Source organism: Cervus canadensis, chromosome X, assembly GCF_019320065.1.
Source record: "Cervus canadensis isolate Bull #8, Minnesota chromosome X, ASM1932006v1, whole genome shotgun sequence".
Lineage (NCBI taxonomy): Eukaryota > Metazoa > Chordata > Mammalia > Artiodactyla > Cervidae > Cervus > Cervus canadensis.
The window spans coordinates 118,991,257-119,132,908 of NC_057419.1; the positions used below are offsets into that span (position 1 = coordinate 118,991,257).

General features: G+C 50.8%; 2 protein-coding genes and 1 long non-coding RNA gene across 10 annotated transcripts; 2 read left to right on the plus strand and 1 right to left on the minus strand.

The window, feature by feature from the left end:
• The first annotated feature begins 567 nt into the window (after positions 1–567).
• ELF4 (E74 like ETS transcription factor 4) lies at positions 568–37,700 on the plus strand. Of its 2 annotated transcripts, none has more exons than XM_043460141.1 (9): positions 568–872; positions 25,443–25,722; positions 29,592–29,763; positions 30,165–30,257; positions 31,898–32,089; positions 32,922–33,005; positions 33,094–33,286; positions 33,954–34,328; positions 35,156–37,700. In XM_043460141.1, the coding sequence occupies exons 2-9, from the start codon at positions 25,651–25,653 to the stop codon at positions 35,961–35,963; spliced, it is 1,989 nt and encodes a 662-aa protein (XP_043316076.1). In that variant the 5' UTR covers positions 568–872; positions 25,443–25,650; the 3' UTR covers positions 35,964–37,700. The 2 variants fall into 2 exon arrangements, with proteins under 2 accessions (XP_043316076.1, XP_043316077.1); XM_043460142.1 differs by lacking the exon at positions 568–872 and adding an exon at positions 958–1,162.
• A 5,581-nt stretch (positions 37,701–43,281) lies between these two features.
• On the minus strand, positions 43,282–104,373 carry BCORL1 (BCL6 corepressor like 1). Of its 7 annotated transcripts, XM_043458445.1 has the most exons (16): positions 103,288–103,478; positions 102,850–102,976; positions 102,639–102,718; positions 84,856–84,985; positions 80,028–80,115; positions 76,484–79,759; positions 72,549–72,714; positions 71,205–71,285; positions 68,732–69,121; positions 64,505–64,728; positions 59,809–60,030; positions 57,564–57,730; positions 56,668–56,813; positions 50,112–50,189; positions 48,954–49,107; positions 43,282–45,552 (listed from the first exon to the last, which is right to left on the minus strand). In XM_043458445.1, exons 4-16 carry the CDS (start codon positions 84,939–84,941, stop codon positions 45,270–45,272), a joined length of 5,361 nt encoding a protein of 1,786 aa, XP_043314380.1. In that variant the 5' UTR covers positions 84,942–84,985; positions 102,639–102,718; positions 102,850–102,976; positions 103,288–103,478; the 3' UTR covers positions 43,282–45,269. The 7 variants fall into 7 exon arrangements, with proteins under 7 accessions (XP_043314380.1, XP_043314377.1, XP_043314379.1 ...); XM_043458442.1 differs by lacking the exons at positions 102,850–102,976; positions 103,288–103,478 and adding an exon at positions 104,011–104,371; XM_043458444.1 differs by lacking the exon at positions 102,850–102,976.
• Positions 104,374–106,367: 1,994 nt separating this feature from the next.
• LOC122434762 lies at positions 106,368–111,012 on the plus strand. Its single transcript, XR_006267448.1, has 3 exons — positions 106,368–106,482; positions 109,175–109,262; positions 110,915–111,012. It is a non-coding gene; the product is annotated as an uncharacterized LOC122434762 (long non-coding RNA).
• Positions 111,013–141,652: the final 30,640 nt, after the last annotated feature.

Sequence of the window (141,652 nt, forward strand, 5' to 3'; positions counted from 1 at the left end):
CCCGGGATTCCGCGGTGTCTGGCATATCATCCCCGAACTGGATCCTCCGGGCATCTCCCGGCCTCACCCACCCGCTCGGCCCGCCCTCGCGCAGGTCCGCCGCACGGCAGGCGCTCAATAACAGTCGGGAGCGCCGGGCTGAGGCCAAAGCCGGTAAGCGCGAGGAACCGAGGGGGCCGGATATAGCCATCCGGAGTCCCCCGGGAATGGAGTGATTTTGTTTTTGTTTTTCTATGAGACACGGTGTGGGGCATCCCGGCCGGAGCTGCGGGCCCCGGGACGCGCCACGTGGGGGGCGCTGGGCGCGCGACGCGAGCTCCTCGGGAGCCGGGTTCTCGCCGTCCCCCGGGGGCCAGCGAGCCGGGAGGGGAAGGAGAGGCCGCGCGGGCCCCTGGCACGGCTCCCCCTGCCGTGCTGGCGACCGCGGCGGGCCGGGGGTGGAGGGGCGCTGTTTCCACCAAGACGCCTCGTCCCTCCCTCTCGCCCTCCCCCACCCCGCCCGCCCGCCGTCCCTCCCGTCGGTCCCTCCCTCCGGCTCTTCCCTCCCTCCCGCCCTGCCTCCTTCGCGCCCGCCCCAGCCGCCGCCTGCGGGGACGTGTGTGTCTCTAGCGCAATTTCCCCTTTCGCTCGGTTGTCTCGGCGCAGGTCTCCGTTGGCTCGCGCCCCCTCCGCGGGCGCCTCAGCCGCCCCCTCCCTCGGCCTGGCGTCCGGGCTCCCCGGGCACTCCACCCCGCCCCCCGGAGTCGTCTTATAAGGGGGCGCCGCCGTCTCACCTGGTATTTGCATCTCGCCCTCCAACTTGCCATTGGCGGCGCGACGTGTGGGAGAGCCCTGCGCCTCGCCCGCCCGGACCAGCCTGCCCCGGCGCCGAGGTGAGTCACGGGCGCGGGGCCGCGGGGGCCGGCGGGCAGGGAGGAGAGGAGGGAGGGGAGGAAGGAGGGGAACGGTGGCCCCGGCGGCCGCGGGGACCGACCCGGCGCCGAGCTCAACTTCCACTTCTCCTTTCGCCGGCGCCGAAGTCCCGGCGCCACTCGCCCGGCCCGGCTTCTGAGGGGGAGAAGGCGGGCCGGCCGGGCTGGGGACCCCGCGTCTCGGCTCTCCGAGTGGGGAGGGAACCGCGGCGGTCGACCCCGGCCCCGCGACGGAGCCCCCGCAGTCTCAGGTACGTCGATGGCGCCGGTTCTCCGAGCCTTCGGGGCCCTCAGAAAGTTTGCCGGAGAGCGGGAACGGGGACGCCGGGGCCCCGGGGCATTAGGGGCTGGGGGGCCCAGGGAAGGGTGGGAGAGCTGTGGCGTGTTGCGTCCCGCCCTTGCCTCGCCCCACCGCGTGTGCTCTGGGGAACCCGGGCTGCCGGTCCCGGGTTGGAAGCCCAGTCGATTTCCCCTGTCGGGGTGGGGGCGGGTTTGCCCACTCCCGGGGCAGCCCGGGGTCCGTGATAGGGCCGGTTGTGACAGCCCGCCCCAGCAGCTCGGCAGCTCGGTGCCCGAGGGCAGGCGGTCGGCCTCCTTGTGGCGGAGCTGCTAGATTGATCTGGCGGCCCCTAGGGCTTCTGGGACCAGGCGCCTTAGGGTAACGCACTCTCTCTTTTTCTCTCTCTCTACACACACACGCGCGCGCGCGCGCGCACACACACACACACACACACACACACACACCTATGACTTGGATAATTGGATCGCCAAAATAGAGACCTCTTGGCAGGGGCCGGAGTTTCCGTGTGAGCCGGCCGCCAGCCTTCCCGCTCCCGCGTTCCCGCTCTCCCGGGCTCTCCCGCCTCTGTGTTCCCTCCTCTACCTCCAGCTCGTGGACTCGGCAGCCGCGCAGCGCCGGGTCCCCTGCCGACCGCGCCTTGCTTTGGGAGACTGCTGAGGCGGCTGCTTTTCGGATTGCCTGTCCCTCCATCGCACCCTACCTAACTCTGTCGCCCTGCCCTCCCTGCCCGGCCTTCCTGACCAGGGTCACCTCCTAACCCCCTAATCCCCTCCGCGCCTCGGCCAGGTTCTCCCTCGCCCCCCGCGCCCCCCATCCCGACCTCCCCACTTCCCCCCCACATCCCAGCCGTGGGATTTGATGGTCCTGACCCTCATCTCTGCCCGAGATAGAGGCCTGTCTGGTCCTGCAGCTTCTTCTGGTTAATGTTTGACACTTCATTGTGGCTAATCATTTTAATTAGCTCTTAAAGTGGGGAGGAACAGTTAACCTTGGACTTCTCGATTTTGGCCTGGTGGGGCCTCATAGGGGAGGAGTGCTGGGGAGGTCGGAGCGGAAGTGAAGTCACCGCCCCAGGGCCTGAGCCACCACTGCTCGGCCCCAACAGCTGGTGGGCACGCCCATGAGGGACTCACCCCCAGCGGGCTGACCCCTGGTCCTAGTGCCAGGTTGGGGGAGTCGGTGAAGGGATTAGCTCTGGCTCTCTGCTTTGGGGAGACGGGACACATTGGGACTGAAAATACTCAGGGTCCCGTTTGCACGACTAGAATGCAAATTCCTCCTCACAGTTAACAGTAGGGTTTTACCGGTTCGAAGGTGTTTTCTCAACCATTAATTCCGCGGACCCTTGGCAGTACCAGCCTGAAGGGGAGCTCTCCTGAGTTAAGCGAAGGACTTAACTATCCTGGAGGACTTCCTCTCCTGGTCAGTGTAGGGAAGAGGCTGCCTTACAAGTGGTTGTCTCTGGGTTCAAACCTGGGGAGGTGTGTGTGGGGTGGGGGTGGGCGTTGAGCAGGCTCCACGTTGCCACCCTCACCCAGCCTCTAGCTGTGAGCCGAAGGAGTGGCTTGTTTGCAACTATGTCTGGCATCCGTCCCAATGCTGCACTGTTTGCGCCGCCGTTGCTCAGGAACTGGCGCCCACCCCTGGACAAGCTGGAGGCCTGAAAGCAGTCCTCTCGGTGCCTGGAGCTAAGTGGTGGGCTTCTGTCTCCTCTGTCCTGTATTGGAATCTCAAAATGAGGGTGCTGTGACCTCTCATTCATGGGCCTGATTAATGGGATGTCCGAAATGTTCCTAGCCTGCAAAATTCAGGGCCTCCCTCAGAGGCCCAGCCAGACGCAGGCTGAGGGGATTGCTTTCCCAGGGAAATCCCTGCGCAGAAGTTTGGCCTTGGTCCTTGCCAACCCCCTTCTCTCCCCTCAACATTTTCATTTTGCCTCCAATCCCTAGAGCCAGACTGTCTGCGTCTAAATCCCAGCTCTGTTATTTACTGTGTGACCCCAGTCAATTGTATGCCTCAGTTTCCTCATCTGTCAAATCAGACCTACCTCATAAGATTTTGCCAATGATCAAATATGTCAATACATATAAGCTGTTTATTTAGAACCATAAGCGCAAGCTAGCCTTACGGTATTGTCTAATATGGGGCCTAAAACTCAGATTTAACTCAGCAAGCATTTGCTGAGAACCAGTCCCAGCACTGAAAGTAAAAAGTGAAAGTGAAAGTCGCTCAGTCACCTCCGACTCTTTGTGACCCCATGGACTGTATAGTCCATGGAATTCTCCAGGCCAGAATACTGGGGTGGTAGCCTTTCCCTTCTCCAGGGGATCTTCCCAACCCAGGGATTGAACCCAGGTCTCCCGCATTGCAGGTGGATTCTTTACCAGCTGAGCCACAAGGGAAGCCCAAGAATACTGGAGTGGGTAGCCTATCCCTTCTCCAGGGGATCTTCCCAACCCAGGAATCAAAATGGGGTCTCCTGCATTGCAGGTGGATTCTTTACCAACTGAGCTATGAGCGAGGGGATTGCCGAGGTGAAGAAGACACCAGTGTGAACTGTGTGTACCTTCCGGTGTGGGCCAGAGTCGGGGCAGGGGATGTGGGAGAGGACCAGAGAGGATTGCTAGGTCATCTATATAAATAACCATAGTTCAAAGCCAGTGTGGGGAGCCAGATACCCCAGACTTGGAGCCTCCTCCGTGTCTGGGGACCCAGGCTGGGCTCTGGTCAGGATTCTACCCCTGGACAGAGGCCTGCCCTGAGATTTGGGTGAACAAGAGGGATGGGGAGACCCAGTTCTTGTGTGAACCACAGGTGGCAAGCATCTAGTGCTGTGATTTGTTGGGTTCCAGGACAGGATGGCATTACTTAAGGCCACCCCCAGATGCCCCTCTAACCCCCCTACTTGCCATGCCCCCAGCCCCCACCCTGAGGTCCCCCACCGAGCTCAGAAGGGTCTTGGGCAGCCTTCTCCCCTCAGGCTTGGGCCTGACCCCAACCCAGGCTTGGTTCTCTCTCCAGGATTTCTAAGCTGCAAAGAGGTTTCTGGCTTCACTGCCAATTTATTCCCTTTGTGGTTTTCAGGCTGAAAACTAGTTCTGCAGGGGAGAAAAGAAACTCATGCAAGGTACCCAGAATCCCATGAGCGCTTTCCTAGGGGTCAGGGGCTTTTCTCATCAACACCAACCTGCCTGCAAATCTCCAGCCGCTGAGTCTTGCATGGCCTGTAATAGCGGCCTCTCCGCTTATGCCCTGTAGCTCGGACCCCAGAGCTGGTTGCCAAGGAACTGCTGGTCGGGGTGCTTATGACGGTTCTGACCTCATAGGAGCCGCTGAGTTTCAATTCAACAGACATTTATTAACACCTACTGTGTGCCCAACCCTTGCTAGGCGCTGTGGGGGAGACAAGGGAAGGGGGTGGCGGGAGATGACTAAGACATTGAAAACAATCAGAGGCGAGGACAAGCTGCCAGGACTGTGGCTGGTCAGGTGCTAAATTGTGCTCCTTGGAGCAGGGGCCAGAGGCGGCCGGGCTCGGAGATCAGCAGCTGGAGGAAGAGGGAAGACAGGCTTTGTGCGGCCTCGGCTCTGAGCTAGACCTTGAAGGGGTGGGGCGGTGTAGGGGAGATCCAGCTAGGCAGAAAAGGGAGAAAAGCCGCCTTTCTCTTCCCTGGCTGCATACTGACCTTCGAAGCCTCGGTAATCATTTGGCGAATGCGTGTCCCATAAAAGATCAGGACAGCCAGTGTGGGTGGCTTGGTGCAAAGCCCGAGCTCCACTCCGGGGGATACACAAAGTGGAGAGCCCAGCGCGGGTGGATGCGACACGAAGGGTGGCCAGGCTCTCCCAGGCGGAGGGGATTTCATTTTGAACTTCCCCCATCCCGTCCCCCGACCACGCGCAGGCCCTGGAGGGGAGAGAGGAGGAAAAGAGAGACGGAGGGCACCAAAGGGACAGGATGACTGCCCTACCACAGGTGTGCACAACCAGCACTGACTGGTTGAGTCTCACTTTCCCCAGCGTCCTGGGATTTCTCTGGCAGCCCAGAGGTTCAGGTAGAGGATGGAGATTTTCATTTTCTCAGCCAGCCAAGAGCTAAAAGGTCTAGAGAGTCCCATATGTTTCTGTCCGGACCCCCTGGGCAAGGGCAAGGACTAGCTGTGTAGTTGTTCTGTGACTTTTGTATCTCTTCTGGCTGGATGCAATGGGGAGACTTGATCCTTGTTGGATTTAACTGGATGAAAACACCTGGACACACGTATACCACCCCCCTCCCCGCCAGGGATCAGTCTTCCTCTCTCTGCCCTGTGGGCATCGCCCTCCCCAGCCAGCGCGTTGCAAAACCAGAGACACACCAGAGTGCCCTGACTTCTCATCTGGGGAAACTGTGTCCTAAGGTGAGTTTCTTGGCAGAGACCCCACCCAGCCTCCTCACCCAGGGTGATGAGGAGGGTCAAGCAGCAGGGAGCAGCACTTTCCCTGGCAGATGCAAGAGGGTCGGCCAGGGAAAGTGCCAGAACATTTCTCAGCCAGACCAACAAGAAGAAAGAGGTTAAACAACTTGCCCAGACTGAGGAAGCTTTGCCCTAGGTTCCCATCTTCTCGAGTCCCAGTGCTGCCATTTCTCACTTCTCACTCTACCTGCCCTTCCCAAAGCTCCCTTCCTCTTCCAGTCGAGCCCTATATTCTTCTCTAGAACGCTATTCTGTGGTATTGTCCCGAGGAGGAAGAGCACAGGCTCTCTGCATTCATATCCCAGGCCTGTCACTTAATAGCTGTGTGACTGTGGACTGATCACGTAATCACTCGAAGTCTCAGTGCCCGCCTCCCAGGGTTGGAGTGAGGGTTAAATGAAATAATGCCCGTAAAGCGCTGTGCATGATGCCTGGCACACGGAAACCACCCAGTAAGTGTGAGCTGCTATTATTCTGTGGCTATTATTGTTGTTGTTGTTGTTCTTATCGTTTCCTCCTCCCACACCCTTGACTTTACCAGGCTCCAGGGATCAACTACTTCTCTGGCAGCGCTGGCAGGGAACGCAGTGCTCATTCATAAAAGCAAGAGGGAGATTTTCTACATCTTTCTGCTAACTTTTTGTTAACTCTGCCATCACACAAGATAAAGAGGGATGTGGAAGAAGGGGTGTGTGTGTGTGTGTGTGTGTGTGTGTGTGTGTAGTAAAATCTTAACTTTGCCATCTTTATCTCGTCACCATGTTCATCTCGATATTCATTCGCTGCAGGAATAAGAGTGAATTTGTTCCTTTGAGAGGAGGCCTCATGTTCCACCCCTGGCAAGTATTTAGCAATCATCAGTTTGTTGTTCTTACCCTACTGAGTGTAGAATTCTGGGAGCGGACTGGCCAACCACTGCTCACTTTCTCCCTTCTTTCACTAGAACTGAGGCCTTGGCTTGGGGCTGGGACCCTGCCTTTGCCTAGAGGAGTTCCTGGGGGGCTGGGAGGCCATTCCCATTCCAAAGGCCTCCCAGAAAGTAACTTGGAGCTTCCATCTGCTCACAAATGGGTTGTGTTTGCTTGAGGTGCCTGTGGCCACCCACAGGGGCAGAGGCCCTAGACCACCCTTGAACCACCCCTGAACCACTTCACTCTGTCCCTTGGTCCCCGCCCCTAGGCCTTGAGGGATGGGAGAGTGGGCAATTAGTCTTAACCTCCCCAGATTCCTGATGACCTGATAACAAGGAGGTACTTAAGACATAGATTTAGCAGATAATGCCTTTTTTCCATAACGCCCCCAGAGAGGCTAGTTTAGCTCTACTGATTCTGTGAGAATCCATGCACAGAAAACACCTGTCTCATTAAGTGACCACTGTCTTGGCGCCACCCTGATCCTAAAAAAACACAGTAGGTCCAGGCCCCTGTGGGCCTAAACCCGACTCTGGAGCTCTGGTCATACACATGCACTTAGCTTCACAGCAGGCAAGAGCTGAAGTGCCAACAAGCCTGTGGCACTTAAGGTGTGGAGAATAGGTGATAATGGGTTCAAGGAGGGCATACCTAGAGGAAGATCTTTCTTCTCCCTCCTTAGCTTAATTGGGGGAGGCTTCCTGGAGGTGAGAGGGCACATGGCCTTTCAAAAGAGGAAAGAGAGCACATTGGCTGAGTTCTAGGGGCCTTCCAGGCTCGGTGGGACAATGAAGTAGGCATGAGAGTGAGCCAAAGATAAAAAGAACAAAACACATTCGAGTCAGCACACTCAGTAACTTCCCAGGTTCAGAATTCATCTCCACGGGTGGCACCAAGGAATGTGTTTTCCAGGAAAGCATGCGTATTCTTGCTTCTTTTGTCTTCACTGCTGTCATATGGTGATATTACTGCATAGTTAAATTATGCAATAATATTATTTGCTAAAATTACATAGTAAATGCCGTTGTTATTTTACCCAATCTGAGGACCTTTTTCTTTCTCTTTTACAGTTTTATTGAGGCAATGTTGACACACAATAAACTGCACATATTTAAAGTGTACGATTTGATAATATTTGACATATGTATATACTCATGAAACTAATCACCCCCAAGAGTTTCCTTGCACCCCTTTGCAATCCTTTCTCGTCCTGAGCAACTACTTATCTACTTACTGTGACTGTCGATTAGTATGCATTTTTTAATTGAAATGTACAGATCTTCTTTGACTTCTGATACAGTTACATCCTGATAAACCAATCAGAAGTTGAAAATACATCTAATACACCTAACCTGCTGAGTGCCATAGCTTAGCCTAGCTTACATTAAATGTGCTCAGAACACTTATATTAAATTAGAGTTGGGCAAAATCATCTAACACAAAGTTTATTTTATGATAAAGTGTTGAATATCTCATGTAATTTATTGAATACTGTTGTTGTCGTTGAGTCACTAGGTTGTGTCTGACTCTTCATGACCCCATGGACTGCAGCGTGCCAGGCTCCTCTGTCCATCACTATCTCCCAGAGTTTGCTCAAATCCATGTCCACTGAGTTGGTGATGCTGTCCAACCATCTCATCTTCTGTCACCCCCTTTTCCTCCTGCTCACAATCTTTCCCAGCATCAGGGTCTCTTCCAATGAGTTGGCTCTTCACATCAGGTGGCCAGAGTATTAGTGTTGAGTGTCTCATCTAATATATAGAATACTGTACTGAAAGTGAAAAACAGAATGGTTGTCTGGGTACAGAATGGTTGTAAGTGTATTGGTTGTTTACCCTTGTGATCACAGAAGATCAAAATTCAAAATTTGAAGTAGGGTTTCTAGTGAATGTGTAACGTTTTTACGCCATTGTAAAGTTGAAAAGTCTTGAGTGAACCATCACTGAGTTGTGGACCATCTGTATTTGACATATAACATTGTGTAAAGTTAAGGTGTACGACATGGTAATTTGATATGATTATATATCATAGTGATAATTAGCAGTTCTGTTATTGCATAATTATTCTCTCTATTTAGTGATTGGAATGATTAAGTTCTAGTCTCTTACCAAGCTTAATGATTGTTAATACAATATTGTTGTTTACATTTACTACACTGTGCATTTGAGTTCTAGGGCTTATTCAGTACTCACTGTAATAGTTTGCATTTTCTAGAGTTTTATATAAGTGGAATCATATAGAATGTGTTCTCTCCTTGTTTGGCTTCTTTCATCCAGCACATTTATTTTAAGATCCATCCATGTTGTTTTCTACATCAATATTTCATTCCTTTTTATTGCTAAGTAGAATTCCATTGTCTGGATAATACCATATACTGTTGATCTGTTCATCAGTTGATGGACATTTGGTGGTGGTTGTGATTTTTTTCTAGTTTTTGGCTATTACAAGCAAAGCTTCAGTGAACATCTTTGTACAAATCTTTCTATGGCTATATGTGTCTTTTTCTCTTGGTCAAATACCTAGGAGTGGAATGGCTGGATCATATAGTAGTTGTAGGTTCAACTTTTTAAGAAACTATCAATCTGTTTTCCAAAGTCATTGTACCATTTTACATTCCCATCAGCAATTTATTAAAGTGCCACTTGCTCCACATCCTTGCTAACACTTGGTGTGGGCAGTCTTAGAATTTTAGTCATTCTAATAGGTGTACAGTGGTATCTCATTGTGGTTTCAATTTGTGTTTCCCTAATGACTGATGATGTAGAACATCTTTTCATGTTGTTATTTGTCATCTATATATCTACTTTGGTGATGTATCTATTCAATTTTCTGCCTGTTTTTAATGGACTTTTTTGTTTTCTTGTAGTTGAGTTTTGAGAATTCTTTATATCATCTAGGTAGGAGACCTTTATCAGATACATGCTTTGCAAAGAGTTTGTCTGAGTATGTGCCTTATCTTTTCATTCATTTCACAGTGAAGAGCAGAAGTTTTTAATTTTGATAACGTCCAATCAATCAATTTTGACTTTTATGGATCGTGCTTTTGGTGTTGTATCTTGGAATGCTTTGCTTAGCCCTAGGTCTCAAATATTTTGTCTTACAGTTTCTTTTAGAAGTTTTATAGATTTAGGTTTTACATTTTGGTCTTCGATCAATTTCAAGTTAAATTTTCTCTATGGTGAGCCATACAAATTCATTTGATTTCTTTTAAAATATGGGTATCCGGTTATTCCAACACCACTTGTTGAAAAAGCTATCACTAGTCTATTACAGTTGTCCTTTCATCCAGCTTATGTGAGCTTATTTCTGGACTCTATATTCTGTTCTGTAGATTGATCTATTTGTTTATCTTTATGCCAATACCAATTGTTTTGATTACTGTAGCTTTATAATCATTCTTGAAATCAGATAGTATTAGTCCCCCAACTTTGTTCTTTATCCAAGTTGTTTTTGGGACTTCCCTGGCAGTCCAGTGGTTAAGACTCCAAGCTTTCAGTGGAGGGGACCTGAGTTCAATCCCTGGTTGAGGAACTAGGATTCCATATTCTGCATGGCACAGCCAAAAAAAAAGAACAAAGAAACCAAAGTTGTTTTGCCTATTTTAAGTCACTTGCAATTCCATATGAATTTTAGAATCAGATTGTCAATATAATTTTTTATTGATATATTGTTGTTTAGTCACTAAGTTGTGTCTGACTCTTTTGCACCCCATGGACTGCAGCCTGCCAGGCCCCTGTGTCCATGGAATTTTCCAGGCAAGAATACTGGAGTGGGTTGCATATAAGTTTCAGGTGTACAACATAGTGAGTCACAATTTTTAAAGGTTATACGCTATTTAGAGTTATTATAAAATAGTGGCTATATTCCCTGTGCTGTGCAATATATCCTTGTGGATTATTTATAATATCATGTTCCTTTAATACTTGAGAATTTATTCTATTTACAATAATAGTTATAACAGATATGTTTAGCTGTGCTATTGTGATCTTATTTTATAATCATGGATGAGCCTAATGCTACTGTCATTTTTAGAAGATGCTTAATCTTTTCATTGATACCCTTCAGTAAAGAGTTCCTTAACCTTACCATGCATTTGCAAAATAGGACCATTTATTATTTGCCCTTTGTTTATACCTATTTTTGGTGTGGTGTTCCACGATTATCATTTTCTAGATGCCAGTCATATCCCTTTTCAACCTTGTCTGTCTAGCAAACAAAAGGCCTCTTTAAAAAAAAAGTTATCTTTGAATCCCATTCTCTTGAATCATTTTAGCTCTTAGAACTGATCCAGTGTTTTGAAGTCTTTCCCGAGGGTTCAGTGATCAGACCAGCACCCCATATTCACTGGGTAGAAACACTGTGGTTTGTACAAAGAGAGAGTGCTTTGATGATGACCTGATTGATCAACTGCCTTCTTGATGATGTTTGGAATAAATGACTCTAGCTGGTATGTGTTTTCCTTAGTAGAGGCCTGGAGCAAGGGAAGACAAGTAATATTTGAGTCTGGGGCCCTTTGCTCCCTAATTCTATTCCTATCCCCACCCCTAGACTATAGCCCTCAGATCTAGCAGAACTCGGGGTCTCTATTCCAGAGATTTCGCTTGGGCTGAGAATTTACATGGGCTTAGTTCATGAATGCCCAGACCTGTGTTAGAGTCAGGAGAAGATAAAATAGACCTTGATCCCATGAATTTTACAGCCTGTTGGGGAAATAAGACATACACATGAAATAATTAAAGAGCAATTCGAGATTGCCTGGGATTAAGAGATTTTGTGCTGGAATTTAAGGGCTCTGGGAGTTTAGAAGGGGGCCCCATGGGTGTGGACACTAGTTATCAGGGCAAAACCAGCTCCATGGATTTGGGGAACTTGGTTGGGACCTTGCTGGATGGGCACTGTTTGATTAAGTAAAACAGAGCAGCGAGGGCCTGGCAGGCCTGAGAAACTCCGTGAATGAGCCTGGAATGTTCCCTCAGGGGACCATGAGGAGACCACTGGGCTTGAAGCCCAGGCTTGAGTTGGGAAATCATGGGAAACGAGGCTGAGTAGGTAGGGTGGGGTCAGACTGTGAAAGACCTTTGGAAACCAAGCAGATGAGCTTGGACTGTAAAGCCCTGCTGAGCATGGCTGGTGTGGCCACAGCCATAGATCTAAATGTGTGCCCTGGAGTAGGAGCTGGCGCCAGCTCAGAGGCTAGGGGAGGAGCTCGGCAGAGGCAGGGCCCTGACTGGAACTTACTCTTCCTCATGCCCAGTCAAATGGGCTTTCTGCTGCCCCAGGCCTGGTTAGCTTTTCAAAGACTTTCACATCCCCTCTATACAGCTTCCCAACAGAAACTACAGGCATGGGGAGGAGATGGGGAAGGCCTGCTCCAGGGTTAATGGTATGACGGGAGGCAGAGTCAGCAAGAAACACTCCCTCGCTCACCTGCCCCCCTATTAACCCGCAGAGCCACTCCTTAGGTTAAAGCAGGGTAGCTCCAGATGGCCTTTTAAAATGAAAATGTGTTGAGGAGAGAGGTGACACATTAACCCAGTATCACCCATTAACACATTAACACTAAATGGTTTATTATTTTTGAGTGGTGGGAAGCTGTTCCTGGGGAGGTGGGATGACCTGTGGAGCCCCGACTGCTACTAGGGTCAGTAAGCTTGTGAGAAGCTCTGAGTAGCATGAAATCTATGGTGGAGGGGGGCGGGGGAAGCCCGGGGCTGTGAGAGCCATGTGACATGGCATGCCTGTGGTTACATAGCCCATTAATGGCAAAATTGCCTGAGCAGAGTTTTTCCAAACTTTCCCACCCAAGTGCCCCAAACTATTAAATTCTATCTCAGAGACCTAGAAAAACACAGTTTCACAAAAGTTCTTTGAAGTATGGCATTTTTTTTTCTATACCGTGAATGCCTGCAATCTACCGCCTGAACATATTTTAATTGACTTCTCAGTGAAGCGCCCGAAAGATGAGGGAGGATCCGGGTTTGGATTGTGGCTTTGATTCTGGCTATGGGGATTGGTCAGCTTTAGCAAGCGGGCTCTGTCCCTGTGGGAGCTGGCTAGGGACAGGTCAGAACTTGAAGTTTCAAGGTTTTAGCCCAAAGTGCTGGAAAAGAAATCCATCACCTCCTGATGTTCATTCACCCATTGTCCCCCACTGTCTCCTTCCTTGATTCAACCTCATTTAATGGAAAAATCTAAGCCATTGTACTCTGAGGGGAAGTCATCGGACTTGCTCAGTGGTTAGCTCAGGCCTCGTCCTAGCCTTTGGGTGGGCGACCAGATCCCAGGGTGAGCTGTAGACAACGGTGGAACCCAGGAGGCCCCCAAGTCTGTGCCCACAGTTTCCCTAGCCTTCCCTCCTCCACCAGACTCAGTCTGCAAGCCTCCTCCCCCGCCTCACCTGGAGCATGGAGTACTGTTCAGTTAAAAACAAAAACAAAACAGCCTCGGAGCCTCCCACCCTTGTGCTGCCCCCTGCCCCCGCACTGCTTATTTCTGGGTGGCTGAGAACAGAACTGTCGGTGGAGGCTCTCCAGGCCAAACTTGGCCGCCTCTGCAGCCCGAGGGCCTCATTTCTATCCCCATAGCCTGCAGATAGAGACCATGACAATAGAGAAAGCCTGGACCAGGTGGATGACTTGCTATGAATATTCAGGTCTCACTCTGGCAGGCTGCAAGCCTTCATCCACACCCCCTGCCTGCCTGCGGTGGGGAGGGGATGTAGGGGTGCCTGCCTGGAGTGACGAAACCACAGCAGGTAGGGCCCTGGGCGGGGCGGGCCGCGCCGGGCGGGGCGGGGCAGCCGACTGGGTGAGGCCCAGATTCCCCAGGCTGATAAGGCAGCCTGTAAACACCCAGCAAGAGGAAGGGGCAGAGGGCAGGCGACCAGATGGCAGGAGAAGGGGGAAACCGGAGCCCAGGCCTAGCTGCAGGAAGTGGGGCTTGATGTGGAAACATCCTGTCCAGCGGGGACTAGATTGGTGGCCGGCAGTGATCGCTCCCTCCACCGCGGAGGCAAGCTCCGCGCCAACTGGGGGTGGCCTGGGAGCTCGGCCAAGAACCTGGTTCACGACATCGCCAAAGGATGTGATCATTGGGTCTCATGAAGGGTTATTCTACCACCTAGCACTGCGGGTGGGCAGGGGCAGCGGGTGGGGAGGAGTGATATCAGGTCCGAGCCACCCCCATCCCCCCATAGAGAAACCGAGCCGCGGAGTCCTCAGAGAGCTTGTGACTTTCGCGGGAAGGTCCTGGTTGTCACCATGCCTGTGAGGAGCATCAGCTGGAACCCCTAATCGCAGCCAGCTCCCTGCAGCACTCCAAGAAAAATCTGGTATTCGACATGCCGGTCTCTTCCATTCTGCAGTGCTTTATAATGAGAACTGCAAAGAGTCAGAGCTGGTGGAACCTTTTGTAAAGGATCACCAAACTCAACTCACTTCACTTAACAAATGGGGATGCTGGGGTTCAGAGAGGGGCAGGGACCTGGCCATGCTCATGGAGACCTAGGTTAAAGGCCCAGCTCTAGAGCATTTTCTACTCCTACCCTGTTGCTTAAGACCCCGCCACCACAGGGGACGCCATGCATAGGGCTGCCTTGCACACTCACAGAACTTCAGCAGTTATGGTTGCTCAGGGTTATGCTGAGGCTGGTGGGAGGAAGAGAGCCTTGGCATCAGAAGAAGACCTGGAGTGTGGCCTGAGCAGTTCTAGCTTCATCACCCCATAAAGAAACTCTATACCCATTAGCAGTCACTTGCCCTTTTCCCCCAACCTCTAAGCCTCAATTTTGAAGAGACACTTGCTATAGAAGTGTTTTGAGGGGGGAAAAAAAACCCAAAAAAATTAAAAAAAAGAGAAAACCCTAGTAATATTGTTTAGGCAGATGCGCTAACCCAGCTTACCGGGGACTTATCTGCGAATAGACCTTACCACAGAGAATAGGGTGGGCCCAACGATAGGCCCCAGGCCACAGACCTGGCACCTATGAGGTGTTCAGCTCTGACTTTCCATAAATGTTTGAGTAAACAGGTGAACCAACACCCTGAGATAAGAACCCAGACTTAAATTATGTGTAAGTCGAGAGCAAGTGTGTGTTTATGGGGTAGGGACCATGTCTAGGCCACTCCGGGTCTGGAGCCAAGAACTCTCTGGAAACAGGCTCCTAAGGTACAGGACTCCTTCATCACCAGAAACTTCATCACTCCTACTCCACAGTACTTATCCTCCACAAGGGCTCAACTCGTCTCCATTTTGGTGCATCTTTGCCCAGGATAGGTTTCACTTATCACATGGAGCCTGAAGGGAAGGATCTCATAGGGGCTCTGAGCCTTCAATACTGGGTATAGAGTTAGGGCTCTGAGCAGATGGTCGCCAGCATGGGGCTGCGTGGGAAGAGCACAGACATTGAGGTCACACGGACCTGGGTTTGAGTTCTGCCTCCATTCTTGACAGGCAGTGTGACATTGGTCATGTTACCTCATCTTTTCTAGGCCTCACTTGTGCTGTTTGTAAAATGGAACTATTAAAACAGGATTACTACCAAAATACATGTAACTGAAAACAGTTCAAAGAGCACAGTAGTTGGAAATAAGCCTGACTTCAAACCTGGGCTCTGCCACTGACTAGCTACTTTGGGATGTTGTAAGAATGAAAAGAGATAGCCTATGGAAAGTGCCTGGCATGACATCAAGCCCACGCTCTTACCTGGTAGATATAAATCCGTGCTGTCCTGTCTCCCTGTAATGGTTACTCTTTGGTCCCCTGCCCCAGAAGCAGAGGAAGCAGCCTGGAGTGATATCCGAGGGCACAAGAGGAAAACCTTGCCCGCTTTAAACAAGTACCCATGCCCCCCTGCCCCTCCCGCCACAGGCCCGTGGCTGAGGCCACGGCGGCCACACCCGCCACCCTGGGCCCAGCCCTAGCTCAGATTGGTGCCAACCCCGCAAGCGCTGGCCCTGAGCTGGCAGCAATCTCAAGTGCTTCCACCTCCTCCGCCCAGTCAGATGTGCTTTCCAAACACGTGCCACCAGCTCTGAGTCGGGCTCGTAACCAAGCCCTGGCCCTGGGTTTGCACTGCAGATGTAGGGAAGGGCTGGCAGGGGCCCAGGTGCACGTCCAGATGTTGTCTCTGACACTTCCTTCGCATCTTCCATGCCAGCTGTGAAGCAGTATTCACTCCAACTCACGGGGCGGAGCAGGCAGTCCCCTCATGGGCGATGGGTCCTATGGCAGGGGTGCTGGCTCTTTTTGGCCCTGGAGGCATAGAGGGAAAGGGCAGAGGGCAAAACCAGATTGCTCTCTTGACAGAAGGCCTGCTTGGGCGGGACTCTTGGTCAAAAGCCCAAGAAGATGATCTCTCAGAGCCGAGAGAGGTAGCAAGACCATCTTTTTTTGTTGGTCTTCTCAGAGCCATCATTTCTATGCATCTCCTTAGCTTTTTTCACTGCTACTTGAACCTCATGGAACAATATTACCACAGGGGGCTGAAGTGGTTGCATTTACCCACTATGAGGACCTCATTCCAAGCATTGAGGCTTCTAGAACCATTGTCATGTACTTCCAACCTGTCTTCAGGAGAACTAACAACTGGGCAGACGTGCAGAACCTCAGGCGGCTACTGCTTCTCTGACCCATGGCCTTGGGTCACCTGCCCCAGTCCCTTGTGGGCACCCAGCCCCACTGCTAGGAGCCCCACCTTGTAAAGGCAACTGCGAGGCATTTACAAGTAGAAGTCACCACACCAAATCAGCAGCGGCTATGGAATGTGATAGCTTCCTGTTCCATCACCCAGAAAATGCCACCACCCTTGACTCGCATGTAATAGAATACTTTACTCTCCATTGTTGCCTCTGACCCTCAGTGCTAGGGACAAAATCATGCAGTTATGATGTGCCATTCATTTCAGTGTCACCTGCTCCTCCGAAATAACCCCTGTGGTTGGCCTGGTTTCCCCAGGCATTCTTGCTTCAACACGTCTCCCCATGTGAAGCCGCCCAAGGCTGGCCCTCAGCCCAGGTGGACATTGACCTCAGCATTTACAGCCCAGTCTTTTACCCAGCAGGCGCACTCTGCTCCCCGAGGTGATCACCTGGTGAAGTGATGAGCTCACGTCTACGTATCTGCTAACAGGAGAGGGTTTATGGAGACAACTCCACCTCCCACCCAGGTCCTGGCTCCCCTGGCCCAAGCAGGCTGGCAGAAGAGCTGCTGGGACGTCCCCTTGTGTAGACAACTGTCTCCTCAGCCTTCCTGTGAGGGATCTTCCCCACTCACTCGCAGGGCCCCTCCCCTCTCTGCACTCTCTGACCTGTGTGGGGCAGGGGCGGGGCTGGGAGGGCCAGCAGGCCCTGAAGGGGAAACTGCTGAAACCCCTGGGACAGGAAGTGGCAGAGAGGGGCTGTTTCCTCTGGCAGAGCAGGGGTGCGGGGAGGGCTGGCCCTGTCTCCTGCCTGTCTGCCGTGGCCTCTGGGAGCCAAGGAGAGCTGAGAGTCCTTCTCTCGCTCTGCCCACCCCTACCGCCACAGTGGAAGCTCCTGGACCACTGAGGTGGGGGTTCCTTCTCAGAGGAGGCCATCTTCATTTTGCAGGGAGAAGAATTCAGAGAGAAGGGTAGCAGAAGGGAAGGGTCAGGGGGGGCAGGTGGGTATAAATGAGGGGGCCCACTTGGTAGGGAAAACCACAGCTGAGGAGGGGCACCTTCTGTGAGGTCTTGTTCTGAGAGAATATGATCAGAATGGTGCCTGCTCAAAAGTATGTGAGTTGGAAATGCAGGACACTGCTGAGTCTCTAAATCACAGGGCCAGAAAGGGCCTGAGGCCATGCTGGCCAACCCCCACCCCACCCCCCTCCACCCCCGCCTCGTTGTGCGGCTGAGGAAACTGAGATCCACAAAGCATAAGTGACTTACTCAAGGTCACATCGTGGGCCAGAACATTCTGATGAAAATCTAGCGTTTGTATTTGATGTTCCACGGCTCCCTCCAGGCACCTCTGAGTCTGTGACATTCTTCTCTGAAAGGAACTTGATGAATGTATTCCCTCTGAAGGGGAGTGAAGCCTTTAGTCCAGGAGTCAGCAAACTTTTCTTTCAAAGGACCACACAGTAAATCATGTAGGCTTTATGGCCCATGGGAACTCTGTCACAACAACTCATGATGCAAAACCCACCCAGACAATACGTAAACGAATGCGTATAGCTGCGTGTCAATAAAACTTTCTTTGTGGACGCTGAAATTTGAACTTCATATAATACTCCTGTGGCATGAAATATCATTCTTCTTTTGACTTCTTCCCCCCGATCGTTAAAAAAAATGTAAAAACCATCCTTAGCTCACCAACCACATAAAAACAGATGGTGGGGTGAATTTGGCACATAAAGCATTAAGAAGAGGAGGTGAGGGAGGTGAGCCTTCATCAGGTGAGGGGAAAGCAGGTAAGGCTTTGAAAAGGACATGACATTTGTTTCAGATCTTGAGTGCCGGATGGGAATCGGAGCTGCAGAAATTGGGGAAGGGCATATCAGGCCTGGCGGACGGTGTGAACAAAGGCACGGAGGTGGGGAAATAATTGCAAAAGTTAAATGTGTTCTGCACATGTGTGGCCTCATTGTTGTTTGCCAGCCCTGAGTCTCGGGCTGCTGTCTGTCCTCACCAGAGGAAAGGGTTGGCTTTTTTGAGGCTGCCTAGAGACAATGAGGAGGGGAGGAAGAAAGGTCACCTAGGAGTCACCGCCACTAGCTGTGTGACCTTGAGCAAGTCACTTCTTCCTCGAGAACTCAAGCCAGATGACAGGAAGGATGGATGCGCTGATCTTTCAGGGCCGTTTTAACTTTCACATCCTGAGACTGAATCAAGGAGAGGCTTTCGGTCGTGTGGGGAGGAGCCCCAAGAGCTCACGGTGACACTGGGGCTCGAGCTGCCCTCCCTGCCTGCCCACCCCTACCCGCGGGCTCTTTTCCACCTTATCCTTTGTGCGTGGGATGCTGGACTGCCCCTTGCTTCTGCTCACCTGGAAAGTGGCCCGTAGGGGAAGGAGGCATTTGGAAGAAACAGCAGGTCTCAACCTGGAGCCACCCCGTCCAGCTGGGGGAGCCCTCGATATGAGTGGGGAGCCTCTGCATTTGTTTCTAGGACATGTGCTGGCAGGGACCTCGACCAAGAACACTGTCCCTCCAATAAAAGTTATCTGAATTAATATCCTGTTGGTGCCTACTCACAGATGGCCCTAGCTTCTAAAAAAAACCGCTAGTAAATTTAATTAGTCTCTGGTCAGTGTGTCTGTCGACGCCCCCCCCCACACATACACCATGGAAACAGATAGACTTCCTATGGGCAGGGGTGGGGTGGCAGAGCATCTTTCATTCAGCACATGTGCCTTCCTGCCACAGTGTTGGGAATGCAAGCCTCACCAGGCCAGGCCTGTTTCTCTGGCTGCTGAAGGCTCATGGAAACTCCTCCTGCCAGGGGATGTGTGTGTTTAGCAAAAGTGACTCTCTGGGCTGTCTTTTGTTCCATCATTAATGCTGTTTTTTTTTTTTTTTTTTAAGATCATCCCAACTTCAAAATGTCTGAACTGAACTCATGTTCTTGTCATACTTCCTGCCTTAATCTCTGTCTTTTTACCATTTTCATGGGAAGAACTGGCTGCAACCTTGGGGTCTCTACAAGTCTATATGACCCCACCCTCTGTCATTTTATTTCTTCAGGGTGGCCCTGGGAGTCACCTCCTTGGTTCCAGCCACCCAGCTGGTCCCCTTCCATCGCCTCCACTCAGTCAGATCAAACTGATCTTCCTAGAAAATGGCTTGCTCTGTGCCCCTCCCTTGCTCAAGAATCAACAGTGACTCCCAGTTGGATCGAGGCTTATGCACTTATCCTCCTGATTTCCCTGTGGCCCCCCCACCAGCCAAACTCATGCACCCCCTCCCCATAGTCAAACTTGTTTCTGCACTCTACCATGTTTGATAATTGTTGATTATGTCCCCCTCAGTGTCCATTTCATCCCACTACCTCCATTTCCCTTTCTTCCTGTCCATCTAGGTAAAGATATCATGAATGCTTAATGCATGACCTCAGCCTGAAAGACACAAATCTGACCAGGAAATCTAAAAACACACTTAGAAGGTAACAGAGCTTTCACCTATGTTAACTCGCTGGCTTTCCACGATGACCCTTTGTGCTAGGGAGGGTGTCCCCGTTTCCCAGAGGAAGAAGGTGACCTGCCTAAGCCCCAAGGCAAAGCTTCTCGCCTGTGCCCTTACAGTTCGCAGAAACTTCTGAGGTCTTCACCTAGGCTGTGGCTGACAGTGTACCCCCTGGGGTTCAGGAGCTGCCCCTGACTTGGCTTTGGCCTTGTTCCTGCAGCCTGTCTTCCCCATCACTGACTTGTTCTTCTCTTCCCCTCCCCGGGAGTACTCTGCCTCCTCCTGGTTCCTGGAGCTCTGGAGATGAGGGTGTGGTGGCTGCAGGCACCTCCAGGGGGTGCTCTTTCAGCTTTCTCAGGCCAGGCCCCTGGGAGTCAGGGCAGCTGGGAAAATAGGTTCCCTTTGACATAACCCTTCCCCCACCTCTCCTCCCCTACTGGGGCTTCTGTAGTGCTCTTCTTGCCACATAACCACAACCCAGAGGGCTGGGGCCGGGTGGAGGCGGTGAGGACAGGGGACTGGGAGCACCCCTCCAACCACAGCCGCCTGTCCCTCCTGCAAGGCCCCCAACCTTAGCAAAGGAGCCAGCCCCCCTCTAAGGCGACCGCTGGAAGCCTGCAGCCCACCCTGACTATGTTCTAGAGCCATGAGGGCACTTCCGGGAGCTTAATGGGGTCCCCAGTCCCCTTTGGTCTCTGGGAGGTCACCTGGAACTTGTCATCTGAATGAGTGTGTTTTAATTTTCAAAGCACTTTCCCACCACCATCTTCATTCACCCGAGACACCCTGGTGAGCCCCTACTAGGCCTGGATTCCCCTCAGCCCTCACCCACTTTAAGGATGACAGAAAGCACAGCCCAGAAAGATGGCTGACTTCTCTGCGGTCCCACCTTTTGTTAGGATGCAGCCGGGAGAGGGCTGATGGGTCTCCTGGAGAAAGAGGAGCACGCATCTCTGTGCTTGTGGCCTGCAGCCTTAACTGCCCCTCCATGGGGCCAGCTGTGGGGCTGGGAAGGCAGGGGCAAGCTTGCAGCTGAGAAAGGGTAGGGACAGTGGAAGAAGAGCTCCGGGCCTGCCTCACCGTGAGAGCTCTGACAAACCCTACAAGGAATCAGGCAGTGACCGAGGGCCAAGGAAGGAAACTGGGTTTCTTGTAAATGAGCACAGAGAAACCCCAATCAACAGAGCTTGCAAAACATTTATTTTTTCCCTCCCTCTTCCTGATTTCATCTCAGATGGAGGGGGTGGTAGAAGGCAGGAATAGAGGAGAAGGAGTTGACAAAATCGCTGTGGCAAGGGGGCCCCTTCACTGGGCATTTTGCTCAAGGAGGGGGGTTTTGGCTGGCTGATTGGAGTCCAGCCCTAGTTGGACCAAGATTGTAGGGGAGTCCCACACTTGGGCTACTTCTGCTTGGTCCATGGCTACAGACTGGACCCTTGGGTCTGACCTTCTGTCTCTTAAACACACGCCGCTGATCACGTGGTGCCGCGTGCAAATATGCTGCTTGATGACTATTAGCCAGAGGAGGGGCTGTTTTTAAGTGGAGGGTACAGCTATTCCTGGGGTAGTTTCCACTTTGTTTGTGGTTGTGGGGGAGGGGTGTTGAGGGAGTGGGAAATGGCATGAAGGAAATTGTCACTTCCTTTCCAGAGAATTCCAGAAAGGTTTCAGGGAGGACGGGGTATTTCAGGAGTGAGGGCTGGCTGTGAGAGGACGAGGAACATGAGAATGCTGCTCTGCAGGCCTGGCTGACCATCTGGCCCCCATGTTTGCTGGCGTGTGTGAAAATGCCACGGGTGTTATTAGTGATTCTGTGAGAGCCATTGGCTCGGCTGAGCGGCTGTAGATTTAAACTTGCTCCACAGAGACTGCGGACGTGGCTTTCACATTGGGGCTGTTTCCTGTGGAGGAGGCCCCAATGGGTGAGTGCTGGACACCGCTTGACGTGTTCCAGTGACAGCCCGAGAGAGGGTCTGAAGGGGGCCCAGCTGTGATGACGCAGAAACAGCCCAAACCGCTTCTATTTTGCTATTTTGGTTTTGAAATGCAGTCACAACCACAGAGAGCCAGAGGTGTGCATTTGCAAGCCCGGGATGTGGGCGCCCTCGCTTGCTTGCTCCCTCCTGTGGTGTGCCTGCGCGCGCACACACACACACACACACACACACACACACACACACACACACACTCTCTCTCTCTCACACACACACACACACACACACACACACACACACACACACTCTCACTCACATACACGTTCAGTAGCTGGGGCCATATGCTCTCACAGAGGCTTTGCTTTCAGCCCAAGCAGGACAGGCCCTGGGAGCCAGGGATACTGCAGTGGCCTCAAAGGGAGGGGAGCTCTTGCCACTCTGGGAGTGGACTTTGACTGGAGCCAGCTGTGAGCTTTGCAATGAAGAGGTGGGGTGGAAGGATCTCAGCACTGGTAACTAAGGGTTACCAGGTGAGCCCAGGGTCCTTGTGGACCTCCCTAGCCCCCCACTCATCGATAAGGCAGTGTCCAGGGCTCTAGGCAGTTGAATCTGTGTTCCAGAGTATCTCTGAGGATGCCAGAGAGGGGAGCCCCTGTGCGGGCCTCTCCGGCCTCCAGCAGGGCGGGCCTTCTGTGCTGGTGGCTTCTTTGGTTTCAGGTTCCTGGGAGAGGGAGGTTATTTTGAGGGACTTGGGGGAGAGTGAGTGAACATGCAAATGACTGCTCCCCACCTCTCACTTTCAAATCCTCAAACATCCGAAGGGGGAAGGGTGAAACCTTCTGGACTGGAAGGTTCCATAGGGGTGAAGGGAGAGTTTTCTTAGCCTTGACCAAGAGAGTAGGACAGCCAATCCCACCATACACACACACACACACGCGCGCGCGCACACACGCACGCGCACACACACACACACGAGTTCACCTTAGCTTCAGACTTGAAGAACCCTGAATTTGGATACTGAGATATGCTGATACTTAAAGAAGGCAATTGGATTTGCCTTTCTTTTATTTCAAATCTCTCTTTGCATTGATGGCTAAGGGCTCCATCCAATCTAGTGCAGAGCTGCCTTCCCTCTCCTACCACACCCCGCCCCCCAGCAGAGTGGACCCTGGGGGCTCACCCCTAGGACGCATGGGCCATATACACATTCTACTCTGGCATGCTCTCCCTGGGAAGCAAGAGGATTTTGAATTTTCCATGTTGGGGGAGGGGTGGCGGTGGGTGGTGGTGGCCGCTAGGCCCCGCCCCAGCCCACTTCACCACAGCCAGCTTCTGCCAGCCGGCAGCAGCTAGTATTAGCTTGGGCTTGTCATTCTCACGAAGGCAGGCCTGGAGGAGGAGGAACCGACGACTGTGCTTGTGGCTCTGCTGGCCCGACCAGGACCAAAGCCCTTTGACACACAGAGGCTCTCACGCACTTGTCCCCACACCCGGCACATACATATAACTGCAGTGTGCTCGCACACCCACAGGGAACTCCCTCCCCAGCTCCCGCTCCTAGTTATAAATTACCATGCAAAAATACACAGACATAGCACACACACAGGGCACACGTTTCTCTTTCCTGTAAGCTAGACCACTGGACACCTACCCCACACCCAGTAAACACATTCGTATACTTACAGCCCAGAGAACACACCCCACCTCACTGGTACCGATTGACCAGTGTCATTCATTCATTCATTCATTCATGTGTTCGTTCCACCAACACACATTGGGCATCTGCTACATGCTAAGCTTCATCAGTGAGCAGCACCGGCGTCCCTGCCCTCAGTGAAGCCGCTTTCTAATGGGGGAGGTAAGGAAGGCACCCAGAAGTTCCCCAGGCAGAGAGCTCCCAAGCATCAAACACTGATCTGCGAAGAGAAGCCAGAGCAATGAGCAAACCTGCAGGGAAAGGCCATGGCGGAATGACCTTGGAGGGAGAGGGGCAGACACAGGAGTTTCATGTTTAGACAAAGTGGGATTAGGTGAAAGTGATCACCTTTCATTTGATTAGTATGAGAACGCTTCCTGGGGGCAGACAGCCGGCCTGGGGGAGGGCGGGAGCTGCGGAATGCAGGCCTTGGGGCGCTTTGGCTGGGGGAGACAGACCTTCCAAGCATAAATGGCCCTGGAAGGCTTCTCTGGGAGGCCACAGACACCCGGTCACGTGGGTCATGTGCAGGTGGGGGTGGGGGTAGGGTAGGGTGGGGTGGGCGCCAGTGGTTTAAGGCGTCTTAGCTTCTCACAGTGCTGGGCCTCTCATTCACCCAAAGGGAAACTCAGACCTGCCAGGTTGAGTCGAGTGACTTCTCAAAGGTTTTTGGTTGGGGGTGGGTGGCAAGGTGTGGGGGTGAGTGTGGGGGTGGGGAGAGGGTGGAGCCAGCCCTGTGGGCTAACGGAAAGGAAGTGGGAGAGGCCTGGGTGTCTCCTGTGGGGGAGAGTGGTCATCTGGGAGGGTCATCCGTGGTCCCCCTCCCTTTCCTCCCCTTTGCCCCTCTCTGAAGTTCCTCATTTCTTTCTGGGCCAGGAGGAGGTTTTGCCACCCTGGCACTGGCAAAGGAGTGCCGAGGAGGTAGGGGTCAAGTGTATGGCTCCTCCTCTGGTGCATGGAGCCGGTTCTTCAGGTGCTCGTGGTTGAACCAAGCTGATCATAGGCCCGCCACACCAACACACATGTGGATGCCACACAAAGCCGAACCCTCGGGGCCAGAGCCATGGTACCTGGACATGGAGTAGCCTGAGTGTTAGGGTGGAGATGCTGAGAATGTTTTGGTGGGAGGGGCGTGGGAGGGGAGCTGGGGCTTTGGGAGGCAGGCCGGGGTGCGCCGCAGATGACTTGAGAAGGGCAGGGAGCACAGGAAACAATCAGAAGCCTGGTGCCTTGTGAGCGCCGGAGGTGTAGACTGTGAGTGCCAGAGGCATTCTGGGAGAGGAGAGACATGTGGGCTGCAGCAGACAGATTTCCTGGAAAAGGGGGCCCTGAGCTGGCCCTGGAGGATGGGGAAGGTTCCTGTGGGCCCCTCCCCCAGCTGGGGCTCTCCCAGGGTGACAGTTCACTCTTGAAACTGAAAGCAAAGCTAAACCAAAGAGCCCAAGCCACATACAGCACAGAGGCCATTGTGCCCGGCATCCCCAGCGGGTGGTGGTGGCTGGGTGGTGACTAGAACAGGGCATGTGGCCCCCCGGCCCTCTGACATCAGGCTCTCTGGAGGCGTGGCCGAGTCTGAGAGTGCCATCCCCTGTCGCTGGCCCTGACAACACAACCCTTATAGTGAGAGATCACTTCCTCTGTGGACTCTGCCCTTCAGAACTAAGCGGCCCTTACTCCCACGGTGGACCAAGTCAGGCAGAGTCTAGAAGACCATCCTGTGCACCCAGATCCCTCACAGGGGTCCTTTCCCCAGCCAAGGGAATTGTAGGGGTCTTCACGCTCCATCCACAAGGCCACTCGGGCTGCCCTGGCTTCCCCTATGGCCACACCCTGGGGATTAATCTTCAGGGTGGAGAGTGCACAAAGTCCTGCTCTGTCTCATCTTGTCCACATGGGATGGGAAGTGAGGGAGACTGTGTATCTTGGGGGTCCACTCAGGTGTAGGTCCCCGTGACCCAGACTGGCACCAAGGCTCAGCCCTTCTGTTCCCACTGTCTTCCCCCTTTCCTGCTGTCCCTCTTCTGGCAGTCTGTCCTGGGAACAGGACCGAAGGAAGGTGACTGGCTCACTGTCCCCATCTCTCCCTTCTCTGTAGGTCACTCCTGCGCTTGGCCCAGCCCAGCATGCAGCCTTGAACCTGGGTTAGGCCCCTGCCTACTCCAGTTCTCTACAGCCCCTATTGTACTGTGACTCAAGGAGTAGGTGCTAGGCTCAAGGTATCTGAACAGCATCTTTTCATCAAGGAAACGCCGCGGCTCCAGTGGGCCCTGCAGGCCCCGCAGTCAGCTCTCTGACAAGACAGCATGGCTGTTGCCCTGCAGCCCAGTGACCTGATCTTTGAGTTTGCAAGCAACGGAATGGATGACATCCACCAGGTATGGCCCCAGAGAACAGAGCCTGGTCAGTCGGCACAGATGATCAGATAGATCCAGACAGGCAGGCAGAGAGCCAGTAAGCTGGCCGACTGGCCAGCTAGCCAGTCAGCAAACACTGATCAAGCACCTACTAGGTTCAAGGCATGGCGGCTGTGGGCCAGGCAGACTGTGCCATCAGCTAGTCCCATGTGGCCAGGCAGTAGTCATCGGGCGGTCACTTAGTGAGCTGGTTTGGCCAACATGCAATTACAGGGCACGCGTAGTTCCCAAGTCAGCCAAGTAGCTGCTATGCGCACTAGCTGATCTGTCAGTCAGCAACGGGGGGCTGAGTGCACATGTGTACACTGACCTCCGTGTGCGTTCTTTGGCCATTTGACCCCATGTCACAGTGAGAAAGGTGCTGAGACAACCACACAGTAGGACAGAACTGCCAGCTGGCACCGCAGGGTACAGTCCATCCCCTGGCACCTTCAGACTGCTATCCTAGCATGGTTGACCGGCCCTTCCATAACTGTCTTTTCAACCACCATCTAAGGATTCAGAATAAACTGGAAATTGGGTCCTCTGGTCGGAGGAAATTGGAAACTAGGACAGAATTCTGGCGCTCAGGCCCCTGCTGCTCCATACCTTGCCCAGCACCCTCCTTTCACACACTGGAGAAGAGGAGGCAGCCAGGTACTGCAGAAGGAAGGGAAGATTAGTGGTCCGAAGCCCTGAGTTCTGATCCCAGTGTGGCCATGGTGTCTCCTGGGCAAGACCTGTCCCCTGCCCTACCTGGCTGCCATCTCCCCATCTTCATCAAGAGGAGGTCCAGCTGGATCATCTCCAAGGGCACCCAAGCCTAGTTCTGATGCTGTCTCTCTCAGATCCCTGTGAGGACAGGAAACTTCGTCCAATCTCCAGTGACCAACCAAAGGCTGCCCCCTAGTGGTCATGGAGCACACGGTGCTTTCTGTCCTGCTAGATGTTAAGCTAAAGTGGCTCAGTTTTATCCAACACCTCTGGCATGCCTAGCCTCCTGAAACAAGGGAAGAAAAATCTAACCTTACCTGGGTTCTCAGTGTGGCTAGTCATCTTTTACTTGTTTCTAGACCACTCAACAATTCTTTCTATTCTTCCTAGAAGCTGCTCTTCATAGAAGCTGTTCTTACCTCCTGAACCCACAGCTGCCCTCTGAGACAGCCTCTTCTCCAATCCACAAAGGAGCTCAAAGCCAAGGATTCCCTCACTTTCCCTCCTTCCTCCCTCTTAGCAATAACATCACCTGTTCTTATTTCCTTTCTGCTGGCCTGGGAGAAAGAAGTGTCCCTCTTCCTTCCAAGGGCAACACCCACCCCGGGGCTTAATCTCTTCTCTCCTGCCGCCTTCCAGACCTCACACCGTCCTTCACCTCCTGTCTCTCTTGTGTCTTTTACACCTCCCAGACCTCTCTCCTCAACCTAGAACATCTTCGTGTCCCCCTAACCCTAAGAGAACCCTCCCTCCCTTTTGCCCACCTCTTTAACATACCACCTTCTTAGCTCTGTTCTCCCCAGTGTAACCTCCATCATCTGGGTTTACTTTCTCACTTCCCTTCTCTCACTGTTTTTAGGAAACACTTTTTGTTGCAAAATACAGTATGAATATAAAACAGATAAACTGTAATTGAAAAGAATCTGAAAAAAATATATTTTAAGAATAACTATAAAATTAACACTCATTAACTCACCACCCAGGTTAAGAAATTTAATGTTACCAGTCTCCTAGGGGGCTTCCCTGGTGGTTCAGATGGTAAAGAATCCACCTGTAAAGCAGGACCTGGGTTTGATCCTTGGGTTGGGAAGATCCCTTGGAGAATCGAATGGCAACCTACTCCAGTATTCTTGCCTGGAGAATTCCATGGACAGAGGAATCTGGTGGGCTACAGTCCATGGAGTCACAGAGTCGGACATGACTAGGTGACTAACACTACAACAATAGTCTCCTCAGAGTCCCTGATGCCTAAAGCATATAATCAGAACCTACTGTACATCAGACTCTAAGTGCTTTATGTACATTGATCCATTTAAACAACCCTATGTGGTCAATAACATGATCACCCCAGTTTTATAAAGGAGGAAACGGATGCACAGAAATGTATCTTTCCCAAGATCACACTGCTCATAAATGGCAGAGTTTGGGCTCAAACCCAGGCAGTCTGGCATCAGTATGGTCCAGTAGAGTTTTCTGATATTCTAGAAGTGCTGTTAGCTCCCCTGGTGGCTCAGACGGTAAAGCGTCTGCCTGCAATGTGAGAGACCTGGGTTCGATCCCTTGGTCGGGAAGATCCCCTGGAGAAGGAAATGGCAACCCACTTCAGTACTCTTGCCTGGAAAATTCCATGGATGGAGGAGTCTGGTAGGCTACCAGTCCATGGGATCGTAAAGAGTCGGACACGACTGAGTGACTTCACTAGATTTGTGCTGTCCAGTATGGGGCCACATGTCTATGGAGCACTTGAACTATGGCTGGTGCAACTGAAGGACTGAATTTTAATCTTGAAAAACTTTATATTTACATTTAAATAGTCACCAGTGGCTAGCGGCTACCATGTTGGTCAGCTCTAAACTCTGGCCTTAATCACTATACCCCCCTGCCTGTCTCCCTCCATCCGTCCTCTCTGAGACCCCAGCACTCCCCTGAAACTGCTCTAGCCAGGTGACTGCCCAGCAGCCAAACCCAAAGGCAGTTTCATCAATTTTTATTCTTCCGGATCTTTCAGGAACATTAGGTAAAACTGAGCATTCTCATTCCTTTTTCATGAAGAAAGAATTAATAGCCCCATGAAAGAAGATTCAGAAAATACAGAAAAGTAGAAAGGGAAAAAAATCACCCACAGTCCCACAACCAAAATATAATTATTATGAACATTCCAGTACATTTCCTTCTATCAGTAATTTTAAACAACAGTTGCAATCACACTTATTTTTTAAATTTACCTTTGTTTGATTTCAGAATAACTGTGTCCTCTAGGGGTCAAATTCTCATCCTGATGATTTTACCCACTCTCAGTGATGAGCTCGTGGATACATATTTTTGACTCCTTGATAGGTATCTCCATTTTAAATATCTCAGTGGTACCTCCAACTGACCACATTCAGACACTTGCTCCCTTATCTTTCTCCAAAAGCCTGCTCCTCTTCCTTCTGGTTTCCCCCTTAACAAGGACAGTACCCCCATGCACCCACTAAATCAAGCCAGAAATTGGAACCCTCTCCCCCATCCAGGCCATTACCTTTTTTAAAAAATTATTTTTATTTTATATATTTGGCTGCATTAGATCTTAGTTGCAGTGCATGGGCTCTAAAGGTCGAGGGCTTAGTTGCCCGACTAGGGTGGATCCTTAATCACTGGAGCACCAGAGAATTCCCAGCCCTTAACTTTCTATGTCTCTAATTCCTCTGTTCCTCCATCTTCATTCCTGCTCTTATCTTCACAAACTGAGCCCTAAGATGTTCACGATCTGAGCCCTTCACCCTGGTACCCAACCCTGAGCATAGGTTGAGTCCCTCAACTGGCTGTAGATTGAGCCCCTTGCCCTTGCCATTGACAAATTTTCCCACTGGTTTCAGAATGAGCCTAACTAACCCTGGCCACAGCTTAACCCGTAACTGTAACCAGTTAAAGTTGCCTGCCCTTGGTTGAGTGAAGGTGGTACAGAACTAACCCATTTCTACCAATCAAGACCCCACTAGTGAGTGAGGTTGGACCCAGAGCAATGCTATGCCCTACAAAGGACAGCCCCTGAGGGATCCAAGAGTTAGGAATTGCAAGAAGGGCCAGATTCTGGTACGGAGGGCTTCCTGGGAGAGGCGGGTGGGCCTTGAACCGGATCACTGTCTTCTCTGTAGCTAGAAGATCCCTCCGTGTTTCCAGCTGTGATTGTGGAGCAAGTGCCCTACCCCGAATTACTGCATCTGTACTCAGGCCTGGAGCTGGATGACGTTCACAATGGCATCATAACAGATGGGACATTGTGCATGACACAGGATCAGATCTTGGAGGGCAGTTTTTTACTGGCAGGTCTGTTTCCTTCCTGGGCAGGGAAGGCGTGGAGGAGGGAGGGGTTCTGTCTTCAGGCAACAGTAGCCCGCAGAGGCTTCTAGTGACCCCATGCAGCCAGGAGCAAGGCCCCCAATAGTTGGAAATTAGATGGGGTGACTAGAATAAGCAGAAGGTAGTACCACTGTAGAGAGGAGAAAGCTACCTAAATGGACCCATGATCTCCTGAAATGCAGTGGAACAGTGAGGGGAGACCAGCTCTGCTGGGATGGGTGTAGAGTAAGGTGGAGAATCAGGGTGGGAGGCACGCTGCTACCTTCCCGGCTGCCCCTGGGCTCCTTAGCCTCGTTCTGGCTGCACCCACTGCCCTATGTCCTAAGGGAACTTTTTTCTTCTCTCCCATCCATGGAACCTGGCACCAGATGACAATGAAACCACCTCACAAACCGTGTCAACCACTGAAGTCTTGCTCAATGTCGAGTCTCCCAACGACATCCTGGACGACAAGCAGATCTGTGAGTTTGAACTGTGGCGCCTCAACTCATGGCAACACAAAATTCCATTTTAAAATATCACATCTGCGTATTGGATTCTCAGGGACCTGTGTGTGCGGACTAATGTACCCACACCACCCCTACACTTGTTAACATGCTCTTGAGCTGTGAATGGAGTGGGATGGGGCAGGATGGCCCCTGCAGATGAGGAGGAAGATGGAGTGACTTTTTATAGCTGTTTATAAAAATAACCAGATTGACTGGTTGTTTTTTCCAATTTTTAAATTACAGTAAAATACACATAGGGCTTCCCTGGTGGCTTGGTGGTAAAGAATCTGCCTCCCAATGCAGGATACATAGGTTTTGATCCCTGGGTCAGGAAGATCCCCTGGAGGAGGAAATGGCAACCCACTCCAGTATTCTTGCCTGGAGAATTCCATGGACAGAGGAGCCTGGTGAGCTATAGTCCATGGGGTCACAAAGAGTCAGACATGACTGAGCGACTGAACAACAAACTACACATAACATAAAATTAACCACCTTAACCATCTTTCAGTGTTCGGGTCTGTGGTATTAAGTACATTTGTTATGTTGTGCAGCCACCATCATCCTCTCCAGAACTCTTTGCATTTTGCAAAACCTGAAGTCTATTCCCATGAAACACTAACTCCTCATTTCCCCCTCCCCTCAGCCCCTGGCCACCACTGTTCTACTTTATGTCTCAATGAATTTGACTCCTCTCAAGACCTCAGATGAGCCGAAGTGTACAGTATTTGTTTTGGGGGGACTGGTTTATTTTAATTAACATAATGTCCTCAAGGTCCATCCATGTGTAGCACGTGTCAGAACTTCCTTCCTTTTTTAAGGCCGAATGCTATTGGCCAGGGTAACATCAGGCCGCTCTGCTGTTTCACTGAGCTCCCAGGATGACTGTGCCAGGTGTGGCTTAGAAATGTACCGGGCTGGAGCCTCCTCATCCCTTCCCTGTTCTAGGAGGTTGGCCCCTACCTCCTGCGATGGCCCCTGAGGCAGGCTCCTCCCCCAGCAAACACCCCCATCCAGGCATTTGCCATGACTCTACAGGAAGATTCCTGGCTCCAACTGACCTTCCCAAGGAGGTGCTGGGATACAGGGTGGCAAAAAAGCCATGAAGCTGCAGGTTCCAATTCCTCATCCCACCTCTGGCACTAATTTTCATTCAGGATTCAACAGATTATTTACTGAGTACCCTCACGTATCAGGCATGTGTGACCAAGTTGCTATGTGACCCTGGGCACATGCCCTGCCATCTCTGGGTCTCAATCTCCTCATCAGGGCTAAATGAGGTCTAAGGGCCCTTCTGGTTGTGAAATGAGTAGATGACTAAATGAAGGTGGCCCTTTTCCATGGGTGTCACCTGGAACTTCCCACCACCAGCGGCAGGCTACACATGTGCATGCTGTGATTGGGGCCAGCTCATGCCCACAGCTCTGCAGATGTTTCCTCTCCTCATGCTGTGAGACACAGGAGGCATTTTCAGGTGTGTCCTGCGTCTGGGGCTGTGGGGAGTGACACTTGAAGGCCCCCCCACCCCCCAGGAACCCACTGTTCTCTTGAGCACGGGGAGACCACACTCCTCCCGTGCCCTGGGTCCCCGCCACCTCAGGCCTTTCTTCTTGCAGTCAGCACCTCTGAAATGCTTCCAGAGCCAGACCCTGCTCCAGCCATGACACTGCCCAACTACCTGTTTCCTGTCTCTGAGCCCGACGCCCTGAACAGGGCTGGTGACACTGGTGACAAGGAGGAGAACTGTCTGGAGGAGAAGGTCCCCAGAGAAGACAGCGCTAAGAAGACTGGAAAATCGAAGAAGAGAAGTAAGATGGGGGCGGAGAGAGAGTGTGTGTATGTGTGTGTTTCTTCGAGGGGCTGGGCAGTAGGAGAAGGCTCAGGGAGACCACGGCTGGAGGTGAGTGCCATGCTTCACAGACATGTTCAGAGCATAGCTCTCTGGTGTGGCAGAGACAGATGGAAAGTCCTCCCTTCTGGAAAGCTGGGCCTCATCAGGTAGCTTGCCTAAAGCCTGACATTTTCCAGGCCACTCCTGTCTGCCCAGCAGATATGTAAATGCTTATTAGCAAGCCCATGACCTCAGTGGGTTGAATCCTGCACTGTGTTCAGACACCAGCCTTGGCCCCCTGGCCAGTTCCTGGCTCTCTGGGGGCCTCTGCCTCACTCTCTGCTCTTAGCTTCCTTCTCGGAGCTTACGGAGCTGAGACCATATATGGTAGAGGACTTTGGGCTTTCCCAAGCCCCATGTTATTGATTTACTCAGATGATGGCTAGTCGATACTGCCGTGTCAGTGTGGCAACCAAATCCCGGTGCCACACTTAATCTGCACAACAGTCACGCCTTCAGACTGCCATTTTGTTTCAAAAATTAGGCGGGGCAGATTCTGTGCTTCTAAAGGTGACTCATTGGCAAGCACTCCATGGCCCCACATTGTTTGGGGCCTGAAAATGCAGGTGGGCCCTTGGGTGGTTGGAGCTACCCGAGTGCGATGCCTGTGGAGTGTGACCTCCAGCCCTGGAGGCAACCTGCCTCTTCCTTGTCACCGGGTGCCCCTCAGTCGGTAAGCATCTGGGCCCTCCGTCTCGGGAGCCCAGCCCTGTAGCCTCAGCCCACTCCCACCTTCCCCCCACCCTCAGTCCGGAAGACCAAGGGCAACCGCAGTACCTCACCTGTCACTGACCTCAGCATCCCCATTCGGAAGAAATCGAAGGATGGCAAAGGTACAGCGGGGAGGCGGGTGAGGTGGGAAGGGAGCTGGTGGGGGTGGGTGGGGTCTGGACACCCCATCACCACCCTGCTGCTCTGCAGGCAGCACCATCTACCTGTGGGAATTCCTCCTCGCACTTCTGCAAGACCGGAACACCTGCCCCAAGTACATCAAGTGGACCCAGCGAGAGAAAGGCATCTTCAAGCTGGTGGATTCTAAAGCAGTGTCCAAGCTCTGGGGGAAGCAGAAGAACAAGCCTGACATGAACTATGAGACGATGGGCCGGGCACTCAGGTAGGAGCCCCTGCCCAGGTAGGCTCCCCATGCTTCTCCCTCTGTCCCAGGAGCCCCTCACTAAGGGGCCTCTGACTTTCCCTGAAAAGATCAGGCTCTGTGTGGGTGATGAGTAAGTACCTTGCTCCTCGTGCATGGGTCACCTAGACACTCTTCTGAGGAGCGAATTCCTGGGCCCATCCCCACAAGTCTCCTGTGACTCTCCCATTTGCTTGCCCCCCAGCCCGTTTCCCAGGTCCCATCTGGGAGGGACGGTCCCCTTCTTCTTGTGTTTCTGTCCTAGCCTTTTCTCTTTTTAGAGTGGAAAGAGAATTTCAGGGCCTCCCCATCCCCAAGAAGGGCTTCTTTTACATTCTGCAAGCCAGGGACCAAGGAAGATGGGTCTGACTTACCCACAGTCGATCTCAGGCTGGGGGATGGCTGAACCCCAGTCCTCCACCCCCTCCCATCCTTCACTCACCCTATCCTCTGCCCCAAAGCAGCATGAGGGTCAGCATTGGAAATCCCCTTTCGTGGACCCTTTGAGTCATCAGAGGGAGATCTCAGAAACTTCATAAAAGCCTTCTAAGTCCAAAGTGCCCCTTCCCTTGCCCAGGGCTCCCATCTGCATCCCCCCCACCGGCCCTGGAGGGCACTGTGTCCCTGACACTTCCCACTCTCCGCCTAGATATTACTACCAACGAGGCATCCTGGCCAAAGTGGAAGGGCAGAGGCTGGTGTACCAGTTTAAGGAGATGCCCAAGGACCTGGTGGTGATCGAAGATGAGGATGAGAGAAGCGAGGTCACAGCCACATCCCCTCAGGCCTCTGCTCCCTCCACCTCTGGCGGCAGCTCCCGGAGAGCCAGCTCCCGGGTCTCGACCAGAGCTGCCCCGCAGGGCAAGGGCGACACTTCCTGGGAAAAGTCGAAGGTGCAGCATGTTGGTCTCCAGCCATCTGCTAGTCTGGAATTGGGACTGTCTGTAGACGAAGAGATCCCCACTACCTCCGCCATGCTTGTCTCTCCACCAGAAAGCCAGGCCAAAGTCACCAAAGCTGTGAGGTAAGGGCGCCCAGGTCATTCCGAGTCTTCCCCTAGGGATGGGGACATTTTCAGCTTCTTGCAAAGCTCTGCTCTGTCTCTGACTCCCGGGACCCTCACAGCATCCCTGGGAAGCCAGTGGGACACTCGTGGCTTAAAAGAGGGAAAAGTGACTTGACTGAGGTCACACACCAAAGTAGCAAACGGCCAAGCCAACCATTGACCTGGGGGGTCTTCTGTTGCCAGCTGGGACTACTCCTATTACCCCAGGGCGCTCCCCAAGAACCTCCATTCCTGAGCCCATCCCGCAAGTCTCCTGTACTCCAAAAAAGAGGCAACAGAGAAGGTGCCATTCCGCCTTCCTCAGGCCCTACCAAGCCCACCAGGAAAGCTCTTGTTACTACTTGTCCACACTCAGGTCCCTCCAATTTTCCCTGAAAAGTTTGGCCTTTGTCTGGGTTATACATGTGTACCTGTTGCTATGCTGGTGTGGGCCATGGGGATGCTCTTCTGAAGAGGGATGTCAGTACACTGCAGTGGTGATGAACACAATCTCTGGAGGCAGAAAGCCTAGGTGTGTCCCTGTTGCTGGCTCTGTGGTCTAGGGCAAGTTATATAATCTCTCTGTGCCTGTTTCCTCATGCAGGAAAATCAGATTGTTAATCTTATTCAACTCATGGGCTGATCAGAAGGTGGAGTGAAATCCCACATGCGAACCATTCAGAATGATCCCTGACCCAAGCTAAGGGCCCAACAAACAGTAGCTGAAACACCTTCCACTCCATTCCCCCAGTGCCCTCCTTCCACGCCTCCCCCCTAAACCAAATGTGCTTTCTGTTTCTCCTCAGTACTTCTTCAGTGCCCAGCAACATCCACCTAGGAGTGGCCCCTGTCAGGTCGGGCTCGGCCTTGACCCTGCAGACCATCCCGCTGACCACAGTGCTGACCAACGGGCCTCCTGCCAGTACTACTGCTTCAACCCAGCTCGTTCTCCAGAGTGTTCCGCCTGCTTCCACCTTCAAGGACACCTTCACTCTGCAGGCCTCCTTCCCCCTGAACACCAGTTTCCAAGAGAACCAGGTGGCAGCACCGGGGGCTCCACTGATCCTCAGTGGCCTCCCCCAGCTTCTGGCTGGGGCCAACCGTCCGACCAATCCGGCAGCACCCTCAGTCATGGGAGCTGGCCCAGCAGGGCCCAGCTCTCAGGCCCCTGGGACTGTCATTGCAGCCTTCATCAGAACTTCCGGTGCCACTGCAGCCCCTGGGGTCAAGGAGGGGCCACTGAGGCCCTCGTCCTATGTGCAGGGCATGATGACTGGGGCCCCCATGGAGGGCCTGCTGGTTCCTGAAGAGACCCTGAGGGAACTCCTGAGGGAGCAGGCTCACCTTCAGCCACTTCCAAGCCAGGCAGTTTCAAGGGCTTCCCACAATCCGAGCCTTCTGGGAAACCAGACTTTCTCTCCTCCCAGCCGCCCCACTGTTGGGCTAACCCCAGTGGCTGAACTTGAGCTCTCCTCGAGCTCAGGGTCCCTGTTTACGGCTGAGCCTAATAATGTAAGCACACCCGGGAGCCTGCTGACTAGATCCCCAACTCCAGCCTCCATCTCCCCATTCAACCCCACTTCCCTCATTAAGATGGAGCCTCATGACATGTAAATGGAGGGGGTCAGGGGGAAACGTGACCGCCAGGCAAAGTTGAGCAGCATTTGTACACGGACTTTCTCTAAGAGAGACTGACTGAAGTAGCACACCAGCCCTTACATTTCAGCAGGGTGTCAATACACCAGACCCCCGTGCACCACCCCTGCCTGTTGTCATCATAGCCAAGACAGACCCAGTTGGAGCATCCCTGGTGTCAAACCATGGCTTTCAAGAGTACTAGGGGATATGCTTTTGTCGGAGTAATGGGCTGACTTGCTGATGGAGGCCAACCTGAGACGTTTGTAACCAGGGCTGGGGTGGGGGCTTCATGAGAAGAGTCTTTTCACCTGGCTGTATTCCATCGTCTTCGTTCCCTCTGCAGAGTATTTACTATCCCGTATGTGAATATCTCTGTATGTATTTGTGTGTACCTGTGCGTCTGTATCTCTGTTTCTTTGGTGAGGACGGGGGTATAGCTGTGAGGTCTTCAAGGGTGTGTGTCTCTGTGGAGGTCAGCCACAGAGATGGGGAATTTTCTGTTTTGAGGGAAAGCATTCTCTAGTTCGCTTTGTAGAAGCCAAGATTTGGTTGTTCTGAAACTATGGGGTACAGGTTGGAACCCCCAAATCCGGAGAGATGTCACAGAGCTGCGGCAGGTCTGGGGAGGAGAGCTTTGATGGGTGTGTTCGTTGGGGAAGACGGAGTTGTAGGGGACAAGGAGAAAACCATGTGGGATAAAACCCTGAAGAGAGGGAAGGAATTCAGCCCTCTGGAGCAGCCCTGCAGGTTAGACCGAGGTCGTCTTGGGCTCAGCCTCATTGCCCACCGGTCATTTGCCAGCAGGCCAGATCCTTAATCTCCCCAGAGTGCTTTGCGCCCCTCCAGGGTCAGACCCAGCCACAAGGTCCTCAGGGGAAGGGGATTAAATTAATGGATGTTTGCGCCCAGGGCTTGGGCTGTAATTCCAGCCTTCACAGCCACCCTGGTCTGCATCCCAAATCCTGGCTTCCCTCTTGACTAATTTCGCCCCTGCCGTTTCACTGCTGGCAGGCAGTGCAGGGGACGTCGGGTAACCACACGCTCGGGGTCTGCCTCCATCCCTGCCGTGCCTCCTTGCTGCTCAGCCTGCTTTCTACTCCCCTCACAGGTCTGCCCACCCACCCATTCCCTCAATGGCTGCAGTAGACCTCCTCCAGTGGGCCAAGGTCCTTGATGGCCAGCCTTCTTACTTCACTCTGACTCCTCCTCCACGAAGATGTGAGCTCCTGTCCTTTATGTCCCTCTGCATGCCTTCCTTCCACCTTTCCTCTTTCTGAGAAGGGGGTCAGCCAGTTATCTCTTAAAGTCCACCCCTCAGCTGGGGCCCTTGATCCCCTCCCCTCTCTCTCCTATGAATTTGCCTTTATCTCTCCTGCCAGGTTTGGGAGCAAGGCTGAGAGCTCTACTATGTCAGCCTCGGAAACAGTGATAGGATCTGGTGAATGTGGTTGCTGTGAATTGGTGCCTCAGGACCTTTGCTGTGTCCTTGACACGAAACCAGCCACTTGACCTCACTACCTCCCCTGGTTGCCCCTTCTCTCTCTCTCCCCTTCTGGTCACTGCCAAGCCCATTATCATGCTCTGTCACCTCTTGTTCTCCCCCTTCTCCACCCTGGGAGGGAACCATGTATGGTTGTGCAGGTGTATTTCTTACATGTCTCCAGCACTTGGCATTAATGTCCCTTTTTCTAATAAAATCAGCTTATGATGACAGTTTCCTGGTGGTGGAGAGCAAAACATCTTGAGAAAGGGTCACCTTTGAAAACAACTTTACACAAAGATGCCACGTGGGTTAGGAGTGGCCCTGCCCCCCTCACCGGAACCCCATAGAACTCTTCATCTGAAGTCACTGATACCCTGGAGGTGATGTCAAATTTCTTCTTCATAGTTCTTGGCCCCTTGTGAACCCTCACAGCACATGACACTACTTCCCCTTCCTCCATCACCTTCTCTGTGCCCTTGCTAACTCCACATCTGCATTCACTGTGGGCACCCCCATGAGCCTCAGCCATCCTCCTGGTTCCAGTGAGGCTCTTCAGGTTGGGTATGGAACCTAGAGGCCCAGCCCCTACTCTTCTCAGCTTCTGGCTCACATTTCTGCTGGATAGTTCTACCTAGATGCTTGTCAGGCCCTCAAAGATTGTCCCTCTATCAAAAATGGATTTTGGGAAGTCTTCCAACACACAAAACCATTCCAGACAAAAAGGCCATCATGACTTGCCTATTTCTGTTATTGTGCTGACCTTCTAAGCTTGACATTTCCGAGCCATCTGCTGGCCGCATTCACTTGACCCTGCCCCGTCCTCATTGCCTCAAGTCTGGTGTGGTTTGCCACGTCTCTCCAATCCGGCCATTGTTCCACACTTGCAGAGAGCCTCCAGCCTTGTTCAGCCTCCCCCAGAGCATATCCCCTTCCCTGGACATATAAGCAGCCCCCCAGTGTGATCTGAGTCACCCCTTCCAACTTGCCAGGGCACCAGCTCTATTCTTCCTCTGCCAAAAAGTCTCCTGGGGCTCCTCACTGCCTACAAGTGGGGGTGATACTCAAAATCCTTAACCTCCAATCTGTTCTTAGTGGCTGGCCATTAACCCTTTATTGTCTGACTCACAAGGCAGTCCGGGGTCCTGGAGGAGGGATGGGGGAGCACTTGATGGCTCAGGGCAGTTTTTCCAGGAGTATTTTGCACTTCACCATCACGTCCTAGCCTACTTCCCCATTCACCCAGTCAAACGGATGGATTCACTGACCTTTGCACGTGCTTCTGTTGGAGTTGCCTACCTCTGTACTTTTACTTTTCTTGCTTCTGCTCAACCACAATGCTCTTCCCACCCCGCTAGTACTCATCAAATTGTACCCATCCTTCAAGGCTCAGTTCATGGACACTGCCTCCCCAGACCAGCCTACCCTTAAGTGAGTTCATTTGAAATGTGTTGCAAGTGCCATTCTTTGGTAATTGTGAGCAGCCTGTGACATCGCCTCTATAATAATCACAAACTGTTACTTAAATCTTCAATGACCTGGACTTATGTAGTCTCCCCAGTTAGTGTGTTACCTTCTAAGGGGAGTGGGACTGTCACCCATAGCAGGGCACACTATGAAGCATCTAGTGAGCGTCAACGGACGGTTACTGATTGAGCTGGTGAGAGAGGGGGACCAAAGTGAGGTAGGTGACCTCTGACCTCCCCTCTGCACAGACACTCACCCCAGGTGCTCCACTGCCCAGGGCCAGCCCTCCCTGGCTCAGTGCCCTCATGGTACCCCCACCCCACCCCTGGCCTTAGCACCCAAAAGTTGTTACTACTTTGAACATCCCCTGCCTCTCAAGAAACTTCCCTGTCCAGTTTCTTTCCTACTCAAAGTGTTAAATTAGCTAAGCTGATAAACTAACCTGTGCTGATGTAGTTATGGGAGAGGGCTAGAGGAGAGCCTCAGGAGCTAGGTTCATTTCAACCAGGGTCATGTGGCAACAGCACCCCTGCCTTTGTAATAGTTTGATGGAGTCAAGAGACTGGCTCCTCACCCCCAACAGCTGATGCATTACTCCCTCCTCTGAGCTCCCACAGCACTTTGTATATACCTCTTATTGTAGCACTTAGCACATGGTAGCGCCTTAGCTATGTGTTTATGTATGTTTCCCCTCCAATAGACTGTGAGCTCCTCAAGGACAGGGACTGTGTGTTAGTCACTGATGTATCCCCAGCGCCTAGCACAGTGCCTGGCACACAGTAGGTGCTCAATAAATGTTTATTAAAAGAATGAATGAGTCCTGTTTCTAATGGAGATTTCAGTGCTATACTAAGGCAGGCCAGAGAGGCGGGGAAGGGACACCCACACTTGGGGCCGACCACAGCTTTCGACCCCTCATAGAGCATGGCAGGTAGCTGGCTCCCTTGCCCATGTCTGCGGCCACCCCAGGACAACAGGGTCCACGAGGAGCCCAAGGCTGCTTCCAGCAGTGCCTTGCTGTCACTACGTGCCCCGGGCGACTCTGAACTCCTGCCCTTCGCTGCTGCCCCCTTCCTGGGACAGACTCATCGCTATTTCCTCACACCTGGTGGAAATGTCAGGCCCTGTGGGAGGGACGGAACAAGAAGTGATTCTCATGATCGTCGTTCCTCTGACCCCATCATGTATTTTTAAAGAGGCGGTTGCCTCCAGCTCCAAAGCTGCTGGATCCGAGGTGAGTGAACTCATTCCCCAGCCGTTCCCAGGCCAGGGAGGCCAACGCGGTCGCTCCTTGGAGAGCCTCGGCCTCGGCACGCCAGGCGTGCGTCCGGCGTCCGGCAGGTGGCGCTATGGAGCCGGCGCAGGCGGGCGTCTGGCCCAGCGGAGCCCGGGAAGGGAGAGGCGGTCAGGGCGGGGCCTGCCGCTCGTGGCGGGGGCGGCCGCAGCCGGCATCTTCCTGTCCCTCTATCCTGACTCTGCGCCCCAAACTGTCCTTGGGCGGCTCTGGCTCCCAAGCAGGCCTTCCATTGCTCGGAAGCTTGGAACTTTCCCCCCAGCCCCCGCCCCCTCCACTTTCCAGGGGGAATTTAACAGTCGAATGAAGACCCTCTCCCCATTGGCCGGTCGCGCCCTGGCCCCACCCCCGTCGCCCCCAACCCCTAGCCTCCGCGACTAGCAGGTGAGCACGCGGCGGGCCTGGCCTCCGTTGCCGGCCTCCACTCTCTCCCGGGGGGCGGGAGTGAGCCCGGGCCGCGGCCGCCAGCCGCAGGGCTCCCGGCCTGGCGCACCTCCCACCGCAGCCTGCCTTTAGCTACAGTTGAAGCTACAGCGCCGCTTTCAACCTTGAAACCGGAGAGCAATTGAGGCGCCCGCGACAGCCTTCTGCCCGCGGAGGGCCCCAACCGCTCGCGGCAAGACCCCGAGCTACTGAGGGTCCGGCGCGCGGCCGGGGAGGCATCCGAGCCCGGTTGCCCAACGCTGGGGCTTGTCAGTCCGCCTCGCCGGGGAAACCCGTGGTCTAGGGGAACACGTGGAGCCCGCCCCACCCCGTGGCGGGGTCCAGAAGGCCCAAGCACTTGGCGCCTGCCCCTGGCTGCTAAGCAGACTGCCCCTGGGGCGGACTCCATCCTCCCTGAACACACGCAGCGCACTTGTCTTAGCAGGGATGGGACAGAATAAAATGCCCAGCAGTCTGCCCCGTCGTGGATTAAAGTATGCAAGGGGCAGGAGTTTGCCGCCCAATTCGCCGCCCTCCCCCAACCCAAATAGGGCTGCAGTGAAAGCGGATCGTCCTTTCTCAGAGTATGGAGACTCCAAGAGCCTCCCTCTCAACCCAGCACCTCAAAGAGGAGCACTCTAGTAAGACCATCAACTGTAGGCTCGTGAGCTCGGTCTGTCGGAGGAGCTAACTTCAGCTAAACAGTCATGGTTACTCAGTATGTTTCTCTTCCATTGGCAGTAAACTGGGCCCCATTTGGCAGATGGAATAATGAAGGCTCAAAATACTAGGTTCTCTCTCACCCGCTATCAGCCTAGGTGGGAAGTGGTGGGCTGGCTCTTTCCCTGAGGCCGCACTGAAAAGGATTAGATCGTTTAATAAGAGGCGATCGTCCTCTCCCCAGTTCCAACCTGGGAATGCACACTCATCTCTTGCTTTATGGGATTCACAGCCCATTCCTCCATTTTTGGTCTTCCCACTCTAGCAGAAGAGCAGTGAGAGGGCTCCAGGAAAGGTGTAGAGAAGGGAGCCCAAAAGCAGGAAATAAGAAACTGCTGTTTGGTGTGGCTTTCAACCCACTTCCTTTCTCCAGAGAAATAAAGGAGTGTGTGCATGCCCACACACCCAAACGCCCAGGGCTGTCCAAGAGTCGCAAAGGACCATCACCCATTCCTTTGTGATCAATCTGACTTTGCCCACTGCATCTCCATCCTGCCCTAAATGGAAATCCTTACACCCCTAAGGCTCTCCCTTCATCCTTTGTTCTGAATCAGGCAATCACCTTTTCCCTTCCCTCTGCCTGTCCTACCTCCAACATATTTTACCAATGTATTAAAAGAAAAAGGAAAAACTTATGTCACCACCTGGTTTAGAGTTCCCATGGTTCCCCATCACCTCAGGCAAAAGTCAAAGCCATACTCCTTGGCATGGCTGGAAGGGCTCCTACATTCTCCTTCCCCACCTGTACCTTCCAGCTTCAGTGACACTGAAGTGGGTTGAGGTTTCCTGCACATACGACCCTTCTTTTTTGTCCCCAAGCCTGTGCTCAGATGTCCCCTTAGTTCAAGGGTTCCTCCCTGCCACCCCAATTCCCATTTTCCTACTTGTCAACTAGGCATCACTTCCGACCACCTCCATGCCCTTGCCCATCCAGCTGAACTCCCAAAGCATCCTGGGCTTAGCTGGATCCTTGCATTCATCACATGGCCTCAGGTGTTGTTTGGGAAGCCTTGAGGCCTCAGGATCAGGAGGTGGGGAATGAAAGCTAATGGAGAGGATTAATGTTGCTCCTCCATCTGAGCAACTCAAGGGTCACTCCTGGGGCAGGATGGCTGGATTACTGTTGGCCAGACAGACAGACCCCCTGGCTGGTACGTGACACGGCTCTCCAGACACGGCAGCCACAGTGAGAGATCCTAAGAGCATAGCTTACAAGGGCCTCATCCCAGACCTGCAGACATCCCCTTCCCTTCAAAGAGTAACAGGCTCATTCTCGAGCCAGCAGTCACAAGTCACAATCATACTTTCTCCTGCTGATTTTCAGAAGAAGGGAGAAAAGTTGTAAAGTCTAGGAAGGGTATCTTGCCTCCAAAGCAGGTGGGTCTTAGGAAAGCAGAACCATGGAAGGTCTGCACTGTGTAGGGGGGCAGAGGGCAAGACAGGGAGGGCAGTGAGTGACAAGACCATGAAGTCTGCTGCTCACACAGGTGGCTCAGGGCAGGAAACAGTGCTGGCAGGCAGGTGATTTCCTTGAGTTAAAGAGGATCATCCCTCACAGCTACCTCAAAGAGGCCCCCTCCCTCTGACCATACTCCTCTGGGGAGATCGAGGAATGTGTGCACATGTGTGGGGGCACCCCCACGCAGCCTACCAAACTGATGCAGGTACTCGATTTTTCCCAGGATTTGCCCCGGCCTTTCCTTTTCTTTCCAGATCTTGCCAAGGTGACCCAAATCCTCACTGGTCACTCTACCTGTTTTCTCATTTGCTGTGCCAATAAGGACCCCCAAACTGCAAAGCAGGCTGAGGGTTTTCCCCACTGACTTCATAGGGATACCCATCTTTTTTTTAACTACAGAAAAGCCAATACAGGGAGCAGAGAAAAGAGACAGGAGACAGAAGCCCTGACACAGGTTTTTCAGTATGCAAGTGTTTTTGACTCCACAGCCAGTTGCTTAAAATGAAACATAAAGGGCAGCCAAAATACACACCCAAATGCAAAAAAGGAAAGGCAAACATAAAATAAACCACACAATACCATGAACCCCAACAAAACCAGAAAATTAAACCCAAAAAAACCCCTCAACTTTATATATATATATATATATATTTTTTTTTTTTTAAAAAGGGAGAACAACTGTTCAAAACCAACTGGGCAGTATGGTGGAGGTGGGTAGCAGTCCTACAGAAGGGGGCCTAGAACTTCCCCCTGGGAACAAAGAACAAACACAATACAAAGAAAATAACCAACAATCCTCCTGCGAGGGTCAGGAGTCTCCAGAGAACAGATTGTCCCATCCTCAAACTGGCTTTTTTTTTTTTTGCCTTTTTTTGTCTTTTTTTTTTTCCATTTTCTTCTTTTGTTGTTGTTGTTTTAGCACCTGTACAATAAAACTGTACCATCTCCAACCAGAGCCGGCCGTAGGGAGGCCCTCCTGCTTTTGGATGGTACATACTCTCTACAAGGATTGTTCGGAAAAATAGCGATTGGTAGAAAAATAAGAACAAGAGTGGGAAAGACAATGCCACAGAGGGGGCTGGGGCAAGGAAGCAGCCCAAACCCCTCCTTCTCTCTCTCCACCAACAAACCCAGCGCTGAGAGGGAGACCTGGTAGGGCCGGGCCCGCAGCCCCCTGTCCCCAAGCAGGAGTGGGGCCTGGCGGGAGACCAGTCTCCTGCCCTCACCTAGGAAACAGCTGAGACCTGGGTTCAACATCTGGCAGGAACTCCCAGAGCCCTCTGGAAATTCCAAAGGAGAATGGGTGGGGGGCGCAGAGGGAGAAGGAGCTAAGGACAGAGAGAAGAGAAAGGGAAGCTTCAAAGGCAAGGAGGAAAGATGGGGACAAGGGCAAGAGGGAGCTGAGAGGCTCAGTCTCCAGGGAGGGCAAGGCCCGGGTGGGGTAGGGTGGCCAGGGGTGCAGGGGAAGAAACTGTGGAAACAAACCTATATTGTGCATTCTGAGGGCAGTGAGGACGGTGAGGAGGAGGCAACCTGTTCCTTCAAGACCCATTCTCAACTCTCCATTAGAGTAACTTATTAATAACCCCTTACTCCCACAATCCTCCCCTCCCCAGTAAACAAGCATCTCCAAACAGCAGGGCTGCTGCAAAGGGCAGGGGGGGGTGAACGGGGGTGGGGGGGTGGGATTGGGGGAGGGGTGAGCACCAAAGCCTCAGGATTCACCCCCAACCCCCCAGACCTGGGCCAGCACCAACCACCTTCATTAGTTACAAGTCAATGGCCCCCACCCTTCCCTGCCTCCTCCCCAGTGGTGGAAAAAAACCTGGGAGTAACTTTTTCAGAGGGAGGAAACAGCTTCAGAGCTTGATCAAGAAAGACAAAGAAAGGAGGTGAAGAAAGTCCCTCAATACAACAAGTTGTCTCAAATCGTCACAGTGATACAGACTTATCAGAAACCAATGAAACAATACAAATTAAATACTAATAAAATAAATACTATGGAAGACAAAAGAACACAGGGGAACGGAGGGGGCGCTCAGAGATTTGGGCTTTTCTCATTTCTCTTCCGGACAGGCCGTGGCCACCCAGGGCCCCGGGTTTGGTCTTGGTCACACACAAGGAAGCCAGTCCAAGGGACCCTGGCGCCACCTCCCACCACCCCTGGGACCTCTTGTCCTCAGACGTGGAGTTCAACTTTCCACCCCCATCACCAACCACAACAACAATGACGATGACAGGGAGATGAGAACTAACTGTAACCAAAAAAAAAAAAAAAAAAATCCAGTCACTAATGCTGGCATCGATAAGGCGGCTTCTTGTTGGTCCGTATTATTGCCTCTTTCTGCAGTCTGGTGCTCGGTGGGGGGAAAACATGGGAGGTGGGGGAGGGGTGAACTTGGGAGGAGAAAGAAGAAAAGGGAGGGGCTGTTTTCCCGGTCAACTGTTCCAAGGCTGGAACTCTACCTCGGACCCTAGGAGCCGAAGCAGCTCCACCTCGTACCGCACCAGCTCCACAGTCTCAGAGGAGCCCGGGGCAGAGGTGCCATCCATGCCTCCAGGCCTCTCGGCGGGGGTCAGCAGCTGACTGGAGGCCACCTGCCGGTAGAACTCAGCCTTGGGCAAGGTGGCGATTTCAAAGTGCGGGAACCGAGCCTGAAAGATCCTCGAGGAAAGCTTCAGTCTCTTCAGGACGTCGGTAAAGAGAAACCAGTTGCAGGGCCTGGAAAAGGCAAGAACGAAAGTTAGGGAAGGGGCAGAAGGGACAGGGTGGGGTGCGGGCACTGGGCGCTGGCCTGGCTACCCCTCCGCTAAGCCCCTGACCGCTTGGGTGTCACAGAGGTGACAATTTTCTCCTGTCCCCTATGCTGGCAGGCCCCAGGCTTTCAGCTCAATGGCAAACACTCAACCTGTGACTGACCCCTTCCAAAAAGTGGGAGTAGGAGGGAAGTGGGCCTTCCAGAACCATGAACTCTGAGCAGGCGTCCCAGCCTTTGCAGCCCAGGTGACCTGGAAGTTACCCTCTGTGGGGACCAGTTCTGCCCCCCAGTAAGCCCTGCCAGCCTGTCTGGTTTCCCTTTCCTTGTCTCACCCCTGCTTCCCTTGCCTCCTTCTTCTCCAAGATCTTCCCCAGCAGAGGGGGAGCCGTGGAGAAAGGCCTAAACTGCGGGTAATCCAAAAGGCATTTCTCTTTGGCTCTGGAATGCATTAGACAAGTTTTTTCTCCAGCGGCAGCACCATCGTTTCTGCAGGGCTGCAGCTCACGTTACAGCTACAGCTAGTCTGACTTTGCTGAGCACACCCGACTGGGCCTGGGCGGCAGCCTGGGGACAGCTGGGAGGGGGGCTGTGAGGCCGCCCAGGGCCAGACGCTGGCTTTGACTAAACCGGGAAGAAATGCCGCGTCCCCATGTTAGTGGCCCCTGTTTCCAGGGCTGTCTTTCCTCGCCATCCGCCATTCCACTGTCCCACTTCCAGCCTTTGCCACTTTTAGCCTGGACTGTATTGCATCAGCCTTCTAACTGGTTTCCCTCTGCCAAGAGTCACTCTTCCACACCCCCCACCCACCCTCGCTGGATCCTCAGTTACTCTTCGTTTTCTAAAAAGAAAATCAGACCTTTTCACTCGGTCACTAAACCACTTTTAATAGATCCCTAGTATCTCCAGCAAAAAAAACCCTTCAAACTCTTTAGCATGATTATTATGCAAGATCTTCCAAACAAACCCCATTCAACCCCTTTGGTCTTATCTCCACCCAATCACGCTCTCACTCACACACAGACGCACACACACAGGCTGTCTACCCCCACTCCACCAAGTACCAGCCATTTAATGCAGGACTAGCCCTGTTTTCTGAACTTGAATGTCTCAGTGCCTTTGTTCATGCCATACCCTCCATCCTTGTCTCCTCGGCAGCCCAGTGCAGACACCCTGTCACCCGTGAGGCCTTTCTCTGATGTAACCGGTTACTCGTCCCATCTTCCACAGTCTCCTGGCACTTGGCTTGTACCCCTATTATAACCCAGTAACAGAGCCCATTTCGGAAAGAATATAAAAGAAATGCAAACTGTGGTTCTCTCTGTGGTCCAGGAAGGGGAACCTGGGGGTGGACTGGAACTTATATTTTTCCCTTGACAGCTTTCTGAACTATTGTATTATTTACAATAATAAATCTGCTTAGGTATGTGGTCTTTTATTAGAGTTCATGGTATACTTGTCTGTGCCCTATACCAGACTGGAGAGTCTTTGAAGGCCAGAGCTATATTCCAGCACTCTGGGTTTGACCTGGTGCAACTGCTTAAGACATGATTCTGGAATTGAATGTTCTGTATGCACCTAAAACTTCTCCCCAGACCCACAGTCCTCATCCTAAAAGGCAGCATTTCTTCCGAATGACAGTGATCTCTATCATCTCACACAAGCAGGGAATGGGGTGTTCTGGGTTAAGAGAAAGGGGGTTCAGACGCCAGAGCCTTGGACATTGCTTTCAAAGAATGGAGGAAAACCCCCTCAGAACACTGACAGTGGTGATCAGAATTCAGTTTTGCTTTGATGAGTCAGCAGGCACTTCTGAAGCCCACAGGGCCTCAGAGTCATCAGGATGTGACACCCTCCCCCCTTTTTAAGACGATAAATTCTTAGACGGTGCTGCATTTGTGTGGAAGGGCAGATTCAGAAGCAGTGCTCGAGAATGTAGCATCAAGAAAACCAGCTCTGCTGGAACCAAGCTCTCAACCAAATACCCACCTGCCAGCCAGTTTGCTTTCTGACACTCAGCCCCTGGTTGCCCCTGTTCTGTCTGCACCTAAAGCACACTACCCTGGTCCTTTTACCGCCTGGGGCCCAAGATCCTATTTCAGCGAAAGAGGTGCTGAATATGTTGGAGGAATTAATTAACTGTGCAATACTATATCCCAGAGGCCCAGCCCCGCCCTCAGGGATCAGCTTTTGCCCAGAAGAATAAGGACCAAAAGCCCGTGAAACTTGATCCCTACTAGTGTCATCATAGAGGCTATTTTTATTCTTATCAGGCCAGGGGGGAAGGGATGCAAAGAAACTGGTCTAATGGTTAGAGTCACCAAGTGAGGGGCTCCCTCAAAGGGTTCCTAATCCATTGTCCACCGCTCCCCATTATGTGCACTTCATGTGCTTTTATTTAAAAGAACATAGGGTCTGATATTTCAAAAACAGATATCAAAGAAAAAGTATACTTAAAAGTGTTTGCAAAGGTTTTGAAATATGTGAAGACACCAAGAAGAGGACACTTAATGCTGGAGGCCAAGATCCCCTGGAGGAGGGCATGGACAACCCACTCCAGTATTCTTGCCTGGAGAATCCCATGGACATGGAGCCTGGTGGGTTACAGTCCATAGGGTTGCATGGTCAGACACAACTGAAGTGACTTAGCACTAGCACAAGAACAAAAGGCCAGTGTATTCTGTATCCTCCTAACCAGCTCAGCCATGGCCCTGCAGGTTGCTGAGCTTTCTTCTGAATCATCAAATAAAGGTGACATTGGGTCCACTCTAATGCTAAGTACCACATATATTCTAGTCTCTGAAAATGGGTGATCCTTATTATAATATGTGTGGTAATCTGAGAGGACAGCAGCAATGCCATCACCTCACCAACATTAAGGCAATGAGCAACCAGCCTGTGGATTACTTAAGGACCCCAGTGGCCCCACAGCTATGGCGAACATATGTCCTGGCTTTTCCAAGAATCTCAATTTCAAATGTTCTATCTGGCTGTCCCCAGAAACCACAAAAATGTTTCAGAGAATCTAATAGTTCACCAGCCCAGATATCTCCCAGATCATCTGTTACACCCAGAAACAGCACAAAAATTCTTCAGAGTGAATCTAGATATTGGTTTTGGAAAACACACATAGTTAATGCACCTAGCTAATCTGGGTGCACTATCTAACATCTAATATCTAATTAGATATTAGATATGTTCTAATATCGAACATATCTAATCTGGGCTGGAGAGTCAGGCTGGACTGGTCATATTTTCTCCTTCCTGCACTCTAGCATTTGTTCTCCAGGTCTCAGCTTCCTGCAGGAGAACTCCATCCTTCTCAGGATCCTAGTGCTCGGTCCCCATAGACTACTCAAACACTCACCCGCGGGACACTGACACTTGGAGGTTGTAGCAAGGGAGAAGAGGCTTATCTGAGAGCTCAAACATAAAATTATCCTCTTCCACATCATCTCCTTCTTGATCAGAGCTCCCAGGAGGATTATGGAGGAGGTCACAGGCAAACCCGTCTTTTTCCTCTGTAAAGACATCATATAGGGAATTAGTACTTAGCTACATGCATGATACCACAGAAAAGAAATGTTCCAACAAGATACAGATCCCTGGTCGGGGCCAAATGTCTCTGATCCTTGGGAGGGCGTGTGAACGTTCTAGACCCAGGAGGTAGTGCTTAGTGGCCACAGATTCATTATACTCCTCCACCTTGCAACTGGGAAAAAAGCAAGGAGGTATGAAGGATATGCTGCCCAACTGCTAGAGACAGAAGCCTGAATACACCATCAGCAGTCAGAGACAAAGGAAAATACTTGCCCTTCAAACTACAGCTTTGAAAGTTGCCTGCCTGCCTGCATTGGTCCCCAGAAATCCAGTAGCAGGGACTAGGCCTCTGACCTTTCCTAGCCGCACGTTCGGGTGTGGCCTGTTCTCCTGCTCCAGCTTCCCCCAAACTTAGGAGTGAGCACCTTCCTCAATCTCAGTGAGCGCTGGATGACAGCCACAGAGAAAAGCTCACTACTCTTTTGACAGAGGAAGGTTCAAGCCGGAGCTAAGGACTTGGGAGCTGGCAGCTCTCTCAGAAACTCTATGTGTATCCTGGGGACGGGGTAGGGAGGGATGGTAGCTGCCAGATGGCGGGCTGGGTCCCTTTTGAGTGTGAGCAAAACCAGAAGAGGCGACAGTGCACATGTGGGCTTCCAGCAGGGTTAGGACAAAGCCACGGAGGAGAAAGGAAGCTTGGGAGAGAGATAATTTTAAAAGTACCCAGGGTGGGGAGTGGTAGAGGGCTAATGACGGATGGCTTTGTCCAAATCAATGACATCTGTTGATTCTGGCCACCTAGTTCTGAGTCTGGGAGAAGCATGGGCTGGAGTGGGGGGTGAAAGGGTCTGTAAGCTACTAGCAGGTGAAGAAGGGCTACCTCCATTGGGTCACTCCTGTCTTTGAGAAGAATCAGTGATACCCAAAGCAGATCCCATATATCTGAGACATAGACCAGGGTGGGAAATATCCACTTAAAGCTTACCCAACACAGAACTGCTGTAGAAGTCCCAGGAAACGCCAGGATCACCCTCTGCCCGGCCCTGGAGATCTGAGAGGTGATCTGATGAAAGAAGAAAGGGCAGTGAGAATAGGGGGTAGACTAAAAGAGGAATCTAGAAGCAAAGTACATACATTTGGCATTAGGAGAATGGGTGATGGGAAGGAAGGACCACAAGAGGGTCCAAGAGTGACCCCAGAGAGATCTGCTATCCATCAGAGGCTACAAACCAGTGCCCAGAGCCAAATCTAGCCCACTGACCACCTGGGTTTTGGCCCAGTGTTTTAAACCTCCACAATTTAATTAACTTCTAACATTTTAAAGTTGGGAGATTTCACTTAAAAATTCAGATTTCCAAGTTCTCTTGAAAAAAAAAATCAAGAGATCTGGCAAACACTGTATCCACATTCCTGCATGTCATCAGTTGGCTAGAGGGAGAGGCGACATGTGCGTTCTCCAGTTCAGCAGGCCCCACCCAGCCTGCCTGCTCTCTAACATGATCAGTCTGAAGGCATTTAGGCCTGGGACCCCTTCTTCAAATGATGTAGGGCATTACTCTGCAGGCAGAGTCCTAGATCCATCCCAGGATTTCAATCCCCTGCTGGTCACAATGTTCATATATCCAATTGTGATCTTGCCAATCCAAAGGAAGATAAAGGAAGCATAATTCCTTCTGTCTCGTCTTTGAAAACATGGATTGGTGGGAAGAGGGATGGCCAAGTTTATCCTCATGAAAACCTATTGCTTCCACAGCAATACCCAAAAGAATTAAGAACAGGTAATGAAACAAAAACTTGTACATGAATGTTCCAGAGCAGCTCTATTCACAATCTCCAAAAAGTGGAAACAACTCAAATGTCATTCACCTGATGAAGTGAGAAACAAAATGAAGATTAACACAATGGGATAGTAATCAGTCATTAGGAGAAATGAAGTACTGATACACGTTACCTACAACACGGATGAAACTAGGAAACAAGGAGGCTAAGGGGTTAGGACTTAGCGCTTTTTCTTTTTTTGGGTTCATGGCTTACAAGATCTTAGTTCCCCAACCAGGGATTGAACCCGGGCCCTGGCTTAAGTTGGGTTAAGCTCCAAGTCCTAACCACTGGACTGCCGAATTCCCTCTCTCTAAAAAAACCATTTCAAACCACCTTTCACTTACACAATCTGAGAACTGACATCAGGCCACCTCTTAGCCTCCCTGTTTCCTAGCTAAGCATCATCTAGATGAATTGTTTCACTTCTTGGCTCCATGTGGACAAAAAGCAGGATTCCATGACAAATTCAACTGTGTCATCTGTGGGCACATGGCCCAGTGGTTGCCAATGTGCCACGTAGTACAGTTGGCAAGCTGATTTAGCTGTGTATGGTCGCCACCCGCCCTCAAGTGACACCTGGGCAACAGGACAGGAGAGAGTCCAAAGGGCACAGGTTGGGTGAGGGTGCCCCCTGAAAACCAAATCCCAGGAGGAAGTTGGCAGCTACTCTTAAAGGAGCAGAGCTAAGTTCCCAGATGGAAAGCACCACCACATTCCAGGATACCTTCCCTTTGGGTCACACATTCTATCAGCAAAAGTGCCCATCAGCTGTTGTGAGCTACTGAAAGAAGTTTGTTTTTTGGCAACCCCCTAAGAGATGAGGGGTTTCTTCTGAGAGGAAAAGACAGTCAGAGAGAAGCTTTCAATAATGTCTGAGGAGCCAGAGTGGAAAATCTTTCATCACATATATGAGATCTTTTGAGTATTCCATGAAAAAACTCTTGAGGTTCCAGATGCCAGCTTATCTCCTCTTCTGTACCCTGTGCCATTTGGGAGCTGGAAGTAATTTCTTCCAAAGGCATCTGTCAGGTAGGTGACTATATTCGGTGCCTCGCCCTGCACTAGGTGTCCTGGGAGATAAAGGAATGAGATTGTTAGTTCCCAAAAGTCAGGGACTACATTTGTCCTGTTCATCACTGTCTCCCCAGTTCCAAGGCCCAGGTGCCTGGCACAGTAAGAGCATGATAAACACCATGGGGGATGTAAGAGGGGGGAGAAACTACTACAAGGCGAGACTATAAAGTCAAGGACTTGCTTAGCCTGTGTGCTGGCACATAAGCATTCAAGTGACTGCGGTCACCAGAGGACTCCAGCAGAGCAGCCCTCACTCACCATACTCCTGGGGCTCCTCTCTCGGACCTGCCTTCAGAGGCCCCCAGGCACTCATCTAATTCTCCTCACTGACAACAGATCTCTGTCATTTGCAGGTGAATGTGTCTTTTTGAGATAGCCCAAAGTCAACTGGCACAGACAAAGATGCCAAAGTCAGAACTGGCCCACAAGTGGTGCACAAAAGGAACCGTCAAAGTCTGCTTGACAGGGCAGCTTCGAGGCATGTTTCCACACGTGTCTTCATGTTCAGTCAGGATGAAGAGTGACTCCTTTTCCTTGATTTTCCCTTGTCCTCCCTGTAACTTTGAGTTCTTTTCTCTTATCCTTGCCTTCAAAAAGTACCCTCAGCCCAGCAATCCTGCTTCTAGGTATATACCCCAAAGAACTGAAAACTTGTATTCAAATATTTGTTCATGTGTGTTCACAGCAGCACTAGGCACAGTTGCCCAAAGGTGGACACAACCCAAATGTTCCTCAACAGATGAATGGATAAAAGAAAATGTGATCTATCCAGACGAGGGGATAGTACTCACCATTAAAAAGGTGCTACTATGTGGACTGACCTTGAAAATATGATGCTACATGGAGGAAGTGAGCCTCAAAAGGCCTCATATTGTATGATTCCCTTTTATACGAAATGTTCAGAATGGGCAAATCCATAGAGACAAAGTAGACAGGTGGTTGCCAGGGGCTGGGGTTGGGGCTGGAGAACAACTGCTCAGTGGGTATGGGGTTTCATTTTGGAGGGATGAAAATGTTTTGGAGCTAGATAGAGGTGGTAGTTGTCCAACATGGTGAACACACCACCAAATGCCACTGAACTGTTCACTTTTAAATGGTTAATTTTATCTTACATGAATTTTGCCTTGATTAAAAAAATATTTTTAAGTATTCAATGTGAGTGGTGGCCCTGGCAATAGAAGTTTCTCTATTTCCTAGGGTCCCATTGTACCCCTGCCCATCTCCTACAACCAAGTCACCAGCTGAGGGACATGTAAGGGGAGAAAAACAAAAAATAAACACCCATCGACTGGGGGTCATATGGCCGAGGTCTCTGGCAGGAAAAACAAAAACCTGTGATTCAGTGACCTCAAGTGGTAAACTGCTAACCCTTTCATTGGTGGAAGGAAAAGCAGTCCTGAGAATTCCTCCAATGCCCCAACCCAAACTGCAACAACTCCCCACCGGCTCCCACATTCTTTCCGACAGAGGACGTAAAAGCAGTCTGTTTTCCCTTGGCTAGGCTACATATTACTCTTTTCTTCAAAGGGTCAAAGGGAAATCAGTCACATGCCTGCCTGTAATCTGGCCCAAGAAGGAGCTCTTCCAAAGGCCTCTTGGAAGGTTTGGATGGCTTGGTTCTCCAAGGACAAGGAGGAGAGACAAAGGGTTCACTGTCTGACCTCCAGTACCCAGAACTGTACCTGAAACTTAACAGGTGCTCTATAAACACATGTATGAACACATGAAGCAGTAGCACTATACCCTCCAGGGTCTCGGGAGACATGGGCCTCATGCTAAGCCAAGGCAATGGAGGAAAATCCACATTTTCAACCCACACGAATCACCAGCATCTTTTGCTTTACAAAAGAATTCACTACAGGATACCACTCCTCTGTGTATTTAAATGAGGATTTGATTCCTCGAGTTTTCCAGGAGAGAAGACTTGCACAAAATGAGGGATGCTCTACACGAGGCACAACCCTGATGCTGGCTTACCGTTTCCGTCCTTGACACCCTACAGGGACTCGCCTTCATCTGCTGCCCAGTGGGATCCCCACTAGGGGAGGAAGAAGACAGTGAATCTGTGGGGAATTTGGTCAGGCAAATGCTTGGGGATGAACAGCAAAGAGCTTTTTAACTACCTCAACCAGACAGGCAAGGTAAAAAGAAATCCAGAAGTCTACCCTGATGTATTGAGGTGTAGTGGTTAGGGAGGTGGGGCAGAGGAGAAAACCACCTCCCCAACCTTCAACCTCATCGTGCTTCCAGCAGCCACTCTACCCAGTGGTTTCTTGAGATTCAGGGCAGGGGAGAGGTAGGGAACTGATACGAAACAAGAGAAACACTCCATTGGAGGAATCGTAAAAGCTCCTGGTGATGGTTACTCAACATTGTGAATGTATGAAATGCCACTGAATTGTTCACTTCAAAATGGTTCTGTTAGGTGAGTTTTTCCTCAACCTTAAAAACCGTAAGTGTTAACCTCTTATCCCCTCACAACAGCCTTTGAGCTCAAGTCCCCCCTCCCGGAACCTACGGAGGGCTGCCAGTGCCTGCTTCCCCGGCTGCCAAGGTCCTAACCAGATTGAGCACTTTCCCTAATGGCCAGTCAGAGCTCTGCCTTTAATTGGCACTCAGTATTTGCATGGAAAAGAGGTGGCCCAGTTTTAACACTCCTTTCAGCTCCTGGCCCCCATTATGAAGTTATAGCTCTGTGCCCATAAAGGTGAGAAACAATGTCAAGAATTGAATGAAGGTGTTCAGCCTGGAGAGCCTAGGAAGTGCCAGAATTTAAGAAAGTCTTCTCTTGTGTCCACAGCACAGACTAGAACTCAAGTTAGTTTAAGGAGGCATTGAAGGCTTTCCAGTAGTTGGGATTAGGTAACAGACATGAGAAAAGAGAAAACTATGTTTACTTCTCACTTTTTAACTACTTCAAATGGTTTCAACATTCAAACTCCTTGGGGATTTTGGAGAAGGGGTCCGTGAAGAAAAAACTTTGTGACTACAGAGGTTAGAAATAGCTTTATTTGCACCCAGAGGGCCCCAAGCCCTCAGGAGGGTGGTCTCCAGCCCAAAGAGGCCTCTGGATGAGACCTGCTGGTCAGAGGAGTGCTTCATGAGGTGCTTTTATCATGTTGAGATGCTCTGGATGTTCCTGTGTGCCAGCTTTCCCTGGGAGTTGAGTGGAGTGCAGACAACACATGTTCATGTGGAGGAGAGTGCAGGCATTCTGTGGTGTGTGGGAAGAAGCCACAGAAGGTGGCCTGCCCCGAGCCCCATGCAGCCCGGTGACGGTCCAGCTAAACTGAACAAGAGTCCTCACTAGCCCAGAGCAAATGCCTGAAGGAGTGTCCCCATGGGGCTCTGCCCTCACAGACAGGCCTGGGCCCCAGAGCTGGTGGAGCAAAGAGACAGTTCTCCTGTCCCCACCAGAGAGGCTGGGTCCAGCTGTGGGGTGGAAGCCTGGCTGTGGACTGGATGGGGGCAGCCAGGCAGGGGTCAGGGCCTCCCTCACAGCGTCCCATCACTCGCCCTTCCTTCGGTACCTAGAAGGCCCTTCCCACCTAGTCCTCCTTCCACAGGGACCTTCGGCTCAGGCTACTACTTTGTTTCTTCCTCCATCATCAGCTGCCTGGTTAACCTGTATTCCATAAACAAATGAGCTCCTGCTTGGGAGCCTAGGACTTTACATGATGGTGGGGTGGGGGGTGGGGGTACTAACTGAGGCCACAGCCTGGGAGAGAGGAAATAGCCTTGGGCAAACCCTTGGCCCTGTCAGCTTCTAGGGTAAGAGGAGCTCTACCATCAACATCAAAGCCTCCGAAGAGGACCGGTGACACAACCTCCAGCTGCTCCATCCACCCAACTGTGCTTAGGCAGGCTGAAGAAGTCACCGCTGGAGTAAGGGCCAAGCTGTAATATCACACAGGAGGTGGGGTTCCTTTATTCAGAGGTCAAGTCTGAGGAGATTTCCACTGAGCATGCCCAAGCCAGACTTCCTTCCTCCCACTGCCCAACTCCATAGAGCTATCTAACTGCAGAGAAACAGCTGTCATCTACTAATGAGAAAACAAATGCAGGTTGGCCTGTGGTGTTTGCCATGGGCCTTAACACTACTTTTCCAGAGGGGGCAAGTGAGGGAGGAAGAGCAAACAACAGGAGGATGCACAGGGAACATCACAGTTACCACAGGGTGTGAGGAATAAAGCATCTGGAGGGGTCCCAAGGGTTGAACTTTGATCACCAACAGAGATAAAGTGCAAGTGCAAAAACAAAAACAAACTGCTAAGTGTCACCTCTTTGCAACTGGCAGACCATTCAAAGCACAAGTCCACACATTTTGCCCCAAACTCAAACTACTAGTGGGGCCACTGTCCCAAAGAGAGGCCTGCCTCACACATGGAGCAGGAAAAGGGGTCCCCAAGGACAACCAGGGCCCTGAAGAGGATGCATGCAATGAGGACACCCACAGCACAAGGACAAGAGGAAGCTGCCTGCTGACTTTTTAAAGTTCATAGAGATTTCTGAGTTGCCAGAAAGAAACACATGAGGAGAGCTGATGCCCCTCATAGGAGCCGCTTGAGGTGAGTGAGATGAAGGGTATCTCAGGAGCTCAGGGTCAGAGCCCCAGTAATGAGGTTTTGAGTCTGGGTCATACTCACCACTGAGAAAGCGCTTCATGGTGTCACTGCTGGCCAGCTTCATGGCTGTCTGTCCTGAGTAGGTGGCCAGCGTGGGGTCGGCCCCATAGGACAGCAAAAGCCAGATGGTCTCCAGGTTGTCGTTGACCACTGCATCGTGAACTGGCCTGCAAGGTGACACAGTGTGAGAATAGCAGGACCCAAGTGGGAACCTGGGTGTCTAGGCCTCAGGCCACCTTAGCAGGGAAAGCAAAGCGAGAGGAGCCCAGCGTAACATGGGTAAGAGGGCAGGGAGCCACCACTGGCCTGCACTGCCCTCCATATTGCCCCACCTCTTTCTCCTCCCTCCCAGTTCTCTCTCTTATGTTCCCCAATGGTGGTCTGCTGGTAGTTCTGGAGCTCAGGGGAGAATGGGCCCCTAACTGAGGATAAACTTAGAGAAGATTCTGGGGGATGTGACTGGAAAACCCAGATGACTGCCCCAGAGCTACTCCACACACCCAACAGGTGGCCCAGCAGCCCACATCCTCTGACCCAAGCCCCCCCCGCCCTCCACTTGGTATGCAGCTCAGGGGTCAGTTTCGCCCAGGGAGCAGGCCCTCGGATATAGCACAGGAGAATGGGTGCAATTTCTTTAAGACAAGGCAGGTGTCCCTTTTTTAAGTATATAGAGATCAAATCAAGAATCAAATCTGGGATGTTACCTCAAGATCAGCCTCCCGATTCCTAAAGCCCGAGATTCTGCCTGAAGACAGCTGCTGGGGATGATCCCTAGAGAACCCTGGCCTCCCATCAGTGGGCAACGTGGACTGGCCAGCCAGGGACTCATCCAGCCTGGCCTGAAGTGGGGTGGATTCTCTTGAGGGAGGGGCTGAGCGGGGGAGGGGGTGGGAGAGACGAGAGGGCAGCCTTCTTGCCTGGTGCCATCCTGCGCGCTACAGTTCACGTTGGCCCCGTGCTCCAGCAGGATGTTCAGGATGTCAGTCCAGCCCCGGGAGCAAGCCTCATGCAGGGCCGTGTAGCCGGCATTGTCACGGTGATTCACATCTTCACTGTCTTTCTGAAGGCAGTAGAGGACAACGTCCTGTGGGGACAGGGAAGGCGCCGTGAGCAAAGAGAGGCCGAACTCTTGCAGTCACCTGGGTTAAGTTTGAAGCTCTCCACGTGTCCGAAGAGTCTCAGAACGTGCTCTTTAGTCCAGGGACTGACGGGCAGATCTCAGAATCTACTGTCAACTAAATCAGTCTTGAGGTGCCAGCTTTGGGCAGTGTCCTCAGCAGAGCGGAGACATTTCTAATGACTGACAACACTGATCAGGGTGTGGGCTGTGCGTGTAAGCCCTTCAGAGAGGCTCACCTGCCCACCTGGAGCTCACACCCTCAGGCCTCCATGGTCTGACTGCCTGTTCCCTCATCCGGGGCTTTGCGAGACGGCCCCAGACCATAGAAATGAGACTTGTGCTGGCAAACACCGCCTCTGGCAGTTATTTGAGAACAAGGAAGAAAGAACTGGTTTAAGTACCATCCCTGGATGTGTATCCCAGGGCAGTCAGTTCCAGCCCTCCCCTCAAATGAAGACTGTTCTGAGTATCATCCAGGGTGGTCAGTCATCCATAGTAATGATCAGTGACCCTGGGCTGAGATGACAGGACGATAAGTGGGACTCCAGGCTGAGAAGCAGCCTAGCTAGCTGTGGTGGATAAGCTGAGGCAGAAGGGAGAGGCAGTCCCTCTTCTGAGGGAAAGAGGCTGACAGCACCTACCAGCGGCCTCTTGTCAGCTCCCCCAGGCCCTGGTGAGATGGGACTCAGCTGTTCTGACTGACAGCTAGCACACCGGCTGGCTGGCTAGAGCCTGTGTGTACCTGCATGGGGGTGCTGCCTTCTGGACACGGAACTGTCACATTGCCTCTACCCAGGGGGTCACGAGGCCCCCACCCTTCCCACCACTGCAGATACCGCCTCTTCTTCCTGGCCTCAGACGCCTCCTCCTTCCCTTCCTCCTGTCACAGGCTGTCCAACCTGCCCTTGCCCTGTCCTGATCGGTTCACCTATGGTCTCCTGCTGCCTGCTTTGGCCCCAGGTAAAAGAAACTCACTTAAAGGGCAAGGGTTGGTCATCATTTTTTCTTTAGATCTCCCTCGGCAGCTATCCAGGCCCCCACACTAGGTGCTCAAGACAGATAGGTGGCTTGCCAGTGAGACAGTGTCAAGGTGGCTCTCTTATGCCAATCCGCCTGGCTGGGAGTGAAGCTGTCTTTAAATGAGTCAGTTATGGGTATTGGAAGCCTTAAAAAAATAAAAGAGGACCTACTCTAAGCCCAACATCTCCACACTTCAGAGCAAATCCTGTGGAAATAACTGGTGTGGCCAGCAAAGGCACATGGTCAAGGAGCTCATATCCACAAAATACACTCATATCAACAAAAATGCCCAACAATGTCATTGAATGAATCTGGCTTCTGCCCTTACCCTTTGGGAATCAAAAAGACACTGGTGTGAATTCAGACTCACATATACATAGTGCTCGAGTGACTGTGGACACATCACTTGACATGGCTAACCCCTGATTTTCTCACCTGTAAAACAGGGTTAATAAAACCTACCTCCATAGGCTTACAGTGAAGATGAAAGGATATGAAGTAACGAGAGCTCTTAACATGACCAAAGAGGTGCTCAACAAACACCAGCTTCCTTTCCAGTCCATAGGGAAGCAGCATAAGGTGGGGGTGAGTGCAACTCTGCCCCTCCAATGTACTCGACCCCTCCACTACTGGAGGCCAAAAGGAGGGGAAGCTGGAGGGAGATATAAAGAGTAAGCGATGATCACCCCCATTCCTCTCTGAGTGGGGAGCCATGGCACAGGGAAATTCAAGATGACAAAAAACCCCCCAAATCCCATTTCTGGCCTATGAAGGTACTGGATGATATTGTCTTACCATTTCAATGCTATTCATCCTAAATTGACATCCAATTGGGTTTGCAAGCCCACACAGCACATCGGGATGAGGCAGCTCCATAGGCCATATACACAGTAGGAGGGGGCCATCCTGGACTCAAGCCCCAAACAAAGGCCTGGCCAGGCCACAGAAGAGCCAGTGGGGAGAAGGTTATCCACAGATGCTGGGGCAACGATATCCTGTGGATATGAGGGGGTGTTCCTTACCTTATAGCCAAGGCGGGCTGCCCGCTGTAGGAGGGTCTCGCCAGCATTTTTGTTCACTATGAGACGACGAGCCTCTGGGGGGATCTGCCGGGCTGTGGGTGACTCGGAGGCCTCCTCTGGGCCAGCACTTCGGGATTTAGAGGGTGTGCATGGTTCTGTGGGCTTCGCTGGGGTGGGAGATTTGGGAGGGCGTGTCTTCTGCTGGCTCCAACGCCCTTTGCCCTGGAAAGCAGAGACACAGATCAGCACAACTCACCATCGCATTCCCACCCAGTGAGCAGATGCAGAATGGCTCAAGTCCTCAACCCAGAAAACCAAGCAATGACGAACAGATTGCATGCAGAGCTCGAGGGGATATGTCAGCTTCTCTCACACACTCTGCATGCCTTCTTTACCTCCCTTGATCCCCATTTGTTGAAGTTTTTAACTAGTCACCTTGATAAATAAGCAGAAGCAAACTCTCAGAGTGAAGAGAGGTGGAGACAGCTTGCTGTGATGAAAGAGGCACAGCTGTGGAAGCCTTCACTCTGTTGCAAAAACCTTCCCACAACATCCAACCCTTACCAGGCTTTCCCCACCTCCTAGCACACTGTCCCGCTGGATCACACCTGTACCCGCCTGGGCTGGTGGAAAGTGCTCAGGCTCTCGAATCGGACAGAACGGCTTTTGAATCCTGACTCTGCCAGCTACTAGCTGCAAGACCTGGGGCAAGACCCAACCTCTCAGAGCCTCAGTTTCTCCCCTACAGGGTCTTTGAGATAATGAGCTAGAGCAGCAACAGAACAATGCACACGGTGGGTGCTCATGAAACATTACAGTCCTTTCCTCACGAATGACCCTTGCTTGTCTCCTTTCTTCTCCCATTTTGAACTGGAACGTCCAGAACAGGTTCTCGTGTCTGGCACACCACAGTGTATTAAGTCCATAGGGGCAGGTTACTTGTCTCTTTCAGATGAGAGGAGGGAACTTCAGACAGAGAGGAACTGTGTTTGAGGAGCTGCATTCAAGGAACCAGACCCAAGGTGCTTCATGTTCACCTGGACCTAAGTTTGATGATGAGATTCTAAACTTGGAGTTAATGCCATAAGTGGACAAGACTTTGGGGGAGCCATGGGAGAGGAGGGTATGACTTGCACATGGAAGGAACATGAATCACTGGGGGGCCAGGGGACAAGAATGTGCCCCCATCAGACTCTAAATGACTGTGATGACCCCCACCTCCTGATATTCATGCTCTTGTGTAGCCCCTTCTGCACAGGAGAAGGCAGAGATGATGGTGTGTGACCTCCAAGGCCACGGCCTAAAAGATAAAGTGGCTTCTGCTTTGCTCTCTTTTGAATCGCTCATTCAGGAGGAAGCCAGCTGCCAGGTCATGAGGACAGTCAAGCATCCCTTAAGAGGCCCAAGGGGCAAGCAAAGGAGGTCCCCCACCAACAGCAAGCCTCGACTTGCCACCTATGTGAGGGAGCCACTCAAGAAGCAGATCCTCCAGCCCCAGTGGAGCCTTTGGATGAATGGAGCCCTGGCTGGCACCATGACTGCAACCTCATGCATGGGAGACCCCAAGTCAGACACAGCAAAGCTGCTCCTGAATTCCTGACCCCAGAAACTATGAAATAATACATGCTTATTGTTGGGTTAAACTGCTAAATCTTAGGGTAGTTTGTTGTGCAGTGCAATAGATAACTAGGAGGGCTTCCCAGGTGGGTCACTGGTAAAGAATCTGCCTGCCAATGCACGAGACCCACGTTTGATCCCTGGGTTGGGAAGATCCCCTGGAGATCTTCCCTGGCTACCCACTCCAGTATTCTTGCCTGGAAAAATCCCACGGACAGAGGAGCCTGGTGGGCTACAGTCCATAAGGTGACAAAAGGTCGGACACGACTGAGCAACTGAGCACAACAGATAATGAATACATCTTACTTACCCAAATCCCCGAGAGCATCAAGGGCTCCCTTAAATCCTATGTCGTCTACAACACTGTGGTCCCCACTGCCCTTTCTCTACACACCCAGAACGCCTAGTCTGAATCACATAATCCAGTGCCTTATGCCTGACTGTCAACTTCCTTCTGTTGTTTCATGGGCAAGTCTGGCCTCCCCTGCTACATTTTAAGCTCCCCGGGGTTAGGGTTCATATTGTCGTCATCTCTTTTGTTCCTTACAGCAATTAACTTGGGGTTGGGCATGTCACTGCAACAAACATTTGTTGACTTGATTCAAGCCAGCTATACATAGAGCCCTGGGCAGCCAAAAGAGTTGCCTAGAAAGACACAAAGCCAGGAAAGAAATGGCACCAGGGAAAAGACGTTGACCCAGGGCATTTGTTTCCTCTGGTAAACTGCAAGAAAAGAGCTGCTCTCTGTCCACATCCTGAAAGGGCAGAGAGGTATACCAGCTAGCAGGAAAGGCCCTGGCTATGAGGGTAGAATGCAGCTTTCTTGCCAGGAGGACAGAGGTGTACAATGGCAATACTGGAGGATGCTGGGTAAAATGCCTAGGTTGTTGCTAAGCCAAGTGAGGAGCCAAAGGGTGATTCCCCTTCAAGGGGCCAGAGCTGGCAGAGAAAAGGGAGGCTGCCAGAGAGAGGGAGGAGCAAAACCCCCCCGCCCTGCCCCCCTGGCTTGGAGCCCCTGTGGGAAGAAGCCTTTGGCTGATGCGCCAGCTTCAGTGTTGCAGGCGCGTCCCCGCCCTCCCCCTGCCTTGCTTCTCACTACAAAGCCCTGTGCCATGGGGGCAACTGGAGCAGGTGGTGGTGACTGGGAAAGAAAGAAAGGCGGGAGGGAGAAAGGGAGGCCCTGGGAAGGCACCAAATCTCTCTGGGAGAACATTTCAGTGGACACACTGCCAGGTAGAATTACCAGACAGAAGCATCAGCATGTGCTGCTGAGTGTCAGGTGGCTCGTCACCTTTGTGTGGGACGGAGTCATGTGAGTGGGGAAGAGCAGGGGATGAGGACGTCCACCTTCCATCAGAGCTGCTCCGGGTGGCAGTGTCTCCCTGCTCAGCCGCGCCCTACCCCAGTGTCACCTGAATGCAGACAGAAGCCACCCATTCACAGGGTGGAGGCATATGGAAAGGGTAGGGGTTGGGGGTGCCCCAGGGGCAGCCAGGCCTGCCTCATGCCCCAGGTCTGTCACTCGGACCACTGAGTAACCTCGAGCTAGTCCCTGAACCTCCCCAAACCCTGGTTTCCTTACCATAAAATGAGGACAAGAGGGTCCACCTCTGACAGCTGCTGTGGGAATTGAGTGATTCTGTGAGCAGAGCACCTGGCACAGAGCAGACGCCCCAGTTCCTGCCTTGGCCTCTCCGGAGTCTCCAGGAGCCGGCCCTGCTAACTGGACTTCCTGTGTCTCTGTCCCCTCATTTTTGCCTTGGTCTGAAGCTCGAGAGTTTACACCAGCCTCAGAGATAGCACCTGACCATTAAAAAAGCCTTTCACATCCATAGCCTCCTTTGTTCCCCTAAGCACCCTTGTGGGATGGAAAGGACTGGAAGTATAATCTCCTTTTTTTAAAGATGAAGAAATATGCTTGAGCACTTTGTTTGCGCTGAAATCAGATTCCAGAACACGGATGGGGGACTTGAGACCTGGGTCTCCTACCTTTTGCCAGTGCCACTCAGGGACCCTGCTCTGGAGCTGGGAAGAGCCATTAGAGTCACAACTACCTAAACCAGCCCAATACGACCTTTTGATTTTTGGTTGTCAAGACAAACACATACTATAGGCATACATTTGAACCTGAGCCTTGCATCTCTCAAACATCCTTGCACCTCTAGGACGAGGATTGTGTGATGTTCTTTTTTTCAATTGTACAGTGTGGAACTGAACACCAATGCCATGAACATCAGAACCCAAAGAATCATCAGTTCTGAACAGGGGTTCTAGTGCCCTTGCTTGGCTATGGATCAGTAGGCACTCATGAGAAGCACAGAAACTGAGGAGTGGGGTTGGGAAAGTATAGCTATGACCAGTCCAAGTGGAACTGCTTCAACCCCACCCTCAGGCAACCTTTGTCTGGACATCAACATCCTTGCTTCTACAAATTGTTTTCTACCTTGATTGACTCAGAAAGCTCCCTGATTGGTTTCCAGTGAGTTGAGCCCAGACAAAAGCTTCTTGATTGGATGTTAACAAGCTATTCAGGCTAACATTCTGCCATATTCTTTAACTCTTCCCTAACTCTAAGGAGATCCAAGGATTGCTGAGGCAAATTCATCCTGGGCCAAACCCTACAGTTTGTAGATGCTTATTATTAGCTCTGACTTCAGTTCCCAATCTTCAAACCCACAGCCCAACCCTTCGAGAATTAGTTTAAAACACTGTAATATATATGAGTTAATTCAATCCCCCCATGCACTCAACTTGGACTTCCCTGGTGGCTCAGACATTAAAGAATCCACCTGCAATGCAGGAGACCTGGGTTCGATCTCTGGGTTGGGAAGATCCCCTGGAGGAGGGCATGGCAACCCACTCCAGTATTCTTGTCTGGAGAATCCCATGGACAGAGGAGCCTGGTGGGCTATAGTCCATGGGGTCGCAAAGAGTTGCACATGACTGAGCGACTCACACTTTCACTTTTTCTGTTCATGCACTTACTCACTCACTCAGAAGACTGTTCCTCAAGGAGCTTATGGGAAACATGCCACCCTAGCCCAGTCTCCACCCCCAGCTTCCCTGGCTGATAACATACCTTTGCGTCTTCTGAGACCGTCACCATGTGCTTGGTCTTGCACTTTCGTTTTCCTGATGGCTTTTCTGAATTTTCAAGGCAGGCTGGCTCCTCAAGGTTATTTGGGAGGAAACCATTTGGTGAATCTGAGATCCCCTGGGCTTTGTTGGGCAAGAGGAGGTTCCTGTTCCGGAGGCGGTGCTCTGGGCTCTGGGAGGAAGTCTTCTGCTTACGGGCCTTTAAATCTGCAGGAAAGAATGGATGTCAGGGAAATGGCACACAGAAAAGCAACACCTTCCTCTAAGCTGAATCCGAGGACTTTGGGGATTAGAATCTCAGGACAAAGTTGTGTAACTATTCCCTACCAGTATCTGGTGCGGGGCTGCCTATTCCACTAGATGCTTCTCGAACAGACACTGTGCTTCCACATCAATATCCCTCCCCTCCAAGCAGAAGACAACTCCCAGCCCTGCTAGCAGGGGGCAGCCCTTCTGGCTGTCCCAAAGATGAGGGTCAGTTTAAAAGGAAATCAAAACTTTCCCAGCACTTCCCCCGTTTGTCTCTTTCTCCACTCCAATATGAAACAAAGCTAGCAGCCCTGCTGAAGTGAAGCATGTAGTATACTAGGGGCGAGTAAATGGGAGAAGGCGTCCCTCACAGCCTTAGCTCTACCTGCCTGTCTGCCCTGTTGGTCTCTCTCCAGGCACACAAAGATCAAAGTGTCACAGAAACTCCCTGAAACCAGAAGTTGCCATGGGTCAACTTAACTGAGGGGCAGTCACAGAAATCTGCTGCCCTCCGTAGCTGGAAATCAAGTCACCGGGACACACTGAGCAACATCTCTAATTCTAGTCATAGCTCGCTGAACAGAGCACATTCCAATTTCCAAAGGGCCTGCTGGGAACTCCATTACCAAGAGCTTCATCCAGCAGGGTCAGTCCTAAGCCCCATGGGGTGGGGCGGGACAGATTGAGTTGATCCTTATCTCTTAACATGACTGTTACATGGCATGGCCACTAGCTGTGTGGTTGCTGAGGGCAGGTCATAATCTCCCAGAGCCTAGTTTCCACGTCTGTAAAATGAGGAGGATAGAATCCACACCACCCTTTTATAAAGTGTAAGGCATCATTACTGTGTTATTTAAGTGTAAGCTTTTAGACAGGACCATGCCCATGTAGTCTTTATCTTCCCACCAGGACTGGCCACCATGCCTAGTGAACAGTGAAAGATCAGTATGTCTCTGAAGTAACTGCAGCCTCAGTTTCTCCAAGTTGTGAAATGAGGGGGTTGTGCAAGATCCAAGAGTTCTCAACCCGCCTCCCTTGACCTTGGCTTCTCTTACATGTGACATTGCCAAGGGCAGATCTAGATGGAGAAGCCAATGTCATAGCATGAGGAATTCTCCACAGGTTACGCACAGCTCTCAAAAGGCCAGTTGTCACAGCCCCCCATCCTCCCAACTCTCCCTAGTCCACCAGTGGGTCCCCACCTCTGCCTAAGAACTGCTGTGCGGATGTTTACAATAGCCAGGACACGGAAGCAACCTAGATGTCCATCGGCAGATGAATGGATAAGAAAGCTGTGGTACATATACACAATGGAATATTACTCAGCTATTAAAAAGAATGCATTTGAATCAGTTCTAATGAGTGGATGAAACTGGAGCCTATTATACAGAGCGAAGTAAGTCAGAAAGAAAAACACCAATACAGTATATTAACACATATATACGGAATTTAGAAAGATGGTAATGATGACCCTATATGCGAGACAGCAAAAGAGACACAGATGTAAAGAACAGACTTTTGGACTCTGTGGGAGAAGGCAAGAGTGAGATGATTTGAGAGAATAGCATTGAAACATGTATATTATCATATGTGAAATAGATCGCCAGTCCAGGTTCGATGCATGAGACAGGGTGTTCAGGGCTGGTGCACTGGGATGACCCAGAGGGATGGGATGGGGAGGGAGGTGGGAGGGGGGTTCAGGATGGGGAACACATGTACACCCGTGGCAGATTCATGTCAGTGTATGGCAAAAACCACCACAATATTGTAAAGTACTTATCCTCCAATTAAAATAAATTAAAAAAAAAAAAAGAACTGCTGTGCTGGATGGCTTCTAATAGGATGTCAAGCCAGCACATTATCAACCAGGCCTTTTAATGCAACCAGTTTGGGCTGAGGCAAAAGAGGAAGGAACAGAAGCGAGTCTTGTGAGGACCTCAGGAAACATGGGGAAGCCATATTACAGCATTCAATGCTGCAGGAAAAGCAGCAGCCCCTTCCCCATGTACTCAGGGCAGGGTAGGCTCTGGAGTTTATTCGACACTGGTGGAGCACCCTCATGGTAGCACCAAAGGGAACCGGGAGTGAAGGTAGCAGGTATGTGAGTGGCAATGGTTCTTCTTATCCCCTCTGCAAATCAAGGAGAGACCCAAGCCCAGGATGAAAAGAAAGATCATGAGGCTCACATGGGAGTTGTCTGGTCTAGTCTGGTCTCTGCCTGACTCTCTGATGTCAACCTGAAAGAGGATAGTAATAGGAGGAATTGGAGCTTCTGGAGAAGAGAGATGTTTGCCAGGCAATTCCTTCAAGAAGAGTTAGCATCAGATCTGGAGAAGATCGTAGGCCAAAGCCAATAGACTTAACTCAAAACCCATAGACACACACACGGAGGGAGAATGATCCAGTGTTTCCAAACACTGGAGGTGACCCCACAACCAGCAGGATGCCTTGCTGAGTGGCGCTCTCGTGCTCCTGGAGGTGGTTATGTTGAAGCTGTCAAGAGTGCTGTGGTGATACAAAAGTGAAGTGAAGTTGCTCAGTCATGTCCAACTCTTTGTGACCCCGTGGATTGTAGCCTACCAGGCTTCTCCATCCATGTGATTTTTCAGGCAAGACTACTGGAGTAGGTTGCCATTTCCTTCTCCAGGGGATCTTCCCGACTGAGGGATTGAACCTGGGTCTCCCACATTGTAGGCAAATGCTTTTACTGTCTGGGCCCCAGGGAAGTGGTGATACAAAAGCTCCTCTTTATCCTAACACAAGTGGCTGAGGCCAACTGCTTGACAACTCACTCCTGACCAATCCATCATGGCTCTAGCAGAAAAATGGGAAAGTCATCCCCACTCTCATATGGTTGACAAAAACTGGCTCAATTACTCTCCTAAGTGTGGGGATAGATATAATATATATCTCTGCTTAAACAGGGCCAGAGATGAGGGTTAGCCTTCCTGGCATTATAGCAAACCCAGAATATACTACCCACTCCAACATGGTTGTTCAGTCTTCACTAATAACAAGATCGCAGATATTTACTAGCAGTTCAGGATGAATACGTTATAGGAGACAATCAATTGTTGCTTCAAGGGCAGAGGTCAGAGAAAGAGAGTGAGAGACAGAAGTGTTTTCACTGAACCCAGGGATGTGCTTTTCACTCATCTAGAAATCCACTACAGGAATGGGCCTGAAGAGCACTTAACAGAACAAACTGGTATCGGCCTTGGTGACAGTCTGTGCCTCCATGATTGCATATCATAGCATCTGACGTGGCCAAAGAGAGCCTGGTGCTCTCTTCGGGCTGCCCACTTTTCCAGCTCAGGTCCAACAAAAATGATGCCACCTCGGGTCATGTCAAAGCTTCACTCTGCCTCAATAACCTTTGTGGCTTTAACCAAGAAAGTCAAGTTGTGCCTGCTTCTACTTGAACTTGTTATGTTGGGTTGAGGAAACCATTGTACTTCTTTGTAACTTTAGGGGCTGGAGGCATCCCAGGAAAGGCAGCCAATGCCCTCTTTCTTCTCGAACCTAGGATTCTAGGAGAGAAAACCCAACCTCTGAGACCCAACTCCCTCAAGCCAAACAGAGAACTGCCTGGTAACCAAGGACATCACTGTGGCTGTGCCCACACGTTCAGATTTATATATATATATATATACACACACACACACACACACATAAAACTGGAGGGCTTGGGCATACATGTCCTCAGCTCACCTGAAGGTCAGTGGGAACTCATTCAATCTCAACCCCAAGCCAAGACCTGGGGACTGCAGTTGAGTGACCCCCTCTGGCAGCTGGCGCTCATAGCACCAGGTTTCTCTGGGTGCAGAGGCCTTTGGCGGGAGGAGAGGAGGCAGGGGTGGGAGTACCCATGATGCCTGAGGGTCCCCAGAAGCCAGAGTCACTGTGGTTTGGGGACGGGTGACAGCAGCTGCCTGGGGCAGCAGCCCCTGGCCAGCCTTACCTGCTCTCCCTTTCCGCCGCTGCTCTTCCTCCTGCTCCGTCAGGTACTCCCCAGTCTGGTATTTTCGGCTCTTCTGCCGTCTCCGTTTCTTCCTCTTCACCAGGCCCTCCTCCTCATCTTCCTCCTCCTCCTCGTTGGTGTCCCACATTTGCCGGGCAGCTTCTGTTCTCCAGGGCATCTCTCGGGCTCGCCATAGGTGCCTGCGGCCCTGGCTCAGCAGGGTCTTGTCTTGGGCATGGTGGCTGCGATACTGGGTGTCCCGCTGGGTCTTTCTCACCTTTCGACGCTTGGCTGGGGTGGGAGTTACTTCCTCTTCCTCCTCTGTGGGGAAGACTTCCTGGCATCCCATGTCACTGTCTGCCATACCAGCAAAGGAGCTACAGATGCTTCCTGCGGGTGGGATGTACAGGGGACGGTCATGCATCTCTTCAACGGACTAAGAGTATGGTGTCGAAGCAAGTGCCCTGGATTAGGAGCTAGCAGGTCTGGGTTTGAGTTCAGGCTCTGCCAGTTATTGGCTGTATGCTCTGTGAAAGTTCCCTCATTTCTGTCTCCTTGTATATAAATTGAGAATACTGTTCTGAGCCTTACTGACCTCACAGGACTGTTCTGAGGCTCAAATGAGATAATTCACTCCAAAGCGCTTTACAGAGTCCAATAATTACACAACTGTCGAGTATCCAAACCACACACCCTTCCTCATCCGTGCTGCCCTGCCACTTTCATTCATTCCACAAACTCTTACTTAGTGCTCACGAGGTGCCAAGAGTTATGTGAGGGGCAGGAGAGGGTCACAGGGTTTAGTAGAGGGTAAGGGAGGGCAGACTGACATGGGACCCCACCCCTGCTCACTATGTGACCCCCAAACTTGCTGACAGATCCACCCTGCGCAAGTTGAGCTGTCTCCGAAGGCTCTCAGGAAAAGTGAAGCAAGGAGCCCCTTTCCTGTGACAGCCCGGCTTAGGCCCGCCCAAATGTTCCTGAGCCAGGCCCTCTTCCCTTACATTGACCCCACCTTCTATTGAGCGGCCACGAGTCCAGGGGTGGAGCTTTCTCCCCAGCTCCACCCCCCACCCCGCTGCAGCTGTGCCTCACCGCTGGGCAGGCACTTCCTCTCCTCTCACCACCACCCCAGGATGATGGGACCTTTCCTGCCCTCTTCTGCCACTGGCCGAGAGGCCATTTTCCTCCCCACTCCTACCCTCAACTCTGCTGACAACAAGCACAGTCCTAAGTTGGCCCGGCTCAGCGCTCCAGGAGATCTGACGTCGTCCTTGGAAGCGGCTCTGAGACACCACCAGTTTTCTCTTAAGACCCGGCTATTAATTCGGCAATCCCCAAACCCGAGTGAGGTCAGCAGAAGAGAAATGGTTCGAGGGAATTCCCGGGTGGTCCAGTGGTTAGGACTCCAAGCTCTCACTGCTGAGGGCCTTGGTTCAACCCCTGGTTGGGGAACCACATGGAGCAGCCAAAAAAAATAAGAGAGAGAAGAAATGGTTCGAGGCAAACAGAGTGGCACTGGACCAAAGCTTCAAGTCCCTCAGTCAGACCACTTAAAGACAGCAAATGTCCAGCAAACTTTCCATTATACAGACCAGGCAGGGAACGCAGTGTTCTAGTTAATCTAATATTCTGGTTAATATGAATCACCATAGAGATCACCCAGGGATCACCAGTTTCTAAAGAACCAAATATACTATGCTGTGTTTAACACTAAAATGGCAATGGCTCTAATGTAATGGCTCTTTGATGACTCAGAGGACACTTCAGGATTTGTCGAGGGCTCCAGGCTGTCATTACGAGCCCCAATTACCACCGTGCTCTCCATGTGCTGAGGTGCTCATTAATAGAATGTCAGATAACTGAGTTTACAGTGTGCCCTGCTTCCCCATTCCATTCACTTTGCCTGGATATCTGGGTGAACCCAGGCAACCATTTCTAGCGCTAAGTACCAACTTGGAGGCTAGCAGACAAGAAGAGCGCCTGGCAAGAGCCATCCTTTCTTAGACACTGGAGGTTGACTAGTACAAATTCAGGGGACCAAGTGTGATTCTGCTGGCCCTGACAACTCAATGACTGTTTCCGATTTTGATGATGCTTGTCACATGGAGCAAGAGGAGAGAGGCCCAAAGATTAAAATGTCTGTGCCGGTAACTGGCCCCAATAATCAAGAGATGCCAAGGCCTGGAGTAGAACCAGTTTTCCTGAGTGGCACAGGCTTTTCCTCTTTCCACCACTGGCTGCCAATAAGAGGTGTCAAATCCCTGTTCTAAAAAGCTAAGCAAATCATCCTAAAATTGTGGGCAATGACCCAGCTCCTACCCTAGACTCTCTTGTCTCTGCAGGGAGCTGGGCATCTTGGCACAATGAATGAAATCCTCACCTCTCCACTTAGGCCAATGGCAAAATGGCTCCATCAGATTTCTACCTGTCTGCGGAGAAGTAACAAGATGGGCCTCAGCCTCAGACTCACCAGACTGACTGCGTGTCCGGGTGCTGAGGACCACGGGGATGAAGTCACGGAAACTGCTCTTTGCTTTCTTCTCTAAGGAACCTGGAGTGGTGTGTGGTTTCAGGGCAGAAGGCAGAAATATCACAATCAGAGTCTCAGCACAGGAAAGCCCCCCACCCTTGCCCTGAAAGGCTCAGATGGAAAGCTCAAGAGAGGGTTTGTGTTCTGCCTGCATTACATTTATTAGCTCCCCCTATGCCGCTATCAGCGCTTCCCTGGTGGCTCAGTGGTAAAGAATCCGTCTGCCAATAGAGGAGATGTGGGTTTGATCCCTGGGTCAGGAAGATCCCCTGGAGAAGGAAATGGCAACCCACTCAGCATTCTTGCCTGAAGAATCCCATGGACAGAGAAGCCTGGTGGGCTATAGTCCATGGGGTTGCAAAGAGTTGGACATGACTGAGCACACATACATGCTGCTACCATTTAAGTATCTCTTTTAGAAAAGGAGCTTTTCCTGGTGCTTTTTGAAAACTGGGAGTTGGGTCATTTTGGCTGACACCAAAAAAAAGCAGTGCATGGCATCAGTGGGCTGGCATACCACAGAGTGGAAGGCCTGGCTGCCTGGACGACTGTGAGGCTACTGCACCACCACAAAATTCCAACTGAGCTGCAGTAGGTCTCAGGAAAGGGATCTTGAGGGACTGAGCAAGGCAGGAAGATGGGAGCAGGACACGGTGGATGGCAGAAAGCTGCTATTTAAGAAGAGACTAAAAGGGGCAGGCCCTCTCAGACAGGAAGGCTGTGAACACAAGCTACTATGGGCCGGAATACGCGGGCTTCTCTCTGCAGAGGGTACCATGGAACTATCACTGGCGGAGCATGTGGATTGCGTACACACCTCCCTGCCCCAAACATCCTGTACGTCCCCAAATAATAAGGGTTTAGGATTTCTCTAGCCATGCTAGCTAGTTAATTTTTTAACCTTTATAATGGGAGTTTCCAGATATACCAAAGGTAGAGAAACAGTGTAAATAATCCCCCTTCGGCCTCAATCCTCATTAAAGCCATTTCTTCTCTGGGCCTAGACCCACCACAGCTAATAGGCTGGCTCCTCTGGGGTCGGACTGACTCTTGTGTGTCTGAAAAGCACCACTTCAGAGCGTGCCTTACTCCAGCAACAGGGTGAGCAGCCCTACTCCTGTCTCTCTTCTCCTTCCACTTTCAGAGGTGTTAATGATCTCTCCCTCCTCTCGTGAGCAAGTCCCACTTTCCTGGTCAGTGTCAGAGGCCCTCCTCCCCGCCCCAACCTGCCATAGGGATCCCCCTGCATCCCAGAGAGAGGGTCAGGACACACGCCGGGCCTACCTTCCTCATGGCCGTCGGCTCGTTTTCCTGGAGACTGGGACTCCGGCTTTGCTGGCTTCCGGTGCTTGTGCTTTACCCTGACTCCATTGTGCTCTTTTCCTGAATCTGAAGCCCCCCTGGGGCTTTTCTTGGTGGGTTCCTGGGCGTCACTAGGTGGCTTCCGGCACTGTGGAGAGGTAGATAGAGTCAGGTCCAAGGTCAGCTTCCCATCTTAAGAATGTTCTCTTAATGTTGAGCCCTGTGCCCTGATTCTGAAACATGGACACAAGCTGCCCAGGCATGGGCTGGGGGAAGGGGCAGCCCGCTGCCTTCCACAGTGGGCTACAGAGGCTTTTTGGACCCAATCCAGTGCCCTAGCTAATCCCCTTAGACATCCATATCCCATTATTTTAAACAGGTCCACAGAGTCCGCATTCACAAGCCGAATAAACACCCAAAGTCATTTGAAAAGGTGCAAAGTCAGGCCCCATACTCTATCCGAACAGCAACAGAGAGACCGACAGAAAACAAAAATGCCTCTTCTGCAAGTTGGGTGACTACATTGTTCAAATAACTTCACTGTGAATAGTATCAACACCAACAACTGAAAATAATTCTCGCATGGGCCAATTCAAGAAAAATTATCTATTTTCATGTACAAATTAATACTAGAACAAAGATTCCACTAAGGCAAGAAGAAAAGTCTGCCCCGGGAGCCATTCCAATCTCCCCGTACTTAGGAAAGACACTGAAAAGGCTCAGGCATTTTCAACAATGCCCCCTTACACTTTGTGGCCCCTTCACCTTTTCCAAACACTCTCTCTACCATTCGATCTGTTATTCTTAACAACCCTGTGAGGAAAAGCTAATAATCACCCTTAGTGAAGAGACGAGGAAACTGAGCCTCCAGGGTAAGAGTGTACATGATTTGTCCAGGGCAATGCAGCCCAAGGTGTCCACTTGCCTCAGGGGCCACCAGGAACCAGGCCAGCCTGCAAGTTAGCTGGTATGCGCCTGTGGTGAGTAAATGGCCAAGCTGGGACCAAGACCCAGGGCTCCTAGAACCCAGGGCAGGCCTCACCTCCATTCTCACGCCTCTCCTCTTCTTCCTTCTGTCCTTGTGTCTCCACTGACCATGCTTGGCTCCACTCAGACCTACTGCCTGGCGCCTGGGACAGTCACAATGGTTGTGCTTATGCACCATCAGGATACTCTGAGCCTAGCAGTCACATATTCTCACAAGCTCTGAGATCTCTCCACGCCATCCAGCAAGAAATAGGGCAAGAGAGGGACTTTCAGTATTGTAGTGTCCAGGGAGTGTGGAATAAGCAAACCATTTTAACAATGACACGAGGAAGAAAGGCAGAGTGGTTTTCCCCTTAAGCAGACCTGCACACCACTTTCTAGAAGGTTATCACGGTCCAGCTCCAGCTAAGGGGATAGCAGATATTCTACTAATGGAGCATCTTCCAGCGAAGGTTGGCAGGGGGACACCACAAAGTCACCATTCCCCGTCAAAGTCCAGGGAATCCTGCTATCCCATCAACTCCTCCTGTTTCTTACCCAGTGGAGGGCTGAGCTGGAAATTAGAGTTCAGTTTCTCCCTTCACTTGCTGCGAGTTCCTACAAACCAAAGTGTTAGGAGAAAGAAAGACATGGGGAGGAAAGAAAATGGGCACCTGCTGCTTCAAGTGTGCACTTCAGGTATAGTCAGAAAACAACTCCTTCAGGTCATGGGGAATAAAGTTCAATGCACATCAATTTGAACATGTCCTATTTATTTCTGTATATCATTTTTAGCTGGCTCTTTCAAGTACAGATCATTAACCTTTACTTCCTAAGATAAGACAAAAACAAGTAGAACAGAACATCTAGACGGGATTCCTGTCTGCATGTTCTGCAAGGGCACACTTCAACTTAGGCAAGAAGTTCAGATGGTAGGAGACCATGTAAAATGAATGTTCTAGTCAACAGAGTGTTGAAGGGTTTTCTAAAGAATTTTCCAAACGATGAGGAGACCACCAGCACCAGACTGAAGGAGAATTTTCTTTGCTGATGATTCAGAGGTCCTTCAGGAGTCTCCAGGCCTTGGGGCAGGTGGTGTAGGAGACAGGAGACTGCATTTCTTTTTGAAAAAACTTTTTTATGTCTTTTTTTTAGGTCACATTGGTTTATAACACTGTATAAGTTTCACACACTTAACATCATATTCCTACTTCTATATACACTCCAGAGACTATTCTGATTCTTGGCCATACCCTGAAAGGGGCTGTTTTGAACTCACCCCTGATTTTAGTTTTGCCAATCAATGGTTTCTTCCTCAGGAAGATGGAACGCAAGAAAAGAAAGAGCCAGGATATTTGCTTTCCAGAGAAATAGACATTTACTAACTCATTACAGGCAGTTGCCAAGGGCTGCTTCAAGGTTCCTGACCCTGTAACTTTATTCCCTGCCCTCTGCATCTGTCAGTGGGCCCCGTGAACTCTTCAACTTATATAGGAAGGGGCGGTGCCTGTCTGCCAGTGAGTCACCTGCGAGACAGAAGTTCCAGGAGGGCGGGGACCACATCTAACCTATTTGTAATACAAACAATATCAATAGCAGCCACCAACACTTCCTGAGCACTTATCTGCCAGGCACTGTTCTAAGCATCAACACATATCACTTCATTTAATAATTTTTTAACAACAGCTTTGTTGACATAATTTATCGAGATATATCATATACTTGTAATGTTTGTCATTCAACTGTTTTTAGTATAGTCACAAACAAGTGTAAGGATCATCACTATCTAGTTCCAAAAGTTCTTTCCTCACCCCAAATGGAAACCCTGGACTCATTAAGCCGTCTCCAGGTCCTCGTTCTCTCCACCCTTAGGCAACCACTCATCTATGTCCTGTCTCTATCAATTTGCCCATTCTGGCCAGTATACATCATCACTGGGTGAGAAAAACCCACCCAACTCTATCCCCAGGGTTCTTAACCTGGAGTCCATGGGTGAGCTCTGGGGCGTGGGTTGGGTCTTTGAGCCCCTTGAAATTATCAGCAACATTATGAGGTCATGTTTCTGAGGATAGGGTCTGCAGCTCTCATTAGCTTCTCAAAGTGCTCTATGGTCCAACAACAACAAAACTAAGAACTTCTGCACAGACAAATTCAAGGTGCTCTAGCTAGAAATCTGTTCAACATCCAATTTGAAGACTTGTTGACATAACCTCAAATTGCTCCATATCTTTAATAAGCCTTATCCTCAACTGCTTCTAGAATCTCCTTGATAACTAGTGGCCTTCAGATACTTTTTAGAGGAACACTGGATTCAGGTCAAGTCCTCTTAGCCCCGCTGTCTGCCTAGAACCCTGCCATCCTCCTTAGCCTATTAAGAACCCAGATCCAGATGCCTTGGACATCAAATCTCCAAGGGGCTGAAACCCAAAGCTGCCACCCCAAGCATTAGGGGGATAGGAAACTGGTGGATGAGCCCAGAAGCTGAATTGGCTCTGGCCCCACAAAACTCCAAGCTAATCCTAAGCAGGTTTACCCAGTGGTGCAGGGAGCAACCCTGTCAAGGGCCCCTTCCCTCCCTGGGTCCCAAATTCTCAAAGCCATTAGTTATCTTGGAAAAGGAAGAATGGCTATGCAGCAAAGGGCCTGTTATTAATTTCTCTCCCTGTATCGTATCGTACTCTTCTGCTTTCCATCCTCATCTGGGACAATGGCTTCCTCAGCTACAGGGATCATTTCCCACATCCTACAAAATGCAAACTCCGCCCCCACCACACTAAAACATCCTATATGGAGAATGTGCCTTGGTTAAGGGTCATGATTCACTTTGCACAAGCCTTGCAATCACTTTGCTTCACAGACCTACTCAAGAACACTGCCTGAGGTTGACGTCTGCAGGACAAAGCAGACCACTGGTGTCTTGGCCCTGCCCTCAAACTCAGCCCAGCACTCACCTTGGGTCCATGGGAACTTCGGACCAGGACCTTGGCTTGTGGCTGCTGTTCCTCACCATCCTTCTCTTTGCCACATTTCATTTTCTTGGGCGGCGGCGATTCGGACGCACCATCGCTCACCACAGAGTCTGGCTGCCATTTGTTCTTACAAGCAAAGACACCTACACTCTCCTGTTTCACTCGAGCCTGCCCGGCCTTACTCCGCGCTTCCGCTTGGCCCCTCGGGGTAGCTGCTGGGAGGCCATCGGCCCGGAAGCAGGTGGCTAAGTTGAAGACCACATCACCATCCACCTTCTCCATCTTCACCCGGCCCAGGTCCACCTGGCTTCCAAGCTGTGGAAGCTCTGTGCTAGAGGCCCTGGCGCCGCTGGGAACCACGTCCAGGATGAGCTCCTTGGGGCGGCTGTCATGAGGTAGCAAAGGCAGCTCGGGCATCTTGTGCAGGTTCTGGGGGGTGGCCAGGACCAGCTCGTGGGACATGTAGGTGGCCAGCACTTGGTTCTTAGGCTTCGTGTCTCCGGCCAGCTTCAGGCCACAAGCCCCCTGGGGGCCTTCCAGCTTAGGAGTGCTGTCGGGGCAGAGGTGGCTCTCCGGTTCCCCAGGCCCCTGAGTCACTCGCAGGTCCCCACTACTAGGCTGCACAGACAGCGCCAGGGTCCCTGTCTGAGGGCTGAGAGTCAGGAGGACAGGGTTCACTTGTTCCTCGTAAGGCTTGGCAGCAATGCGGCAGGTTTTGTTCTTTGCGCCCGTGTCCTGCTCGGGAGCAAAGGGGCCCCCAGGCCGTGGCGGCTGCCCCTCAGGAAGCCCATGCATGGCCTCACTGGGGCCGAGGGATGGCACACCAGAAAACTCAGAAACGACGCTGGTGGGCCTGATGGGCACCCCCTGGCTGGGGGTCAGCTGCCCAGCACTGGAGATGCCGATGGAAAGCAGAGACGCCTGGTGGTACGGTGACCAGCCAACAGGTAGGACCTGGGTGCTGGTGGGTTTCCCGTTGACTGAACACCGTGGGTAAATGTTTGCCGGCCCTGTGGGCTTCCAGAGTGAGAGCTCCTTGCTTTGGCACCCTGGCAGCCCAGGGGCGATGCGGGCAGGGGTGTAACGTTTGACTGTGCTTGGCGGTCCCTCAGTCCCAGCCTGGCTGCTCTTCTTGCCACAGGGGGCACCAGTGCTCTTGGGCTCGCCCTGATCGATGATGGAGATGGGTTCCTGCTTGGGGAGATGGCGGGGGTCTCGGGTGAGGCCCAAGTTGGGGTCTTTGTTCAGCAGGAGGGAGGCGGGCACCGGGTTGGCCACGCCCACATAGGTGCCCGGAATGGTGCTAATGAGTGCAGTGGAGTTCTTCACCCAGGTACTCGGGTCCCCGTTCCTCACAATCTCGGGGAAGATGACAAAGGGTGAGGAAGTGGAGCCGAGGCATGAGGTGACACTGCTGCCAGCAGCTTGGGTCGTGCGCTGAGACCTAGACAGGACGGTGGAGAGCAGGGCCTTGCTGCTGGTGTGCACGGGGGTCAACACGGGCATGGGCGGCGTCTTGCGCTGGTTCGGCAATGGGAGCTTCTGTCTGTTGGACTTGGAGGAGAGGTCGAGGGGCATCTCGCTGCACTCAGATGGAGAGGCCATCTCTCGCTCCAGCTGTGGAGGTGACTTGAGGGGAGAGAAGGTGACAGAAGTCCCTTCTGTTTGCTGCTCCACGCTGCCTGGCATCTTGGTGGGATGCGGCGGGGCTGAGCTCCCGCTGGGGGTTGGCAGCAGAGGCTGTGGTGGTGGAAGCACCTTGGCAGGAGCAGTGGACAGGGATGTGTCTGCCAAAGGCCCGGGGACCCCATCGGGCGCAGGCTGGGTGCTGGTGCTGCCCGATGGGGAAGCACACGGGAGCCTGTTCACCTCCAGAGACACCAGCTTGGACTCTGATGTCAGGGGCCGGGCCACAGAGAATGCATACGGGTAAGACCGCAGCTCTGGGGAGGCCAGCACCCCGGGAAGACACCTGTCCTGCAGGTAGGATGGCAGGACGGGGAGTGTAAGCGTGGAGGAGACTCCCAGGGTGGTTGGCAGTGTAGCCACGCTGAGTGGCTGCCCACAGCTCGGAGGCGGGATGTATACCAGCGGCTGGCTTGGGGTCAGCACTGTCCCCGGCTGAAAGGACAGGGGGACTTTTTGCATAGCTGGTGCCTGAGCTGCAGGGAAACACACTCGACTCAAACTGAAGGAGGCCGGGATGGGGGCCGAGGTGGGAATGGCAGTAGGTGTGGCAGGCGGCATGGGCGTGGGGGCTGGAGTGAAGATCGGGGCAGGGGTGGGTGCAGGCACTGGCGTGGGAGCAAAGGCAGGGATGAGGGTGGGGGTAGAAGGCGGCCCGGAGGACGGGGTCGGGGTGGGCATCGGCACCGCTGGAGGGGCAGGAGCTGCTGGAGGGGTGGACGCTGGCATGGGCGCCAGAACTGGAGTGGGGACGGGCGCAAGGACCAGGGTCGGAGCCGAAGGGGGCACGGGAGCTTGGATTAGAGCCAAGGGAGGAGCCGAAACTGGGACTGAGAGCGGGGCTGGGGCTGGAGCCGACATGGGGACGGGGCCCGACGGGGGCGCAGAAGCGGGCACCGGCACCAGGACCGAGGCTGAGACTGAAAGGGGGTTCGAGTCGGAAATGAGCGTGGGTACTGAGGGTGGTGCAGGGGCCAGAGCCGGGACTGGCGCCAAGGGAGGGGAAGGAGCCGGGGCGGGAGCGGCAACCTGAACGGGGACGAGCCCGGAGTGGGGGACCGGGGCAGGGACTGACAGGGGCACCTGGAATGGGTCTGGAACAGATGGGGGGACGGAGGCCGAGCTGGGTGCTGGCGGGCAGATGGGGGCCGGCAATGGACTGAAGTTAGTGGTCACCAGAGGGAGGGTGCCCTCCACAGGGACGCCAGTTCCCAGAGTTGCCAGAATGAAAGTATTCTTCTCCCCGACGCCATGCCGCGAGTCCAGAGCCTTGGCCCCAGCTGGCGAGCAGTCCACCTGTTTGCTCATTTGGCTGCTAAGGGGAGTCCAGGAGCAGTCAGCAGTGTCGTTGCCAGCCTCGGGGCCGTCAGGAGCAGAAAGCTTGAGCCCGTCTCCTGGGCTGCTCAGGGACACCAAGGGGCCCCCTGCCTCAGCCACACTCCCAGTATAGTCCATCTGGGGCTGGGCGTCGTCAGGCCTGTCTTCTGACTTGGGCCCGAGTTTTTCTGTTGCACTGCCATCTGGGTCTGCCCCCCGGGCATTACTGCCACTTCCAACTGTCGTGAGCTCCACCTGCAATGACAAAGTTGAAAGCCTGTCTTAACTAGCTCTCTGTAGGTCGTGCAAGGCTCCTGAGGCCTGGGAGGGGCAACTGCTGGTCCTCTTTGCAACTTGGCAGAAGCAAAGCATAGCGGGCTGATTTCTGTGTCACATGCAGCAACTCCTGGGAAGCACCCTGGTCCTGCCTGGCCCCGTTCGGGGAGGGCAGGCTGGCCACCATGCCTGGGCGGTTCAGCTCCACCCTTTGGCAGGTGGCATGTGGCTCCGCATGGCCCCTTACCTTGGAAAAACTGCTGACACAAAACTCCTGAGATCCAAAGCGCTGGCAGTCACCTGTCGTGGACTCCTCATCAGAAAGAGGTGCTCTTCTAGCATGAGAGACACAACCAGAAAAAGGACGTGAGGCCAAGCCTCCAGGCCACCACCACCTGCCCCAGAACACCCCCTTGCCTGCCTGCGTTCACAGAAATCCTTCTGATCTCGCTTCCCTTGTTGGCTTGGGGGAGATCACAATAAACTTGAGGCGGGGTGGGTCCAGGCTGCAAATCAGAGCCTCCATGCTCAACTTTTCAAGTTCCTACAAAGGAAAAGTCCTGATCTGACCAGACTCCCCTCTCTGGGCTGTGTGTCCAGTTTTCTAGGGCTCTCACCAGCGGTGTGGAGGACCCCAGCACCTCTGCCTTGTTCCTAGAGCTGGTCCATCAAGGTGACTGTGCAGAAAGTATTGAGCAGTGCCAAGAGGGGAGAGATGTAACTCACAGGAAATCTCCAAAGGCACACAAACTGCTTTTCTCACAAACGTGGTCTTATTTTAAGTCTGTAAAGAAAGCTGGCTGCAGGCATCATAAGGGTAACCCTTTCCTGAAACAAATAACCACCTCCATTGTGGTTCTAAATCCAACTCTCACCTGTCCACCTGACAGACTTGCCTACAGCAGATGCACGTTTATTAGCATACATAATGACACTGATTCGAGGCAGGTCACTGGGTGTCAAGGGGCATTTCAAGGGCATGACTTCTTTCCCTCTAGGATACTGGTGAGCTCAGGCCAGCACCCTCCTTCCTACCTTTCTGCTCTTGCTTGCGTCCCATTCCCCACCAGCTCCCCTCTCTCCCCTTGGCCTCCCAGCATCACTGCATTTTCTCTCAGCCCAAAGGGAAGGAAGCCTTCAAGGCCACAGACCCCACATTCAAGCTGGTATACTGCAGAGGGAAATGCTCAAGGCCAGAGCACTGGTTCCCAAAGGAGGAAAACTCTACTATACTCCCACCTTCTAAAAAGTCTTCTCTAAAATTTGGGTAAGAATCTTAGAAAATGGGATTTGCTCAGACGTGCCTGACTCTTCGCAACCCCATGGACTGCAGCATGCCAGGCTTCGCTGTCCTTCACCATCTCCCGGAGTTTGCTCAAACTCATGCCCGTTGAGTCAGTGATGCCATCCAACCACTTCATAGAAAATGGTATATCCTGACCCCCTCCCCCGAAAAAAGGTCAGCTTGGGAGGGTGATGTTGGAGAGAGGATAAAGCCCAGGGTAAACTTGGTGTCTGAAGTACAGAATGTGCCTCTGTTGCCCTAAGGAAGACACTGGTGGGGCAGGGGTGGGTGCGAGTGGGTGAGTGGAAGGCTGAGGTGCAACAACAGAGCTCTAGCACAAGCACTACAATACAGCTCCTAGGGTGCAAACACAGGAATGCTCTGTGCACCTCCAGGGAGCTAGACTGCCTTGGGGTTTGCCATCCTCCTATTTCAGAGCCTCTTTCTGAGCTCTGCCACAGCCAGGGAAGAAGCAAGCACCTGCCTCACCAGCCAGCTTAACCAAAGGGCAGTCAGGGTGTCCCCACCCAAGCCCCACAAGAACTCCTTCCCTTGCACTGGAACAGGGAACCACTGACACACCCCCAAACTGCACCTGGGGCAAGAGGAGCAAAAAAGGCAAGGGGGTCATCACAGGCCTCTCCCCATCTTTTCAGGGCTGCAGAAGGGACTAACTGAGGGGAAAGGCTTGTTCCCTTTAAAAGGCAGCTAGGCTGGCAGAAGTGGGAGGGTTTCACTGCTTGCAACGGACTGCTGGTGACAAATAGCAAGGATCAAAAGGAGAAACAGGGCTGGAGACACAGTCGGGGGTCTCAAGGAAGGCAAGGAAGGGGGAGCCTGAGGGAAAGGGAAAACGTGCTTGGACATCAACCCCTGAGAGCCCAGAAAAGCAAGCCCAACCCCCAGCCTTGGGCCAGGGGTGAAGCAGGGTTCCAGGGCTGGTTCTGCGAGGACGATGGTGGTGAGGGAAAAGAAGCAGCAGGGACCCCCCGCTTGGACAACCCCTCATAAGGTATCGCAGAGAGGACACACTATTTCCATGTCCCCCCTGCTGATGATACAGAGGGGAGCTAAGCTGCATACTCGGTCCTGCTTGCTCGGCTTTCACCCTATATAAAGTCACCCTGAAAGTAGAAACCCTGCCTTCAAAGACAGCTACCAGAGAAGTGCAGAGCCACTGGCCCAGAGATTCTCGAGGTGGCTGCAGAAACAGTGATCCTGGCTACTCCAGCCATACCTACACCTGAGCCAGCTGCCAAGGCTCTGGGAAAATGACCCACGGCCACGTTTCAAGCCTTATGAGGAGTGTGTAAAGCCAAGCAAATGTTAAACTGCTCCATTGACAGAAGAATGTGGGACAGGGGAGGGGGTTCAAGGGAAGAGCCAGGTCAACAGAGCAAGATTAGGAGGGTGCAGGTGGTAGGGAGAAGAAAACGGGAGTCGAAGCAGGCTTCAATCAGGACTGAAAATTGATCCCACCGTTTCTTCCCAACAGAGATGACCCTAGGCTGTTATGCTCAAGGCTTTGTTGAACTTAAACCAGAACCAGTCATAACCTTTCAGGGCTGTCTGCCTAATTATTAAGGGCTAGCACCAGTGTCAAACCAGACCTTTTTCAGTTCCTGTTGGGCCTTAACTACATGGCACATATCTCGCTCCTTGGATCCCAGCTCCTGCAGACTTTCCCTGCCTCAAATCCCATCACACCCCAAGACTGCCTTTATTCCAGCCAAAGTCCCCCCCATACACACACGGTGTGACAAACACCAGCCCTCACCTGAAACTCCTACTCATCCCTCAAGCCCTGGCTCAAATGTCACTGCCTCTGGGAAGCCTTCCCTTCTTACCCCAGGAAGTTTTTGATTCTTGCATCTAGACTCCCACTGAACATGCCACTCGACAGCACTTACCACCAATGTCCCATGACAAATGGTTTGCTCTGAATGAGTTTAACAAATGTTTGGTGAATGAAGTCATGAATGGGTACAAGAAAGGAAGCAAGCAAGCAAACAAACAGAGGGATTTAGCTGGAGGCTGGTCTAGAGTCAGTCACCTAAGGCCAGAAGAAAGCCCCTGTCCCCTGTTTCTATAGTCCCCAACTATATCTGATGGAGCTGGGTGGGCTTCTCAAACCTAACTTTAAGAATTAACCCCCATATGCAGCTTTACACTCCAAATAGCTAAATTCTACAGGTGGTAAAGGGTTGATGAGGAAGATGGTTTTAAATAAGGTGAGATCACCTTTTGGAAATTAGCTGTAGCATGGCCTAGGCTGGAGCAGGAAGGCAACAATAATGGGTAGACGAGGTCAAAAGTGACAACACTTAAAAGGTCATCCTAACCACGTGGCATATTTGGTAACCAAACATCCCAAGAAAGGTCCATAAGAAGTGAAAATCAAGTTTGGTTCCAATTCATGGTCCTTTTTCAGTGGGGATTTAGAATGGACAGTAAACCCAAGTAACTTGTCCATTGATTTTTTGAAGGCTCTAGTCCAGATCTCTACATCAAAGTCTCATCTGCTTATAACTAGTTGCCAATGAATACTCACACAAATACCACCACTCTGCCTTCCCCACATCATCACTTAGTTATTATCTAAGGACACACCTCATATGCAAAGGAAAATATCTTCTTGCACAGATCCTAGAAGAATTTTGTCTTATTTTCCTTGAACTTGACTTTTATATTCTAAAATTAAATTCCTTTTAAGTCCATCTCTAACTCATTCCTCTGTGTAGAGAGCATTAAACCATCAAACACTAATGGCTTCAAAAAAAATAAAAAGGTCTATTCTCCTAACCTGAACCTCAGACAAGTACACACTTCTCCAGTTAAGAGCAGAAGAAGGAAGATAGCCATCCCTTTTCCTTTCAAAATTACCCACACCCCCTCCACGCACACACACCCATGCACACACCTCCAAGATTTCCCCAAGGAAATGCCAGATCTTGAATCCAATGAAAAGTCATATTGTTCTGTGTTCTAGGTGATTGATTTGACCTATTTGGATTTCAAGTCAATATATTGAAACCAGCTAGCATGGGGGAGCCATACCTTCTCTACAAATGGGAGAGGCATTGCAACCAACACACATGCTCTTTGGCCAAGAGTCCGGAAAAGTCAAATGTAGAATCTGAAGGCCATTTTGAGTGCTCTTCATATGGGGTATGATCAGAAATGGCACAGCTTGGTCAACCCAGTATTTTGGTGAACAGAAAATTGAAAATGCACACAGATCCAGCAGGCATCACCAACTTTCAGTTTCCTATGAAAACTACGTTAAGCAGTCTGATCGTCCTTTGATACTTTATAAGTATCTCACTGCAAATCATCACTAGCCTCGTGAGGCCAGAAAGTGCTGATCACCAGAATATCCACTAACCATTCCCAGTGTAAAGCTGAATGATAAAACTGTCTTTCTTCCAGGCTTAGATCAAGGACCAAAAATATCTTATATGTATCCTTGAGCACAGAACATGGATGCAGCAAATAAAAACTGCAATTGCCTGAGCATCCCTTTATTCCACAATCTGACAGTTCTTAATGAGTAGACAAATACTAGCTGGCAAAAGGTCATCTGTTGGCCTCCTCACTTTCATCTGAACAGGGACAGCACAGCAGAGCAGGCCACTCTCACCACCCCAGCCCCAGCCCACCTCAGGAAAATCAGAAACAACTAACAGTCTCCTTCCCAGGGTTCCTCCTCTGGCCCTCTCATAGCTACCCTGCTGGGGAGCAGGGACAGCTCACCGGAAGTCGGCCACAGCCACCTTCCCAGCCTCCTCACCTCTCCTCGTTGATGCCACACATGCGAATCCGCTCAGAACTGGTCCAGTTGTGCACGCCGCTGTAGAGCGGTGCTGTAGAGATCATGACAGCCACTCACCACCAGCTAGGACCTGCTGCGGCCACTCCCCCTAGGGAAAAAGAACCCCCAAAAATCAAAACTTGTAACACAGACAGTGCTTTAACCACCTTTTACGCGAAAACACTGAAACAAATAAAGGTAATTAGAGTGCCAAAACATTAAAGCCATCTCTCTCACAAGCCTGACTGCTGTGGAAAATTAAGGTCCAAATGGGGACGAGGGAGCACCAGCTTTCCAGGAATCCATAGGTTTCAGGATGGAGATGAGGATGCTGTTAATCACCTAGAGTGATTTTTAAATTATCTGAAAGACAGATATGCATGAGTGTTCGAGGAAATTCAATCTATTTCAGACAAGTGAGATGACAGTATATTTTTCTACACACATTTAGCCTAACCAACTACAATTAGAGGGTCATTCCCATATACGAACAGTGCATTGAAAGACTACTGGGGAATCTTTTTCTCGTCAACTCTCTAATCCATGAGTACTGAAGTATTTGAGTGACATTGCCAATTTAAGCTCTCCAGAGGAAGCACATGCTTGCTTTATAAGCCCTTCAAAACTATTCTAATTTCAAGGTAGGAATCATATAGATATAATGCATATACCTAAGCAGGTTTAAAGCACCCTTCAAATCAGATAACATACTCCTTGTGCTCTGACCACAAACATGCAGATGAAAAACAATGCTCCATTAAGAATTGCACATGTCTGTCCTTGTCTCTCCTATCAGTCTCTCATCCCTATGACCTACCACCCCCTTCACCAGCCAGTGTTGGGCTCTCACTACTGATAACCAGTGCAAAGCCAATTCACCTTCCAGAGAAATCAAGGCATCAAGAGAAAGATGTTTATCCAATGAGCTTGTCTTGAGACCTTCAAATTCGAGTTAACTTATTAGCTAAAAGCCTTATTCATCAAAGCTCTACTGAACAAAACCCTATGGTGATCAGAATTTTATGCTGTTCTCCACTGTACAAAGAAGTAAATCATAGTAAAATATAGCTACCTCGGGGATTTGTTTCATTTATCCTTTATATGGGCTTCCCTAGTGGCTCAAATGGTAAAGAACCTGCCCGCAATGCAGGAGATCCAGCTTTGAACCCTGGGTCAGGAAGACAGCCTGGAGAAAGGAATGGCTACCCACTCCAGTATTCTTGCCTGGAGAATTCCATGGACAGAGGAGCCTGGCAGGCTACAGTCCATGGGATCACAAAGTCAGACATGACTGAGCAACTAACACAGAAATAACACATCTTTTATACAACTTTTGGAGATTGTCCATATTCAACATATCATCACTTATTTATCCAAAAAAATTTTTTCAAGCACCTACTATGTGCCACCACTGTACAAGGTACCAAGGATTCAACAATTAACAAAAAAGACAAGAAACCCCCGTGTTCATGGAGTTTATATTCTAGTGGGATGAGATAGCCAATAAACATGTTAAATGACTATGTTACAGGATGTTAGAAGGTGATATAACACAGGCTAAGGGACAAGGCAATAGTGGGGGGCAAGGAGCAGAATGGGCTACAATTTATAAGTGGGTGATGAGAGTAGGCCTTGCTGAGGAGACATTTAAACATCCTGAAGGAAGCAAAGATGCGAGCCACGTGAACATCTGGGGAAGTGCATTCCACAGAGGGAACCACCTTGCACAGGTCCTTAAGGCAGGAGGTGCCTGCTAAGATCAGAAAAGAGCCCAGAGGCTGCAGGGCTGATGCAGAGGGAGAAGACAAAGGAGAGTCAGTGAGAGGAGAGCAGGGCCGCATCCTCTCCTTGGACATCCCCCTCCTCCTGTCCCTGTCACATAGGAGAGCGTAGGACACTGCTGCTTCACCCCTTCCTTTATACTTGCCCCTCGTCTGGCTTTACAGACCCTGCGCCTGTGGGCTTCTCTCCTGCCACCCCAGAAACCTGGCCCTCATCTTGCTAAGTCTCTCCTCACCTCTGCCATGTTCTCCCACCCCTTCCCCTTCCCTCCCTCTCTCTTCCTACCTGCCTCCTCTCTCTCCCTTCCCCCTCCCCTCTCAATCCCACTCTCCCATTTCTCTCTCTTCCTCCTCAACATGCCCCTTCCCCCATTATTCTCCGGGCTGTCTCTCTCTCTTCCCCTCTCCTTGGCTTCTCTTCTCTCTCCTTCAGTGTTCTCCCCTTCCCCCGCATCTCCTGCCCCAGTCCTTTCCCTCCTTTATCTCACCTTCCTTATTTCCCCTTTCTCCCTCCCCATTGCCTATCCTCTCCTCTCCTTTTAGTCCTTCAGCCTCAGCCTTCAGTCTCCCGCTCTGTCCTCCTGTCTTCCCTGCCTCTCCAGCTCAAGTCCTCCCAGTTTCTGGCTCTCCCCAACGCCCCCTCGCCCTCTGCCTCCGTGTGTGTGTGTGTGTGTGTGTGTGTGTGTGTGTGTGTGTGTGTGTGTGTGTGTGTGTGTGTGTGTGTGTGTGTGTGTGTGTGTGTGTGTGTGTGTGTGTGTGTGTGTGTGTGTGTGTGTGTGTGTGTGTGCGCGCGCACGCACACGCCCCACCCCTCCTTCTCTCTTAGCTCAAGACCTCCCAGTTTCCACTCACCCCTTGGGCACTGATGATGCCCAAATCTGTATCTCTAGCCCTGACCTCTCTCCTTAGACCCAGACCAGAATTTCCAGCTGCCAGCCACTTGCTGTTAATTAGATGTCCACCAAGCCCCTCAAACTCAATGTGTCTCAAACCGAACTCATTATCTGTTACCAAGAACCTGCTCCCTACCCTCCATGCCCAGCGTGTTTCCTATCTTAGTTAAGAGCACCACTATCCCCCAGCCTGGAAATTTCTGTGTTCAGCTCCTCTCCCACACTACCCACATCCAATCAGGAGTCAAGCCTTAGTAACACCATCTCTGTCCTCTCCTTCCAGCCCTCTCGCCCCTGCCCCTGATGTGGTCCCTCATCATCCCTCACCCAGAATATTGCAGTAGCCTCTTAACTGGTCTCTCTGTCTCTAATCTCTTGATTCTACAATCAATTCATCTTCTAAAGCACCAGTTCGATCACATTGCCCCCTCCATCTGCCAGAGCTTTCAACAGCTTTCCTCTGTCTTCAGAATCAAGCCCACATTTCTTAGCACAGCCTTCAGGGTCTTCCATGACCTGGCCTTTAGCCTCCTGTCTGGCCACATCCTGCGCCCTCACCACTCGATTCCTGACCCTTCCCTGAACAGACCATCCAGTTCCAGGCTGGTTCCTTACCCTGAAATGGCCTCTCCTGTGTCCCCTCTTCCCCTCTGTCCCCTGTCAAAGCCTAGCTTGAATGTCACCATGTCATCTCTCCACCCCACCCCACCCCCGCTCCGTCCTTGGCCAGTTAACTCCTCCCTGTCTGGTCCTCCCTAAACATTTCATTCCCATACCTACCACAGCACAGATTCTTAGTCCCTCTGCTGTGTGATTAACTGGGCATATGGCACAGGTGTCTTTCCCCCACTCCCAGACAATCAGCTACTTAAGGTAACAAATACCTTCTTTTCTGTCTCTGGTTCTTCTGCAATGTCTTATGCATAGTAAGTACTTAGTAAATTCGTGTTACGTGGAAGTGAATCTTGGGTGAGAATTTAGGTGGTGACCCTGAGAAACTATAAAAGGCAAAAGAAGCCCCCCAGAAAAAGTACTCACCATGCCTACTATTTCTTAGAAACTGTACTTTAACAAAAAAGCTCTGCCTTATCTACAGCACACCCTTCCAAGCTGCCTGATTCTAGCCCTGTTCATTGTCTCTGAGCTCTTTTGCACCTCTGTAAATTGCAGGTAACTGATGGATATGCAAACTCTGTCTTGTCCCATGCAGTTTGGATTGACTTCCCTCCCCACTGTGGAAAAACCAGTTTTGCCTCCATTTGCAATTCAATTCCTTTACTCCATATAAAATTGTGCTTTTGGGACCTTTTTCTTTGAACCGACTATAAACATCTGTCTGGTTCCCTTGTTGATTAATGAGTAAAATAAAATCTTTAACACGTGCTCATTCTTAAATCTGTAACAGACTCATGATTTTACCTTTCCGTGAAAATTATCTTTAACATTTCTAAAACAGTTACATGGATTCACACATAATTTTAGGGAGATTTCAGCAAGGGGTAAGACACCTCAGTTCACTAGGATCCCACTCCCTAAACATCCTGGTTAATCAAGTTTTGACTGTTTCTTAGAGTATCTTGGAATATCCTACTTTAAGGAATAACAGCTCAGTCTGTTGGCTGATCATCTTTTTTCATCTTTTTTCTCTGTGAGGCATTAGAAGACTCAGGCAACGGAACAGGCCATTCTTGGCATAGGACAAATTTTTAACATGAATTTTAACGCACGTTTTAGTGGCTACCTGAATTTTGTAGGCAGCGGATATGTAAGTCACCAAGGCTTTTTCACCCTTAGGTTAATTTTTCTTCTGTTTAGAGGCGATTAGTAGTTTGTAGGACCTGGGACAGAAATCAAAGGAGAGAATCCTAGCATTTGGAAACAGAACAAAGTATAGAATATCATTACCTAGATAAGGGAGTTTTTAGACGGCCCCAAGACCCCAAATAACAACAAGAAAACCAAGTAAAAACCAAAATAATTAGCATAAAATACATATTTTATGACTACCTAGAGGGCAAACCTGATCCTAGAGACCGCCACTTGCGCAAGATCCTGAAGATAGAGCATCAGCTTAAATCTCGGCCTCCCACTCCTCTATTATGACTTTGTCAGAGCAGCGCCCCTTCCTGTGTGCCGCTTCCTGTGTGAAGGCCTGTGCTGCTAATTAATAGTAGCCTTTGCAGGGGTGGGGAGGGGAGGGGAAGGGTGGAAAGTGCAGTCAAGAGAGCATCAAGCTAAATGGTCTACACAAGAAGGGCAGGGAGTAAGCAAAGGTCACTTCTAAAGAGGTACCGATGGTGTCAATGCCCACATGGGACAGGAGGAGTCAGGATGGACCACGCACACCAATATTTTTCAAGGTGCTGGTTCAAAATACAGATTCATAGGTTCCAGCCCTGAAGATTCTGATCCAGGAGGCCGAGGGTTCTGTTCTAAGTCCAATCAAGTTAATAACCACTCAACGGTACACAACTTCTCAGGAGAGGTGAGCACAAAGGGAAAATCTTACAGACATGTCACCCTTGGCAGGCTCCACTGGTGTGCACACTTGGGGCCCAGCTTGCTTTCACTCATAGTGCCGGCACTCATGTGTGGTGTACAATTCTCCATCGGCCTCTCACTCCTTCTCTGATGGCAACCATCACATCAAAGGTGAAAAGTGAAGTTCCTGAAAGGAACTTGGGAGAAACCTGGTAATCTCAAGTGACCCAGGAAGCACAGGCACAAGGATACGAAATACCTCAAAGGATTTTACCAGATGTCACAACCATGTAATTGTTAAGAAATGAACAGCTGCAGGGCTGCAGAATCAAATGCAGCAGGACCACAGCAAGCTGTCCCCACTTTGGCGGGGGGGGGGGGGGGGGACTCAAAAGGCACATCCAACTTGTGGTGAGAACAAAGAAGAACACATGCTCCACCAACCTGAAGTGCTAAGTGGTGCTGAAAAAATTAAGAAAAAGTCTAGATTTAGCAGGCGCACGTGCACATAAGTAGAAGGCCTGACCAAGATCCAAGGGATTGAATCCAACAAGCGGGCAGCAGAAAGCAGGTAGCCAGTCAGGATCACCACACTATGAAACAGGGAAAATCAAAGAGAAAATGGATAATGGGAGAGCAATGACCTTAACATGGTGAGAATAGCAGCTAAGTTTAGGGCGAGCAGGGAGTAGAAGAAAAACCGTAATGAAGTAGAATGCTTTCCCCAAAAAAAATCCAAAAGGAGGAAAGAAAAACAAAATCCTCGAAGACAAGTGAAGGTATAAACGGCATAAAAGAGAAGCCCATAGCAAATAACAACCAAAAAGGAAAAAAATGAAATAGGGGAACCTGAAATATTTCACCATCGTGGGCCAAACTGAAACACTGTGGGGAAGCACTGAAGACAGACATTTTAGAAAAGTTTAGAGAGAATATCTTCTCAAAAGGGGAAGAACATCAAATTGTAGCCCAAGTTAGGGCTGGGAGAGTTGGTAATACAGGACAGTCAGCACTAAAATCTCCAAGATCCTACAGATTGGGTAGAATTTTTTGGTTCGGTTTTGAAAGGAAGATGCCAAAACAAGGAGATTTCACAACAACTACAAGCAAAAGCATGGTCACCCTGCATAGGAGGAAGAGGAGGACATGACAGGAGGTGACAAAGTATCTATCTGACATTTTTTAAAATGAAAGTAGACATTGTTAAAAACTTTTAGTTTCCACCCTTGAAAATGACCATACAGTGTGTTTGTGAGTCTAGTGGACAAGTTCTCCGGAATCATATGGCTCCTTCTGTGGTTGAAGACCCCTTACATGAAGAACAACTGCTGATGGCAACGCATGTGACACAACCAGGGCCCTTACACATAGCATGAAACCTGCCCACTTACTCCTGCTTGGACTCTACCATCAAGACAGTAAATTAGAAACTCAAGATTAAGAAGGCCTCAGTTAAACTAAATCTGGTAGTACTCCCCCAGGACTCTTTTGGTTCACACTGCCTTGTGACCTGGAAGCAATTACAACCTTAAAAAAAAAAAGAAAGAGCCGGAAAATATTCATCTTGAAGCCTGGCCCTGAATCTGTCCTCAAGAGGATAGGCGTGGCCAGCAGACAGTTAAAGAAGGAGGGTTGGGTCAGTGATGACTAATAAGTAAAGAAAATCAACTTTGGGACCTACTGCTCCAATAGAAATTCAGAACTCTGGGGAAAGTTCCCGAAAGACAGAGAGAGAGGTATTCACATTCTGATTTCACAGAAGTTAAGGCAAGGCCACCCCACTCCCCACTTTGGGAAAAGCGACATCTAAGATACCCGCCCCACCCACGCAAGGAGACCCAAGAGCTCATTGGCATTGGGATCCCAGGGAACATGAAAAGGCCATGACTTCCACACAATCACCGGAGTGCCTTTAGAGAGATGTCAAAATGTCTCAAAAGCATTGCTTTCAATAGGAAAGTTTACACATACCCAAGAAGGATAACTTCACCTCGCTTTAGATATGGAACTCCTACCATGGGTCTTACCCTCCTTGGCCCTCTGCCTTCTTTCATGTGTAGGACTAACATTCCTATTTCCCCCACTTAATATCTGAAACCTCACCCCCAATGAGGAAGTTCTTCCAACTTACATTCTTCTAATTTAATGATTCTCCATATAAGGATATTCTAAGATTCTCCTCCAGCTTTTCCCTCAAAATCTATATCCCCTCATCTTTCCCTACCATTAACCAAATACCACTCCTTGAAACTCAAGAGTCCTGTAAACATGCCCCAATCACTTTGCTTCCCTTCATGCAAAACAGGTTCCTCTACCACCATATACCACCACACACAAACATACACACAGATGAAATCAACTGAAAATAATCTGCTGGGAAATTGGAATGAGAAAGGGGTCCTTTGCCCTATTCATCCCCATCTTATATTCTCACATTTCCTAGTTACCCTGAGGTTTTGTTGTGTTGTTTTTTTTTTTTCTATCCAAAAAGTTCCACCAGTTCTACTCCAAGGCATCAGTCCTATAAGGGACATGGCATCCTGTTCTCAGATACATTCATTCCTGTGTTTACCGAGAAAGCTAAGGCATTGCCTGCAGACAGCTCTAGCAGAGGCACCTTCATAGACTCCTTAGGTACCTCTATGTTTGAAAACCTCACCTTATAAACATTTATGAGACTTGGATACAAAGGAAGGTTAACTATCTGCTAAATGCATAATAGCTTACTCACTCAAATGAATGTCATTACTTCCAAAGTAGTCACCTTGGGAGGCTAGACATTGATCTCAAAGGAGTGACCAGGGCTTGAGGTCTTGATCTTGGTCTTCGACATCCGCAGCTGGTTGAATTCAGGGATGCGAAACTCATGTTGCTGTGGAAATTTCTTTCTACTCTGCCATTTTGCATCAGCGACTTGAGAATTGTGGGATCTGATTCCATTTTGACATCTGAGGAGGTTCCTGGAACCACTCACCTGCAGATACCAAGTGACGACTATGCTCTACTACCCAAAGCCTCAACTGTGGGGGAACAAACTTGGAGGGCATTTTCAGCCCCTACTTCTCAACCATCTGAGACATCTTACTCTTGTCCAGTTACTATGTCATCTGCAAAAGTTGAGAATAACACAAAAGCACTTGAATGGACCAAAGGTAATCAATTCCAGCAGTGAAGTAGGCAAAAGTAAAATATTTTAATCTCTCACGTACATTTTCATACCACCAGATCATTTTAGTTTTTCCACCCACTGCCAAGATATTTTTTCCCTATTATTCAAATAGTACTCACTTTTATTTCTTACTGTAAGGACATTATTTTACTCCATTTAAAGAAAATTTCTCACCTCATCATAGCTTTAAACTGGACCTAGGCTCTAGGAACAAGATTTTGAACAACTTCTAGATGTCACAGATATCCAAAAAACCTAAATATCAGGAAATTAATCAATCCTTTTCCAAATGCAAAACCACCTTAAAATGTCACCCTACGTAACTAGGGTCATCTTTTGAGCACCTCTCATTTCTACTAGATCAAAAAAAAAAAAAATAAGAGCTGGCTTTCCTCAATTTGGTCTTCAGCAGGACCATGTGAATATTGCAGGTGTTTTTCACACTCCAAAGCTGAAGCAATGTAACCTGAGACTTCAATCCCTTTTGTGATGCTTTTGGGTCCTCCCTGCAATAAACTGTGACAGTGGCTCTCACAGGTTCTTCATTTCAGTGTACAGCATTCAAGATATGGAATTTTTCACTTAAAAGATTCCTCCTCACCAAGCTTTGGCCTTTCTTAAAAAAAAAAAGTCTCCTGGACCTCTTACACAAATATTTGGAGAGGCCATGTCAGCCTATTTTTTTTCCCTATTCTCTCACCCCAGACTATGGGCTTAACTCATTTTATAGACATTACTCATCCAAAGGTATACACATACATACACACATTCAGCTCACAGAATCTCAAACTCTCAATATTGGCTCAATCTGCTATTCATCTATAGAGTTTTCAAGGCTAGGAAGATTTTCTACCTCTTTTAATAGTTCCTCCCAATAGTGCCTAGCACGATACAAGGCAGGCAATATGTACTTGATAATTAAATACTTGCTAAACTATGGGTAAAAATGGAAATACCCACTACCCACTACCCCATACAGAAACCCTGTGTAAAAAGCATTGGACCTATGAATTTCTTTTACTTCCTGTGCTTCTCTCATAAACTTTCTCTTCTTTCTTCTCCTTACTTCCATGATAAAGAAATCACAGAAATAAAATAAAATTGGACTGGAGCAAAATAATAAAGTCAACTTCCAATTATCTGAGGGTGGTTTAGCCACAGCTAATTTTTAAACCCAGACGACTTATGGACTGCCTTCTGCCACTTATAGTACATGTGTGCTCAGGGAACAACTCATTTTAATATTTGCCTAAGCAGAATATAAATAGGAAGGTAAATCCGCTGGGGAGGGGGACAGGCAGAGAATAATAATGCATTTCCAAAGTCAAACAGAAATCATTAATTTGTTCACTGATCTACTGTTTCAAATTGGCCTGACACTCTCCCTATATTGGCATAGTTGATTGTTGGCATCAAAGTCCACTTTGGCTGCAGAGAGGGACTATAGTTTACAGCCCATCATTTTCCCTGCCCAGAACTTTGGTTTGGGGATACCTGAGCTATTTGAGACGCTAATCTCTCCCATTCAATCGCTGATGAACATCCTTGTCATAGAGCCATCCCAGACCCGGGCTCTATCTATCAGCTCTTGTAGAAATTCCAGATGTCAGAGACAGCTGGAAAGCCCAACAAGTCATAATTAAACACAGCAGCCCTTTTCAGAAAGCAATGGATTTTTAAAATGTCACCCTGGTAAACTACATTTGGGTCATTTTTAAACCATGGCCCAAAATGTGCCCTGAAGTTTCGACTGGATGTACACCCTTCAGTTCCTGCCCTGAAACACTGAGAGCCATGTTACAGCACAGCTGGTAAAGAAGCTGCCACTTCCACCTCAAAGGTGGATGCAACAATGCAGTAATGAGCCAAGCTATTTCTTCCTACCACATCGTAAATGCTAAATATGTACTAATACAACAGGAATATGGAGAAAGAGCACAGAGCATCAAGATATAAGAGGAGCACTCGGGAGCTATTGACAGTTTTCTTTCTGCCACCACATTTACCATAGCATAATAAAAAAAGATAATGTCATAGGACACAATTGAATAAGAAAAACTAGTTACACTATAATATGAGATTATACTACTAGATTATACTATAATACTAAATGCCATTATTGGGCACTTGCTATGGACCAGGTACTAGAGACCCATCATCTTGTGTAATCCTCACAGCCCTGTGAGGCTGGGATCATCATCTCCATTTTATAGATGAGAAAACTGAGGCTCGAGAAAGTTCCACACAACTAGGACAGAGAAGAATGAGGACTCTAACATAAGGCGGTATGTCTCCAAAGGTCTCCAGGTAATTCTGATGAAGGCTAACGTCTGAGAACCACTGGACCACACTAACTTGTGTGTCATACGACCAAGTCCTGCTGAGTAAAGCTTCGTCATGGTAAGATACCTAATCACCTCTCAGGTCAGGTATAGGGTGCATCCACTCATGCTGGGTTCAGGGTGGCATATAGAACATTTCTCTAGAGAACTTGGAAAAATGAAAACCTGCTTATTCTCCTTGTCCCTGGACACCAGCATTATAACAAAACTTAACTGTACCCTTAAATGGCACTAACACTAAGATTTCTAGGCATACCTTAGCAATGAGGTAACCAAATTTTGTTTCTTAGCAGACAGTCAAAGAAGCCTGAAACACAAATCTTTGCCTGCCCCTCAGTACTCTCGATTCTTCACGGACACTTAGCCTAAGGTCGTCTTAAAATCCAAATGAAGATGTATCTTGCGATGCACACTCTCACAAATAAGCTGAAAATTACCCTATTTTACAAACAATAAATCATCTCTCTTCAAATTCATCACAATTCATTGACCAGGGAGAATATGACCTTGACACGCAGCCTGCAGCCACTTTTTAAACAATGATCCACTTTTTAATGTTTTATGGGGAAAGGGTGGCTTCTGCTTTAAAAAAAAAAAAAAAAAAAGAGGGAACCAGAACAGCATATTTGAATTATGGGGATAGAAACAAAGTTAAATTTTACTCTTGACCAGAATTCAACTTCAGTTCACCAAAGAAAGTTTTCATCATAAAAGAGTGCTTTTAAGTTATGAACAGTAGGAAAGCATATGATTTAGAAAGAGAACAGGTTCTACGTTATTTTAAGGATGACCATTCAAAAACTGGCATTAATAAAGCCTAGTTTGTATGTGAGATTACATAAAATACTGTATAGCATCCTACTGGCCAAAAGGTAGATTACTTCTTATTACCTCCCTCTTTGGCCAGTCAGACGCTAAACCTTCTGGCAGAGACTCACATCCAACTGGAACGTCAGCATTAAGAAATTTCCTCTCTGGGACTTCCCTGGTAGTCCAGTGGCTAGGACTCTGCCTTCCCAATGCAGGGGGCCCAGGTTCAATGCCTGGTCAGGTAACTAGATGCTGCAACTAAGAGTTCATATTCTGCAACTAAAAATCCCACATGCCACAGCTAAAACCCCAGCCAAACTCTGGCACAGCCAAATAAACAAATAAATAAACAAATATTTTAAAAAGAAATTTCTTTTCCTTTTGAAAACTCAAAGGTGTAGGGTCTTCCTTCCGCCCTTAATGTAGTCATCGGTGGCTTCTCCCTTTCCCTGTCTATTTTACCCCGACAATTTCCACTTTCCTCAGCACTCTTTCCACTCCACTCTAGTGTTCACTTTCCCACCAAACTCAACCATGAACTTCTCCTCTCTCAATCCCGGAATGCTGGTTGATGCTGGAAAACAGCTCTCTACCGTCTGAGGCCGTTCTGCTGCTAAGTCACTTCAGTCATGTCCGACTCTGTGTGACCCCGTAGACTGCAGCCCACCAGGCTCCCCCGTCCCTGGGATTCTCCAGGCAAGAACACTGGAGTGGGTTGCCATTTCCTTCTCCAATGCATGAAAGTGAAAAGTGAAAGTGAAGTCGCTCAGTCGTGTCCGACTCTTAGCGACCCCATGGACCGCAGCCCACCAGGCTCCTCCATCCATGGGATTTTCCAGGCAAGAGTTCTGGAGTGGGGTGGAAGCCGTTCTAGCCCATCTCAAACTTAGCTCAGCCTAGAAGCAATGAACCACTCCAGCTGTCCAACCCCAGATTAACGCCTCTTCTCCCTGCTCCCACCCCACCCTCCCATTCTGGCCCAAGGCTCTCAGGCCACTGTTCTTTATCCTGTTTCATTCTGGAATTTCCATCATTCACCTCCCTATATCTAGGATTCCACCCACTTGCAGACTGGAAAAACTGGTGTATTCCCTCTTTCTCCTTCTTTCAAGGCCATTCTACTAACAATGGTGAATTCCTACCCCCATTCTGTATACTTACCTTAGCTGAGATTTTATAGTTAATGCTCAGACTTGTAAGCCCTGGATCCCAGTTAACCTCTGCTTCCTGGGCCCTCCCAGGGCAGCGGCCATCAAAGCAAGTTTTTATGTTCCTCACACCAGCTCCAGATGACACCTTCCTCCTCTGGCTCATTATCCCCCCTCTTTCTCTATTCTGCATTTTTCAGTCTGTATAGTATCTCTAAACTTCCTATTTCCTTATGTGTAAATATATTTCTGTTTCTTCCCATATATCACTTTTTCTCCCTAGCCCTACTTTTACCCAAGATCCTTCTCTCATGGGGTCACAAAGAGTCGGACATGACTTAGCAACTGAATGACAACAATATCCTTCTCTCTTGCCCAAACCTTACTTATTCTAGCATGAAAGTTAAGAGTCTTAAAGGGTCTTCAAACTTTACTTTGGAAACATTATCCTGGAGATTTTAAGGTTCCACTTTTTCCTAGTTGGCCCTAAAATGGGACCAGTGATAGCCACCTTTCTTCCCTCTTCACTGCCTATCCAACCCACTTCTGACTTCTCTTTTTGCCTTCCTTCTTTCTAATATTCAAATCCTTTTCTCCTATAATTCTGTTCCTCTAAAAGAACACACTCTCTAAAACCCTAATCCAGACTCATCATGTTGAGAACCTTCCCCCCACCCCCATGTAGTGAACTATAGCATGAATAAGGCAAAGAGATGTCTGGAGGAACCCCTTTTGCTTCCCAAGAAAGTTTACACTCCTGAGAAAGAAAGGGATCCTCCTTCCCTCCCTATCCTCTCCTGGTAAATCAATACAGCCAGAGCTACAAGCGCCCTTGGTACAGCCACCATTTCTTGGGGAACTGCCTTCCACTCTGACCAATCCAGACTCCAACTGCGGGGCTTGACAGGGACTCAGCTTTCCTCTGCCCTAGCCCGACAATCTGACATCTCCTCCTTGTGACCTAAAGAACAAGCCCTCCTTAACCCAGACATCAGAGTCCACCCCACTTCCTCCATCAGCGACTTCTCAGGGCCAGAACATAAAGAAACCTACCTACCTTTGCTGCAAACCTAGCGATAGGGTCAGCTCTCTTATTAATGACGCCAATGTGAGTAAGGCTCTGTGCCCCATGGGCGTGCCTCCTGTCCCCTACATCCACCCCCAGGGCAGCTGCCTCACTTGCCGTGTCAAAAGATGTCCACACAGCTAGCAATGTCCACACAGCTTAGTCAAGATGGCCATGTCCCTCCTCAACTCCATCAGCCTTCAGATTCTCTTAACTTCCATAACCAAGCCTCCTGCTCCTCCTAGCTCCCCCAGTCTTTCCTACTAACTTTGCTGCTCCATCAGTATTTAACAGGTTCCTCACTCTATGTTTTGCTTCTATTTGGAGTCTCTGGATGATTTTTAGGATTAAGTTACCCCCCATTTAATCTCCAGTGGAATCCTCCAAATTTCTTTCCTACATAACTGTCCTCTTCAGTACTACATGGACATCACCATCCAATTTAAGTACCCCTAAACTCTGCTCCACTGTGCTGCCTACCGTGTCTCCCAAAATAAAGCTTCCCCTCTCCCAACATTCAAGGACAAGACAGGTAAACAGAAAATTAAGTGGCCTTTAAAGTCCCTTCCAATGCTGTAATTTTATCATCAACCTAATCCACTCCCAACCCCAAACGCATCCTGCATTTATTTCCCCTGAAATACGTTTCAGCGGACTGACTTGGAGAAATAGCCTTCTAAGCTGAAAGACCCACGGGCTAACCAGGGTAGCGCAAACCTACCAATGCGCCCGAGAAGTGTCATCAAACATTTTTGCAATCGTACTCCACCTCTGTGCCCAACCGCCTGGAGAGTATTCACTCGGCTGTCGCAGAAGTTACCAGGCTCCCTTCCCACGCTAGCATAAAGAGCCCCTAAACTGGGCTAGACTCCTGGGCTAGCCTCGTCCTCACCAAGATACGCTTGTCCTTACTGTCTACTCCAGGAGACACCAAGAATGAGTAAGTATCACCGCATCAACAGCTTCATTCAGACAACGTCTAAAATTTTCAAAACAATAAAACAAAAACAGAGTGCCTCCACCGCAGGTGGGGTGGGAGGGTGGAACAGAAGCCCCCACCCCCCACACCGGCCTCCGCGGTTTGCAGTCTGCTTGCCTCGCGCCTTCCCCTTGACCACCTCTTTCCCTACAACAATCTCCCCCACCTCCATAACTCGAAATCCCCAGCTGAGGTGCGGCCGGCTCCTCCCAGCCTTGCCCCGGACGTCCCTCTGGCCCAGCCTTCCTCTCGGCGGGACCCCGGAGAGCAGGGCCCCCTCCATCGTCCAGTTCACCTCCCGGTCCCTTCCCGGACCCCTGGGCACCCCCGCAGGGCTCCCGTCCCGAAGCAGAACCTCGACGAGCCAAGCCCACGAGGCCCGTCGCAGGACCCACCCCCCGCTTCCTTCTCCCAGCACCTCGTCCTCCATGCACCCGGCCCCCGGGGCTCTCCGTCGTCTTCGTCCGGGCTCGTACCGCCCCCCGTCGGGGGCTCCACCCCCCGCCTGCCCCCGCCCCCAGGCCGGCCCCCTCCCCACCGCGCGCCGCCGGCGCCCTCTGCCCCGGCACGGGACTCCCTTTGGCCTCCGTTCTCCGCCCAGAAGCGGCGGCGGCGGCGGCAACGGCGGCGGCGGCCCCAGCAGGAGCAGCAGCGGCGGCGGCAGCGGCGGCGGCGGCAGCAGCGCCGCCCCGGCCCCGCCCCGCCGCCCGCCGGAGCCCCACGCCCCGCCCGCCCGCCCCGCCGCGGGACTGCTCCCCCCGAAGCCCACCACTAAGCCCCCCCGCACTCCCCAGCCGCGATCCGTTCGAATCCAGCTCCGCCGGGCCTGCTGTCCGTTCCTCACGCCCCTCAGGACCCGGGGTGGGGGAGCCCTGGGGTTCGTGGCCATCCCTCTCCCTCCTTCCCCAAGGGCTGAGGGATTGCCCCTGATCCCGAAACCCGGCCCCGTAACCGGAGCCTCCCTCCTTGCAGTCCTCGGCTTTGCTCTCAGACCCCTCGCCTTCAGGCCTGGCGCGAAGCGGGTGGAGAGCTTGCACGCCGGGATCTCCCCCCTGGCTTGCCAGGGCTAGTATGAATTACCCCCATCTCATCCTCCTTCAATTTAAGCCCCCTCCCCGCCGCGCCCGGCCCGGCGGCCCCCGCCCCTAGAGCGAGGGCAGCGGAGCCAGGGCGCTCCGAAGTCATCCCCCGCCTTTTTTCCAGGGACTCGGATAATTGCCCCTGCCCCCATCACAGCACTCCCACTCCCGAACCCAGGCCCCGCCGCCACCTAGGGGTACCCCTTACCCTACGGTTCCTGCACCCCGACACCAGGGAGAAAGCAGCCCTTCAGAGCACCCGTCGCACCTCCCCTCTGAGGTTGGAGGGTATTTTCTCCTGGTCTCTTCAGGACTTCATCACGGACAGCCCCCCCCCTCAAAAAAAAAAAAAAAAACAAGCCCTTTCTCGCCCTGCCCTGCTGGCCAGCCTCCCTTCGGATGGTCGGATCCTCGGAGCAGGGGGTTGGGGCCAGGTAGTTAACAAGACCGATGCCTCCACCTCCCTTTCCGAGGAGTGGGGTAATTCCAATGGTTTCCCCCCCAGGATCAACCCGACCCCCGTTTCCATGGAGACCCCCGCCCAGCCGGGAAGAAGACTCTCGGATCGTGGTGAACAAGTCTCACCTGGCTAAGGGGAGAAGGGGTGAGGAGGGGGTAGGGTATGGCCCGGATGGGGTACGAAGGTGGGAAGTGGAGGGGAGCTGTCCCAAAGGGAGGGGCGAGGGCAGATTGAGCTCCAGGGAGCGCTACGTCCGGGGACACGAAGAGGACGGCGCCCCCGGGGGGCAAGCAGAGCGGCCGCGGGGCGAAGAAGGGACAGGGTTGGGGAAAGGCTTGAGGTAGAAAGGAGCGGGTGGGGGATATGAGAAAGCTGGGGAGTCAAAAGGGGTGGAAGGGTTGGGGGAGAGAAAAAAAAGACGCACCTGTTCCCGACTCGGCTCCGCGGGGAGGCTCAGGCCGCCACCCGGACTCCCTCTAACCCCTTCAGAGCCACCACCCGCCTAATACTGCCCCGATCTGATGCCCCCTCCGCCCCTTATTGCCACCGACCTCCTTCTCCTCTCTCGCGGCGGCGGCGGCGGCGGTCGGACTCTAGGAACTGAGAGGAAGAAGGGAGGGCTCAGCAAAGCGGAGGAGAGACAGAGCCACACACTGGCAGCAGCCGCGGCGAGCGAAAGAGTGAGGGGGAGAGCGGTGTGTGTGTGTGTGTCTGTGTGTGCGAGCGAAGCCTGGTGGAGTGGGTGCCGGTCGCAGGGCTCGACGGGAAGTGGAGTCCGGTCGGGTTCGCGGGTGGCGCCGGCCCCCGCTCTGCGGGACTACAACTCCCAGAATGCCGCCTGCCCGGGGGGAGGAATAGGGAGGAGGAGGCGAAGGGAGGGAGCAAGCAAGAGAGGGAGGGACGAAAGCAGGGAGCAAGCGGCGGCGAAGGGGGCAGAGCCAAGCAGCCCCGGTGACACAGGGAGGGGAGGGGAGGAGGAGGGGATCGCTGCGAGGACCGAGCAGATTCCGGAGAGGGAGGCAGCGGTGGCTGCAGCAAGCCGGGCAAAAAGCTAGACTCCCAGGAGAGGCGAAGGTGCTCAATTCGAGGGGCTGCAGGAGCCCCACGCCCCCCCACCGTACGCCCCACCAAGGGGGAGGTTGAGGAAGGGAAAAGATCAGTGCACCATGGTCAGGGGTTTCTCTCTTTCTTCCAACGCTCTCCACCTTATGCCCCGACCTGACTTTCTCAGGCCACCGGTGCTGGATCCAATGTGCAAATCCGGAGACCCCCGATCTCCCCTGCCCAGCAGTACAGAGCAGACGCATTCAGTCCCCTTCTCCCAGGGGCCTGAGGGAGGCTCCCCTTGCTGGCAGGGCGTGACTCCCCCCTTCTTCCCGCCCCCCCTCGTCGCCACCCCTCATCTCCCTCCCCGGAACCCCTCCCTTGAAGCCGGGGCTCGCGTCTCCCTCCCCGCCAAGAAAGGGAGTCCCTCGGGGGCGACTACCCAGCCCCCTCCCTTATACTGGGCCCTTACCCACCAGTATCCCCTTCTTTAGCATTGCCCCCCCTCACCTAAGTAATAGTGGGGGCGACCCGAGTTGGACTGGTGGCTACTTTTCCTCCGAGACCAGCCGTCCTTGGCCACGCCGACCCTGTGTAGAGACAGAGAAACACATTAACACTGCTGTTCCTCCCCTCGAGTTCGGATGCCCGTGGAAATGGCTCACAAGGAAAGAGGGGTTGGTACTGGAAGTGAGCTGGGGGAGAATCCCAATCCTCAAACCTCATCCCACGCGTGGAAATCCAGAGATCCGGCCTCTTCCTTAAAAGCCATCAAATCGCTTGGGGTGGGGGGGCGTTAGTTGGGGTAAATTATCTGAACCCCAATGTCCACGCGACTCGAAGCGACGCTACATGTAAGAATAAAGATAGGAACTAGGCTGCCGCCGCGAGAGGGAAAGTATACCCACCCCCCGCCGTCGTCCACCCCCAAACACACACCCCTAGGAGAGTCAGATGGCCGAGTAAGGCGGGGGAGGCGGTGGGAGTGCTGGAGAGTGAAAAGGTTGTGGCGGGGAGGGTCCGCGGCCCCCTGAGAGCAGAATCCAGATGCTAAAGAGGTTGCGGGGGGGGGGGGTGTGCGGCATAATTGCAGACAGTGTCTCTCCGCGCTTTTCCCGGAATCGCCGCCGAACACCGTCTAACACTCGTAGTTGCTTACCAGTCAATCCCCTAGCCCCATTTGTGCGCGTGAGGCGGCCGGAGCCCGGGAAGCCCGGGCACAAACTCCGCGGAAGCTGGCCTTCGCCGCCGCCGCGCTACCACGGGCCTCCCTCCCTTTGCTGGCGGCCCCGCCGATCTACCTTCGCCCCCGGCCGAGGCCAGACCCCGCTCCCAACTCCACGCCCCTACTCCACCCCCAGCCCCCCCTCCCCTCGCCCTCTCCCCGCCAGCCGGGCCCAGCCCCTAGCACCGCCCCGCCCTACCGCTCGGTCCCGAGCCCAGCAAGTGCCCCGAACTCGCCCCCCGCCCCCACGCCCAGGCCAGTCCGGCCGGGCCTGGTTTCCCCCTCCCGCCGCGCCCCGCCCCCGAATCCACGTCCTACTTCGCCACCCAACTCGGCCCGGTCCGGGTTCGGCCCGCGCCCAGGCCACCGGAGTCCCCGGTTCGGTCCGGTGTACGGCCACCCACCCCGCCCTTGCCTGGGTGCCGGCCTGGCCCGCTGCCTGCGCCCGCCTAGCCGACTCGGGCGCGCGGTCCGGGTCCCGGTCCCGGTGCCGGCCTCGGTCCTGGCGGCGTTGCCGCGTCTCGCCACGAGGGCTGGGTCCACGCAAGATCCGAACCCGCGCGGGGTGGGGGCGGCGGAAAGCAAGTTTCTTTATCTCCCCTCCGCCCCCGCCGCAGGGCCGCGCCGTCCCCCCCGCTCCCACGGCGCCCCCTTCACCTGGGCAGAGCCCCTCGCCGGCTGTCGCAACTTTGCTCTTCTCCACGCTGCCGGGGAAGCGGGCGAAGCGCGAGGAGGAGGGAGGTGGCGGGGGGTGCTGGGATCAGGCCGCTGGGCTCTGGGAGGACACGTGGGGGAGGAGGGGAAGGAGGAGGAGGAAGGGGGGGCGGGCCTGCAGTTCTCGGGGCTCCCCCTGCCAGCCCCGGGGAAGCCGGAACCTCGCCAGGCAGCCGCAGACCCCGCACTGGCCACGGGGGAAGAACGGAGCCACCTTCCCCGGCCAGCCCTTGGCTCCAGGAAGGAGGGGGGGCGAGCAACGCCGCTCGGGGTCGGAGAGCAAGCGTTTTCGCTCGAGCTTTCTGTGTGACTCTCTCTCTCGGTTTAGCCTCTGTGTAAGCGGGTGGTGGTTAGGGTCTTGCGTGCGCGGGGTGGGGGGCGCCCCCGCCGGACGCCCCGCCCCTCCCCCGGCCCCCCACTTCCCTAACCCGGGCGACCTCGGTGCGTGGCTCCGACGCTTGGGCACCGAGGCCGCACGCGGGTGCAGCCCCAGCCCCGGCGCCGAAGTGGGACAGGTGCTGGGGAAGGGAAAATGCCGGGGCTCGCTGTCTCGCGTCGCGTCTCCGGGGCGTCCCACCCTTCGTGGCAACCGCCCCGGCTGCAAACCTCCCTAGGCAGACCTCAAAGGGCAGCCCCCGGCCTGGGCGTGGAGACATGGGGGTGGGGGGGCGGCGGGAGTGAGAGGCCCGAGGGAGGAAGGAGGAGGGGGCGAAAGGTCTGTAAAGGGGGAAGCCTGCTCGACTCGGGCCAAAAACCTGGCTCGAAGAGGATTCAGCTTCTGCCCGCTTTCTCTGGGCTCCTCAGACACCAAACTGAACCCCTTGACCCTTACCCTTTACCCTAACGACTCCTTTCCTGGCTAAAGGAATAAATCCTCCTACGTGTTTACATCCCAGGCTATCCCCGGGACTGAAGGGCTGAGAAGTCTGCGGTCCACACTGGAACTCTGATGACTTTACATTAACTCTGAGGAGGAGAGCAGCTTGCGATGGATCTAAAGCTGCCGGCCTTCTTGCTTTCAGTCTTTGGGTGTTTCTTAGCAGTTCCAGCCCTGAGTCCCTGGTGGGGACTTCAAAGGCACGGCCTCAACCTAGAGGGTATTAGGGGAGGTGCCCAGCAGTTCCTGGAGGGTTCAGGGCATTATTGTCAACGGAATGTGAAATGAATAGCAGGAATTTGAAAAAAATCTTTATGTGCAGATATATTGATATTATTTATTATATATTTATCTATACTAAGGAAGCCAGAGGGTCATTTGGACTAAAAGGAAGCCCAGCAGGATTAATGTCTTCCTCCTCCTTCTCCCCGCCCGCCTGCCTTTGTCCTAGGCCCAGAGGTTCCATCCCTAAGCTATGGGGTGTCTTCTCTCCTTTGGAAGGACTTTAGAGATGGCAGTTGAGACTTGCCTGGTATGTCTGCCTCACCTGGTTTGAAGGATGCGCGTGAGTACTGTGGAGGAGGGCAAGCATGAAGGCCGCAGTGGTTTTGCTTTTGAGGCCTGGTGTTCTGAGACCCCTCTTGCTTGTCCTCACCAACCTCAAAATCTATTGCCAGTGGTGAGGACAGACTGCTTGCCATTTTGCTTTGCTTGGGGGAACCTCTTCACTAGCTGTTTTACTTGACCGCTCCCACCCTGCCATGCACCGCACGCACATACATTAAAAAGTGCTTGGCCTTAGTTGCACCAAGGGAAAGTGAAGATTTGGAAATGATTGTTTAAGCTAATCAAGGTATGAACTCAGAATGCATTCTTAAAGGGGGGAAATTGCCTCTATCAGGCCTGATAACGCAGACCCCACCAATTCTGCTTTGATTCACATTGACCGTCTTCAGTGATTTTAATTAACCTGGTAATTACTGCATCTCCACATCTCTTAAGGCCCTTAGGGCCTTAGGGCTACTTTGTTCCTTGGTTTGAGGCTGAGATGGATTTTGGACATCTCCATTCCCTCTCGTTTGTGTCTCACCATTTGGCTGCATCATTTATCTGGTGAAATGAAGGTTGGGGCAAGATGGTTATTTCCTGGCTGAAGCTTTAGCTTTTCTGAGCCCTTTCCTGTTGGGGGCCACACTTCCTGCCCTGCAGGAGATGATGGGAAACCAAGGAGCAGGGTAGGGAGAGTTGTGGGAAACCTTGTAAAGAATGCAGATTTAAATGATTATTTTATTTGAGGCTAGAACCACAATATCATCATCATAATACCTTATCTTTGTACAACATCGGAGTGTTTACAAAGCCCTTTCAGTTGTGTTATTTCATTTGTTTCTCACTGCAGCTCTTGATTTTTTAATTGAGGAAACTGAGGCCAGGAGCGGCTCTGAGCAGCTAGCTGAAGGTCACATGGCTAGTGAATTCCCGAACCAGGATTCAACCTCAGTAGTCCTGTTTCCACATATGGAGCGCCTTTTAATATGGTATGGGGCCTCCATTTCATGTCAAAAATATTCCCTTTCAGGCAGATTTGTTTTTCTAGTTGTTTCTCCCATCAATAACAGCTGGACTCAGAGAGGCAGCTTGTTGTAATGGAAAGAGGATTGTTTGGAGAGTTCTAAGAACCCCATCCCAGTTCTGTCTTGTCAGTTCTGTCTTGTCGATAGCTAGCAGTGGGACCTCAGGCAAGCCCTAGAATTTAAGCAGTGCAAGCCTTGTGCCAGGTAATGTGTTTTGGGTCTTCCCCATGCTCTAAAATATAGAAATCAATGCACCTGTCATACTTCCCTCACAGGCACACACCTGAGCATCAAATGAAATAATGGATGGGAAAGAATTTTGTACACTGTAAACTACTAGGCTCATACAAGAGTTGTTATTATTAGCGTTGGCACCACCAGCCCCCCTAGATGTGGCACAGAGATTTAGGGGTGACCCTGGCCTGAGCCCTGTCTTCGTGAGCTGACCAGACAAAACAGGGCATTGTGGGGGGGGGTGTCCCAGGGTAATTTAGGCCCCAAACCAAACCTCTGGCTAAATTCATAGGATAATTGCTTCAATTCTCTGCTTTGTTCTGCAATCACAGGCCTTGTCTCTCTGGTAAAACAGCCCAGTCCTATGACAACAACAACAATAAAATCCCAGTGGTTTAGATCTTTAGAGTGTCAGAATGAAACAGATTTGCAGCTTCTGGTCATCCCTTCAGTCCCTGCAGTTGAAGGTGAAGTCAGTTGAAGGTGAAGTCAGGTTTGGAACCTAGGGTCTCAAGCCTGTCAAAGGACTCATGCTAAGTCACCCTACTTGAAAGCAGACCAGAGATCAGGGTTCAGAAAGAGACTTGCAAATCTGGGGAAAGAATGGGGCTGGTACTAGACTGACTGTGACTTACACACACTATGTGCTTTCCAGTGTTTCACTTATCTTCTGGGTAGGGCCACAGAGAGCAATTCATTGCCGGTATTCGTATAAATTTCAAATGCACCTTATTGCCGCAGGTTGCTGCTGGAGATGCATTCCAGCAGCTCACTGCAGCTGAGGAAGGCCTGGTTTCTGCCCTCTCAGAGCCCCGGGTCTAGATGGGGAGACAGTGTGTCTGGTTAAACTTAACTCTGTAAACAACTAACAATCTTTCTGGATTTTATAGCTGCAGGGCGGGGGGCGGGAAATGAGGAAGGGGGCTAAAATCACCCCGGAGCCCTCTCCAGATCAAGCCTCCTCCCCTCCTGAAGACTCCTAGGCACTTAACAAGGTTCTTAATCAAACAGACAGTGTTAGAGGTGGAAGGAACTCGAAGAAATCAACTGCCCTCCTGAAAAACTGGCTGTGACTGCAGGCTGCCAACAAAATCAAGTCCATGAGTCCTCACCTAACTTTCAGGGCCCTCCCCGGTTTGATTCCAGCCTTCTTTCCTTCCATGTCCCTCACAGGGCTTCTGTTCTCACCAAACTGGCCCTCTTGGCATTCCTTGGACAAGACCAGCGCTTCCTTGACTGTCCCCTCAGCTTTGTCTATGCCCTTCTCAGCTTGTTGAAATGGTACTCAACCATGACTCAAGCCTGCTCTTTCCTGCCACCTCTTCTCCCCGACTCCCTGACCCCACAGTTCTGAATTGGTCCCTTTACTTAGCACTTCTATGCTCTGCCTATCTATCTTTCCAACCAGATTTTCCCTTCCTTGGATGAAGGAACCCAGTATTTCTCATCTGTGTATCACAGCCTCCGTCCTCCCTTACCGATGTTGTCCACCCTGGCATGGAGTTGGCCCTCAACAAGTGTTTGTTAAGTGAATGAATGGATGATCTAATCCAACCTCTTTATTTTATAGTGGGGAAACTGAGGCCCAGAGTTGGTTTTCCTCCTAGCCAGTTATTAAAGACTCAGTTTTAGCAGAATTCTCTGGTGGTCCACTGGTTAGAGTCACAAGCTTCCACTACAGGGAGCATGGGTCCGATCCCTGGTCTAGGAACTAAGATCCCGCATGCCGCTCAGCCAAAAAAAGGGAAAAAAACATTAAACACTCAGTTTTAAATCTTGGTCCTTTTTAGTCTTTCTCTTCCCATTTAGTGGTTTCATACAGTCTCTGAAGTTAGACAGATGTGGTTTGAATCCTGACTCTGCCACTTCCTAGCGATATTACTTTGGACACTCCACTTCTTTCTGAGCCTCAGTTTCCTCATGTATAACATGGGACCTAATATCTCCTGAAAATGTTTCAATGGTCAAATGAGTTCTGTATGTTAAGTACTTCGTAAAGTGCCTGACCTCCAGTGGACATCCCATAATAGTTTTCTGGTTATTGTGTTTAACGTGAGGAGTTTTTAAAGAGTTCAGAACTTGGGAACACCTGCTGAATTCAAGCCTGGAAATAAAAGCCACAACCTAAACACAGAGAAAAAGAGAGGTGTATTTTTGAAGAGGAGAATGGAATAAAATGTAGCTAGACTTTTCAGTCAGTCAAACTATTACCTCTTCTTCCAAAGAGGCTGAAGAAGCTCAGGAACAGTTCTCAGCCCAGAGGCCCACATTCAGTGGGAACTCCCCAAATTGCAGTTCCTGGAGCAGTGCGTTCCTCTGGTTGTAGTGGTGGTTCTGTGTCGGCTTGGGGATGCTGACCCGAGATTGACGTGCCCTGCTGAAGCTACACATGCTATTCTCACCCCTATCTGTGTGCCTACAGGACACCCTTCACCTGGCCAAATCCTTCAAGCCCCACTTCCATGAAGCTTTCTCTGAATGCTTTTGCCTCTGAACTCTTGACCCCATAGGTAAGCCCCGCTTAGCAGTTAGTTCTTTTCTGTGTTCTGTGCCCTAGTTCTACCTCTCCATCTGAGGGCAGGCACCTTGTCATAGGCATAGAAGGTGCATCCCCCACAGTGCCCAGCAGTATTTGAGGAGGCAGCACTCCAGGAATACTTTGGGATTGTTTGACCGTAGGTGTTCAGTGGGGGCATGGGACCCTTCAAGTCTCACCCACACTCTATCATTTCCCACCCCCTTCAACCTCCCCCCCTGTACACCACACTTCTCAAATCATCCACCCCCAGGATACCCCAACCTTTTCAGTAGCCATCTTCTCTCTTAGAATTTGCAAATATCTGGAGGGCAAGGGCCATGTGTTACTATGTCCTCTGCACAGCCCAGCATAGCACTTCCGACATGAGCAAACTAGAGTAAGCACATGGTTTTGTTACTATAGATAACTTGGTAAAGATACCATGCTTATTTCAGGACTGTGTGTTTATATGTATTCTTGTGTGTCTGTTCTTGCTCATTAAACTTCAAGGGGCTCCAGAGGAAGAATTGTCCATTTTGGGAAGGCAGTCACAAGATAAAAAAGACAAGTTGAGACCTGGGATTTAGATTTTTTTTTAAAAGCTAGAAAGCCAGTGTTCTCCCTTCAGTACCTACTCAGTTTAAATGCTCATACCAGGACTTCTCCAGTGGTCCTGGTGGTCCAGTGGCTAAGACTCCATGCTCCCAATGCAGGAGGCTCGGGTTCAATCCCTGGTCAGAGAACTAGATCCCACATGCCTTAACTATGAGTTCACATACTGCATCTAAAAGGCTGACATAAAGAACAGCCGTTTGGACACAAGAGGAGAAGGAGAGGGTGGGATGATTTGAGAGAATAGCATTGAAACATGTACATATTATCATATGTAAAATAAATAGCCAGTGGGAGTTTGCTGAATAACTAGGGGAACCCAAAGCGGGTGCTCCATGACAACCTGGAATGGGGAGGGAGGTAGGAGGGGTTTCAGGAGGGAGGGGTCACAGGTATGCCTATGGCCTGTTCATGTTGATGTATGGCAGAGGCCATCACAATATTGTAATTATCCTCCAATTAAAATAAATAAAATTCAAAAAATAAATAAATTTTAAAAAGAAATGCCAAATACAGTTCCTAAATATGTCTCTAAAAAAATAAATAAATAAAAGATCACAGGTGCCACAACTAAAAAAAAAAAACAACCCCACATGTCACAACTAAGACCCTATGCCACCAAATAAATATATATTCTTAAAAATACCAACACCAAAATTTCTCAAATTTAATATACACAAGTCTTGTGGGTGGTGCTGTCAAAATTCAGATTCCAAGGCACCCACCCACCTGGGCTTTAATTGAATAGGTCTGAGGTGGATTCTCATACTCTGAATTTCCAATAGTCGCTACCGGGAAGTTGGAACCAGAGGATTCCTAGACGACCCCTTGAAAGACATTGAGCACTCTTTCCATTTTCATTTTCACCCAGGGACCCCCCAAATTTTCACTGCCAGAGGTTTTATGAATTTTCACGGGCCCCATTTTAAACACATGTAACTTAGTGTGTGCTATACACTGTTGCAAGGATTTTACAAATAATAACTCAGTATAACTTCTTAAGGTAAATATTATCATTTTCTCCTTTTACAGATGAAGAAATTGAAGCACATAAAGGTTCAGTGACTTGCTCAAAGTTGCCCAGTTAGTGACTTTTTTTTTGACCACCCCCCATGCCATGTGGTATCTTAGTTCCTTGACCAGGGATTGAACCCATGACCTCTGCACTGGAAGGCAGAATCTTAACCACTGGTGAAGTCCTAGTAAGTTTTTTAAATGGAGGTTAAATTTACATAACATAAAATAACAACTTTGCTTTATTTTACTTTTTGGCCACAACGCATGGCATGTGGGATCTTAATTCCCTGACCTGGGCTTAAACCCACTCCCTCTGCAGTGGATGCCCAGAGTCTTAACCACTGGACCACCTGGGAAGTCCCTAAATTAACTAATGTGTGCAATGCAGTGCGGAGGGGGGAATAAATTAGTAATTAGGGATTAACATATACACACTACTATATGTAAAATAGGTAAAGAGCAAGGACCTACTGTATAGCACAGGAAACTACTTAATATCTTGTAAAAATCGATAATGGAAAAGAATCTTTAAAAGAATATATATGTGTGTGTATAACCAATATACTTGGTGTACACTTGAAACTATCAAAATACTGTAAATTACCTATACTTTAGTAAAAAAAAAATGCTCTATAAAAACATTCCATATTAAAAAATTAGAAATCTAGAAAATATTTGTCAATGTTGGCATTAACAATAAATTCAACACTGAAAAATAATAAAGTATGCAATTGCCTGGCATTTAGTACATTCACAGTATTGTGCAACAACCTCCTCTGCCTAGTTCCAAAACATTTTCATCACCCCAAAATGAAACTCCATACCTGTTAAAAAATTGCTCCCCTTTGACCTCCCCCCAGACTCTGGCTACTTCCCATCTGCTTTCTATTTCTACAGATTTACCTATTCAGAATATTTCATTTAAGTGAAACCATATAATATGTGGCTTTTTGTGTCTATCTTCTTTTATTTCAGTATCATGTTATTGAGGTTCCTCTGCATTGAAGCATGTATCCTCATTCCTTTTTATGACTGAATAATATTCCCTAGAATGGATGCACCACAATTAATTTATCCACTCCCACCTACTAAGTTTTGAAGTTGGGATCTGAATCCAGGCAGTCTGGCTTCAGGGTCTGTGTTCTTAACCCTCTGTATTCAAAATATTTATCTCCTGGTGGTCCAGTGACTAAGACTGCATGCTCCCAATGCAGGGAGCCTGAGTTTGAGTCCTGGTCAGGGAACTAGATTCTACATGCCACAACTAAGAGTCCTCATGCTGCAACTAAATATCCTGCATACCGCAACTAAGACCCACCCATCTCAGTTAAATAAATAAACCAAATCAAAAATAAATATTAAAAAATTATCGACTTAAATGGGATATATTTTAAGTAATAATTTTTCATTGAATAATATAGCAGATACATATAAAATTGGGCCAGAACTTCAGATCAGCCCAAGCTAGTCACACCAAAGTCATTTAATTCTGGCCAAAGCCAAAAACACTCTCCTTTGTAGTTAACCTCTGCAACCACCTGCTGGTATGTTTCACTAGACCTTATGAAATACCAGCGTAATTCATTGATTCTCTCTCAGGCTATTAATGGGTTCAGGGACCCCAGTTTGGGATTCACTGATGGCAAATCCCTGCAAGACACCCTGTCAGTGGAGAGATTCTATTGAGTTGCTCATTAAACTCTATTCACAATCTGGGAAGTGGGTTCATATATGTCAGAAGGGTTTTTTCCACACCAAGAAGCTAAATAAGAAAGGAGTTGAAAATTAACTTTTACTAAATTGGCTAATTCCGGGTTTCCCTAGTGGCTCAGTGGTAAAGAATTCACCTGCCAATGCCAGAGACACAGGTTCAGTCCTGGTCCGGGAAGATCCCACATGCCATGGAGTAGCCAAGCCCGTGTATCACAGCTACTGAGCCTGTGCTCTAGTGGAGCCCGGGAGCCGCCACTGCTGAGCTCATGTGCTGCAACTGCTGAAGCCCAGAGCCTGTGCTCCACAACAAGAGAAGCCACTGCAACGAGAAGCCCGCACACCACAACTGGAGAGTAACCCCCGCTCGCCACAACTAAAGAAAAGCCCTTGCAGCAATGAAGACCCAGCACAGCCAAAAACAAATAAATAAATAAATAAAATGTTTAAATTGGCAAACTCCAAAATCCAGAAAATCATTCGGCTTCAATGTTCTAGTTAGTTAGCTAACTAGAATTTCCCCACCAAGGGTGCACATGGCCATGTACCGGGGACCAATAAGACAACCCTTTAACTGCCCCCACCAAATGCAAACTAGGACAGCCACTATGGAGAACAGTGTGGAGATTCCTTAAAAAACTGGAAATAGAACTGCCACATGACCCAGCAATCCCACTGCTGGGCATACACACTGAGGAAACCAGAATTGAAAGAGACGTGTACCCCAATGCTCATCGCAGCACTGTTTACAATAGCCGGGACATGGAAGCAACCTAGATGTCCATCAGCAGACACATGAATAAGAAAGCAGTGGTACATATACACAATGGAATATTACTCAGCTATTAAAAAGAATGCATTTGAATCAGTTCTAATGAGGTGGATGAAACTGGAGCCTATTATACAGAGCGAAGTTAAGTCAGAAAGAAAAACACCAATACAGTATATTAAAGCATATATATGGAATGTAGAAAGATGGTAACAATGACCCTATATGCGAGACAGCAAAAGAGACACAGATGTAAAGAACAGACTTTTGGACTCTCTGGGAGAAGGCGAGGGTGGGTTCATTTGAGAGAATAGCATTGAAACATGTATATTATCATATGTGAAACAGATCACCAGTCCAGGTTCGATGCATGAGACAGGGTGCTTGGGGCTGGTGCACTGGGATGACCCTGAGGGATGGGATGGGGAGGGAGGTGGGAGGGGGGTTCAGGATGGGGAACACATGTACACCCATGGCTGATTCATGTCAATGTATGGCAAAAACCACTACAATATTGTAAAGTAATTAGCCTCCAATTAAAATAAATAAATTAATTAAAAAAAACTGCCCCCCACCAAAAGGTGACAGCCTAAGCCGGACTTCCCAGAGAGAACTTCCAGACCCAGAGTGTCTGCTCTGACAAAACCTGAGGTGAGAATGCTGTTCCAACACAATGCTAATCGCATGATTTTTCTCCTGACTCTTCAAGGCTGTGGACAAGAAAAAAAAAAAAAGAATCAGGCTTGCTTCTCCTCTGGAGGTTTGTGATACCTGTGCCACGTGTCTGAGAGACCATTTGATGTTCTGAGCACTGCCCTCTCCAGAGGAGCCCCTTGTTGCCCAATCAGAGACCCAACAACCAGGGCTGGATTCAAAGCCATTAGCCCTGGCTTCTCTCTGCCAAATAAAATGAACAGCAAGGAGAGCCTGAAGGGGGAAAGATGCTACAAAACATGTTGCTTGCAAGGCAAGAGGTGAATGGTGAGCAATGAAGGCTTCTTCACTTTTGTTGCCCCAGGGTCTAGCAGAAGGCCTGGCACTGATGGGAAAGCACTCAAAAACTGTTTGTTGATTGAATGACTGACTGAAAGAGAGCCTTCTTCTTGGTCTGGAGGTCGTTATGCAGGCATTGTAGAGCCGCTCTGTGGGGTCAGAGAATGGAGGGAAGTTGGCATGGGTCTCACGCACCCTGCCAGGACCTACACAGACTATGTTTTTCTCTGCCTGAAAATTTCTCCCAGGCAAAGTTCTCAGAGCCTGCAAGTCTCAAAAGTAGATTCCTTGAAGCTCACTGTGTGCTTTATTCTGCTGAACTCAAGTCGGAGGGACTTAACAGTGCCATAGTGTTGTGCGGAGAATCTGATGAGAGCACCTATATAGAAGTATACTGAAAAAGACAGAAGGCCAGGGAATTCTTGTGAACTTACCAATATGGCTCTACACAGTCTAAATGACTCTTTGTGTTACTTGGCCAAGTAGGTTTCTATCTGTGGGTCTTATCACTGAAAATGCACTTGTGCAGACACCCCCCCCCACACACACACACATTTCATAATGTGGTAAACTCCCGTTTGCCAAAATCCAAATAACTACAACCCTCGAAGTGTCAGAATGCTCTTTATGAGATGCAATGCAATAATCCCTTACATTTGTAGAGGGCTTCGCAGGTCACAAAGTGCTTCCCCATCCATGACCCCATTTGTTTTTTCACTGATGTTCAGAATGGTCCTGACGCTTTGCAAGAGCCTGAGAGAGGGTCCTGTGAAGCATCAAAGAGCGATGACATGTGTAGTGCCAGTGGCCTTGGCTGGGTGAAGGACCTCCAAAGACCAAGCCCCTAGTTGAGGCAGAGACATCAGGGGTACAGTGACTGTCACAGACTCGCAGGAACATAGCAGCACTTGGGAGGCGGGGCTGGTGGACATGACAGCTAGAGCTGACAGCTGAGACTCTTCTGCCCACAATCAGCACTAGGACACCAGAGGAGGCAGAAGGATGGGTGCAACTATCACTCCTTCCTTCTAGCAGCCTTTCTCCATCACTCAGAAGGAGTTTGTTCTGGGTGTTGAGAGTACAGAGACAAACAAGACTTGTCTCCTATGGCACTTCCCCGGCAGTCCAGTGGCTAAGACTCCCCACTCCCATTGCAGGGGACCTGGGTTTGATCCCTGGTCGGGGAACTAGATCCCACATGCTGCTACTAAGAGTTCACAGGCTGCAACTAAAGATCCCACATGCCACAACTAAGACCTGCTGCAGCCAAATAAACCAGTAAACAAAATATTGCTTTAAAAAAGTAGGTGCATTCATAACACAAAATAAGACGTGTCTCCTGGTTCTCCCTGGCCATGTGATTTGTGAGGTCTTCTCCCCTTCAAATCACTCCTCGTTCAGTAGAACCCTAGCTTTCTAAGGGAAAATGTTGAAGGAAAACCAATCACTCCCTCCCATTTCCCTCCCTCTCTATCTCTGAATCTCTTTCTCATACACACACACACACACACACACACACACCTTCACTCAGGGCCACAAAAGCCTCAAGGCTAACCTGGCTGTGTCATGCTCCTCTATTAAGGAGAGAGCACTGAATAAATCAGATCCATGGGAGCAAAATGAAAATTCATAATGCATAGTAACAATAATAGTAATCCCTCATATCTATATAGAACTTACTAGTTTACAAAACATCTCCATCTTTATTCCTTTATTTGATCCTGTGTCCTGTCATCATCTTTCATATTCACCTTCTGATTTTGATCTCCATCTATGAGTGAAGCAAGACTAAGGCAGGGCTAAGAGTCCCTCTGCCCCTCACCTCCCCAGGTAATGAACCTGCCCCCTGGTTTGTCTTTTTGCACCTTTTTCATTTTCTCTTCCCTCTTTCTCTTGCTGTGTTGTCTGTAGAGTATGAAGTTGCCTATGACTCAGCTTCCCAGTCTCTTGGGAGCCTGAAACCCCATGGGAAAAGGCTGCTGATCAGTAGCCCCTCAAATTGGTCCACAAAGCCTTTGGTTCCTGCCAGGATGGGTGGGATGGGGAGGGGAGACCCTCTTCTTTGGGTAGTTCCCAGATGAGCCCTAAACTACTTCAACGGACTGGGCAGCCTAGCCTGGGAGAGAAGGAGCAGTTTCCATAGAACAAGGAAAGGAGGGTGCTGTGAGGTTTTCAGTAGGATGTAAAGGGAGGCTCTGAAGCTGAGAAGGCAGTCACTGAGTGCCGACATACAGAAGGAACCTACTTCGTGCAGAAGATGCTAGTGAAGGGGAAAGAGGAGCCCCCATTGCATCCACTGGGTTTTTAGGCCTTTTCTTTTTTAACCCTAACTAGTTCACTCACCCCCGTTCCCTCCCATGCTCCCATATTCCCTTCATTTCTCCAGTCTCTTCACTGACCCGGTTCTCCCTCCATTCTTCTCAGGCAGCCCCAATTCGCTGAGCTAAAAATGCCCTCAGTGAAAGCCCACTCCAGGTTGTTCTGAAGCCGTCCCAGCCACACGTTCTCACACTCTCCCATCCCTCTCTCTACGTGGTACTTAGCACATGGCTCTGGCCACACCAGTCACACCCTCCACCTGGCCAAGAGCCAGCCCCCGATGGGAATGCCCGAGAAACTAGGGAGGAATAGGGGGTATAAAGCCACTGTGCTCTGGTGATTTGCAGCAGTGGAGGATCAAAGCCTGTCCTCCCCTGGTAGGAGGGGTCAGGGCCGTCAGTCCTGGCGGTTGCAAGCAGGGGGCCCAAACAGCAGGGGAAAGCTGCTTTTAGCAAGTGGCCAGGTTTAAAAGGGACGATTGTGCCTAGTGGTTGCCATGCTGGGATGGGTACAGAGACCCACGATCGCCTCCCTTCAACCCTGGATGTGACCAGGAGTCAGTTGAGGCTTCCAGCCTTGCCCAGCCTTGGAAACTCCCTTCCTTCAGGAAAGGAGATTCATTCCAGCCCAGGAGCCCCCGGCCGAGCTCTTTTCCAGCTCCTACCCTGACGTTTGGGGCCGGCCGAGTTAGCATTGTCGCTCCGGCAGTGGCAGCCAGTGCGGGGCGGGAGTGTGTAATTGCAACCACTTCCTGCCCCAGCTTGCCCTAGGGCTGGCCCCGCCCCTGAGGACAGTCGGGGCGGGGCCCAGGTACAGTGAAGGAGTCCGATTGGTGGGGGGCGGGGTGGGGGCTGCCGAGGGGGGCGGCCCTCAAGGGAAATCAGCTGAGACTCATAAAGGCCGGAGGGGGGTGCGGGGGTGGGGGACGCCCTCGGTTTGAGCCTGCCGCACGAAAAGGGCTGGGGCCTGGGGCATTCTATTGGCACAATCCGTCCCTGCAGAGAAGGATCCAGACAACAGTCTCTCTTGAACTAGTATACGACTAGTTCCAATATTAGCTTTATTCATGAGCACTGCTTCTCTAGGGGCAAATTAGGAGTGAGAAGAGGCAAGGGATGGGGGCTGCTGAAAAGACTTGGGTGGTACACGCACCTTGGTCTGCAAGAGCCTCTCCCTTCCTGGAGCTTCCAGGATTCTCTGACTGCTGGCATCATCGGTCTGTCGTCTACGCAGGCCTCAGAACACCCATTGTGTGCAAAGTCTGTGCTACATCGGGTACCCTGGAGGTCCAAAAGAAGCAGAAAGGCGTCTCTCTCCCCTCAGGGAGCTGGACATTAGGGTGGCAGAGTGGGCAAAACGTGCCTTTGATGGTCAAAGATGCGCCATCCTCATGTATTAGCTGTGTGATCTTGGGCAGGTGCTTATCTTCTCTGAGCTTCAGTCTCCTGATGTGTCAGATGAAGCTAGGGGTGGTGGTAAAGGTCAAATAAAACACACTTTGAAAGCTCTAAAGCACCCTACAAAGGCAAGGAAGGGATGCTCATGTTAAGTGGGGTGGAGGTGGGAGAGATGACCCTGATGGGGGGAAATGAGTGGGTACCAACGATGAGGGCACAAGCTATCCACCGGAATGTTAAAGGAGCTTGCTGCAAGGGGGCTAGCAGAGGCAGGCGAGGTTTGGGGGTGGGTTAAGTCTGACCGGGCTTCCACTTGGAGGTGGTTCTGAGAGGAAAGCCCCCTAAGAAAAGGTAGGCAGGCCAGGTGGAGAAAAAGCCATAATTTCTCTCCTTTTGAAAAGGGCTTGCGATGGTCCTGGTTGCCTTAATCATGCCCATGTAAAGAGAGGCCAGCAGTGGGTGAGGAGTTTTGTCTGGGGGGAGGGGGTTGCCTGTCAGCCCTCGAAGGCAGCAGCTGGAAGCGCGCCGCTTGCTCGCATACCATGCCTGCAGCGCGCACACGGCTCACTGGAATGAGCCCGGAATGTCTCCTCTCCTCGCCCTCTGCAGACAGAGGAGAGCCGAGGGGAGCCAGGCACGCTAATGGCAGCTGCAGACCTATAGGCTTCTCGGTCCCCTTGGAACTCTGGCGAGGGCTGCCTAGGCCCAGGTGACCCCTGCCCTGCCTTCCTTGCTCAGCAGCCACTCTGAGGTGGGGTCATCCTCATTTGCTAGGTGGGTGGTGGGGGGAGGGTGTACCCGGGTGTAGCTAGTGATGGCACGTGTTTCAGGGATGCACCCATGTTGTGCATGTCGTGTCTGCATACAAACATGTGTCATACATGTGCACACTCCAAGTGGCATGATTGTGGGATTGCCATTTCTGCTCCTGTCTGACTTTGGACCTCAGTTGTAAAATGAAGAGACTTGCAGCAGAGCCTCTCAGAGGGCCCTTTCAGCTCAAACGTTCACTGTTTCTGCATGTAGGGCTGTGTCTGCTTAAAAAGTCAGGAAGGGCAGTGAAAAAAAAAATCAGCCAAACCAGTTGCGATGTTGGTTGCCGACACTTCAGATGTTTAGGTTTGAAGATTCAACTTTCAAAAGGCCAGTTACTTGGCATCATGTAACGTCTGTTCACTTTCCAAGGAGTGGTCTTACACTGACACCCGGACTGTGGCATGACAGTGTTTGTCGATTTGGTCTGTGTTTACATGTATGTGAGTGTAACTATGGGTGCGGGTTTAAATTGCATCACAGAAGATTCGAGTTTAACAAGATCCTGGAGGTCATCTAGTTGAATCCCTTCCATTTCTGGTTCATTTATTCAACAGCCTTTTTGTGAGCCAGGATCTGTGTGAGGAGCTGCAGAGCTAAATAAGACATAGTTTCTGCCCTCCAGGAGCTCACAGTCTAGCAGGGGGGAGAAACATGTAAACAAATAGTTACAATACAATGTGATAATAGAGGTATAAATCCTACTCTATGGGAGCCCAGAGGAAAGACCAATTAATTCTGCCTGGAGGTGTCTGGGGCAGAAACTGCAGTGACAGTCTCACAATCATTCTACATCCAATGAGATTTTACCTTCACTTCCAAAATATTCATCCTTGTTCTCCTAACCAGCCAGCTTTCTTCTCAGGAAATCTAGGAACTCCTAGTGAGCTGGGAGAGAGATGTTCCCGGCTGGGAGCATAAGGCTATGAGAGGAGAAAGAGCACTGCGGGCCATTCCAATGGCCCATCTGCACAACCCGAAAAGGATTGGCCAAGTGGCATGCTCGGGTCAGTACCGCCCACTGGGAGCCGCCGTGACCCACCCCTCTCAGCTCTAGGCCGGGGAGAGGCTCAGGTGGAGATAGCTGAGTAGGGAGATGGGTCAAAGATGGGGACTGAGTGGGAGCCCAAGGGTACTGAGACTCCAGCCTTTCTTGCCTGGCCAAAGCGGTGTGTGGATGAAGAGCGCCTTCAACAGGGCGTGCCCTTCGCCTTTTCTGCCTGAGGAATGGGGCTGCGCTAGGCATCCTTTCTCCCTGGCCCCAGGCGGCCCTGGTGAACAGCAGTGCACGTTAGTGAGATGGTTGCTAAGGATAACGGGGCAGCCTTACTCCGTGCGGAGGGCAGATTAGAGAGAAGCTAACTGGCAGAGGGGAGGGGAAGACTGTAACCCTGGTTTCAACCTCTGCCCTACCTGCCCAAGAGATAGCTGTGGGAGGCTAATCTCCAGCCCTCAACCTCCACCCCACCTAGCGTCCTTCTCCCTCTCCGCGGGCAAAAGACAAACCACCCTCTGGGCCTACCACCACCCACCCACCCGCGGGGCGGGAGCACTCCCTCCCGTTCCCACCCTTGGATCCCTAAAGCCTGGAGATGCTATGGCGAAGGGAACCCTGGGAGTGCGCCTTGAATGACCCCCAAACACATCTGGATTTTTGGAGTTCAGGCCAGCCCCCGAAACGGACCCCAGGGAAGTCGGCCAGCGGGAGGGGGCGGGGGAAGGGAGCTGCAGAGCCAAGCAAAGGGCCCGGCGTTTAGGACTCCCGGCCCCACGACTAGGACCGTCCCAAACTTCCTGTTTCTTCCGGCCGCTCTGACCCCGGGGCTGCAGCTCCGAGATAGCTCGGGGCCTGGAAGTGCATGCTGGGTAAGCGCAGACGGACGGAGTAGGCGAGCTGCTCGCTGTCGCTGTCGCTGTCGCCGCGGCGCAGGGCCGGTGTGGGCGCGCGCTCGCCTGCCTTCCCCGGCGGTCACGCTTTGCATGTGGGCTGGGCAGCGGGCAGGTGGCAGGGAGGCCCCCGCGCCCGGGGCTCTGGGAGGAGCCTGAGCCGGGGCGGGGGCGGAGGGGGAAGGGGAGGAGGCGGCCGGAGGGGCGGGGGTGTGGGCCGGGAGTTTCTGCATTTTAAAGGCAAGCCGAGTCGGCAGCTTCGGAGGCCGAAGTTCCAGGCGGCCTCGCCGCGCCGAGTACGCGGAATCCTGGAGGGGCCGCGCAGCCGGCTCGGCCCCAGGCGGGCCCCCGGCTCTCACGCCTCCTGAAGCCCTAGGAGGGGTCGCTTAGGACGAATAAAAGGAAGTCCTTCTCTACTCTGCAAGGAGGAAATTTAACGGAACGGGTGACCCCCCCCCCGCCCCCCGCAAGATGAGCCAGATTTATGGGCAAATACCTGACTCCAGAGAGAAACCCAGGCGATCCCAATCGTGGCAGGGTGACGGCAGGAAAAGGCAACATTTTCCTCAGTGCCTGCATCCTCAGGCTAGACGGCATGAAGTGGGGGGGGGGGGCGCTGAAACAGACGACTGCTATCCTGAGGCGCCTTCTCCCCAGCAGCCCCACTCTCCTCCCCGATGCTGCTACTTAGCTCCCGCTTCGAGACGCCAGGGCAGAGGAGGCGCCAGGGAAGGATGGTTAACTATGTAAAGATGAGATTAACCCCCCCCCCCCCGCCCCGCACCTGCACTATCGTTTGGGGTCAGACCCTCTGGATGCCATCGCATCTCCCACTCCCATCACCTCTCAATAGTCCCCACTCTCCGGCTCCGCCACAGATCTGCGTGGCACGTCGATGAAACCTGTAGTTATGCTCTCGGTCTGGGGTGGAGGTGGGAGGTAGGACACGCAGGGGCCCACGTCACAGATTATTGCTCCCATTATGAAGATAAAGAAACGGAGGCATCCCAGAGAGCTTAGACCTTTGCTGAGCTCACACAAGGAATTAGTAATAGAGGTTAAAACACACCTTGGAGATGGGGAGCAGGGGTGATGTTTAAGACTCAGATTAGGCAACCAGTAAGTCTCTCCAGACTCCATGTCTCCCATAGCTGAGTGCTGCCTTAGCAATCCTCTCTTATCCTCTCTCTGATGGCACAATGCACTTATGGTTTTTTTTTTTTTTTTTAATCACGTTTCTGTCACCCATGCTATGCTGGACTGTGAGTGTCTCAGTGACCGGGTCTTGATATGTATTATGTTATATGTTATCTCAGTGCCTAATAAAGTGCCTGGCACATGGACATCATTCAATAAATGTTACTTTCTTGAACAGTAGGAATCAGGAGTCCAGACTCCCAGCTCTTTTCGAGTCAAAATGCTCTCTTATCTACCCATCTACCTGGCTTAGAAGTACTCCTTAAGGGGTAAGATCTTTCTATTGTCACATACCCCTGATGCTGGAGTCTGCACTTAGAGGGGCTTTCAAAAGTAGACACAGAGGGTGAGGGGCCGTCTTGGGCTGGCTGATTAGCTCACCTCGTCAGGGGCAGGCTCAAGCTGCCCAGTTACAAATCTGTTATGTATGTTCTGTACTCCGGTGCCCTTCTCCCGAACCAAAATATAGCAGGCAGTGCAAACATTTATGCAAATGAGCCAAGAGCCCTGCTGCTTTCAAAAATAAATGATGGAGCCCATATCAGTAGTTGCAGTGTGTCTTGGCAGGGCTCGGAAGGGGCCCTGCCCGCCCCTCGCTAGTTCTCTCGGGAAGCCGGCACAGTGAGAAGCAGTGTCCCCTACCCACGTAGTTTCCCCCTGCTTTCCAAAACTACAAACAGCCACAAACCACATGGCCCACAAGCAACAGAGATTTGTGGCCTTTGGAACCTCCCAGGGCAGGGGTCAGTCAGGAGGTCAAAGGGGGTGTAGGCATCACACAGTCCAGAGTCATTACTCTAATGCCCTCTGGGAGAGTTTCAAATCAATGGACCTATTTGTCCTCCCTCCAGGGAGGGCTGGGGGTAGGGCAGTGGGGGTCCATTATCATGCCCACCCCACCCCCTATAACACTGCCTTCAAGAAGCTCACTCCAGGCCTGGTATCCTGCAAATCTCCCCACTACCAGAAAAAGCAGAAACCGGAAGTCGGACGATTTCTGTGGGGATGGGCAGGCAGGATGCGTTCTTTGGATTCTAGGTTTTAGGAATCTAGGAGTCTGGACTTTTATTTGGGAGTCTGTGGCATTTGAAACGGCAGTGGGGTAACCTATGGGCCACTGTTAACCCGCCACATTTTTGTAGCCAGCCAATTTCCAGCAAGACTGTGCCCTGGCCCATGATTATCCCTGTTCCTTTTGGGAGAGTTTTAGAATCACTCCCTGTGGGAAAGAGGTGAGATAGTACAGTGAATGGATGAGGTCCTGAACTTGGGCGTTGGCTAGACCTGGATTCCAAACCCAGTTCTGCCACTAACCAGCTGTGTGGCCTCTTCAAGTTACCTTCTCTGAGCCATAGTTTCCTTATCTGTTCAAACAGGATAATAATACTACTCACCATAGGAGACTGTTATTGGGTTAAATATGATGTGTATTGGGCTTCCTCAGAGGATAAAGAATCCACCTGTAGTGTGGGAGACCTGGGTTCAATCCCTGGGTTGGGAAGATCCCCTGGGGGAGGGCCTGGCAACCGCCCCCCCCCCGCCAGTATTCTTGCTTGGAGAATCCTATGGACAGAGGAGCCTGATGGGCTACAATCCATGGAGCCGAAATGAGTCGGACACGACTGAGCGACTAAACACAGCACAGCACATGATGTGTACTATGCACTTGGCAATTTCTTTTTTTAAACAAAAATTACTTATTTTACTTTTGGCTGTGCTGGGTCTTGGTTGCTGTGCAGGCTTTTCTCTAGTTGCGGCACGTGGGCTCAGTAGTTGTGGCACACAGGCTTAGTTACTATTCAACATGGGATCTTCCTAGACCAGGGATCGAACCCCTGTATCCTGCGCTGGCATGGGGATTCTACCACTGAGTCACCAGGGGAGCCCTTGGCGCTTTCTTAAATGCTCATTAAGTTGTAGCTGTGGTGACCATTCTTATTTAGTGTTGTTGTAAGTAAGCAATGTCCTGCCTGTTACCTGTCAAACCTGGGGCATTTCTCAAGTCACTCCCTAAGATCCTGGAGAGATGGAATTGCTCCAGGCGCCCCTCCCTTTCCAGCATTTGGGTAATCATTATCAGGATTGACTTGGGAAGTACCTAAGATGCTGCAAGGATGGCGTTGGCCACAGGTAGTATCCTCTGAGGGGATTTAGCTTTGTTGACTAAAATGGTTTTAAGTGGTCAGCTGGGGGCTTGGGGGAACTCTCCCTCCCTGGGCTCTAAAACACAGGCCCGTGATTTCTAAGGCCAGGCTAGTACCGTGGCTCTAGGCACTAGCTAAGTGTGTATTTACAATAAGGCAGCTTTGAAAATGTTTTGCCTGATTTACTTGATAACTTCGATCTTTAAATGGCCTTTGTTTAAAAATTTACCCTGGTGTGGAATGAGAGAGAGAGAGAGAGAGAGAGAGAGAGTTCACTTTTAATTTCAAATTTTGGAGGCGGGCACTAGCAGGCCGGGGAGCAGCGGCTCCCTCCGTGCTGGCCAAGATGGGCAGGGACACACAATCTGGTTCTGCCAGAAGTTCACGAATATGTAGCTCCAGCGCTGCTTTTGCAGGGCACTTTCATGACACTTTTGGATTCGTCCTTTTTTTTTTTTTTTTTTGGTGAGTTTGTACTGCAAAGGGGAGGGAGGCTGAGTCCCACCAGCCTCTAGCTTCCTGAGGTTGGAGACCTTGTCATCACCCCCCATAGGACCAGGAGCTTTCCGACGGCGGGGTCCTAGTCTCCCCAGTTAGGCTGGCGGTTCCCCAGAGTGGGAACCGAGAGCGCAGCCTCGGTCCTCGGAGCATCTTCCCCCACCGGCGTCCGGTGCACTCGTTGGTATTCGAGGCGCCCGGAGGCTCAGCACCCGCGGCAGAGCAATTGGCGCGAACGAGGCCCGGAAAGGATGATGCCTCGGGGGCCCTAACTCCCCAGACCTCTGCTGGGGAGGGGAGAGGGGAGCCGCACGCCGCCCGCGGAGGGAGGGGCCACGTGGTGGGGAGCTGCAGAGGGGACGCCCCCGGAGTCCGTCCAAGACCTTTTGTCTGTCCCCCGCGCAGAAGCCCCCTCCCCAAAGAGGGATGGCACCGGGGACGGAGCGAGGCAAGGCGGTGGCGGGGTGGGGGGGAGGCGGGGGCGAGAGGGGAGGGGAGAGGAGCGGGAGGGAGCACCATGGGGGCTGGGAGAGGCTGGAGGGGTGGAGGGCCGGAGGCCGAGCCGAGAGGAGCGGCCGGAGCTGCCCCAGAAGGCGAGGAGGAAAAAGCGGAGGAAGGAAACCCATCCTGCCCCCAACCCCCGAGTGTCTCCTGTTACCAACCGAAAGGTGCTGCCTCAGGAAGAGGTGATCGGAGCCGTTGAGAGCAGTCGGTCACGTGAACCGAGCCGAGAGAGAGCGAGAGGGCTGGAGAGCCAGTGCGAGAGCGAGCCGACAGACAGACCGACCGACAGACAAAGAGCCCGAGAGGGAGGCCGGCGGGGACCGCGAGAGGAGGAGGAGCCGGAGGAAGGGCAGCGCGGCCCCGGGCCTCCCCCTCCCCTTCCCTCTCCCCCTCTGCAGCCTCAACTCTCCGGTCTCCCACTTGGGGAGCCCAGTGATCGAGGGAGGCAGCCCTTTATTCCCCTCGCTGTCTCAGTCTGCCCGTGCAGCTGGGCTTGACGCTTCCCGTTCCCGGAGCGACAAAATCAGCTGTAACTGGGCCTGGTAAATACTCCTTTCTAGATTGCAAACAAAATAAGGGCAACTCCCTGTTATCCGCAGGGGCGCTTCCCAGGGGATCTGGGAATCCGGAATCTTCTAGACCTCAGAGCTACCCCTGTCTCCCGGAAAGTCCGTTGGGACCCCGCGGGGTAGGCACTGTTGTCCATCGGCAAAGAGAAAGGAGGCTTGGTGAGGAATCCACGGGGCCAGGCACTGTGCTGGGTCCGGGGGGCCGCTGAGATGGAGAAGGCTGTGCCTTCCCTTCTGGGAGCCTCCACTCTGGAAGAAGAGGGGCTCACAGTGGGACAGTCAGAGCTGACCCTGAAAGGGGCTCTACCCAGAGCTAGCAAAGAGCTAGAGGGAGTATGGAGGAAGAAGTGACCGAGGAACTGCAAAGCTTCTTGGAGGAAGGATTTGAACATGGCCTTGAAGGCCAAGGAGGGGTTTGGGGGCTGTAGGTACAGGTGGAGGGATTATTCTGAGCAGAAGGGCTGGAGCCAGGCTGGGTCCTTCTAGCAGGAACATGCACTGGTTCATAATTATAAAGGTAAATCTGCTGTTTTAAAACAAATTGGATTGTAAACATTGCTATTTTTCTTTATCTAATTGCAGGCCCTACTGCTGGCCCCTTGTTCATGCTGATTACGGGGAATTGGCTATAATTTTACAAAGTGCTACCAGTTCAATGAAAACTTTCCTCAGCCCGCTTTTTCCATCGGGGAAGCACGGCTAGGAGGAAATGAAGTCAGTATCCTGTTCCCTGTCCCCCTTCCCCACAGGGCTCGGAGGTGGCCACCCACTGACAAGTCTGGACCAAGGGCACAGAGAGATCTGCCTTGGCCTGCCCTCCCCTCTCACTGCCCACTGGGCCTCACCACTGGACTCACTGGGCAGGGATTCCAGGTCCCTCCGAGCAGCTCTGGCATTCCTTGGCTATCCTGGGCCTTTCTTATTGGTATATTAATCATGTAAATTCCTTTATCTTTGTTTTTTAGCTTGCAACATGCAGTCAACTCGCTGTTATTCTCAGGGTCTTCCAGGATGCTCTGAGATTCCAGTATCTCCCTGACCTTAGACCCCCTCCCAGGTCCGGCCCGCTAGGAGCTGGGGCCTGAAAAAATACAGGGGTGTTTTAGTGGAAGGAAAGACATGGGAGCTGCAAGCCTTGGGTGGCAGGCCCTGTACATGGAGTTCCCAGGATTAAGTATATGACTTGAGATATGGCTGACTGGGTTGCTCAAGGCAAGGGGACCCAAGTCACATAGGAAGGCTATGGTCCTAATGGCACCCTCCTCAACATTCTGGTGAAAAGGCTGTCCCTTCCCCAAGCACTTTGCAGACACAGGGTATTTACATCATCAGCATGATGAACTTTTTCATGACGGTTACTCATCTGTTCCTTCATTCAGTCCTTTATTCCACAAACATCTCTTCAGCATCTGTGTGCTCCTCTGTGTTCAGGGCTGGGGATCAAGTCCCTCCCCACCAGGAACTTCTGCTCTCCTGACAGAGAGATCACAAATTCTGAGAACAGGAGAGACTGTGTCCCTTTGTTCCTGATCCAAGAAGGGTTAATTAGTCGAAGAAAAGGACAGTTGGGGAAAGGTAGAAAGCACATTTATAAAAATTTGTAAAAAATTTGGAAAACAGAGAAAAGAAGAAACATCATTTTTATTTTTTAAATACATTTATTTATTTATTTATTTATTTATTTTTGGCTGTGCTGGGTCTTCCTTGCTACACGGGCTTTTCTCTGATTGCAGCGAACGGGCCTACTCTCTGTGGTGTGAGCCGCTCATTGTGGGGGCTTCTCTTGCTCTAGGGCACGTGGGCTTCAGCAAGCTGCAGCACGTGGGGCCAGTAGTTATGGCTCCTGGGCTCTGGAGTGCAGTAGTTGTGGCACACGGACTTAAATTTATAAGATAAATTTGTGGCACACTTACTTAAAATTATAAGAATTTCCTCATGTTATTAAAAAGTCCTTGTAAACATCATTTTAGTTGCTCTGTGGCATATGGGATCTTCCCAGACCAGGGATCGAACTGGTGTCTCCTGCACTGGCAGGCAGATTCTTTACCACTGAGCCACCAGGGAAGCCCAGAAACATAATTCTTAGCCAATCATTTTGTTATACTACTCCTGAGCTGTATGGCATTGAGTCTCTGGGAGACTAAATTTTCTCACCTGTAAAGTAGGAGTAAATGCCTCACAGGGTTGTTGTGTAAAGACATGTGATAATTTATCTAAGTAGAATGCCAAGCCCAGGCCTGATATTTAATAGGTCCTTGATAGTTTGCTTGTACCTAGTATTGTTTTTTAATATTCATTTTTATTTATGTATTTATTTGGCTGTGCTGGGTCTTAGTTGTGGCATGGGGGATCTAGTTTCCTGTGTGTTTGTGCTAAGTCGCTTCAGTCGTGTCTAACTCTTTGCACCCCTATGAACTGTAGCCTGCCAGGCTCCTCTGTCCATGGGATTCTCCAGGCAAGAGTACTGGAGTGGATTGCATTTCCTTCTCCAGGGGATCTCCACGACCCAGGGATGGAACCTGGGTCTCCTGCACTGCAAGCAGATTCTTTACCACCGAGCCACCAGGGAAGTCCCATTGTTAAATAACTACTATCCGAAGACAGTTAACTGTGGTTAACATTTTGGTGCATTTTCTTCTAGTCTTTTTAAAAATTCATAGTTTTCCCACACAGTTAGTGTCAACTCAATATACCACTTTATAGCTGGCCTTTTTTTACTTTTACTTAAAATTATAAGAATTTCCTCATGTTATTAAAAAGTCCTTGTAAACATTTTAGTGGCCATGTAAGAGCCCATTGTGTCATCCTGTTGCTTTTTAAAAGCTACCAGGTTATGTATCAATTATTTTCAATAAAGCTGGGAGAGAGAAAATAAATGAAAGTTCCCAGGCCTACTGTCTCCTTTCTCCTTTACCCATGACTAGCCCAGCAGCACTGTGTCTTTGCTGAAGACAATTAGGAACCACCTGTTTCCCACCCCTCACACTCAGATTGTTACTTCCTGTGACAGGTATTGGTCCTTCCACAAGTATTTATCCTTCCACACACTCATTGGCAACCAGACATTCTCAGGCCTTGTGGTACCATTTTGTCAGTCAACACAGTCTCTACCTCAGACGACCCTATCTTCTTCCCCGTCACCACCTTTGCCTCCCAACTCGCAACTCTTTGGATGTCAATTCTATTTTCACCCTTCCAGCCAAAGATGGCACCTTCACTGCATTACAACCTCAGTTTCAGGTTGTTTTGTGTGATTTTTTGCTTTTTAATTTAATTTAATTTATTTTTTGTGGCCACGTGTCACAGCTTGCAGGATCTCAGTTTCCTAACCAGGGATTGAAACCCAGCCACAGAAAGCCCAGAATCCTAACCACTGTGATACCAGGAAACTCCTTACAACCTCAGTTTTGATGTCACCAAGAAAGTAGGCCAGGAGGCAAGCACTGTAGCCACTGGTCCCCTTCTCTCCTGGGCTGTGCTGGAAAACAATTATACAGAATAAGGAGCCAGTGGTTGGGGGGTGGGTGTGGAATGGGGAGTTGGTGCTTGTTTTGGGCCATTTATTTTTTCATTAGATAAGGTCCTCTAACCCCTCCGAGTTTCTCCAAATTGGGGCTGGAATCATCAAATTGATGGCTTGCTGTGGGGAGACCTAAAGTCAGCAGATGTGTTTCTTAATGCAGTCCTCCAGCATTAAAGAGGGACATTCTTAGATATCCAGAGTATTTAGTATAAAGCAGGCAGTATGGGGTTCTAAAACAGGAGACTTCCCTTGGGGAGAAGAGAATGAAAAACTCTCTGGGGTTCTAGGAGAGACAAGGAGTTGTAGTCAATGAGAGAGTTTCAAGGGCAAGGGCTCACTCAGTGAAACATCTCAGGCATTTCAAATTGGTGGGAAGAGAATGGATTATTTAACAAATGATTTGTGGATATCTGATTGTTCGGGGGGGGGGGCATTAGCACCTCATGCCATCTGCCAATGTAAATTTCATAGTTAAATTGTAGTAGCCTGATGAGTCAGGTTCTTGGTTGCAAACCGCAGAATCTGATTCGAACTGGCTGAAGCAGGAAAGGAGTTTGTTGGAAGGCTGTTGGGAATCTCACCGTGACTATGTTAAAGAATTAGCCTCGAACAGCATTGAAACAAACAAGTATACTATCAAGGGTGAAACAGATCACCAGCCCAGGTTGGATGCATGAGACAAGTGCTCAGGACTGGTGCACTGGGAAGACCCAGAGGGATGGGATGGGGAGGGGAGGCGGGAGGGGGGATCGGGATGGGGAACACATGTAAATCCATGGCTGATTCATGCCAATGTATGGCAAAAACCACTACAATATTGTAAAGTAATTAGCCTCCAACTAATAAAAATAAATGCAAAAAAAAAAAATGAAGTAAAAAAAAAAAAGCCTCAGGAAAAGGGTGGGAAGCAGGTGAGGCAGGCCCGGTCGGGATCATGCCACAGGACAGGCTTGCTCAGGATGCTGTGACCGCATGGTCTCCTCCGAGGCTTGCTGCTCTTCTGGATGTCTGGGTGCTGAGACCTCCAGGAATAATTGCTGTTCTCCCCTGCAGTGCTGTATGCTCAAGTTCCAAAGTCCAAAGGGAGAGAAGGCATCTGACTGGCAGATCTTGGGCTGCATCCCTGCTACCTAGCTGCCAGCGGGTAGAGAGATGGAGTATCTCCCTTCATGTGTCTTAGAATTTGCTTCAAACCATTAGTGCTTGTATACTGAGCAGCTCAAAATAAAAAAAAATGTCCAAATACAGTTGCTGATGTTGCTTGAGCATTGTCAATTTGCTATACATATTCCCCTCACCATCTTTGCCTCTCCCCACTCTCTAACCTTCCCCCTGAGCCTGGGATGGGGGTTCTTTAAGGACTCTGGATGCCAGTCTCATTTCCATTCTTCCAGCCAGAGATGATACTCTCATTGCTCTACAAATTATTTATATTATTTCATTTAATCCTGAAAACCACCCTGTAAGTTGGAAACTATTATTATCCTCACTTTATAGTGGAGGAAGCTGAATATGCCCTTGGTTACAGGGCTAGTAAGTTGATTTTGGTTCCAGCTCCATCTGACTCCTGAGTCAATGCTTGCACTACCGACTCTGCTCCAGAGTGGAAAAGAATGGCAAACAATAAGACCATAAGAAACCTAGAAGAAAATAGGGGAATATTCTTCTGGTCTTGAGAATAAGGAAAGTCTTTCTAGGCATAAAGGTAAACGAAGATACAATAAAGGATGTGAAAATATATTGTTATGTAAAAATATAAAACTTCTGTATTAAAAAACTAATAACACCACAAGGGCTTCCCTTGTAGCTCAGTCAGTAAAGAATCTGCCTGCAATGCAGGAGACCTGGGTTCGAGTCCTGGGTCAGGAAGATCCCCTGGAGAAGGAAATGGCAACCTACTTCAGTATTCTTGCCTGGAGAATACCATGGACAGAGGAGCCTGGCAGGTACAATCCATGGGGGTCACAAGAGTCGGATACGACTTACCAACACCACAAGCGAAATTACAAGGCAAAGAGTATTTACAATATATGACAAAGTTTAAGAATCTTTGGTGGAGAAGGAAAAAAACCCACTCCAGTGTTCTTGCCTGGGAAATCCCACAGACAGAGGAGCCTGGCAGGCTACAGTCCGTGGAGTCATAAGAGTCAGACACGACTGAGCAACTGAGAACAAGAATCTTTGGTGTATAAAGAAGTCTTACAAATCCACATGAAAAACAAAATACCTAGTTAGAAAACTAGGCAAAGGACGTGAAGTGGCAATTTGCAAAACAAGAAATACTATTGGCCTATAAACTAGGAAAAATATTTAATATTGCTGAAAAAATGCAAATTCAAGTTCAAATCCTGGTATATCAACATAGACTATTTTACCCATATAAATGTTTACATTTTACTTTATTTTAATAATATTTGTTTAAATAATACACTGCTGGTAAGAGTTAAGGGAAGCATGTTTTAAAAATCTGCCTGATTGAAGGATAATTAGCTACAATTAATGTCCATTTAAATTGTGTAATTTATTGAGTTTCAGTATATATCCTGACCCTGAAAATCGCTCAGTTGTGTCCGACTATTTGCAACCCCATGGACTGTACAGTCTGTGGAATTCTCTAGGCCAGAATCCTGGAGTGGGTAGCCTTTCCCTTCTCCAGGGGATCTTTCCAACCCAGGGATCAAATCCAGGTCTCCCGCATTGCAGGTAGGTTCTTTGCCAGCTGAGCCACTAGGGAATCCCGAGAATACTGGAGTGGGTAGCCTATTCCTTCGCCAGAGAATCTTCCTGACCCAGGAATTGAACTGGAGTCTCCTGCATTGCAGGCGGATTCTTTACCAACTGAGCTATCAGGGAAGCCCTATCAGTATATACACCTACTGATAAAACCAGTGCCACAATCAAGATACAAAACATATCCATGGCCCCCCAAATTTTGCTTTTTATAGTCCATCTCTTCCCATACCTCTCTCCCCTGCTTTATGTCACTATAGTTTTGTTTGTATTTTCTGGAATTTCATATAATTACATTATACAGTATATAGTATTTTAGTCTGATTTCTCTCACTCAGAATAAATGTTTTTGAAGTTCACCCACATTGTTACCTGTATTTGGATTTATTCCTTTGCATTGCTGAGTGGTATTCCATTGTAATAAATATACCATTAAAAAATTATTCACCTGGTGATAGTTATTTGGGTTGTTTCCAGTTTGCAGTGACTGTGTTATTATGAATAAAACTTGTCTGAACATTCCAGTGGGAGCCTAAACTAGTAAAATCTTTTAATAGCTCAATATGGCTCTGTATGTCAAAATATTAAAAATACACCTACCAAAATTACATGATGTACAAGATTTGCTTCTAAATAATTTCCATTGGCAGGAAGAAATAAGAAATAAGTAGGTGAAAAACTATTGGTCATCACTTGATAATTATTGAAAAGAGGAGATGAGTACATGGGGTTTGTTAAACTATTTAACTTTTACACATGTACCAGTCATAAAATTTTAACATGCATACCTCTTGATCTAGTTTTTTGTAAAGTCACATATGCACAAAGAATGTTCATAAGAGATTATATTTATTTAATAGAAAAAGCTAAACAATCTATACACCTAACAAAAGAGTGGGTAAATAAATTATGGCACACTCACTGAACAGAATACTATGAAGTCTTTAAAAATCATGTTTTCAAAAAATATTTAATGACATTGAAAAATATAATATACATTTTATATAAAAATATAGGTTACAGACCAATTGTATATAGCATGATTCTGTTTTGTTTAAAATAAAATATACTGTAAAATACAAAGACTGAAATGTTAGCAATAGTAGGCTATGTGGTAGGATTATGAATTTTTTTATGATCTTTACAGTTTCTGGTATTTTAAAAATTTCTACAATGAGGTGTGATACTTTCATAAAGTTTTTAATGGAAGAAGAATAGTATTTCATTTTTCTCTTTTATTTTGCATTCCTTCCAATTCTTTTCCCCTTCATTGTCTTCTTTTTAACTCTACAAGATCAATGGTGGTAGTTTAGTTGCTAAGTTGTGTCCGACTCTTGCAACCCCATGGACTGTAGCCTGCTGGCTCCTCTGTCCATGGGATTCTCCAGGCAAGAATACTGGAGTGGGTTGCTATTTCCTTCTCCAGGGCATCTTCCCAACACAGGAATCGAACCTGGGTCTCCTGCATTACAGGTGGATTCTTTACCCACTGAGCTATGAGGGAAGCCCATAAAATTGATAGAACAACTTTTTTTTAATACTCCCACAGGCTGGAAGTAGTACATTCTCAGAACTAGGTGGAACGTTAGAGACTAAGACCGATTCCATTTTTTTAGATGAAGAAATTGAAGATTAAAGAAGGGAAGTGGCTTGTTTAAGGCCAGCCACACAGAAAGTGGGTATCAGAACCAGGACTAGAAATCAAACCTCCTGAGGCCAGCTCTAGGGACTTTTCTTTCACTGCCTCCTCAAGGAAAGGGTCCCAGTTAAACCCAGCTGCTGGCAGAGCAGGACTAGGCATTCTTTAATAGGAGGCTCTAAACAGGAGACACTTGCTCTGATTTCTAATCCTGGCCCTACTGCTGGCCACAGACAACCCTCCCCCATTATTCCAGGCCTCAATGGACCTCCCAGCTCCACACACTGACCAATCCCCGCAGCCCTGGCCAGAGGCTAAATTAGGATCTGTGCTGCAGGAGAAGACTTTTGTTCACTCCCACCTCCCAGATCCGTCTGATGGAAAGGCAGACAGGGGCAGAATAGGGGTGAATCCAGAGACCGTCCTCCCTTCAAGGGTCAAGGGCAGCACTTTCCACATAGGCAGTCAGGCAGGCACCTTTTCACTAGAAAGACAAGGGCAAGTCCAGGGCTCCAATGGAGGATACTCAGAGCCGGCGTTCTAACCAGGGGCGAGTCTGGCTTCTCTTGAGACATCTCTCCTATCAGCCTGCGTGGTTCTTTGGGGCCCTCAGCCTGCTGGATCAGTAGGGCCAGGCCTGGAGGTCCTCCTGGGGTCCCCGAGTTAGCTTAGGGAAGGGAGTGGCCCAGTGTAGGGTGGTTCTTGAAAGGCCTTTGGGAAACAGGGGCGGGGCGCCGGGCGCAGGGAGTGTTGAGAGCTGCTGGAGGAGAGGCAGAAAAGATCGAGATGCCACCCGTGACCCCCGGTTAAAGGAACTGGAGCGACAGGAAGGAAGGGACCATCCTCTCTTCACCTTCATTCCTGGAAGCTCTGTCAGAACTCCTCCGTGCTGGGAAACCCAGCGGAGAGGACGGGGACTCCCTCAGGATTAAGAGGGGGTCCCCAAAGCTGAAAAGGAATTTCTCTTCCTGTGAGATAATTGGACTTGTCCTGTCTCCCTCGGCGCCTCAGTTCCCCCTTTCTGTAAGATGGAGCAGCAATAGCCTTCCTGGCCGCACCTCCTTGGGGAGAGAAGTGAGAATGCGTGAGAATCAGGCACAGCATTGTCGAAGCATCTCTGGTTTCAGGCTCAGCACGGAGGGAGGGAGGCGTCACACTAAGAGAGGTACAGCCCATTTTGGTACTTTTACTGACAGGTACTGCAAGGCTGGGCATTTAGCTCTGGCCTTTTTCAAGACTAGGACATTCTTCAACACCTTCACTCTTAAATTTCCAGGGTTGTTTTGGGAGAAAGGGAGGGGGCTCAAAACTTGCCTCTCCACCCTCCCTGGCCCAGTAGGGGGAACTTGCTCAAAGATGAAAGTGATCCCTCAGTGCTCAGCATCTTTCCAAGTGGAAAGAATTCCTTTGGTGGCATGAGGTGACCCTGTCTCTAAGTCTGTGGAACATTGTCCCAACCTTCCTTGCTTGGAGTTCCTGAGATCTGGAAAATGAGCTGTCTCTTTCTAGCTGTAATACTGTGTGTGTGTGTTGGAACAGTTTGTGGGGAGAAGGAGGGGGAGAGGGGCAGGCGAAGTAGGTAAAGGGGAGGGAAATGGGAAGTGATGTTGCAGGTATTAACCTGCCCAGTAGATTTTGTTTCCCCTCCTATGAATGCTTAGGGAAAAAAAGACCCTCAAAGCCAGAGAGTAGCTTCAGAGTGAATTTTCTGTATTTAAGGCTTTTCAGACCCAGGTAGCCCTCTGCCCACCTAAGCAAATGAAAGATAAGGTGAAAAAATAAAAAGAAGAGGTCAAGGTAAACATGTGACTCTCCTTTTTACCTCATGATCTTTGTAGAAAAGATGCCAGTGGCAGCAAAGCTAGAAGCCTAAATGACAACGTGGAGGAAGCAAGGACCAAGGGAAGAAAAAGGAAGCTGACCACGTGTCTTTCTTGAAAGACTTTCCTTTATTTCTCTGTAGCCAAAACTGTGAGCTCAAGGGACTTACAGTGTGGGCAAGGAAACAGATGATAAGAAACAGCTAGAGAACTAGGCATGAGAGCAGAGCATCAAGATTTAGCAAAAAACAAAAACAAGAAAACCCCAAAATCAGACTGGATGAAAAAGCTGAGGTGGTCGGAATCAGGGGAGACTTCTCAGAGGAAGTGAGTCTTGAACCCTGACTTGGAGAATTGAGGTATGGAAAGAGGTGGGGAGGGTATCTCTGACTCCAGGAACAGGAGGAATCTGAATCCTTGTGTAGTGGGAGGGTGCTGCAAAAGGACAAAGGCTGCAAAGAGCAAGATTTGTTGAGGGAGGAAGATATGGCTGAAGAGGAAGGTGCAGGTTTCAAGGTCATTGTGGAGATCTGAAGAGAATGTACTGTATTGGTGGGATGGAGGAAAGAAACTATTTCCCTTTTGAGAACACGGAAGCTCCAGGATATGGTGGGGGAGGCTCTCCCAATTTCCTCAACACTTGCAACAGAAGCACTGCTCAGGCCTCTGCCTCCTGGTGCCCCCTCTTCCCTCCATGCTTGCAGGGCTAAGGGGTAATTTATAAGATAAGAATATTGATCCCACAGACGAAAAATCAGTGCAATTATTTTACAATCCTACTGTGAATGTGCAGGTCGCTGCGTGGGTGTGTATGCTTGTGTGCATGCACACGTGTGTGTGCTACTCTACAAGGACACACACAAAGCATGTCTTGTATTCTGTAAAGCTGAAGCAGAGCAGGTGGCAGTCTGTCTGGCACTCTGAGGCAGACTGCACGGCATAGCGAGCAGGGCACAGGGCTTGGATTAGAATCTCGGCTCTGCCATTGTCCATTTGGGGGAACTGGTTAAGTCTCTTCATCTCTCTGAGTCTCATGGCCTCACCTGTAAAATCAAGATAACAGTACCTGCCCCATGAGGGGAGGGTGAAATGAGATCAACCATAAAGCACATGGCTCATGTGAAAGTCACTCAGTCGTGTCCAACTCTTTGCCACCCCATAGACTATACAATCCATGGAATTCTCCAGGCCAGAATACTGGAGTGGGTAGCCTTTCCTTTCTCCAGGGGATCTTCCCAACCTAGGGATCAAACCCAGGTCTCCCTCATTGCCGGCGGATTCTTTACCAGCTGAGCCACAAGGGAAGCCCAATTCATAACCTGGCTCATAACAGGTGCCCAAGCATGGACAACTTTCTATGTTAGTTACCCACTCCCCCAGCCTGCATCACCCCCGGGGAACTTGCTCTGCAAGCCTAAATGCCCACCGCTTCCCACCCACCAAGCCCCAGCTCCTTTGTTGAAAGAGCTGTTCAAGGCAGTGCGAGGCACTGTTTGAGTGGGATGGGGGATACAAACATGAAGCAGGCAACATCTTGATAGCTGTGGAAACTAGGTGATGGGGTTCACTGTACAATCCAGTCCTTTCTAGGGGATTGAAAAGTTTGAAACCCAAAGTATAAAATGAAGCAGAAGCAGTCCTTGTCTACAAGAAGGTTACATCCATCCCATAGTTACAGCAAGCCAGCAACTCACTTGTATGCCTGCCTGGCAGAATGTGCAAGGAGGCCCTCGAAGAGAGACTACTGAGGCTTCACCTGAGACACCTTTCAGAGGTGAGCAGCTTTCTGGAGCTGGGGCGGTGGGGTGGGAGTTGGAGGGACAGTTGGGCTCGTCCTTGGAACAAGAAAATTTGATTTGCAGAGAACAGGGCAGGAGAGGGCACTGGTTACAGAGGTCCAGAGTCAGAGAACAGTTGCCAACAGCATGGACTCCGGCACAGATCTGACTAGTGTGCTGGGAGAACTGCAGTCCGGTTGGGTGTGGCTAGAGGGACAACACATTAACCCCTCAGCATTCAATAAACAGTTGTGGAGAAGGCTTAATTGATCAGGTTAATCTGCTTTTGGCTAGTGAATTGCCCAGCCTGGAGGGGGCCTATTTCAGGGCTCCGGCTGGGAGGTGTGGATGAAGGAGCATGGAGCTTGAGGAATAACGTGGTTGCTTGGGTGTGGGAGGTACTCCAGGTGTAGAACTGGAGAGGATAGGGCCTGGTGGAGTTGGGTGGGTCTGCTTGGGGCCCAGAGTTCAAGTTCAAGGCTAAACAGAGCATCACGGACAATGAAGGGTAAAAGATGTCTCCTGCCCAGGCCACCTCAGCCTGTTGCAGGCCCAGAAATCCCCTGCCATCTGTCTGCATTCTTTTCTAGGCACCTTGAAGCTTTGTTTTCCAAATTAAAGAGGTTCCTACAGAAACTCCAAGACCTGGGGAGGGAGTGGAATGTTAAGCCACTAGTAGCTTAACTCCTTACCTGTGCAGAGAGAGAGCATGTTCTAAAGCGGTACTTGGTACTTCCCAACCTTTCAAATTGAGAGCAAGACTCTCCTGGAACAGGAAGGGACAAGGGGAGATGGGATATCAGTGGAGCAGGCAGGTGAAGAGGGAGACTATTTGGCTGAGGACAGACTTCCTTGGCAGGTGACAGGGAAGACAGCAGGCTTCAAAAGGAGAGGCTGGGGCAAGAAGCAAAAGCCACCAACTTTGATTGGGTCACAGTTATTTCTCCTGAGGATCCTGTGGCCCCCCACCCCCACCCCTTTCCTCCTTACCCTGGCCCCTGTCAGTACTGTGGTCCCCACCTGTCTTGACACACAACAGGAAGAAGGCAACCAAGAACAGCCTAGAATACTCTCTACGGGATGGGTCTGGTTGGCTGGGGAAGGATGCCCAGGACACTACCAGGCTGGTCTCCACCCGGAAAGGCCAGCATAACTCGTCTCTTAGTCAGGTGCCAGGACAGAAGGCCCTAGAATCCAGCAACTATGGAACAGGGCAGTGATCATTAAGGACTGACGCTAATCCCAAGTTAAAGAGACATCCTTAAGTTAAAATTAATTAACCAACAGCATGCCTTTGCCAGCTGTATCTGGTAGGTTCTGGGGACACCAAGGGTCCAAGCTCACCTTTCATGGCTATTATCAAGCAACCTTAAGTCATTTCTTTTTCATCTTCACTGCTACCACTTTTGGAGTGTATACAATGTGCTAGGTACTTTATTGTTAATGATAATAGCTAACAGGCATTGAGCACTTAATGGTGTGGCAGGCTCAGAACTTGACTTGTATTATCTCAGTTCATCCCCACAACAGTCCTGTGATACAGATACTGTACTGGTCCCCATTTTACAGAATGGAACACAGAAGTTCAGAGAGGTTTGGCAACTTGACTCATTGAAGGCCACACGGTTAACAACTGGGAGAGGCAGGATTCAAACTCAGGTCTCACGGGCTCCAAAACCACCTACTGTGTGCTTCAGCAGCCTGCTCCACAGTCCCCAGCATGCTTTGCTTCTGACTGGTGATGCCTTCTCCCAATTAGTAGATTAGTCATGTGTTGACACTTGTAGTCTCCGTCTAATGGCTTGTTTATTTAACTGATGGATGCTGCTCCCCATTTGAGGCCATTAGCATTTAAACAAAACAAAACTCTTGAGCCTGGCAAAGTGACACTGTGTTTACTGTTTTTCTCCCAGTGTTAATTGTGGGTATTTTCCAAATATGTATTTTGGTGTGCTAACGGTCCCTAAAGAGAACTTTGGAACAGTGTAGTAATCTCCTCATGTATAGCTCCAGCCCCACTTTCCTTCATCTCCTTGGGGAGGGGGACAAATGGTCCAGGGGGCCAGTCTTGACTAGGATGGGGAAGAGAGATGGTGACTGTTCCATTATCAAGAATTAGGGGGCAGAGAGACTGGGTTGGGCTAGAAACTCTCTCCTTGGGGGCTAAGCCCTGGAGCAGCCCCCCTCCACAGCTGGGGAGGGAATTTCGTATTTCTTTACAGGACAATAAGAACATTTGTGCCAAGGCAGAGGAGGAGGCCGGGCGCTCCGAGGCATCTCTGTCTGACTCTCTTGACACTGTCCAATTGTTACGGTTTGAGTTTCTGCTTGGATCACTGACCGTGTCCATTTAGAGCAAGCTGGCTTGGGTAAAGACAGTGTGGGGCTGAGGAAGGACAGAGAGGACCTGTCGGACTGTGGGCGGGGGTGTGAGGTGGGCAGGGAACTGGACTCACTCTAAAGTGACCACATTACAAATAAGCCGCTGCCAAGTACAGGGTGAATCTTGCATCCCTAAATGAGAGGAAGGGGTGCTTCCACTGTCCCTCCTCCCCTGGGGTTAACTGCTGTTGATTGGGTCCAGTTTGTTTGTAGCTTCCTTCCTCTGACACAGTGGGGTTCTGTTTGACCTTGGGGTAAATGGATGAAGAGCTATAGGTTTGATCCTTATATGGGACAGTTAGCTTCACACTGAGAAAAAAAAACTGGCTACCTCCCTCCTCCCAGCTCCATCTGCAAACGGATGGGAGTTAAACTGGGAATTTTACGGTTCTCTGCAAACCCACTCTCAGTCTTGGAAAGGCACATCATCCGGTGTGCTGATAACAAGTGTAGAGGTGTCTGGTCCTAGGAAGTCAGCCTGGGACTGAGAATGAACTAAGGCTGCTCCTTATTTTCTTCCTTACTCAGGCCATCCAGCTCTGGACCTGGGAGTTCTCAGGACCAGGAGGAGGTAGGCATCTGCCTCCTGCATAATTAACTACACCAGTCTCAAAAAACGTTGATGGCCCATCTCTCTGGGCATCATGCTGTGCCTGGCACGAGCTAGTAATCCGGACCCGGTCCTGTCCCTCCCGAGTTTACAACCTTAAGTCACACGATAATGACAGATCCCAAATGCGGGCAGTTAACAAATACATCCACTTGTCCGCCCGATCACAAGGGATCCATTGAGGGAGCCACAGAGATAAACAGGGCCCCCTTCAAAGAGCTTCCAGTCTGGTGGGTAAATAGGTAAGACAGAGTGGGGAGTGGGGTCGGGGGAGAGGTTCAGGTGAGGAAACGCCTTCAACGTGGGCATCGTAGGATAGAATTTTTTTTAAGTGCCCATTGGCCTGTGTTCTCTTGAGCCGCATCTCCCGTCCCGACTGAGGTTTAATTCCAGTGCTCCACGCGAGTGGGGTGGATACAAAAGGCTAGAGGCAACATCGCTCGCCTTTTCTCCTCGGGTGGCCGGGGCGTGTCACTGGCCCTTGCCTCTCTGAGCCTCACGGTCCCCTGCTAAGGTCCCTTAGAGTATTTTCGGGACAGTCCCCCTCCCACTTCATCCCGCTCGCTGCCGAGTCCCCGCTGTGCGCGTTGAAGGCACACAGGTTTAGGGCGGGAGCAGGGAGGAAGCTCCGAGTAAAGTCATCCCGGGCGGTCAGGTCGCAGCGTGTCCCTGCGGCGCACTGGCCAGGCCCCGGTTGCGGGAGACACCGCGGCCCACCGGGTCCCTCAAACACTTCCGACGGGCGCCTGCGTCCCGGGCGGCCGCCGGGGGCCGGGCTGGGTGGGTGAGGGAGCGACCTGGCCTGGGTTCGCGCTCCCGAGCGGTGCGCCCGCCCGCGAGGTGCCCGTGGCCGCGGGACGCCGAGGCTCCCCCGAGGGCAGCCTGCGCGCCTCTCGGGGCCGGGCCACCGCAGGGCCGCCCGGGCGAGGTGGGGCGGAGGGAGTGCGTGTGTGTGCGGAGGGGAACTGCGCTGGAGCGCGAGCCGCCGGCCCGGGAAGGGTGGGTCGGGGAGCCGCGGCGGCCGTGGCGGTGGCGGCGGCGGCGGCGGCGGGAGGAGCGAGCCGGGAACCCGGGAGGTCGGCAGGGCTGGCGGGCCCGGAGCCGCGGGGGGGAGGGCGGAGCGCCGAGGGCGGAGATGGGGCCGCGGGAGGGAGGGGGCCGGCGGGGCGCGGCCAGGGGGCGGGACGCCGGGACCCGGGGAAGATAAGAGCGTGCTCGCGGGGAGCGAGGGCGGGAGTGAGGGAGGGGCGGGGGACTTAGAGACCAAAGAGGAGACAAAAGGACGGGGTGGGTGGGAGGGGCGTAGACAAGCGGGGGTAGGGGAGGGGCGCCGGGGGACGCCTCGGAGGGAGGGGTACGTGTGTACGGGTGGTGGGGGGGGCTGGGCTGGGAGGGACTTAGCGAGGGACGTGAAGGGACAACATAAGAAGGGAGCGCGGGGTACGGAGGAAGGGGGGGTGGGCCGGGAGTG

Bases quoted from the DNA above. Each gene is read 5' to 3' on its own strand.
- ELF4 (XM_043460141.1), top strand. From the start codon at position 25,651: ATGGCTGTTGCCCTGCAGCCCAGTGACCTGATCTTTGAGTTTGCAAGC. The intron at 32,090-32,921 runs GTAAGATGGGGG...CCCCACCCTCAG, and splicing joins TGGAAAATCGAAGAAGAGAA to TCCGGAAGACCAAGGGCAAC. The intron at 33,006-33,093 runs GTACAGCGGGGA...GCTGCTCTGCAG, and splicing joins GAAATCGAAGGATGGCAAAG to GCAGCACCATCTACCTGTGG.
- BCORL1 (XM_043458442.1), bottom strand. From the start codon at position 84,941: ATGATCTCTACAGCACCGCTCTACAGCGGCGTGCACAACTGGACCAGT. The intron at 71,286-72,548 runs GTAGGCCCGGCG...ACACCACTCCAG, and splicing joins AGCCGACGGCCATGAGGAAG to GTTCCTTAGAGAAGAAAGCA. The intron at 57,731-59,808 runs GTAAGGAACACC...CTGTCCCCACAG, and splicing joins CAGCCCGCCTTGGCTATAAG to GACGTTGTCCTCTACTGCCT.